Source organism: Leguminivora glycinivorella, chromosome 11 (genome assembly GCF_023078275.1).
Source record: "Leguminivora glycinivorella isolate SPB_JAAS2020 chromosome 11, LegGlyc_1.1, whole genome shotgun sequence".
In the NCBI taxonomy this organism is placed as follows: Eukaryota; Metazoa; Arthropoda; class Insecta; order Lepidoptera; family Tortricidae; genus Leguminivora; species Leguminivora glycinivorella.
The window spans coordinates 14,118,176-14,262,354 of record NC_062981.1 but is presented as its reverse complement, the minus strand read 5'-3'; the positions used below and the strand labels follow the sequence as shown (position 1 = coordinate 14,262,354).

At 37.1% G+C, this 144,179-nt stretch overlaps 1 protein-coding gene across 1 annotated transcript; it reads left to right on the top strand.

Annotated features, from left to right (window-relative positions):
• The first annotated feature begins 58,086 nt into the window (after positions 1–58,086).
• Positions 58,087–120,097, top strand: LOC125231227 (histone-lysine N-methyltransferase PRDM16-like). Its single transcript, XM_048136610.1, has 8 exons — positions 58,087–58,194; positions 63,928–64,361; positions 80,755–80,883; positions 82,786–82,882; positions 105,824–105,944; positions 115,694–115,850; positions 116,924–117,094; positions 117,989–120,097. The coding sequence occupies exons 1-8, from the start codon at positions 58,182–58,184 to the stop codon at positions 119,744–119,746; spliced, it is 2,880 nt and encodes a 959-aa protein (XP_047992567.1). The 5' UTR covers positions 58,087–58,181; the 3' UTR covers positions 119,747–120,097.
• Positions 120,098–144,179: the final 24,082 nt, after the last annotated feature.

The following is a 144,179-nucleotide window of genomic DNA, read 5'->3' as shown; positions in this document are numbered from 1 at the left end:
CACATCTTGGTCTAACTTTATCTTGTCGTTTTTAGTAATTATATTTAGTCGCCAGGAAATTTCTAGATGAATATAATAGATACTCTTTGCACTTGGTATTGGTACAGTATTAGGAATTCCAAGCCCTTCCATCTTCCCTCGGGTTCCTCTTATTGTCTTATCTATCTCAAAATGATTGCCAGGTTGTCTGGACCTTGTGACCCCTAGGCGGAAATCCCGCCCTCATTGAATCTATAGAAAAGCAAGAAAATATGTTACATATCGTTCCGTTTCTATTCTCGGCTGTCACTACTAGAAGTCATAACACACACGTAAGTCGATCGATGTCGGGCGTAGTGTACACAGGGAACAATGGGCCGGCGACACAATGGACAATGCGTCCGATACGATACACTCATCTACCGCGGGTGTGTTGTGCTTTCGTATTGTGTAATAGAATACGAGTACAAGTGGTTGATAAGCTGTGGCTGTGTGCTGATATTATAAGGATTGCAGGCGTTAAGTAATTTATAGCGCGTGTATCCATGAAACTATATTTTTCTTTTATCATTCGCTTCGCTTATCAATGTTCATGTTTATTTTTTGGGGGCCTCTAATATTGTCAATTCAGTCAGCCGGTTACTTAATTGAATGCCAGACTTTCTGGAATTTTTTTTTCAGTAACGGCCACTTGCACCGACGAAAATGGTGGGTTGACCCTCAATTTTATATAGAATTTGACAAATGACAGCCCACTAACCCTGAGTTAAGTGGTTAGTGCAAGTGGGCCTAAATGTTACGAGTATACTCAATTACTCAGTTTTACTGTTAAACTTGCAAAAGCTTGACTCTTTTCAGCATTTATTTCGCACACCACCGTTTTTCCTCTTATCTGTTCTGGTGTCTAATGTGATGTGTACTTACTTTAGTATAATACTTAACTAGTCCACAATGTCGGGGGTTTTTCAAAATTTTTATTTCTGTGGTTAGATTTTCATGAAATATGGCTATAGATGCTGTACTATGACAAAATAACCTACCCACAAAATTAAAAATTTGAAAACACCTCCGACCGCGACATAGTGGACCGATTTTCATGAAACATAGCTAAGAACACTCCCGACTAACTCAGCTTTCAAACAAAAAAAATACGAAATCGAAATCGGTTCATCCGTTCGGGAGCTACGATGCCACAGACAGATACACACACAGACAGACAGACAGACACGTCAAACTTATAACACCCCGTCGTTTTTGCGTCGGGGGTTAATTAATCGAATCGATAAAAAAATCGATCGAAAAAGCATGTCGTTAAAATATTAGCTTATTACAGATGTCCATAGTATCACGAGGCGTGTCGCTGGTAGATAAGTAGATTATTGACAGTGGCGTAATGAGGGCCATAAACTGGCTCGGCAAACACCGTTACAGGGGCTTAGCTTCTGTGCCAACAAGGGTAGACAACGGTTGAGGGTTACTTTATTAGAGAAAAATATGCCGTTTGTGCTTTTTCTGGTTGGATGTTTGACAGGAAATTTTAGCAAGCTGACACCGATAGTTAGTAAAAATACTCATGTAGAAATTACATAACCTTACTTCTGCCTACAACTGAGTCAATCCAAACTATCAACATTTAAGGGGTCTTAGGTAAATGTTGATAGTTTGGATTGACTCAAGACTCAACTCAAGGTGTCGTAGCGTGCGTAGTAGCGTAGTATATTTAAAAATAAACAAATATTCCAATATTTTCGTATAAAAAGTTTGAGTGCCACAAGGAAACGAAACAAAAAATATGGATTTGGTTTTTTACTACCTACTGTACAACAATTTGCAAAAACAAACAGGACGATGAATAAACTATTCTCTGAACTGGGTACCTACGTAGCCAATTGTACAAACACTCACGATAATATTATCGCAACAGATATCTGTTGCGTAGCTATTTGTCTTTATCGCTCTCTGTATTGGCGCGACAGAGCCAGACTGCGTTTCGATATCGGCGTCTGGCGTCGACGATGGTCATTCGGCTAGGCCGGCGGTCTTAAAAATGACGGATACATAAGGCTCAATGACGCTCATGCAACTTTCTTTACTTTGTAAATGAAATCATACTAGTACTTGCTTTTCCCGCGGCTTCACTCGCGTTAGAAAGAGACAAAAACACCTAAAAAATCACGTCGATTCGGTGCTCCGTTTTGCCGTGAAAAACGAAAAAACAAACAGACACACAATATAGTATGGATAATACCTTATTTTTATCTTATCTATAAACATAGCCAAGTTCCCTGACCCCGCACAAGCTGATCACGAGCCAAGCTGCGCTGCGCCGGCGCGTGCGCACAATGCAGCGGAAGACGCCGCCCCCGGCAGATGGCCGTCTTCAACTGGTTCTATAACTATATTGACCCGGGGTTCAAAGTAATATGAATATTCAATCTAATGCGGTGATATTAATTTGGATGAAAAAAGTAGGCGATATTGAGTAGGGTATGCTTTAGAAATAAACAGAAATGTTTGACATGATGCCAACGGCCACTTTTCATCATCGCACCGCTCGCCATCGACAGGGCGGTCAGGGCGCTCATCCAGACACCTTGTAGCCTAAGTGGTCGCGCTTCGTGCGGTTTCAGAGGAATTTCCTCCCACGAACGCTCCGGCTGTGGAATGAGCTCTAGTGAGCGTGACAGTAGCGCGAGCAGTAAAGTAGGTACGGGAGTCGCTGTTTTCAGCGGCTACGTTCGTACCGTGCATTCCGTAGTCCCTTCTAGTCGCTAGGTGCCACGACTGGTGTTGCCTTTGTTGTTGGCTCTTCTTCTACTACTAGCATTAATGTTTGACATTCTGTTATGGGCATTTCTCAGGAGGCGCGTTTTTACGTGTCCGCGGCAAAGAACGTCAGACCGGACTGTTCTAAAAATCAGAATTAAATCAGGGATAATCTTTAGCCTCTGTTCTATTTGGTACACTATAACATTATTTATTTATTATTTGTATAATATGAGAAATAAAATATTAAATGCGAAAAATGACCGTCGGTGGGCGTGTCCCGCACCCGGAATTTGCAAAACAAAAAATCATAACTCAAGATGGCGTTGTTGATCGCAGTTATTATAGATATTTATTCACGTATAAGGTATTAGTTAACCTATCATATTTTCTGTATAAAAATAATATGTTAGCTAAACTCATCGAGTAAAGACAAATTTACCATGTGTCCCGGGCTAGTGACTGATTTCGGTGTAATTTTTTAAACATGACAGTACTCTTACAAATTAGTAGATCAGGGACACAAAGGCATTAATAAAGTATGTTTTAGCTATGTTTTAACCATTCAGTGTAGAGGAGATGAAGTACCATTTTATAAAGGGCACTTTTTGAAGGTTTCTCAGTCGTTCGCTGGGTTTGGTCCCATGTTTTTTAACATTCGGTGGATCAATTTACTCCCACAGTTTAGGTGTATTTGTCGTTATGCAAGGTACTAATAAATCCTTGAAAGTATGTTATTACGTCATTATGACATCTCCTCTGTATCATGCATGCTATTGCAGTTATCTCCAAAAAAGCTATAAAATTTGATATCAGTGGAGTTGATTTCCGTGGTTTCGGTGGATTTTTTGACCACCGATATCAAAAAAAGTGACCACCGACTTCGATTGCCACGTTGTAAACTGATTAAACGTCCATTATTTTCTAACATTTCATACTTAAATAGTAGGATATACTTTGAAAAACATAGAACTGTGTTTCTAAGCAAATTAAACCATACTATGGGTATGAAATTCTCTACTCGATAATGACTAGCACATTACCATGTTAAATTTAGTAAAATTACGCGATTATGAGCCTTTTTACATGACCTGTCATCGAATTAAAATGAAAAATATCAATAATTTGAATAATAACTTATATATTAAGTTGAAATGTGGAAATATGTGTAAAAAATTGAATTCGGTGGGTCAAATTGATTACAGTGCCCATACATAATTTCGGTGATTTTAAAATGTCAGATTTCTTACAAACTATAAGGTTCTAATGGAGGCCTCCACCACCAATATTGTTTATATTTAGGCTAGATTTTAGTAAATTGACTGACATATCAATAAAGTAGTAAATAAAAATCAGCACCGAAATCAGGCACCGAACGTCATCCCTGAGAATCGCCCTTATATTATGAAATAAAACTATGGAAACGTGTCACCCGTTGACCACGAACGCTGTAAAGTGTTCGAAACGTCGGGATGAATTTTAAATTCATTATACGCGATTTAGTTTTATTTCATGAGTAACTATAGCGGTAACCGAAAACGATATTATTCTGTTATATTGTGAGAATCAGGGCCACTCTTTCACGTACGTGGCCAATACAAATAACGCATACCCGGACTATAATTGTCGGATTAGTAGTTTGCCAATCCAACGTGACATTTATTATCATGTCTAATATTTGGTTTCGCTGATTATCGTTTTGATTATCATTAATTGTGGAAATGATAAAATTATCATTATGATATGAGTCATATATATGTTTGATGCCCTTGGAATTCCCAAATTATGATGGGCCTTATGTACCTACATATGTATAGGCTTCTGGTGTATATTTAAATTGTGATAAGAAATATCGGCTTTTTCCTTTTTAGCGAGACCGTATCGGCTTATAGGTATGACTCGGAGGAAATATAGACTGGAGTAGCCTTCATGTTGCGTCTACGTACAAATAATTCTGCCAAGATTCGCGGGAGGTGAGGAAATAACACATGTAAAGGAGTACTCACAAATGCAAAAAATATTATTGTCAATACACACGCACATTATGATAAAAAAATAACACATGCTCATTATGATGCACACAGACATATCATGATATCACAAATGGAAATACTTCGTAGAAACACAGTGTATGTGACACTAAATGCGCACGTGTGTGTCTCAAACTATAGGGATGAGGCAGGCATCGATAACTGAAGTCGATAATAATTAATGAAGCAAATTATAATTTTAATGATGTTGTTTTTTCTAGATCTGTTTAATGTTTGGCACTATTATAATCATATTAAGATTCACTAATGACAATCCTGGTGAGTAGGTATCACGCGGGTGGACTAGCGATGGATAATAGGATTAGTAGGTAAAGAAATATTTGACATTTTGACAAAACATTAATTTATTTTTCCAGACTAACTAATCAACAACGTTTACTGCGGTTGGTGGTACTAAATCATTATAGACAAACTTGGTTAAATAAATAAACTAGAAATGGTTTAGTCTTCATTAACTGTTTTCAATACTGATTCAAAGTGTAAAGTTTATTAAGTACATGTAATAAAACTCAAATCATTCTCTTTCGGAAAATTGCAAATATATTTCAAATGAATTGTGTGATCAAGGTTTGCAAATCATACTTTTTTATCGATAGTTGGTATTTCATCGACCATGCCCACATCTCTACGACGAAGTCTCGGTCAAATGATTTTTCTAATTTTCAATTTTATTATCCTTGTCAATATTATTATAATATATGCTCTATTCTAATTGAAATTAGGTTAATTCTTACAAAATATATAAATGAAGTCTCGTGGGGAGTGCGTCTTTTTATGAATATATTGATATATAAATATCGACCCTATTGTAAACCACATTAGGTAACTTCTTAAACAGCAAAAAATCGAAGTCTCGTGGGGAGTGTTCGTGACGTAATTTCTACCCACCAACAAATTTCAAATCGATTGCATTCGATCACATAAATCGATATTCGATGACGTATGACAAAAATATTATCATTTAGATAATAAAAACAGTAATATAACAATATTAAAATTACTTACAAATGGAATATTATGCCATCTTTTTGCAAACTTGAGGTATTTGAGCGCTTATTACAAGTGTTCACAGCACAAGCGGGCATTTTTAATTACCAGTGATATGTGTCGTGGCGATTCTGTGAATGAGCATGAATCGATTGTGAAATTGTATTTACGTGACTTTATGAACATTTGTTCAAGTTTTTTGGCAGAGGGGTAAGTAACTGAAAGGCTACTCCAGTCTATATTTCCTCCGAGAGGTATGATAATGATAAATTATGTATTATGATAATATTCCTATTTTACTCATTTAATTTACAGTAATATTTCTTAGTTAAGGCTTTTTTGACATGTTTATCTTATTATAAATTTCTTAAAGTAATTGGGAAAAATAAAAGAATTTCCACGCAAGTTTATAAACTACCCTACTAACTTTACGCTTGGCTAAAAATTTCTCGTGAGTAGCAACTATCTATAAGTTCTCATCGAGACAATCATAAAAGATCAAAATACCAATCCCCAGGTGAATTTCTGTTGCATTATCACAGAGTTACAACAGCCAACCCTCTGAGTCCAACACAAAATCAGTTTGTAATTTATTATAAGATTTCATTGTTATTGTCAATAATTTTAGTTAAATAAAAGACATATACTTATGTAAATTAATAAGAATTATCGCAGGTTATTTACATTATCGACTTTAAATGTGTAATTAAGGCCTGATTTAGACGGCGTGTGAACTCGCATGCGATTTTAGTTACATTGCGGGCTGTTGAGGTTATATACAACTTTGCACAGTCATCAAATACCGCAATGTAATAAAACTAATAATATATACGAATTCTCGTACCGTCTAAATGGGCCCTAAGATACTTCTAGATTTAAATGTGAGTAATCTTAATAGATATATTTGTTTTGAATTACGATTACTTAGTGGTTTTTATTAGACCTCAATACTCACCCCTTACCTCACTTCCGCTTATCAAGGAGTGCCGTCGGCACGCTTACACGCGTTGTCTACGCATCACACACACAGGCAAATTGTAAACACATGTAAAGATAAGAACATGCGCCAAATTGAGTGCCATAATGAATGCCCTAAAATAAACGGTCTTACAATACACACATCTTGTATTACACGGTTTTGTAAGGAGAGGAAGTAGGAGGCAGCTGGCTGACTTATTTTTCTTCGTAATGATGGTTTAGTGCATTGCTTTTGTGGCAGTGTCCTGTCGCGTGCCTTATTATTGAAACTAAGTAGGTGGAAAGGTGTTCGGGCGTATGTACCGTTGTAGTCTCAAGATGTTTTGGTTGCGTATTGCGTTCACCGCTCACCCCATACGATAACGCGTCTGTTTACTAGACCAGGAAAAATAGCTTGACCTGGACATAATTCGATAACCGTAATTTTCTTTTTCTGTCGTATAAAGTATCATTAGTGATAGTTAAAATACAAATTATTAATCAAATTAGGGTTCTGATTCAATTTAAAAAAAAATAAAAACGAACTTTGAATATTTTTTGATTTTATAACTAAAGTATTAAATGTAATCCGGAAAAAGTGCTTGTATTATGTTGTGACACCTGCATTTCATATAAAAACATCTAATTTTTATAAATAATTCATACAGAACTATCATTTATAAAGAAGGTTTAGTAAGTTACACATTTTCAGGCGTATTTCACTAGAAAATATTGTTAACCGTAATCCTGCAATTTATTATGAATATAATATTACGTGTGTTGATAAATTATTAAAACTTATACCAATACTTTTGGCGCTTGTTCAAAATCTTAAATATTGATAATTTTAGGAAAGGAAAAATACCTAACTAAATTGAAAGATGGTAAATTTTGCCGTTAATATATTCTTAGTACTATACGAAATCAATTAAACAACAAATATGTAAGATTCATTACTTAATTGATATTTTTCTTACTTGCGCTTTAATATGAACGTTATTACCTGCAGAATAAGGTCGTGCACAGAGTAGGTATAGCTAGTATAGTAGTAGCGGGAACGGGCGGCGAGTCGTCAACACGTGTTTCATATCAAGGGCGCCGCGTTTTCAAAACGCTTCGATAACAAATATTTCACCGTCCAGTATAAGAGAGCTCCCTTATTACAAGTGACAAAAGTCATACAAATCAATTAGTCCGATAGGTCACGTTAAACTGGTCAAGTCGTTAGCTCAATAATAGTACCTATCGAGCTTGACGAGATGCTTGGATCACAACAACGTAATATGTATGAAAGCTTGCGGCGCTTAAGACTGTATTCTTTCGAGTCGTGTGTAACGTATTTTGGCGAGGCAAATTTGAAGCACAGTGCGTGTCTGTCTCACTCACTCTTACGGTAAACCTAATGAACTGTTTCACTTTCAGAGGATTTTTGAAGTAATTTGGGTAATATGACATTGTCGCGGTGAGGTCTTTCCGGTACAAATTTATCGGTGGATCTTTTCGGATTTGTGGATGATGAGCCGATGCGATGTCGCTTCATTTTGAAGTGTCGACTCTCGCGAGGGAGTTCTTAGAGGACCGCGAGGAGCGCGTGTGACTGTTGAGTTTTTGAATGATTTGAAGTTTGTGAATGATTTTATTTTGTGTGTATTTGTGTGGGCATGAGGTGTTTGTGTTGCGAGAGTCAAATCAATAATATGAGTGGTACAAATTTTATTAGGGGCCTCATGTGTGAGAAACTCAACACTCGAATGCTGCGTAACAATGCGAGCCGAAATCGCCTAATCGGAAGTGTCCGACTTGGTATCGACTAATCTATACACGTTGTAACATGAGAAACCAGAAATCAAAACCTGGTTTCTGGTATCTAGTACCCGGTAACCGGTAACCGATAACCGGTAACCGGTATCCGGTATCCTGTATCCTGTATCCGGTATCCGGTAACCGGTATCCGGTAACCGGTATCCGGTATCCGGTAACCGGTATCCGGTAACCGGTATCCGGTAACCGGTATCCGGTAACCGGTATCCGGTAACCGGTATCCGGTAACCGGTATCCGGTAACCGGTATCCGGTAACCGGTGTCCGGTAACCGGTATCCGGTAACCGGTAACCGGTGACGGGTCTCCGGTATTCGGTGACCGGTAACCGGTAACCAGTAACCAATGACCGTTAACCGGTATCCGGTAAACGGTGACCGGTAACCGGTAGACGGTAACCGGTATCCGGTAAACGGTAGACAGTAACTGGTAACCAGCATCCGATATACGGTATCCGATATCCGGTTTCCCGTGTTCGGTTTCCCGTTTCTGGTTTGGTTTTGGTTTTAGTTTTAGTTCTGTTAGTTTAAACAAAAACAAAACTGAAAACGAAAACGGAAACCGAAACGGGAATGGAAACGAAAACCGAAATCGAAACCGAAATCAAGACCAAAAACCGAAACCGAAAAAAATATTTAAGTTCCTAGAAGTAAAGAGTGACAGAGATAGCACTATAATCATTTAAGTTCCTGGTAGTAAAGAGTGACAGAGATAGCACTCATGTTAGTCAAACTCGTGGTATGTGCACTTCCCGTACACAGTAAAGAGTGACAGAGATAGCACTATAATCATTTAAGTTCCTGGTAGTAAAGAGTGACAGAGATAGCACTGTAATAATAAAATTTATGTTCCTGGTAGTAAAGAGTGACAGAGATAGCACTATCATAATTAAAGTTCCTGGTAGTAAAGAGTGATAGAGATAGCACTCATGTTAGTCAAACTCGTGGTATGTGCACTTCCCGCACACAGTAAAGAGTGACAGAGATAGCACTATAATAATTTAAGGTCCTGGTAGTAAAGAGTGACAGAGATAGCACTATAACAATTTAAGTTCCTGATAGTAAAGAGTGACAGAGAATAGAGATAGCACTATAATAATTTAAGTTCCTGGTAGTAAAGAGTGACAGAGATAGCATTTTTGTTATTTAAATTTCTGTTAGTAAAGAGTGACAGAGATAGCACTATTGTTATTTAAATTTCTGTTAGTAAAGACGTAAAGAGTGACAGAGATATCACTCACGTTGGTCAAAGACGTGGTTTATGGACTACTATTTGGACCCCCCAATGTCACGCTTTTTTAATCCTTTAACATGGATTGTCACATTTAGTATGACGTAATATATGAATGACGCCTAAAGATTGAGAGAGACAGCAATATTGTTCTTCAAATTCGTGGTAGTGAGAACAGGGTGCGTAGCCGAATGGCACAAACGCTCACGAAACGAAACGCTAGTAGATATCTATCTCTATCGCTCTTGCGTATTGGCGCGACAGAGCCAGACTGCGTTTCGTTTTCGTTTCGCGTCGGAGAAATGGCATTCGGCTACGGGGCCTGAACAGAGACAGCACTATGTATCGCGCGGCCGCCGACTACGCAAGTCGCCGCGTAATTATAATAACCGTTCGGCTCCTTTTTAGATCGTGTACAGTCAACAACACAGCTGGCAAGACAAAGTGCCAAAAATATGTATAGAGTATTTTATTTCCTGTACAAGTGTTGGTACTTGGTACATTAAGGTATGTGTATACATATATTTGGCACTTTATCTTTATTCACAGCTGAGTTGCTGACTGTACCAATAACGATCAACTATGAACTTTTGTGGTTTGTTTTAAATAGTTCTATGCAGATATAGATTAGAATACCTATTCTATCGGTACTTTTTGTATAGGTTATTATAATAACTGGACAAAATAATTATAATCAGTGCCGGCGCACTCCGCGATCACGATTCTTTCGCCGAGCTACAAGGCCTTGATATATAGGATGTATTATTTTATCAGCAACAAAAATATGTGATGATATTGAATTAAGGCAAAACAAGACATATAAACGCTCTCCATTATTTCCTCCCTGGTTTATGAAGCTAGAACAATGATTTTTAACACATACGAAATTCGTACACTGAAATAAAGTGATGATACTATAAATATACTCGACATTCAAAGTCGATAATCTAGTGACGTGAGAAGTTATTGATATAACAGAATTTTGCACAAAATTTTGCAGAATTTTGCCCTTTGATGTTGAAAATGCCGCCACTCTATAAAACAAACAGACCGCACACGAGCAGCCGACATTAAATTCTATTGCACGGCGCGAAGGTCGAAAGCCGCGCCCGCACCTGGGCGTAGGTAGCGAGATCGGGTGCACGTGCGCTTACCTTTGAAATCGCCGACACACAGGTGTCGCCGTTCGCCCTCTCTTTTCATTTATGTTTCTGTTTCAATCGGTTAGCCGTATGCCGGCCGGCAATAAAGGTTGTTTTTTTAACCGACTTCAAAAAAAGTAGGAGGTTCTCAATTCGACTGAATGTTTTTTAGGGTTCCGTAGTCAACTAGGAATCCTTATAGTTTCCCCCTGTCTGTCTGTCTGTCCGTCCGTCCGCGGATAATCTCAGTAACCGTAAGCACTAGAAAGCTGAAATTTGGTACCAATGTATCAATCACGCCAACAAAGTGCAAAAATAAAAAATGGAAAAAAATGTTTTATTAGGGTACCCCCCCTACATGTAAAGTGGGGGCTGATTTTTTTTTTCATTCCAACCCCAACGTATGATATATTGTTGGATAGGTATTTAAAAATGAATAAGGGTTTACTAAGATCGTTTTTTGATAATATTAATATTTTCGGAAATAATCGCTCCTAAAGAAAAAAAAAGTGCGTCCCCACCCCTCTAACTTTTGAACCATATGTTTAAAAAATATGAAAAAAATCACAAAAGTAGAACTTTATAAAGACTTTCTAGGAAAATTGTTTTGAACTTGATAGGTTCAGTAGTTTTTGAGAAAAATACTGAAAACTACGGAACCCTACACTGAGCGTGGCCCGACACGCTCTTGGCCGGTTTTTGATCATATTAATATTTTCGGAAATAATCGCTCCTAAAGGAAAAAAAAGTGCGTCCCCCCCCTCTATATTTTGAACCTTATGTTTAAAAAAATATGAAAAAAGATCAAAAAAGTAGAACTTTATAAAGACTTTCTAGGAAAATTGTTTTGAGAAAAATACGATAAACTACGGAACCCTACACTGAGCGTGGACCGACACGCTCTTGGTCGGTTTTTTTGTTACTCGATATCTCCGAGAATCGTGGACCGATTTTCAAATTATTTTTTAATCGAACGGGTATAACCCCGAGATGGTCCTATTGGCACCAAGTCCCAGGCGGCGCGGCGCGCGCCACGCCGCCGCCACGCCGCCTGGGGCGCGTCTTACGTCCTTCCTATACAAAATGTACTGAGGAGACGATTTTTGAATTACACTCAGGTGGCGTGGCGCGGACGTCCGTCCGCGCCCCGAGACACGCGACGCTCTGGTGTGGCCGGTACCTTACGTCCCTAACCTATTAACCGATCCGCCGCGGTGACGCGGCCGGTGCGCGGCGCGCTCTCCCAGGCCCGCGCCCCGCGCGCTCCCCCGCCCCGCGACAGCCGCTCTACGACAACTTTGCACCCTTTTAAATTACTGACATTTACAGTTTCTTAAGCGCGACCTTCACAGTATTAATTTTGATAAAATCATGATTATAGTACACAAAAACCTGGTCTTAAGCAAAAAAATCTCAGTTACAATTTATACCTACTGAGAAATTCATGTTTATTTAAGCGTTAAAAATATATGTTTAAGATCGGTGTTAAATGTCTATATATACTTAATACAATGCAAATTGATATATATATCATGGTCACCATTTTTACCTACCTAGATATTCACATTAAATGAAAACGGTAAAAAAAAGTACACAATCAGATTTATTTTCTGTGTAATATCGCTAATAACTGATCGCATCTGAGTGCACCACAAAGTTAATCTAACAAAGTTTTCGGTTAACTATTTTGCTGTTAGCGAAAAGTGGGATAATGTACTTTATCTCATGATTTTTATAAGATATGAATACGATCGTCTTTTTTTTTATCTATGTACATAATTACTATTTGATGCTTAATAATAATACCCAATAAAATATCAAAAAGGACGAGTTATTGAATTATGTCCAGGGTACCTTACTTTTACTCCACTATACTTTATTATTACGAGGGCACCGTGTATACATTGCGATATTTCATTGAATCATTATGAGATCAAATACGAAAATTGTATGAAACTGTGCGCATAAGTGTACTACAGTAGTGTAATGTACATATTTTAAATGTACTTAGTCGGACAGTAGTCAGTCCAAAATACTCGAGCCTTCATGAAATTTAAGAAATCAAAAAGAGGCAATATTGTGTACCTGTCTTTTTTATACATTATAAATAAATATATTCGGGACGACACTATTTTTATTTAAAATTGCAAACGGGACTTAATCGCGTATTACTATGTTTTAAACATCAACCTCCGACGTTTCAAGGACGGCATTGTCTCCGTGGTCTGGGAGCAAACTCAAATATAACATGGGTTTTAAATATGTGTAAAAATCGTGAAAGTTTAAATCAGTGCGACACTATGTTGTAGTAACTTTTACATACATAACTAATTCCTTCTCAAACTGTTCCGCAACCGCCTTGCCTTATCATCCTCGTAATCCTATATATCAATTATTATTAAACTATTTACTTACCAAAAAACATGTAGTATTTCATCGGCATTACTATAGCCATAAATATTAATTTGTTCGTTGTCAGATGTACTCAAGGTAAACATCGTAATTGTTGATATTAGCAATATCTTTGTAGAAACTGGACTTATACACGGGTCAACATAAATAGGCAGTTACTAATTATTTTTTCTGTCCCCGGCCGAAGGGCGTCAAATGTCGGGCCGCTGCGCTAAACGAAGTTACCGCCTCCCGGCTCCGTCGAACAGAAAAATAGTATACACACACCTTGGCCAGTGAGAAAGCCTCAGATCACATTTTTCTTGACCTCAGTTTTGTGATGACGTCACGGAAAATGATCTTGATTGTATTGAGGAAGTGAACAGCAGCGCCCCAAACGGTTACTTTCTGCAATCAAATAACCAACCTATACGGCCAACCAGGATGGCTTTAAAGCGAATTTGAAAATTTATTTTTCAGTACAGATGTTGTTTTTTTTTTACGCACTAGTGCGAGAAGTGGTTCACTATATGCCAGGTCGAAACTTCGGAGGCTCATCTGTACTGAAAAACGTCGTACGATACATGTGCGAAAAGGAAATTCGTAACTCGTGTCGATTTAAAACACTCCCTTCGGTCGTGTTTTAATTTATCGCCACTGGTTTCGAACTTCCTTTTTTCCGCACTTGTATCGTAATGCATACTATTTTAAATCATACTGTAAGTAAATTCGCGATTTTCTATGGTAGATTTACAAGAATATTTATTGATCTAACTATGTAGTTACATGAACAGTTTCAGTAAATAATGAATAATGTTTTTAAAGGCGTTCAAATACCATCAATGTGACCCCAAATTTTTCTAAGGCACTGGTCCCACCGCGAGCTAGTAAGCTATTATGAGTTATCAGCTATAAAAACGAACAAAAGATAAGCACTCCCGTGCAAATAAAATGTGTGCGATTTTGATAGCCTCACCGCTGGGCGAGTAACTATAAACATCACCGTGTCTCGTTTATTTACAGGGAGTGATTATCTTTTGTTCGTTTTTATAGCCGGTAGCTCATAGCTTACTATAATAACTATATACTATATAGCTCGCGGTGGGACCAGTGCCAAAAGCCAACCCCGGTTGACGTGCGTACCTACATTTTCATTTTTCAGTGACATTTGCGCTACCTTAGTACAGTCACAAAACAAGCTGTGAATACAAAGTGCAAAATTATGTATACAAACCTTAATGTACCTAGGTACAGGCAATAAAGTTCTGTTTAAATATTTTTTGTTGCTGACTGTACCTACCTAACGTATCAAGGCTCGTTGTCGATAATTTGCTAAGAACAGGAAGGTCGCCCTGTGATACGGTGCTAATGTGAGACAATAGTGATTGAAGGGTGTCAGTAATTGCACGCAAGTGGATGAGTTAACGCAATTCAGCTCGATTACCTACTCGTGTCAGAGGGGTGGCCAGTGCTTGTCGGTGCCAGCTTGCATTGCTTCGTAATTGCGACGATTTCACAGCAAAAAACGTTAAAACTGGACATTTACATGGTTCCTTTACGCAGAATCGAAAGCATTCCCCCACCATTAACAAAAGATACTCTGCGCTCAAGGCTCACCCTCACATTTTCGATTAGTTCGATCTCATTACTAAAGCCGTGGCTTGCATGGGCGACGGTCGCGCGATGATCGCGCGACGGCGATGCGACGCATACGAAATCAAACCTTATCGATATGGAAGTATGAGACGCGACGGCGACGGTCGCGCGACCGTCGCCCACGCAAGACAAGGCGTAACACTTAATACCCCGTACTTATGTAGGTACTAGCTTTTTGCCCGCGGCTTTGGTCGCATTAAATTCGAAAATTGGGGAATGCTCCATCTCCATACATACTTCCACCCCCCATTTTAAGGAAGTGGTGGATAAGAAAGAGACAAAAGGTAGCCTTTGCACACACCATCCCTCCAACTACGAGTACCTCCACTTAAAAAAACCACGTCAATTCGTCGCTCCGTTTTGCCGTGAAAGACGGACAAACAAACAGACACACAGACTTTCCCATTGATAATATTAGTATGGATTAGAATTATTAGTTTGTCTATATTATGATAATATCTATGAGTCTGGCGGTGAGGGATTCTTATCTACATTAGTTCCAAGCGATAATATTTATATTGTCTTCGGTTATGGTAACAGGTGATGATAAAAAAATAGTTTTATTTAATTACGTCGTTTGCAATATATTATAACTAATTGAAAAAAAAAATAAGTCGTTCAAATCTTTTCGAGCATCGATGGTCAACTAAGTAAAATATGTACCTACAATCTGTATCAGTAAAAAATTAAAATTTTGAAAAAACCCCGACCGCGACATAGTGGACCGATTTTTATTTTTATTTTTTTATGGGATAGGAGGCAAACGAGCAGACAGGTCGCCTGATGGTAAGTGATCACCGCCGCCCATGGACACCCGAAACACCAGAGGCAGAGGCAGGTTATGAAACATGGCTAAGAACACTCCCGACTAACTAACTCAGCTTTCAAACAAAAAAAAACTAAATCGAAATCGGTTCATCCGTTCTGGAGCTACGATGCCACAGACAGACACACACACAGACAGACAGACAGACAGACATCGTCAAACTTATAACACCCCGTCGTTTTTGCGTCGGGGGTTAAAAAGATGTATTTGAAATAAACAGTTGCATTTTTTAAATCACTATGATACGCCGTGTCTTGCGTGGGTGACGGTCGCGCGACCGTCGCCGTCGCGTCTCATACTTCCATATCGATAAGTTTTGATTTCGTATGCGTCGCGCGACCGTCGCCCACGCAAGCCACGGCGATAGCGACCGATACCGATCGCTGGGTGTACGCTAAAACTTAGTCTAAATGCGAATAAAAAGATACATTGAACGAAATTTTGTGAAACAGAGGTGACATATGTACGGCGTTATTCATAATCATTAATCACAGTTCGAACCTCGATTTGCTATTCCTAACAATCCTAATTATCGTTATTTGTCATTTTGAAATTACAGCTGTATTTGCAAGAAAAGAAAGAATAATTTACGTTTTATCTATTGAAATATATCTTATATTTTTTTAAGAATAAGAGGGGTACGCGTACGGCTCAGTTACAGCATTTTCGCGTCATCCGATTCGATATTAGATGTGGGACCAATATCCTATGCATATATTAAAGGCGCCATATTTTAGACCTGCTTTTGTCATCCGTCCTATATTCGAAATCGGACAATTTGAAGGAGCTCGCTCGCTCTTATAGTTAATAAAAGTATGTATATAATTTGAACTTATTCGACATACATGTTACCCCAGAATAACCATGTTTGACAGCGGACTGTGTAACGCCGTGTCTTGCGTGGGCGACGGTCGCGCGACCGTCGCCGTCGCGTCTCATACTTCCATATCGATAAGATTTGATTTCGTATGCGTCGCATCGCCGTCGCAGCGACCATCGTGCGACCGTCGCCCACGCAAGCCACGGCGTAAGTATTTTTTTTTAAACCATATTGCGTAGATGTGTGCTATCAAACACGCTGTAGAATTAGCCTGTCAAGAGTACAAGTGTCATGAATGCTTATTATTAATATTTTAGCCAACTTCTTACAAACTTTCTCCCATTGTTTCAGGTGCTGAAGCTGAAGGAGAATCCTTAACAAATAATGATGACAAAACAGGTCAGTTTTAATTAAATGTACTTGCTCCCTTAATGAGTGCCTTGTGAAAATTTCCGTACGTAGGCGAAGTCTTATGTGATCGATGTCGTTGCGAACGTGAAGCGAAGTCTACACGCGAATTTAAGACGCAACAGGAGCGAAAATGATAAAATGGAAAGGAACCCCCCTTTGAATTTGGAAATTTTAGTTAGATATTCTAGTGTTATTAACTAGATTTATAGAAAAAATAATATCCATTAAGAACAACTCAGTTAAAAGATATTGCAAATAAAATCTTTAAATTCGAGGTTCCGCTCTCGACTGTTTCCTCCTTGAAAACTTTATCAATCGCTATGAAATTTGAGAATCTGAATAAAAATGAAATAATATGAGTTGGACCGTTTGGTTTTTTGGCTAATTGTTACCAATTTTGAATACCACTCCTTTTTTTGTGCCATAATAATAAGGCCTTTTTTGGAAATTTTTGATGAATTCGACTTTAAAAATAAGAATATCAAAAAACTCAAAACGGTCCGACACAAATAAAAATAACTACTACTATTGTAATCGAAGGTGTATATTAAATTAATTGTATCGCGCAACCAAGTACCTTCGCGGTCGCGCGGCATTCGGTAGGAGAAGCCCGCTAGTGTGTATAAGCCCTTAGTACCTACTCTTGTAATCGAAGGTTGCACATTGTTTTGGTTTTATATATGTGTATTACTCACTTTCTTTCGCGTAACACGTGTGCCTAAGATGCCTTAAGATTCACTTCGCGCTAAATCCGACTTGTCTTATCTAACATTATCGCAAAGATATAACAAAGAAGAAGATATAATTTTTAGGTGACGATTACAGTGTGTTGAATCGCCGTATGTGGTGGACTGGATTTCAATAGGTTATGAGTTAAAGTGTTGAGTAAAGTATCAGTTGCTTTCAAAGTGTTCGCAAATAAGAGCATCACCATATCAAAATTTGATGATTTGAACAGGATTTGATGAGCTCCACTACAACATGTATGACTTTTTGTATTACATACTGCACTGCACTACATAAGTCATGGATGTTTTCTGTGTATCTAAGTATGTATTTATTAGAGATGGGCCGAATATTCGGTAAATATTCGGCATATTCGGCAAGTTTTTCAATGTTCGTATTCGGCCGAATAGTTCGGTTACATTGCCGAATAGTTACCGAATAAACAAAGTAAATAAATAGCGTAAGTTGTTTCGTAATTCATCGGATAATGACGTCCTATTTCAGCATTCTAAGATTTCTAATAAATACCTACTATAATTATGTAAAAAGTAAAAATAACGCAGCTTAAGAAATAAAAATCAAAATTTTCTTATGCACTAAATTATAGGAACATTAAGAGCCTTAGTGCCCTTATTAGTATTACCCATTAGGACATTATCAATCATTGAAAAGTTTTTAAATCTAAGCCAGGATTGAAAATATGTCGGAACCGAATATTCGGCCGAATGTTTGGTTCGGTAACAGCTGAACCGAATGTTCGGCCGAATATTCGTATTCGGCAAAGTCCGTATTCGGCCCATCAGTATTTATCTATTTAAGTATGTATATCATCGCTTAGCACCCAAAGTACAATCTTTGCTTAGTTTGGGGCTAAGTTGATCTGTGTAAGGTGTCCCCCAATATTTATTTATTTTATTTATTTATTTTTAATTGCAGATGTCTTTCTCTTGTTTCCACGCCAATTACGCATTTATCCAAGTTATCCAACTTCATCATCCTCCTTGCGTTATCCCGGCATTTGCCACGGCTCATGAGAGCCTGGGGTCCGCTTTGATAACTAATCCCAAGATTTGACGTAGGCACTAGTTTTTACGAAAGCGACTGCCATCTGACCTTCGAACCCGAAGGGTAAACTAGACCTTATTGGAATTAGTCCGGTTTCCTCACGATGTTTTCCTTCACCGAAAAGCGAAGCGAAATGACATTTCGCACATAAATTCCGAAAAACTCATTGGTGTGAGCCGGGGTCGAACCCGCGATCTCCGGAACGAAAGTCGCACGTACTTACTGCTAGGCTATCAGCGCTTCCAAGTTATCCAACTTACAGTAGATATTGTCGTCATCGGCCTAGCAATACTCACAATCGTTAACGCTCTGTAGCAATTTACGAAATGCAACTGGCTCTGTCGCACCGATACAGATGAGTGAGATAGGTATAACTATTTACGATACGCGACGGACCGTGATAACTTGTCTACGCAGACAGATAGTCTCGCTTGATGAATAATCATTTTAAATAATATCTGATAGCAGCCTTGTTTATTCTAAAAAAGCGTAACATTAGGTATATCTTTTATATAATACAGCCATATTAAGAACAGGATGATGGAGGTGTTTACCAAATTGTGTTTTTACATAATAAATAATACGTAGATACTGTAGATAGCAAGCTAAGTATTTTTTTATGTGCACGTATTAAGTCCGTTGATTAATTTTATAGTATTTTTCATATAGGTGCAAAGAAAACATTCAAAATCATAATTGTCAAAATTAAAAAATCGCACAAAATTGTACATACCACTAATAGCCAAAGTTTAGGTATTAAATATGACGTTTTCATTTAAAAGATGACACATAATTGCTTTACAATAAGGACAAAATTTGATTGTAGATATATTTTTATACTTATGCGTTAATTTTATTGCCTTTTTGTTTGTCTGAAGAAGTCCTTAACAGGTTGTAATTATCAACCGATTCTGTAAATTTTTGTGACAATTCTATGTATTTTTTGGCGATCTAATTTTTGATAATACAGAAAATGCCATGAACGACTTACGCGAGTTATGCGACAGTAGCGTGAATAGCGCTGATCGTCGTGACTTGACTGTAATATTGGCAAAAAATTTTTTTCACTGCTCCGTCTTCTAAGAACATCGCGATAGTGTAGGCCACTAGTCTCGAATCCCAATCGCCAGTAAACATTCCATCTGTTAGCTAGTCGATACTATCGATATTACAATCTGCGCTGAATCGATTCTCTTCCCGGTCGTTACGTTTGTCATTAATGCGAGCTGTAAACCGTGGTGTTGGGTCGCAGCGGGAATGTGACGCGAGGCACGATCAGACCCACTACCATGGGTTTTGAACGTTTTAGAATATGATACTCGATAGCGTTCCGCCAAAAGATTGATATCGGCTATAAAATAGTTATTTGTAAAACAAGGAGGATGATAAGTCTCACGCCGAATGTGGAATTGAAAACCTATAGCTGAGCCACGAGCGAAGCCAGCAATATCCTGAACTTGCGAGTTTTTTAACACATGAGAAGTAAAATACATTTCACCCGAGTGTAACACAAAACTTTTCCCCTCACTAATATAGCAGGAAACTCAACGCAATAACTGCGTTTATCACTGCTTCTGTAGTTTTGGTAAATCATGTTTAATACTAGATTCAACTACTTTTATCAATTTTAAATCAGTTAATTTGACTTTATTCAAGGTCAAATTACTTTACTCACTAGTGGATAAAATGCGTCTTTACTCACTGGTATTAAAGGACAAAACACGTGTTTCCGAGCTAGTGAGGGGAAAACAAACAAAAGATAATCGCTTCCGTGTAAATAAAAGAGAGAGCGAGCGTTTTATAGTTCATAGCTCTGCTACGAATTATAACTCTCTCGCGTTATCATCGCGTCTTATTTATTTACACGGGAGTGACTATCGTTTGTTCGTTTCTATAGCCGACAGCTCACAGCTCGCTTTTGGTGGGAGCAGTGCCTAAACGTCACGGAAATGATACCTACTCTCATTGACACTTATCACATAGAATATCTTTTTTTTTAATTTTATAATTGAAATTTATAATTTGTTATTTAATCAAATAAAGCTACGCCGGCTCTAACCCTACGCCTCAGCCTCGAGAAGATTTCAGTCCCCCCTCAGTTAGAGGGGGTATCCATGGGACCGGCAAGAAACTCGGCGGGCCATTTTTTTTCAAAACATTACATCTTAAATCAAATATTAAAATTAAAACAAAATCTACGAGTAATAGGTTGTCTTATTGAAACTTACCCCAATCTAAGGTTGTCTAGATTTTAGATAAAAATTGGTTCATTTTTGGTCACCAGTAATACTATTGTTTCTCTTTGAAGGCCACGCTGAAAAATTTAAGATACGCATGGCTCTATACTAATAAAACCGAGTCGATGTTTTTGCGACCTTCGTTAAGTAAGTATCATTGAAGGTGATTGTGCGTTATCTGTTATTTGTATAAAATTATAGGTAATAGAGATAAAGATAAAGATTTTTATTTGCAAAAAATAGTGATTGACATAGTTGGACAGTAGGTGTAACATTAAGTGCTTACATTTTACTTAAAGAAGCATGAACATTTTTCTTATTAGCTAGGGATACTTAACTAAGTATGTACATGTAAATGTTAAATAACAAATCAATGTACTTATACCTAATACTAGTACGAGGCTATGAGCTAACTTTGCATCACAACAAACATATTTATTCATATTAATTCCTATAATTTACAAGACACATTATTACATTCAATAGCCATTATGTAATTTATTATTATTAATTAATTTATAAGTCATAGGACATATTCGTTAATTTTATAAAAACACTTGTTTAAATAATATTGAGATAATTTATAAATTCAGGCATGAATTCAGGCAATAATACGCGTCTATCCTTAGTGGCCCTAAAGTGCAATCTTCGTCGTGCGCTCTTTCGTATTAGCGCGACGGAGAAAACTGCGTATCGTTCGCTACGTAGCATCAAAGATTGTTTTCTGGCTAGTCTCTGCAGCTGCTACATCGATAATATAGCTAGGATTAAGGCCTATCTTGCAAAAATATCTTTTTCAGTACTGATGGTGTTTTTTTTACGCACTAGTTCAAGAAGTTGCTCATTATATGACAGGTCGAAACTTCGGAGGGCTATCTGTACTGAAAAATTGTCATCAATTACACGTGCGAAAAGGAAATTCGTAACTCGTGTCGATTTAAAACACGTCGTGTTTTAATTTATCGCCACTCGTTTCGAACTTCCTTTTTTACGCACTTGTATCTTACGCACGATTCTAAATCAGAAGATGACTAAATCATACACAATATCAAATATGCAATGCTTACGTATTATGAAAATGTAAATAATACTTTTGGGACAGATTTATCAAGATTTATTGATATGGGCGTTTGTAGGCAGGTAAATTGTTATCAATTTTGTGAATTTTTTTCTTCGTAGCGTTTTATCTTACTTTACTGAAGCCAAAAATAAAGATTCGTAATAAAGAGTTGATCCGTTATAGACTAAGTTATAGTTAATATGTACCTATACCAAAATAAAATAGGCATCTTACGGCGTATTTTACGTACTATTATTTGAACTGAAACAATCCAACACGAAGCTATAACACAACTTTATATAAGTATTAAGATATCTTATATTTAGCAAAGCACCGAGAGTCTACGCGGAAAAAGGAAAGTCACAGAATGCAATGCAGTGCTTCTGTGGTAAAACATTCCAAGACTCTTCTCTATAAATATTATTTCAACTATGTAAGGTACGAGTATTTTGTGACTGGCATAAGCGTCCTTTCGCTATGTTAAATGCCTTGCGCCAGCCACAGCCGCATTCGACACGGGCCCTTATTAAAATCTGTGCTTGTCTCATATATTTATGATCTTAAGGCACTGGTCCCACCGCGAGCTAGTAAACTATGAGCTATCGGCTATAAACACGAACAAAAGAAAATCACTCCCGTGTAAATAAAAGAGACATGGCGAGATGTTTATAGTTACTCGCCAAGCGGTGAGCTATCAATATCTCCGTCTCTCTTTTATTTGCACGGGAGTGCTTATCTTTTGCTTGTTTTTATAGCCGATAGCTCATAGCTTACTAGCTCGCGGTGGGACCAGTGCCTAATACTTTGTTTTGAACAATGTTTCTTTCTTAGATACACTTTTTTCAAGTTATATCATATCTCCTTGTTGATTTTAAAATTAAATTAAAAAACCCACCATTTTATATATATTGATTATGGAATTTAATAGTTGACAGCCCACCCTTGAGTTAAGCGGGTGGTGCATTAGGCCCTTATAAAGCTAACATAGTGATAAACGAGTAAGTTTATTCAAACAGTCTGCTGTTTGTAATTATGTTTTAACATTTTATATACCTAGTTGCAGCAGAAATGATTATGTTTACTATATCGAGTTTCAATTGAGGATATTCTCACTGAGAAGCTAATTCAAGCGAATTGCTTGAACTAGTTTGATGTTACACGGCATGCACGTAATAATGAGGGTATGCACAATATTCAGCGACTATGAAAGCGTCCTGTATAGTTGCTATTACCTATTTGAAACAAAGGATCCATAGCGTGTATTTGTATCCATAGTAGGATGTATTTGTTTAGTTACAATGCACATTTAGGCTTGAACTCAAACGCACGTTCCATAGTATGTGTATTGAATAGATATTTGTACAATAGGTACCTATTATGCGTATTCCTACCTACTTATGTTTGAATATAGGGGTGGCGCGTGCAACAGTTTTACATGAGGACCACCACCAATTAGAAGCAATACCAAAGCCATCGGCTGAAGTGCCATCATTATCTCGACCGCCCCATACTAAGCTAACACTTGTTTCGCCGTTATTAGGCTTAGAATCCTATGAAATATTCACGGGTTTTTGGAGACAAGTGGAGTGAGCAATCCTGAAGTATGGGGTTGGGACATAGTTAAAGCGTTTAGGCTGAGAGTCGTCGAGGACTTTCTGCCTTTTGTGAGTTTTCTACCGTTTCGGCGGTTTGTGCAGCGGAGCTATTTTATCAATCGCGGGGGAGCTCTGACAGGAGGGATCTAGGGATGCAGAGCCACGGAAAATTACTGAGGCTCTTTTGAATGTTATGTAAACTGGTTAGGCCGACCTCCAGCATAAAATATTTATTTATAGGCACAGTCCTAGACGGCTTTTCGGATAGAGTGTGCCATCATGTTTATGTGAACGTGACTCACGACCTCGTCCAACTTTGAGAAACTTCTACCCGTCTAATCATACTCTTAGTTGGCGTAACTTTGGTTTGTAATCATTACGCAATTATGGTAAATAACAATATAATAGTTTGTAGTTTTGTAGACGCGAAACATTTAATACGATCTTTAACATAATTCACGTTAAAAGCAGAAGTCAATATTAGGTAAACTAATATAATTTTATCGGATTCTAGGAAATCAAAACAAAAAAAATATCCAGTCAATAACATAATTCACCATAGTCTATAATATTAATATTGTTACAAATACAGCTTATATACCTACAATCCATAATCACATAAGTATTAGAGGTTGGTATCTTTTCACAACCTTTTCCAACTTAATACTAACAGTTGTAAGGGAGATAAATCTGTAATTGTTTACATCACAAAAAAATTGGCACTCAAGTTACGCATAAAATACCTTCTCTCTTCTTCTTGTCTTTATGTTTTTCTTAAAGGTCAACGTTATAAGTATTCTCAATGGCACATAAGTACTTTGAATTCAAAATTAGTAACTAAATATCAGAGGCATGGTTAAGCACAAGTGCGGGAGCATTACGCAGTAACGACGCATAAACGCGGCGGAGCGTGCACAACTGATTGGATAGCTATTTCAGATTTAATAGGATCCGCATATTTAGATATCCGCGATACGGTGATGCTGCCGAGGCTGAGAAACGCAAAGAAGCGATATGAGTATGTGATACGAGGATTTGATTCGTATATTAATACTTGAATTATGTCTAACGTTACTCTGCTTAGTTGTTCGCATTGTATGCTTACGTTTTATATTTTGAATCTTTAAATAAGTGGGAATGCAACATTGTATATTTTATTCTGGCAATTAAGCGTGAAAAGCAGAATGGAATATATAACTTAAGTTGAAGTTATCGAATATGACCGAACTAAGGAATTTATTTCAGAATTTAAAACAGTTTGAAATTTGAATGACTGTAAACACTAATTTCGCTTTAATAATAGATAAATGATTTATTATTTTTATTTTTATATTAAAACATTTAACATTTTCTTACACATGACACGTGTTTCGTTTGAGGAGGATCGTGCTTCTTGAAAAAAAAATAGTTTGATTCATAACTCGAAGTGACTTCGGCTAATTATCTGAAACTGGAGAAAATAATAATTTTGATCAATTACTGCTCAAGTTAGAAATAATATGCTACTTTCTGTGCTAGGATTATTTTTATCTTTATTTAATTTTTTTCCCATTGCATCAAAAATTTAACTTAGTATTTTGTTATAAAATAATTTCCTCTCATCCCAAAATTAAGTTGACGCAAAGTACCTTCTCACTTCAAAATATTTTAAGTACATAACTACCTAATACAAAACGTAAATTAAAAACAAAACGATTCAATTAAGTACAACGATTTGATCCCTACGAGTCCGTTCTTCCCATATTTTAGCATATCCTAATATCGTATAGTCTTCTCTTTAGCAATATGTACTTTAATCGCTTAATATTTAGAGGCGGTTTTAGTAATTACAAGTTTCAATAAAATACGAGTTATCCAAACTTCGTATGGTTTTTTCGGTTCTTTCGCAAAACGAGCTTTAGTCGCTTAATATTTAAAGGTGGTTTTTCAAATTATTTCAATAGAGTTTCGGAAAGCAGTCAATATACTCGCATAATGGGTACAAAACTCTCACATTAAACTGTGCGTATCCGAGCATTGTTTCCAGCTTTTGTTCTTTTTGTTTTAGCCCCCTTTGTCGCGGCGTGATGGGGAAAGATCTGATATCCCTTGTTCTGCTGTTCGCTGTTATTATTTTGTTCAATTTGTCGGGAATAAGCTATTACACGGTTGAAAAGCTTTAAAGCTTGCAAAGCTGTGAAAGTTTCAGATGGCATTTGCACAACGCGCAGACCCGCTTATTATGATATTTAGAATCAGTTCTATCTATGTATTCGAGGATAGTTGTCATTAATAACTCTTTATTTATTACGAGTATAGCAGTATATTTTATGCATGCCGCATTGACAGATTTTTTTCGTGATTTTCATCCAAAAAATATTTTATACATATTGCCTAAAAATTTAGATACAAATGAGATTAATTAAAACAATAATAAAATTACAATGTAAGTAATTGTACTTTAAAACATGCTCATAATTTTACATAAACATAAACCACGTTTTTAATCAAACCAATCTTTTCCCATGTGGTCCTCCATAACTAGAGGCTATCCATGATCTAGTTACATTATCAACCATATTGCACGTGTCTGCATCAAGCCCGCGGGCCATTCCAAATTAATTTGTGCTGGATTGTGTGCACAAGGCAGACAAGGCACATCGAGTTGTAGGTGAGTTTTGAATGAGTAATTACATTTTTAAAATAATGTTTCGAGAGAGGTTAAAGCTAATGTTGGTTTAGCAACGAATGGACTTTGAAATATGATTTTCAGTTTAAAATTAAGTAGGTACATACCTATTTTTGAAGCCGTAATGCCGTGAAAGGAATTTTATGTAAAAAAGAGTACTTTATTAATTTTATCATCTCGGTAAAATATCGGTTCTGTGTGACTTAATAAGACGTGTTTTTCATGGCATTTTAAAGCATAAGCGGCCCAATTTACATACAGTTACAAAGAGTTATTTTAATTGTTTAGATTAAGTACTCAACCGGCAGTCCGAAACTTAATTACTGCATTTGAAATAGTCTTAAACTTACCAAAAACTCCTAAGTATTTCTTATAGCAAGGACATATAATGGATAATATTATGTTACCAAAGCTTCACAACTTACTGAAAAGTTTTCCGCAATCACAGACCACAGTACATTCAAAACGTGCCTACAAACTCGCTTTTACCCAGTTTGTGTACACATTCCAATGAAATCTCGTTGCAAGTCAAACAGAAAATCCAGTAGCGTCCCTCTGCGTACAAATAGCCAGCGGCGTCGACGTTATCCGGGACGCCGTGTCTACCGTGTTGACTCTGCAAATGTCATTAACTGCTGGCTTACATAATTGATGAAAGTGCCGATTATAAGACTCACACACTAGATCATTTGCGTCATTACTTATAAACAGTAACTTGACCGCTCATACTTAAAAGAAATTTTCTTTTATGGTTAATAATATCAAAACCCCTTTTTTCGTATCGCAAAGATTTACTACGTTTAATGCTACTGGAACTCCTCCACTTATTTAAAATACGTTTTCCCGCAACAGTACATTCGAAACGTGCCTCCAAACTCGCTGTTACCGGGTAAATGTGCACAATAATAGTACACATATTTCAATGAAGTCCCGCTGCAAGTCAAACAGAAAAGCCAGTAGCGTCCCTCTGCGTACAAATAGCCGGCGGCGTCGACGTTATCCGGGACGCCGTGTCTACCGTGTTGACTCTGCAAATGTCATTAACTGCTGGCTTACATAATTGATTGTTGGCTTTAAATGATCACTTGTAAATCTTGTAATCTATGTAGATTACTTTTATATTGAGGGGATTACGTTATAATATGAAGTGAGACTTGTCAAATAACATTTTTTAAATTAAAGGAAAAATTGAAGAATTCACACGTCGTATTGTACGACAAAGGCTCAATGTGTGTGACCTCTGTTAATTTTGTTATTTTATACTAGCTTTTTTCCTCTGCTTCACTCGCGTTAGAAGGAGACAAAAGTAGCCTATGTCTCCCTCAACCCTTCATCTCCACTAAAAAAAAAACATGTCAATTCGTTAGACTGAGAGTTGGCTATCATTAACTTTCTAACTATATTTTCTTTTGTAAAACGTCGTAAGTCTGACACTGAGAGACCATAAAATATAATATATAGAACTTATAGAAGATCAAATTCATAACCCGCTCGAGCTTACAATCCCAATACAATAAAAGTGTAACCATGAAAATAAATGTATCTAATTGAGTATAACATGTCATTTGAAATGTATCACATTCAGACAGCCGCAGACTTATAATGAACATCGTTCAGTTACATATAGCATAACTTAGCAACATATAAAAGATGCCGCACGCCCCACACATAGATCGCCATTAAGTACACATCCGTAACGAACACAGACACACGACGGCAGCTTTTAAGAGGCTGAGAGAGTGGAGAGCGGTGTCGCGATCGGCTCCAGTGCTCACCCCGACAGTAAAAAATATGAGCATCCCCCCCTTTCTGCGCCCCCCGGCGCCATCTTGAAAAAGTTTGTCACTTGTAACCACAAATCGATCTGTGTCTACGAGGACGCGGTTACGGCGTAGCGCGTAGGCGTGCTGCCCGTAGAGGCGCTACACAAAGAAATGATACGGTTGTTTTATTTTTGTGACAATTATTTTTATGGAATCACTCCTAAAATAATAATAAAAATATGACTGTTTCTTTGGGGTGACTAGTGTTAGATAATGGTCATATTCATGAATATCGTCATGATGATGTTACATAATATTTAGGTACCTACATTATACTTAGAGGAAATGTATTATATATCCTATAAAACTTATTTTTCTTAATCTTTAAATACAACGTATTTTCATCCGAGTAGTAGTATCTTTATATTACACATTAAGTTCTCCTTATTTATCTGCTATAGTCACGTGATCACTCATGTTAAATCTTTATATGTACTTACCTATTTATATTCATTAAAGTGATTCGCTCTTCCGTTAAAAATTAGACCTATGTGCTGGTTTTATATACTTAAACCTTTTGTCAATTCCCCTTACAGAAATGATAATCACTAAAAGGATTTGTGAAGAATTATTCACATGACTAACTTGACAAAACAGATACGCCCTGTGGCTACGGATTTGATTGCAAAGTCGTTCAAATCGTTATGAAACTTGTTTGAAGGTTGAAGTTCCCTTGATTACGCGCACAAAGTATGACTGATTATTGCCGAGCCAAGAACACCTAAGGGACTCAGCGGGCGGCCTCACAAACGTACCTTGTAATAGGTATGTTATTACGGAGTCAAAAGTTTAAATAGACCATTCTGACAAAACGAGAGACTGCGTGAGATTTCATCTTAAATTGTATGAGAACATTGTATGGACGTTGCCGTAGGCCATCACAATGAGAAAGTAAAATCATTTTTTTATAATTAGTTCACACATATAGATAGATGTATATTTTTATTTTAGTTATTTAACAATGTGACTTTTAGGAAATTTTCGATCGAAGAAGTTACCAAAATGTCTAAATCCAAATAAATGGTATCTCGCAAATGTAATAAAATACTGAGATAACCCTTCTTGAATCAACAATAGTCGTTGATTAACTATCTTTCTCTGGCTTCCGCAAATTATAAAAAAAGAATGTCAAGAGGTCAACAAAAAGGTTCGTGACATTTGTATAGAGACAGGTAGAGACATCCCTACGTGAGATAAGTCACTGTAGGCTCCTTTGTTGGTTAGAAAGGGTTCTGCAACCGAAATTAGTAACGCATTCAAATCACCGTGTCTCCATTATAACTAACCGTGCGAAATTCGCGTTAAAAATCGGCAAAAAACGTTATTTTTTGCAAAAAATGCAACAAAAAAGGGAGTGAAAGGGTGATGGTGCGGCGTGACCCCCTGCGTGACATATTTTGATTGTGCAGTTTTTTTACATTAGCAGAGTCGGTGCGGGACGGGGTGACGGTGTCAAATAATTTGGGAGTCACAAAGTCAATCTAAACAAGCGCTTTTTTAAATTGCGACGCATATCTCAGATAAAAAAAAAGATTTTCTAGAAGATAGCCGTATCTTGATTTCTTCCTACATGTATTATTATCTCACATTATAAATAGGTTATCGATGACGTGTGTTATTTGTCTATCGTACCAGCAATTAGCTGTAGAATAATACAAATGATTATGTGTATCTAATAATATTTTTTATTGATTATATACATATGTATAATACATGATAATTATTAACGTAGGTATGTAGTACACGTGTAACAATACGCAGTTAATTTAGAATTAATTAGTAAGTAGGTAACAAACTTAGATTTTTATTTCAATTTTCAAAATTACGTACCTACCTGATCGGCAAATGCCATTGATTGTTTCTAATTTAATGCATGTCAAATATAGATCTGATATATCAGAACAAAATGGTACCTATTCTATAAGTTACTTTTGACGTAATCGGCATATCTTATTTTTGACGTACCTATCGTAAGCATTAAATAATTAGAATCAGGCCGAAAGTATGTGAACGCACTAAACATGTGAACGTAAATTTTAACAAGAAAAATTCAATAACAAAGCTGTTCTACTAGCATGATTTTTATCGGTCCATCTTTTGTCCCATACAAACGGTGGAGGGTAGAAAACAATCGCCGGTTTGATTCCCGGCCTCATGACTCGTACTCATTACCTACGTAATGTCCGGATACCTTTATTTTTCGAGGGTCTTATCAAGTGAGTTGCGTTTTGTTTTCTTTTGAATACAGGCTGTTTAAAATATGAAGTTTATATTTTTAAATTTAAGACTAAAAATAATATTGGTTCGAAAAGAAAATAACAAAAGAAAAATAATACGAATAAGTATCAAATTAAATTATAGTAGGTATTAACTAATGAATGTCAAATTGTTACCTAAATCATGTCTTAGTTACTCTTTAGTTACTATGTAACAGATGCGAGTGAGAAACATGAATAAAATGATATACAAATTTAAGTTTAAATTGTCTTCAAAATTGAAAATGTCCGAGACTCAAATCTCAATAATTTATTTAGTACTTATCAGTTGGCTCAGTGAAGGCAGTGAGTAAAAATATGTAGTTTATTACTAAAACTGTTAATTAATTGTGTCTTACTAAAAATAAGAATAATGGAAGTAGTCCCTCTGAACAACTTATTTGATAATGCTTAATTATAGTAAACGCTGGTAACCGGGCCCGAAGAAACAATCGATTAATTAATATAATCACACATCCTGTATTACAGTTGAGACAGAAATAAGAATTGCAGCATTAATTTAACATACACTATTGTTTATTGACGATTTCTTTGGTAGACACTCGACTTTAAAATAAATTAAACAAAATAAACCTTAACGTGATTATTCTTTACGATTTATTATAGAATGTACAGAATTCGCGCCGCTAGGGTAGCAAAGACATGGGGCGCGACCTCATCGATAGAATTCTTTTGATTGCAGCCGTAACGGACCCCAACGTATATTTGGACAGAGCCCGAGAGTTCTCGAGTGGTTTATAATTACGATAATTTGTGTAGATGAACAAATCCAAACACAATCGCTTACGACTTTCTTTAGTAAGGTCTAGTTTATGGGAAAACGATATAATAATGTTGTAAGTCAAGTGGGTCGGGTTATTTTAAGAAGGAAGTTCAAGAATTGAAATAAATGGAATGTAGGAATCTAATATTCTTATTTTACTCAATGTTTTTGTTTGATAGGGCTTCCTTTGGTCATTTTGTTTTTCCGCACGAATTTCATTTGGGTGTGTTTGCAATGTAATGTCTCTTTACGCCGTTTAAGATGACCTTCAATAAGGAGCAAACATAACATTCTAAACTAATAAAAAATATAATAGCTTGTGGCGAGCTGTTGGGGAACAGCGACCCCACGTACTCGAGTGCTCCTGGGGAGTTCTGTTACCCGTAAGGCGGGTGGGTGGGACAGTACTCTCTACCTCTGGCTTGCCTTGGCTGGCCGTCCAGAGTGGAGTCATTAGGGCTACATGCCCCAGGGGTGGAAGTGACAATTTGCATAAGACGCGAGTTGGTACAGTGGCTTAACAGCCACTGGGCAGAAAGCGGTGTACACCTCTCGACACCCTTGAGTTTTCACACCGGTGTTGGCCTTGAGCCATCTGGGATGTCCCTTTTTGTGGGGGCCCATCTTGTGGGGACGAGTCACCGTCTGCCGGAAATAAAATTGGATACCGTTTTATTAGGCAGGCGTCCGGTCCGGTCACTTTCATCAAAATAGCCCAGTTCATTTTAGATTCCATTAACTCTCAAATAGTCCTTACACCCTGGCGGGTGCTGCCTCTGCGTGTGTCCCATGATACGGGCAAGGGCAACATCCGCTCGGTGTACCCCTTACATTTCATTAAAGTGTCGAAAGGGCCTCTACGCGTTGGCTTCGGCCCCGCGCACGCCTCCCAAAGGTCCGGAACACGATTGTTCCGTGATGGGAAAGAAATATAATATAAGTATAGAATAGATTCAAATTCAAAATTCAAATTCAAATTATTTATTTATAAGGTACAGACAAACATTTACAAAGTTTTGTGCTTAACCTAAGAATATGTACATTTAACAAAAACAAATGCAGGTACCTCAGGTAAGAAATTTACAGGTCTGGTTACTCTGGTTCCTACACTAGGCTCAGCCTGTCTCGTAGGTAGCCAGACTCCAATGAGACATTTACGTGTCTTTTAATCTTATCTTGGAAATATCATCATCCTCCTTGCGTTATCCCGGCATTTGCCGCGGCTCATTGCCTGGGGTCCGCTTTGACAACTAATCCCAAGATTTGGCGCAGGCACTAGTTTTACGAAAGCGATTGCCATCTGCCCCGTAGCCGAATGGCATTTCTAAAACGAAACATTCCGGCTCTGTCGCATCAATACGCAAGAGCGATAGGGATAGATATCTACTATCGTTTCGTTTCGTGAGCGTTTCGTGAGCGTTTGTGCCATTCGGCTAGGCACCCAGTCCTTTCAACCCAAAGGGTAACTAGGCCTTACTGGAATTAGTCCGGTTTCCTCACGATGTTGGAAATATATTTTTACTACAAATTTTCATAAATACGCACGAATGTAGCGGGACATATTTCCTAATTATCTGTGTCGCGTCGGCAAAGCAAATATACTCATAGTATGTGAGTCGGCAGCCGGCGTGTTTTATTAAAAACGTGATGAGCACCACATGATATATGGCCCCGGCTCACCCGCGACGCCGATTCACAGAATGGAGAACCCAATTTAGCTAACATTTTTTTAAAATATACTTTATTAAATATATTATGTTTAATATAAATATAATGTCGTTATCATATCGTTTAGAAGTAATATAAGGATTGAGATTTGAGATCGTACTAACCTACTTGTGTGCTCATAGTTACATGATTTAGTTACTTAAGGCGGCTTCAGATCTTTTCTAATTTAATTCAATAACAAAGAAAAGTAAGTATAAATAAACACTTATACTGAATAATGTCGTTCATATTATTAGTTTTCATTGAATACTATTCGCGTTACCACAAAAAGTTTCGAGCAAGGAAGCCATAAACTTAGCTCACGATTGCCTACTTTTAGAAGGTACGTCAGTTTTTCTTATTAAGTAATAGGTTCTGAATTGATATTTCAATAAAAATAAAACTTTCTCCAATTTCAGGGTTGTTGTTCCCTGTTCCCCGTGTTCAGTGGCAGAATGCGTCCCCATACTGTTACGAAAAATAGCGTTTTAAAATAAGCCATTTTTCACGATTCTCGCCCCGCGTTATGAATCGCTAAATCGAGTTAAAATTTGATTTACTGCAGGCAAATATTTGTTTTTGATCTGTCGCAAATTTGTAGAAATGTGTACTGTTTATTGTTTAATTTGATAAATCAATACGCGTGTGAACCGCGAAAGTAACTCTGTTTTCTGTAGGTTTTTTCATGCTTAAACAGTTTAACAATTAAAGCAGAAAATAGGTTAGTTTTTACCAATCAGCATCAATTCATCATGATGTCACCCAAACTAAAACTACTAACCTGTAAAACTGACTTTAATTCTAGACTTTTATGAGTACATTAATAATACATTATGCTACAAGTGCGGAGAAGTGGGAATTCGAGATTAGTGGCGATACATTTTGAAATCGATACTAGTTACGAATTCCCTCGTTGCAGGTGTATTGTACGACATAAATATGACCATTCTATTATTTTAATACTACGTTGGTGGCAAACAAGCGTACGGTCCGTCTGATAGAAAGCGGTCACCGTAACCTATGGACGCCTGCAACTCAAGGAGTGTCACATGCGCGTTGCCAACCCATTAGAAACTTACACACTCCCTTTTGCTGTGTTAAATACATCATTTCATAATTGCGTAATGAGCTCATTACTTAATTCGCTGGTAGCCTAGCGGTAAGTACGTGCGACTTTCATTCCGGAGGTCGTGGGTTCGAACCCCGGCTCGCACCAATGAGTTTTTCGGAATTTATGTGCGAAATGTCATTTGATATTTGCCAGTCGCTTTTCGGTGAAGGAAAACATCGTGAGGAAACCGGACTAATTTCAATAAGGTCTAGTTTACCCTTCGGGTTGGAAGGTCAGATGGCAGTCGCTTTCGTAAAAACTAGTGCCTACGCCAAATCTTGGGATTAGTTGTCAAAGCGGACCCCAGGCTCCCATGAGCCGTGGCAAATGCCGGGATAACGTAAGGAGGATGATCAGCTCATTACTTAATTCGTGCGGCAAAATAGCGCCGTATCTTCTGTAAAAACAGTAAATTAACTTTAAAACAGTGTGAAACATGTTATTTATTATATTATTCTATTTGTATATAAGACTTCGTAGTGACAATGTCGGCAGGAGCGTGTGCCCGACGCCCTTTGATGTTGGCCGCGTGAAGTCGGTAATGTTGCACTGCTAGTGCATACGCCTGACACACCTAATTAACTGTGCACGTGATGCATAATTATGGCATTTATACACGTGAGCAGTCTTCTTAACCTAAATATACCTATACCTATACAGAGTGGGGCCTGTAACAAAGGTGAAGAATTGAACTCTAGGCTATTCTCCTTATACTGATCAACATTTGTTCGGCGACTTTTAAAAATAACTTGTATTTTAATTTTTATCACCCTTGAAAGTTTTTTCTAAGAGGTAATGTATTGCGAATTCTGTTAAGTCTAAAGTGTGACAGACAACGTCAATGACAACAATAATGGCGTACATTGAAGCATATATTTATTTTGTATGAAAAATTAAAAATTTAATCATAATTTTTAAAAAACACTGAACAAATGTTGATCAGTATAAGAAGAATAGCCTACAGTTCAATTCTTCGCCTTTGTTTCAGGCCCCACTCTGTATAACAACGTACCTACATACGTTGTATAGTCGGCATACATTCTCTGTGGTACAATATTTAAAGCATTCATTTTTTAGAGTATCGAGAAAACTTCTTTCGTCTTTCAAGTAGTCTTCTCAGAGTGGGGATAACGGCGTCTACGATATATCGAAAGACATTTTAAAATTTAATTATATGCAAATAAGTGAACCCCAATTAGTTAGGAAACAAATAAAAAAACACAAAAATGAATAAGATAATTTGATACGATTACGCTCATGTTCGCATTATACTGCTTATTTCCAACGTAGCTCTTTCAAATCCATACGAATATTATAAATGGGAAAGTGTGTGTCTGTTTGTTTGTTTGTCTTTCACGACAAAACGGAGCGACGAATTGACGCGATTTTAAGTGGAGGTAGTTGAAGGGATGGAAAGAGACATAGGCTACATTTTGTCTCTTTCTAACGCGAGCGAAGCTAATTTGATATAAATTAAGAAATTTCTAAAAAGAAAGAAAAGTTCGAATTACTTAGCTACATAATTTATGACAAGTAAATAAAAACTTCATAAATTGCAAGTTGAATGAGCTCTTACAAAGCACAAAGAACTTCAAATTGCAATATTCTCACAACGCTCATTGAAAATTGGCACCGCACAATCCCAGAAAGAAAATTAGGCTGTGACACGTCAAAACTTCAGAAGCAGCCCGCCAGTGACATTTTAGAGGGATGCCGCCCCCGCACACCTCTTATTATTTATCACATTGTCGCCGAAATTAATGGAGACCCTCGTCAAATGATTTTTATAAAATAAAAATCGCGGTCGTTGGCAGCTTAATCATATCTTTGTGTTTAAAATGGAGGGTCTAGACTGTCTCATTGTTGTGGATAAAATGACAATGTGGTAATAACTTTATGCTGTCGCGGTGTACCAAACCAAGTACTGGGACTATCCAATCAATCTCAATTTTAACTTTGATACAAATATTTAACTTAAAACTCGGGTAAATCCATTCTGTTTTAAGGTTGATTAAATATGTATAAATATTAAATAATAAAAAAAATATATATAATACATTATTACACAGATTGATTGAGTCCCACGGTAAGCCCAAGAAGGCTTGTGTTGTGGGTACTCAAACAACGATATATATAATATACAAATACTTATATAAGGTGCTAACAAATTAGTCACGGATATTTTAAGGGACGTTAATTAACATCAAAACAATGAACTTTCACTAGAAATTACTGAAAAAAATCATGTTTTTTTTTGTTTTCACCCTTAACAAAAAAAATTATTTTAATTTATTTTCTAAATAACCATCCTCTGTAATGTAATTGCCTGTCAGGATGTTTAACAGTGTCTCTCATGTCACGTTAACAGTGTCTAGAGAGGTCTCATTTAATAATTTTATTAACGGGGTGTTTTAACATAGCATATTTGTTTCCTAGTTTTCTCTAAAAAAACATAACAAAACCTATGATGTTTCATACATAAATATACTCCAGGAGCGGAGTACTATCAGCCGTAAAAATATCCGTGACTAATTTGTTAGCACCTTATATACATAGAAAACATCCATAACTCAGGAACAAATATCTGTGCTTATCACACAAATAAATGCCCTTACCGGGATTTGAACCCGGGACCGCGGCTTAGCAGGCGGATCACTACGCGCTAGGCCAGACCGGTCGTCAAAATGTATAAAAATATAATATATTTATAATCTGAAAAATAATCAACCTTATAGCAGAATGGATTTACCCGAGTTTGAAGTTAAGCGACACATACCTACTACCTCTAAGTATGATATGGATCGGATAATATAATGTGTCAAAACTGACGTTCCTTCAAACAACAATGTCACATTGGATACTGACATATACAATCTGTAGCATATCTAGAGCTAATATGTATGTTTGAATCGAGCTGATGGTCCCTATACCATAGTATTGCGGTACGTATTGACTACTAATATGTACATGCTCCTCGTAGTTTTGGAATCAGAGAAATATGAATACCTTACAATTAATAATCACATCAATAATCAAAAGCTTAATAAAGCGAACGATTTTTCATATTTACAAATTACACATACATTCATAATTTCATATATTGTTTCTACTAACACTATTTTACAGTTGTTAGAAATAATAGTCTCAATACTCAGTGCGATTGATTTTTTTAAACACATGCGTACGTGTATTGGAGTATAGTATTTTATGCAACAGGTGTTTAAAGGAGGTCAAAAAAGACGAGTGGCGTGGGTAACAATTTGAGGCGAAGCCGAAAATTGTTATTAAGACGCCACGAGTATTTTTTGACTCAGTTAAACACCGTTGCATACAATACTTTTTCTATGTTTTTTGTTCCCTGTATTTTGACTTGTCCTCTGTAATGATCCTGGCGATCCTGCACTCACCCTGTCGCTCGCACTCCCCGCCCCGCGCCGCCGCAACCCCCGGCGCCCCGCGCACCCACCTTAAAGGCTACCTAACAATACTTTAAGAGCTATATCGTATGCGCGGGTGCGCGGGACGCCGGGCGGGGGCGGGCATCTTTTATGTAGGGTTTTAACGATCTATGCTCGACCCTGTAAATGACGAATAACAGTTCGGGAGTAGAAAAAGGTATATGGAGGAGGTGTTTTTAATTAAGCCAGCCTTGGTATTCTGACTATACTCATTATGCATCGATAACGCGGTTTTAATGAGTATAATGTACTATCTTGTGTCAGAGGTCAAGAGGAAACTCGCGACGATACACATCCAGCTTCATTTTGCCATGTTGCTGTTTAGGCATTATTGTGATACCTACTTTGGTTCATTAGTTTTGTATGCCCTCTAACTTTTTAAAAAGTCGCACTAGTGAGAGAAGGATTGACTATAAGGGCATTTTCAGAATTTGGGTCCCCCAATTACTTAGCGTTAGTTGTTAACAAAAATTAACTCGCTGTCAGTTTTGTGACGACAATTAAGCATAAAATCTGTCTAAAAATTTACTTTTTTCACATTATAGCTTAAAGTTTATGTAATTGACACAAAATTGTAAATTACGATTCAAGTGCGTAAAAAAGGAAGTTCGAAACGAGTGGCGATAAATTAAAACACGACCGAAGGGAGTGTTTTAAATCGACACGAGTTACGAATTTCCTTTTCGCACGTGTATCGTACGACGTTTTTCAGTACAGATAGCACTCCGAAGTTTCGACCTGGCATATAATGAACCACTTCTCGCACTAGTGCGTAAAAAAAACACCATATGTACGGAAAACAATATTTTTACTTCGGATTTTTTGAAGTTCGAATTCTTTCTGGTTAGTGCCTGCCATCACTACGCACTAGTATTAAAATATTAAAAAAAACATAAGTTGTGAGCAACACCAACAGAGTAGTAGTAATCATGTTTATCAGTGCCGTAACAAATATTAATTACGGAAACCACATTAGTGTCCGCCATTAAAACCGTTATCATATGCGTTTTAACTGAATATTTATCTTTTTATACTACTAATTAATAACCTATGATAAAAAATACATTTCGTATCAATATTCTGAAATAAAACTTACATAGTGATAAGCCTAAAAATAAAACTGACTGAGTATAGTCTGACAAACACAATTATTAGTCATACAGTAAAAAAAAGAAAACTTTTACCAATACCTTACATATGGTGGTTAATACCCATTAACCAAGAGTTAATAAAGACAAAATTTGTCTTTATTAACTCTTAGTTAATGGATATTAATTTTTTTATAGGTACCTATAATATTATATTTGTCTTTAATATCTTATACTTTTATACGAGCAATTCTTATATTTATTTATTTATTTATTTATTTATTTATATATATATTTATTTACACTGACGATCTCGAAACCGCTCTAACGATTTCGCAAAATTTGTTATGTGGGGGTTTTTGGGGGTGAAAAATCGGTCTAACTTATCCTTAGGTCCCGGAAAACGCGAATTTTCGAGTTTTCATGCGTTTTTCTTCGCGCGCCATCTCGTGTGCAGTAGTTGTACTGTTAAGACAGAATTCTTTCGGTCGATGTAAGTACTATTTATTGCAAACACTAGATGGCGACACAGGTCAAGGCTAAAACGAATAGAAAATACACTTTTTGAGTTTTTGTGGCGAAATGCGCGCCATCTCGTGTGGAGTAGTTGTGTTGTTAAGGCTGAGAATTCTTTCGCTCGATGTAGGTACTATTCATTTTTGAACTAAATGGCGACACATGTCAAGGATACGAAACAGAACCGAGCGAAGCTCGGTTGCCCAGATATTTTAATATAATAAAGACAAATATAATATTATAGGTATAAAAAAATTCTTTATGCCGATGTATTGAACAATTCTATAAAGTTATAACACAAAAAGGCAGACTCAATGCCACAAGGCATTCCATACCAGTCAATATCATAACCTAGATTTTATCTGTCTACCTACTTCTATGTTTGGACAAGATACAGTTCTATCTTGAGGTATAATTATATCATAATTGGTGAAATAATAGAAGTATTTATTTGTTTGCAGACTATTAAAATACAATTCAATTCTTATAAAGTTAAGGGGAAGCTGTATGTTACTTCAAATAACGTAATTCCGTGAAATTTTCAAATTTCATTTCGTTAATCGAACATCTTCTCAAAGTTCGGATATTATTTTTAAATTATTCCTATTCCCCTGAAACTCGCGAGTCTTATAATTTCAATGATTCTTTTCTTAAGCCAGTGAATAACACGCGAAATGCGATGGGTTTAAGGTAGAAATTCGTTTAGTCACTCGCAGTTGGTAGAAGATGTAAAATTTATAATTGAAGGTCGTAAATTAAGGTGACATCGACAGTTGTGGCTCGCGGGGCGACGCCGGGGAGGGTGCCAATATTTTATCGAGAAGGTAATTATTTGATCGGCAGAGACCTATAGACGAGTTTTGATGTTTCTTCCTTGGTTCGATTTATGGGGGTGGAAATGAAATAGTGAAAGCATATTTGATTGCTTTGTTTGGTCGTAATTCATGTAGGATTATTGAAATCCTTTTGCGATTAAAATAAGTGCTTTAGGGTATAAAATACACAATCATAATGAAGGGGTTACAATAAATGTTTTTTTTCTTCATAAAAAATCCTACTACTTACGTACTACACAGCAAAAGGGAGTGTACAAGTTTCTAATGGGTTAGCAACGCGCATGTGACACTCCATGAGTTGCAGGCATCCATAGGTTACGGTGACCGCTTTCCATCAGGCGGACCGTATGGTTGTTTGTCACCGACGTAGTATAAAAAAAGATTAAAAATAGATCGGACTCCTAAATATGTACAGATGTAATGCGAAAAGGGTTTCCTTCGTATTTTCCGGAAACGTTCGTATTTGTCATGCTAGTTCAATCAACGTCGGTACATCTTGTACTGAGACTGACTGAAATAGCATGACACGTTCGTACGTTTCCGTAACAATACGAAGGTAAATCTTTTCGCACTACATCTGTACATATGTCCATCTTAGTGTCCGCCATTGATGTTATGTATACAGAGTGGGGCCTGTAACAAAGGCGAAGAATTGAACTCTAGGCTATTCTCCTTATACTGATCAACATTTGTTCGGCGACTTTTAAAAATAACTTGTATTTTGATTTTTATCACCATTGAAAGTTTTTTCTAAGAGGTAATGTATTGCGAATTCTGTTAAGTCTAAAGTGTGACAGACAACGTCAATGACAACAATAATGGCATACATTGAAGCATATATTTATTTTGTATGAAAAATTAAAAATTTAAAGACTTCATATTTTTAAAAGTCACTGAACAAATGTTGATCAGTATAAGGAGAATAGCCTACAGTTCAATTCTTCGCCTTTGTTACAGGCCCCACTCTGTATATGTATGTATGCTTAGTACATTCTAACTAGTGATCATAATTTCCAATCAAATACATTCAACTGAAAACCTCTTGGAATTCTTGGATATCGGTTTAAACTACTTACGTGACTGCTGACTTTTATGTGAAAATAAAGGAACTTTGGTCAACATACGTAAGATGTAACAAAAATTTGACACGATAAAGTACCTCCGTACGGTAACCTGGATAATTATATGACCAATCCATAATCTTATACCAACACGTTACGAAACCCCACGTCCATCCATTGTATACAGTTGTAAACAACTTAGCTAACACTTGTAAACTGATAAAGTTGAGGATTTCTATTCATTATACCACAAAGACTCGTACGTTCATACTTGTATCAATTCCCGAACTCGATTTTGAGTAGCGACGTCATTGCCTCAACTACATACCACTACTATGAGTATTCGAAGTTTTAGATTAGAACGTTACTCGAAAACGTATAGCGTTAGTCGATAGGTAGCGCTAGGCTTACACGAGAGAACGCCCAGCCAGGCGAAGCTGAAATGACAATATTTGACACCGATAGAAACAGTCTGGCTCTGTCGCGCCAATACGGAAGAGCGATAGAGATAACTAGCTACTATTACGATATTATCGTAAGCATTAGTGCATATCCCTTGGTCCCTTTCTCACATATACATAAGTCAACATACATAAGTCAACATGACAGATAGGGACAGCGATTTTTTGGCTAATTCAGGTTTTTAAAGCGTTAATGAAAAGCGCCATTAGTAATTGATAAGATATTATTATCTATTAACACTAGAATAAGTCTTTTAATATAATTTAAGGTACTAACTTGAAAATGAGTGCTTCATTTCGCCGTTAAACGTAAGTTTGGCGAAAAAACTAGAAACTGTATAACTGTAATCTTTGTTTTCAATAAATTAAAAAAAAAAAATAATATGGCTTGGCTACATAACCATCAGGACCGTGCAAAGTGAAAAAAACTAAGTCGGGAAGCTGACCTTGCAAAGGCTGGGATACCGCTCAGTAGAAGAAAACTCGATGTTGTAAACGTCACGGATATTTTTATGTAATATTTGATTCTAGTAAGTAACCGTTTGGAGGCGCTAATAACTTTCTCCATATAATAATAGCTACTATCCGTGACGTGTAGGTACCAATCGAGTAACGTATGAAAACTCATAGTAACCACACTCTTATTGTAAGCGTAACTGTGAGAGAAACATGTGAGTAAAACAACCTTTTGCATGGAAGGTCGTTTCACGTTTTGAACTATTATGCAATGTCGTTATATGAATATAATAATTGCCCGTAACGGAGTTTAGATACCTATGTCAGTGCATAACATTTTGTTTGTGGTATGTTAGGAAATTGTTGACCATTTTCTATAATGCGTCTTCATAATATAATTATAAATAATACCTTCTTTGAAGTTCTTCATCTACGTGTCTGTTGAATAAGGAATCTAACAAAAGTACTCATTTGTCCTGACAAAGTTCTAAAATAAAAATAAATAAATAAATATTATAGGACATTCTTACACAGATTGGCTAGGCCCACGGTAAGCTCAAGAAGGCTTGTGCTGTGGGTACTCAGACAACGATATATATAATTTATAAATACTTATATACATAGAAAACATCCATGACTCAGGAACAAATATCTGTGCTCATCACATAAATAAATGCCCTTACCGGGATTCGAACCCGGGACCGCGGCGCAGCAGGCAGGGTCACTACCGACTGCGCCAGACCGGTCTTCAAAAAAAATATGGTATGGAATGAGTTACCTACCGAACGAGGTATTTCAGAGAGTCTACAGTAAGAGCGTTTTCACACTATCCGATCCGATATCGGATGTCGGAAGGATTTCAATGGAAAAAATCAATGATGGCGCCTGTAATGTGTGGGACGTCCGATATCGGATTAGATAAAGTGAAAACGCACTAAGGGGGTTTTCAAAAACAAAGTGTAATAACTAGGTACAGGTTTTTAAAGGGTCGGCTACGTGCAGGTTACGATGTTCCTCAAAGTTAAAATGCAGTAAGTCTATATGCATTCCATACATACTTACTACAATTTTCTTTTCATTGACAGACGAAGATACAAGTTTTTTTTAAAGTAGTGACGATATGCTTATTTGTTACTAAAGTGGTACTAAAAATAGATCTAGTTAAGACTTAAGATTAAAATTTAAAATGTATATTAACCTTAATATAAACGTTTTTAATGAGTATCCAAAAACCCGAAATCCATATTAACTTTTAAACCAATATTTGCTTTGAGGAACCCTAATGATGTGTACACAGGAAGGGTAGCTCAGCGACATCCCCACAATCCAGATGGAACCGGTTCAATCGTCAGTCACCTCTGAAGCCTCCCGCTGGTCGCTTTAATTCGCGCCTTGACAGAAACCCTTTGACGCCACTACGACAGGGACTCATTCAATACCCTTACATCGCATTGCCTCAATGATCCAGTGTAAGTGTGATATCTGACTTTAACTGGTTTGAACCGATCTTAAGGTCAAGTTATACTAGTTCTCTCTTGAGATGCAATGTTCTTTGAAATAAGTAGGACGCTGTCGGGTGCCTCTCGCCTAGCTGACATTTTCATTATCATTCCTACAAACGGTTATTCTTGTTTTGAACCGAATGGGCGATATGGAGTGTGACACTAAGAAATAAGAGTTATTTTGATTTAGCGCATACTTGTAAAGCTAATAGAATTAATCTCTTAGAAAACAGGTTTTAATTACTATTTTTGACTAACGAAAATAACTATCAAAAATTATCAATGTAAGTTACAATATTTTTATTTAAAAGTAGAAAATTACCACCCCCTTTAATGCGCAAACACAAAAAATATGAAATTAAATTATGGTTTAAAATTTTCAATGTTGTTAAATTTGGCATGAAACCCTAAAAATTCAGGGTCTAAAATAAGGCTAATGACGTAGATAATTTTTAAGGGAGCTAGTATCACACATCATTTTATATTATTTACTAGCTTTTACCCGCGGCTTCGCCCGCGTAATAAAAGTATTCTTATTGAAACGTTTACAAAAAATAAGATTTTCATTTGGATCCGTAGGTTTCTTTGTAGGTACATCTATCTGTCCGCGATTATTTCGATTAAGGTAAAGCGGGGCAATTCTCGACTGGGGGGGCCATTGTAACTGATCTATTTGCGGTACGGTCAGCCATGAAAGTGGTTTCCCACTTTTCGACTCTATTGATCGAAAAGTGGTAAACCACTTTTTTGGCTGACTGTGCCTTACACATATTACTATTGTTTTAAAAGAAATTCTTGCAATGATTGTAGAATTGTTACACAGCGACCACAGCGTAGGTAGTAGGTACGAATATGTATGTATTTTACCTATATAAATATTTATACTGGGGAAACTTCATACAACCCACATAGCCAGTATCTCGACGCTATGGTCGGTAGGGTAAAAAGTACTTCCTTGCATTATCGCTTACAATTTTTTCCATTTTGCTTATACTTATTGCAAACGTAAACATATAAAAGGCAAGCAAACAACGATCTTCTTACAGCACATTGAATGTAATAGTTATTACGGATGCAGGATACTCGCCGATGCATACTTACTAATCCCTTCCCACTGAGCCACCTGCATTTTACACTGCCTAGATATCGATTGCCGACCGATTATTCCGACCCCAATCCCTATTCTTATCCCCGTCCCTATCTCTATCCTTGTCCCCGTCCCCGTCCCGTCCCTGCCCATGTCCCTCCCCTATCCCTATCCCCGTCCCCTATCCCTATCCCTATCCCTATCCCTATCCCTATCCCTATCCCTATTCCTATCCCTATCCCTATCCGCATCCGCATCCCTATCCCTATCCCTACCCCTACCCCTACCCCTACCCCTACCCCTTCCCTACCCCTACCCCTACCCCTACCCCCTACCCCTACCCCTATCCCTATCCCTAACCCTATCCCGTTCCTGTCCCTGTCCCTGACCCTGTCCCTGTCCCTGTCCCTGTCCTTGCCCCTGTCAAATTATCATGCTAGGAGGTGAACTTTGAAAAATCCTTTCTTAGTGCTCCTCTAAGGAACTTCCGTGTCAATTTGAAATCTCTTGAACCAGAAGTAAAGATAAAAACTAAACCTATACTTATGGCTATTTTGGATATTTTAACCCCATTGCACAACAACAGGGGAGAAAATTTCTTTTCCACCTCATTCGATTTTAAATATTTATCGTGATCAGCGACCCGATAAACCATAAAAACGATACCCATATTGTGTTTTTGACTTTACCCCCTTTGCTCCCCTTTAGGGGTCAAATTTTCAAAAAACCTGAAACATCTCTTTAGGAATCCTCCTGTGAAGTTTCGAATAAAATAGTCAAACTAATCTTGTTTCCCGATACAAACTTTGAACCCCCATTTCACCCTTTTAAGAGGAGAATTTTGAAAAATCCTTTCTTAGTGCTCCTCTACGCCATATAAGGAACCTATGTGCCAAATTTGAAATCTCTAGGACCAGCGGTTTCGGCTGTGTGTTGATATGTCAGTTAGTCAGTCAGTCAGTTTCTTCTTTTATATATTTTTTGATATTTAAACCCCATTGCACTACAACAGGGGAGAAGGTATTTCACTTCCGCCTCGTTAGATTTTAAAAGCGTTGTATTTATCGTGATCAGCGACCCGATTAATCATAAAAACGATACCCATATTGTTTTTTTGACTTTATCACCCCCTTTTCACCCTTTTAGGGATTAAACTTTCAATAATCCTGAAACATGTATTTAGTCTATGTCTTTGGGAATCTTCCTGTGAAGTTTCGAATAAAATAATCAAACTAATCTTGTTTCCACATACAAAATTTGAACCCCCATTTCACCCCCTTAGGAGAGGAATTTTGAAAAATCCTTTCTTAATGCTCCTCTACACTATATGAGGAACATATGTGCCAAATTTGAAATCTCTAGGACCAGCAGTTTCGGCTGTGCGTTGATATGTCAGTCAGTCAGTCAGTCAGTTTCTTCTTTTATATATTTTTTTGATATTTAAACCCCATTGCACCACAACAGGGGAGAAGGTATTTCACTTCCGCCTCGTTAGATTTTAAAAACGTTGTATTTATCGTGATCAGCGACCCAATAAACCCTAAAAATTATACCCATATTAGTTTTTTAACTTTACCACCACCTTTTCACCCTTTTAGGGGTTAAATTTTCAAAAAACCTGAAACACGTCTTTAGTCATATGTTTTTAGGATCCCTCTTGTGAAGTTTCGAATAAACCAGTGAAACTAACATTGTTTCCCCATACAAACTTTGAACCCCCATTTGACCTCCTTAGGAGGCGAATTTTGAAAAATCCTTTCTTAGTGCTCCTCTACACTATATAAGGAACCTACGTGCCAAATTTGACATCTCTAGGACCAGCGGCTTCGGCTGTGCGTTGATATGTCAGTCAGTCAGTCAATATCTTCTTTTATATATTTTTTTGATATTTAAACCCCATTGCACCACAACAGGGGAGAAGGTATTTCACTTCCGCCTCGTTAGATTTTAAAAACGTTGTATTTTCGAATAAAATAGTCAAACTAATCTTGTTTCCCCATACAAACTTTGAACCCCCATTTAAAAATTTTGGAAATTTTATTCTTTTGATACAACATAATAAAACATTAGGGACATAAAATTATCTTACAATAAAACTAAATTTTATTCTTTTGATAAATAATAAAACATTAGGGACATAAAATTATCTTACAATAAAACTAAACTATTAAATCTAAAATTAAACTTACAAAATAAATAAGCAGAATTCCGATGTACGATAGGTTAGTATTCAGTACCTAGACTTAGTCCCCTGCATCGTCTTATACAGACCCCAAAAAGGTCAAAAGTCCACAATCGAATATTCGCACACCGGCCCCTTTGACAAGAAAATCCGTACAAAAGTGACGCCAAATTACAGAGTGGCCCAGCAATTACGAGCTCGCAACAACAGATACATTTGTATAACAATGACGTGTTTTTTCGTCGAAACACGATATGTCGTTGTTGTTGAATAACGGTGTGTAATTTGCGAAATTTTGGCGTTTGAAATGTGTGATAGGATAGTTTGAATAGGTAGGTGGATTGAGAGTCTGGGATGTAAAAGTTTATGTTGTGTGACTGTGTGATTAATTTATTATTTTAGTATTGAATGTTTTTTATCATGTACTTTGTTACTATCACTAGCATCTAAATACTAAATAAAAAGTGGGTAAAAATATTAAACTATATTTATTTTGCAAATGACTTGCATATTATTTTAAGTCGACATAAAAAAAATCAACAATATAAAATGTTATCTCCGTTGGCATAACTGGCACTCTATAAAAAAAAAGACTGTTAAAAAGTGGATAAAAATTATCTACGTTAGTGTCGTTAGTGCTTTCATTATCGTGCTTGATAAAAAAACTTATGTCCCAATAACATCTGTCGAAGCTATTAAAATCATTCGAACTCATCCGGTGACATAAATTGTCTTATCAATTATCACTCAGATTAGTCAGAATCCAAACGGTTCGGAAGCTCTGGGAAATGGAGAATTGATAGTGGACCCTTGACCCCTGTTTCTCGTATTAAAATTCGATAAAACGTGGCCTCTGATGACCAATTGCCGACAATAAGTATAATGTAATATCAATAGCTTTGATACTGCCGAAATCCTTCTAGATATTGGTACATCGGGTGTTTCCTGGAACTGAACATCTTGACAAAATAAATAGTCTAATTTAAACTTCGTCAATACATCATGGTGATAATAGCGATTAAATACAATAATATTAAACTACCCTTGATCGAATGCTTTCTCAGACGATTTGTGCCAAAATTTCAAAAGCAGAATCCATCCACTCGACTAAAGAAGATATTTTGTGTTACAAAACAAATTTGACCGAGACGGCGTTATAATCCCATGATGTTAATATTGTAGTATTGAATTGTCACATTAATAGATACTATAAGTTTTTGACGTTTTAAAATACGTTAGTCAGTGGCGCAAACTTCACAGAAAACTGCATTTATTCTATCTTAGGAGTAAATGAACGGGGTACGTAGCCAAATGCACAAACGCTCACGATAATATCTGTTTCGTAGCTATCTATCTCTGTAGCTCTTGCATATTGGCGCGACAGAGCCAGACTGCATTTCTGTCGCGTCTGGCGTCGACGATTGCCACTCGGATACGGCGGCAGGAATACGCTGTTAAAATTTATCGGGTTACTCAGATTCACCGTGTATATTTTCGGTAACATTTACGCTATCGAGTAGGTAGAGGCTCAGACCTAAATAATGTTTAACCGAGCACTTAGCCTAATCCCTAATGAATCGTAACAGATGCCTAGATTAGCCAGATTAGATCTGAACTGAAAGTTTGAACGACGTCGCCGCACGCGCGCATGCGACGGGCCTCTCCATCATTTCTAGACTTTAATGAGTGCTTCCGTTTGCCTTGAAGTCTTATAAGGTATCAGATGTTTGTTAGGTGCTTAATTGGACAAGCTTACACACGATACGTTTAGCAGAATTGAATTAAGCTTTTTCTATGGCAAGCGACAACCTAAGGTATGTAGGAAAGTATGCTTTGATAGTAACTTTTAATCTTGTTATGATGAAAAACGTAGGTACGTTTTGTTTGGCTAATTATCATGTATGTATAACTATTTCAATGTGGCATGTGGCAGAATGTTAGAAAATATAACATATGAAGAGAAAATTTTATGTAATGAATTTTACTAAAATTAAACACAAGATATGAGGCCCATTTCTCGAAGCTACAATTTACAATTTTGCAAATGGTAGTCACTGTCTAATATGACAAGTTGGAAAGAGACTTCCGATTGTAACTTGTAACTTTCAAAGTTATCAAATAAATTTGATAGTATACATTTTGCCTCTTTGTATAATGTGCTTACCTGTATTTTGTGTGCCCGAAACGAAACATTATGACCACGGCAATCGGACGACGTATACTCGTACCTATACCGCCAGCAGTACTTTCTGATACATTTTATTGCGTCCATAAATTCGATAGACGCGCCCCAGGAGGCGCTTACCGAGTGGCTATCTCGCTTTTCGATTTAGAACTCGAGCTCAAAATTGAAATGGCTCGCCCCTTTGTCGTGACCGATTTCTATTCGACATTTTAAAATCAATCATAGTGGTCACGAAGGTAATGGTGCCAGGCTTTTTTCATACTTATATGTATATTAAGCTAAGGTTAGCTGGAAGAGATCCCTTATTGGGATAAGTTCGCCTTTGTAGCTCTGTTCCTGTAAACTGTATATGAATCTATTGTACATAATAAATTGATTACTACTACTACTACTATATTTTTCCCTTGAATAAAATAGATACTAAAACTATCAGTCACGTTTCTATTAGTTGAGTAAACCTTTTGTTACTTAAAATAAATAACAAGATAACTGTAACCAAACAGGATCGAGTATTATAGAGAGTTACTGTCAAAGTAAAATGTGTAATCACAGTGCATAGACTGCCATCTCTCGGCACAAGCTAAAAACTTTTGAACCTCAGTTTTGACAATTTGGCCCATATTGTTAGCATGATATGTGTTAAAATGTCAAATATTAATGTTAGCGCCATCTAGCCGAGCGTTCCCTAAAGGTGTAATGCCATCTAGGCCACCGTACCTTTTTCTCTATGGCTTTGAGGTACGTTTTTTCTTAGAGTTTATCCGTCTATACGAAGTTACATATGTCTTTGCTGTAGGTAAGTAACTGTTTTTGCCAATATTCTCACCTTTCTGTGATAGTGATAAGACACACTCTTAGAGTAGTAGGAATTCATTTTTAATACCTAATACATACTTACTATTTTTTTTCAATAGGTATAGATGTTATTTAGTAAAAAAAACATTGAAGATTGAGAGTCGGAATAAAATAGTTCAACAATTCCAACTTTCTATCAAAATCGAATCTCCGACGATTTCATCTCGACATCAACAAAAGCTTTCACAGCGACGAAGGGGAGACGTTTTAAAGTTTCAATCGTTTATCCTTTCAAATGCAATGGACAGTAGTTTATCAATCTGATTGGGATCACAATGTCCTTAAAGTGCTAAAGAAAATGACCTGAAGAAGTGAGATGAATAGAAATGACGTGTTGAAAAAGAATTTAAATTGTTCAAATGTTCACTAGTCATGAGGATTAAACCCTTTTACATAGTAATTTAAAATACGATGACCAAGTACCTACCAGTCAGTGTAGGTCTAGTTTCCTAGCCTCTCTTAGCTGTTACATAAATTATACAATTAACGCGTGAAAAATAATATTTTTAGATATTTTTGATCGTGTAAATGTGCAGATGTAACTGATAGCGACTGATGCAGTCAATATAGGTGAGCCTAGATAGAACTTAGCTGGAGTTAATTTATTTATATATGCATGGTATGTTATTTGTACATAAGGTATACCTATTCCCTATTCAATTGTTCAAAAATAAATGAACGATGTATGTATATATCCGATTGGCTCACATTTCCCCAGCATACCTCCAAAGAACTCGGACAACCGTCTGCCTTTGGCAGGGCATTTTGCTAATTCTTTTGGCCACCTCTGATACAAACGGCCCTCTTTGCTTAGCATTCAGCCTCCGTCGAGGGGGGACATCGCAAATTCTCGACAAAGGGAGCGATGGGGGCACAAGGCACAAATAAACCTGTCGCCTCGCGCTCACGTACGTGGTCACTTTTGGCTCTACACGACATTAGCGAAGGTTATTTACAAGGATTAGGGAGTGCACATACAATACATACCTACATTAATACGAATACATTATACACGGTGTGTGTAACATGAGGAAACCGAATAATTTTAACAGCATACTCCTAATCATATTAGAAAATGAAAATGTCATATAAACTTTTCTGGATTTCGTCTACTTTCAGAGTTATAAGCATTAAATAAAAAACATTTACTTATTTATTTTGATGCTATTTTGATGGCGATGACGCCGTTTTTGGACATAATCTAACTATCCTCGTTGTTAGATGTCAAGAAATAACTAGTCACTCATTGTAAAAAAAGTATTTTTCCAGAAAAAAAATAAATTTTCATTGTAAGTGCCAGTTTTACGAAAAACATTTACTTTTTATGTGAAAATACATCCAGAAAATGACACAAACATTTTTTTGGCGAAATTTTGCTTGACGTCGTATAAAATTTTATCTCTATTTTGCCCTCAGAAATGCGTAGTTAAAATCTTTCGGTTCCCTCGTGTTACGCCGTGTATACCTAATACACGACTTTAAATACACTGTTGTTAATGAATTTTTTGTTTAGATTTTATTAATATTTAAACTTTCACGATTTTTACACATAATTATTTTTCCATTTTTTTTTATTAATATGTTTATTACTTTTATTGGCAAGTGTAACTGGTATACTGTAACTGTTCTTGTGAATAAAATAAAATAAATAAATAATATGAATAAAAGCATCATGGTATCCACTACGACTATTTTGGTTTACCGTCATGTCCATCATCTCGTTTTCGATCGGCTGGTACCATCTAAATATGATACCATTTATTTATTACTAGCTTTTGCCCGCGGCTTCGCTCGCGTTAGAAAGAGACAAAAAGTAGCCTATGTCACTCTCCATCCCTTCAACTATCTCCACTTAAAAAATCACGACAATTCGTCGCTTCGTTTTGCCGTGAAAGACGGACAAACAAACAGACACACACTTTCCCATTTATAATATTAGTATGGATAGTTTAGGTAGGACGTAGGACTCAAAATAAAACACAAATAATCAGTAAGTGGCAGCGAAGTCCGAGCTCCGCGTAGGGCCGAAGTCCGAGCGTCTGAGAGGCTCCCAAGCACGCGAGACCGCAGGCCAAGCTGCTGCGTATTTTCGTCCTAGATGTATAATTACCTAACCAGCTAACTAAATGATGCCCACTAATATCGATTGTATAGCCTTACCTAAGTATACTCACCTTATTTATTTATTTAACTTGCCTTCCAAAATGTCTACCTATAAAATGTTCGATTATCACTTGTTTAATTTACTTAATTGAATGTGGGTGGAGTCAGTTCAAGGAAAATGATTTTGGTAACCGCAGGTTGGCATACCCGCTTACGTGAGGCGGGTCAGTTATTGATAATTTGTCTTAGGTGAATGTGCTAATATTTTAGTTTCACGGCGTTATTTTTTGTTAAGTAGTTCATAAATAGGATTTATTATTTTACAATTTGTCAGCGTCAACCACCATATGAGAAAGATCCACGGCATCATAAGATACGTTGTGCGAAGGTGTAGCCAGTTCTTCGTTAACCAGACACTTCCCAATTTCTGCCAAAAGCTTAGGTACATACATAATCATTACTATAATTTTTCTTTTTTTTCTAACATCTCTTAATAATCAATCATAGTAGCTTTGTACTTTGTATAATTTATTGAAATGAATTTCCATAGAGTAGGTACCTTGTCTGTTAATATTTTTTTTATGAATACTTTTGCTGATTAAATTGTATCTCGTTTTTTAATGCATGTTAATTATAAGATGTAATGTTTTGAAACGAAGTGGCCCGCCGAGTTTCTAGCCGGTCCCATAGTGGATACCCCCCTCCAACTGAGGGGTCTTCTTCTTCTTCTTCTTCTTTTCCTGAGCCTATTTCCCATGTCTCTTGGGGTCGGCCCTCCTAGTCCTAAGACGCCATTCTGGGCGTTTTTGTGCAGTTTCGGGTTTCAAGTCCGTCGTCTTCATGTCCTTGGAAATGGTGCCCATCCAGGTCGTCGGTCGGCGACCTGGCCCTCTTTTTTTGGTTTGGTTTGGTTTTTGTTTTTCCAACTGAGGGGTGACTGAAATCTTCTCGAGGCTGAGGCGTAGGGTTAGAGCCGGCGTAGTTTTATTTGACGTTCATAAGCGCATTGTAATATGCCTACTTGGAAAAATAAATACCTATTTCATTTCATTTCATTTCATTTCAGTTTTACTTGGCCATGGCAGTAAATCAATGTTCCCTTACCAATATCAGTGCGCTATTTTTTGTCTAGCCACCGAGCACGTCCCGCCGATCACGCCGGGCCGCGGCGACGCTTCTCGTTCCGAATGATTTAGCGCCTTCGGCCATACTTCTCTGGCCCGCATCCAACTTTCTGGCGAAAAACTATTGTTCTTATTCTTATATCTCGGAAGACTGACTGCACGGTTCGAGTTATGCTTTTAAGATGTCACACGGATATGGTACCTACTGACTGGTCAGTGTCTTAAAGTATTTTTTTGGGCTTTTGGCTGAAGAAACACTTTTGACCTTTCAGGGTCAGTATTATATCGGCGAGACATCTTATAAGGATTATTTGAATCGGTTACAAAACCGCTGCCAAAACGGTTGCACACAAGTAACTCGTTATGGATCGGTTTCGTAATATTTCCTTGCTTTACTTTTAATTTTGTCCTTGTAGTGTGATTATTGTTAGTACCTAATTACTAAGGTACGGACATATAGGCATGCCAGTGTATAAAAATAGCATCTTTTTTAATTACACGGTAGTTTCATTGATTGGAGAATGTTTCCGGAAACTAGAATTTTTAAATTACCTAATATTGCCGTTTCAGTTTATAAAAACTCGATTATTTTTCAGAAATACACTGAGAGACTTAATGAGTAGATACTACTAAACAGCTAGGATATAACTTTTTTTGATATATTTTTAGTCTAGTCTTGCTTCAGAAATACACTGAGAGACTTAATGAGAATAAAATACACACCTACACGCAAAATCAAATTTCTCATACAATAAACGGTGATAAACGCTTACAGACGATATTTTTCACTTGTAATGTTGAAAGCGTGCATGTTCCTGGTGAATGCAAAGCCGGCTGTCTGCTGCCTCATAACGGGTGATGTATGCGCCTTATGAACGGTTTATTATACCGTTGCTGGTTACTGCGACACGATAGTCTTCGTAAATTCTTATTTAGGTAACTGTATTCCTTTATTTATCTTTTCTCTTAAGCTAGGTTTTTTACAATATGAGTATAAAAGTAAAATAAAAAAACCCTTATTAAAACAATATAAAAACATATAAACGTATTATAAAAAACCTAACCTAGGGTGCCGCCAGCAGCGGGGCAGGGCCCAAGCTGCCGGTGGTTAGGGCTGCAGAGAGAGAACCGTCGGACTATCCGCGCCGAGTCCAAGATCACCGCCTTCTGCATCTGGCCCTTGATCCAGCCACCTAGCGAGAGTCTCTTAAAATGTTGGTCGAGACTCTTGGCTATGAGACCGTTCGCTGAAACGAAATATAACTGTATTATTAATACTTATGCAAACGTCCATGCTGTGAGAATAGATACGTATACTTTGATGTAGACTAGCATTCATTCTTATTTTAATATATTTTATTATTTATTAAATTAAATTACATCTCTCATGACCTCTCTAAAATACAGACGCGGTCTAGTTTGGGAACCACTGTTTAAACCCTTGACTTGGTTTTGCTTCAATAAACTCGCGGGCTTATTGCTACGTGGCATTCTCTACACGTCTCTACATTCACTGTTACTACACTCCTACTTAAATAATAAAATGTGCGCATCTATCTTTGCACGTCTTTCCATTTGCCTTCGAATATAATTTAAGCTAAATATATATTTATCGCAGCCTAGTACCTACACCCGCCCGTGTGGTGACGGGTTAAGAATTTCACCACCCTCTTTCTTCCCGTGGGTGTCGTAGAAGGTGACGGTGGGATATGGGTTAAATTGTGGCGTAGGTGAGAGGCTAGCAACCTGTCACTGCAATGTCACAGTTTCGTCAGTTTCTCAGTCCGTTTCTTTCAACCCCTTATTTGCCAAGAGTGGCACTGAAACTTGAGTAGCTTCGTGTGCTCTGCCTACCCCTTCACGGGATACAGGCGTGATTGTATGTATGTATGTATGTATGTATATAGTGCCTACACATACTCGTTCACACAAGACACAAGGTTTGCTCAGACTGGGGCTAGGTTAATTTGCATAAGATGATTCCCAGAAATGTATTTAAATATTTACTTAATAGGTATACCACAATAAAAACTACATGTATGTAATTACTTTTTATATCGGTTTTTACTGTTTTTAGGCCACCCTGTAATGTAATAGCAAAATAAATAATTGCTTATTCATATATATTTATTAAAAGTTATAAATAATGATTTAAAATTAAATTTGTATATTTCAATAACAAGAATCTGCAATCATTTCTGACATGAAATTTTAGTCGCCTCAACGGTCGATTGAAATACAAATAGTGAACATGATTAGAAAATGATTTATGTATGTTATTTTATTTATTATATTAAATATGGCTAATGTACATAAATAACTATTTTTATAAAGCAACGTGCATACCTATCGGAAACGGAAATAAATCTTTCAACATAAATACGCTACTGATGACTGGAACGCTTGTCAAAAATATCATCACATACCTAATTGTATTTTCCAGCGAATCTTTCACCAAGAGAAAAAATTTGAAAAATATTCTTAATGATAACAAATATCATATCATTCTTTATTGCAACCATGTTGATGATACCCTGTTTGGGCATGGCAATAATCTTAAAAACTACTGATACTTAATAAACTAAAACTAAAGCTAAAGTAACATTTTGTCTTAATATAATTATATACATTGAGAATTGAATAATAATTAATTAGTTACCTGACAGAAATTCCAAGTAAGTATAATTCATGATCATAAAATTTAAATGTATATGTATCTTTAAAAACATATGTAATTTTAAATCTAAGTTAGCAAGTTATAAAGAGTTAATCTGACGTCAATTAGAATAGGTATGTGGTCAATATGGAACTGGGAGCTTTAGTTTTCAGGTATGATTAGATAACTACCTATGTATATTTAGCTATTGATATCATTCAGAATTTAATTTAATTTATTTTTAACGCTTAGGTATATGTGATATAAAAATAAAATGACAAGCAGTTGTAATTCTTTAACTATTTGTTAGACAAATATTTATATTACATAAGTACTTTGAACGTTTTAACTAAATCGTTATTCGAAACATCGACCTAAAATAGCTTCATTAGAATCATTAGTCTTTCAGTAAGAATTCGTCAAAGGGACTCGTCAAAGGAAACGCGTAAAACCGATTATGATGGAATTCGAAAATCAATTATCTCACGTATCGTCTATCGCGAATCGATTCTAGTCCGCACCTTCACGTTTGTCACTTGATTAAAACTCGAATTGAATTTGATTATCGATGGCTACTCTTAATTAATAATTTGCGAGTTATCAGGTTTTAATTATAACCTAATCTACCTTACCTATAAATCATTGAATGTGAAAATTAAATCTTTCTCTGACCACAATTATTTTTATTTAACTTCATCAATATTTTTATTTAATAACAATCAGAACTGATTTATTAGTGTTTACTTTAACTGTTTAATTAACTAGCTCTTTTTAGTTCTCTTTCTCTACATATATACGAGTACCTGGTTATACCTTCTTTTAATTATTCCATTTCCTCTAATCAACCGCGCTAATTAAATATTTACCCCGTTCAATATGCACCTGCATGAAAACAATATGACGTTTCAAGTCGCTCGCTAGTCCCGAATCACCTGCCACATCACTACAGAATCTGTTGACAGACAAAGAGGCAGACAACAGGGATCATCCAATTGGTGAATCCGCGCCGAAGCCACGCCCAGCGCCCGCGGCGGCCAATCGCACGCGCTCGCACAGATCTTGAACATTATCTTGTTATCTCCTCTCTCACTTGCCTTAAAGCTATTTTCAGACTGGAAAAATGCAGCGAAAATAGACTGAAAGTAATACGTCATACACGAAAAGTATAAATCTTTGTGTGTGTCATGCACAGTTAAACTTTATTTTTGATTGACATTTATGAGCTTCGTAATGAATATCAAAAACAATATTGTACACACATACTTATAAACGCATGTTATGTTTACCTACTGCACTTACGGGTTTAAAGACATGAATCTGCTCATAAAAATAGCATGCTACGGCCGATTTAATATAAAACGATAGGATCGATATTGTAGAGACGTATTTAATACAGTTCTCCTAATCTACATAATGTTTCAATTTACCGGCCAGTTTAACTTGACAGGTTAGAATCAAGGCTAATATTATAATAGCATGTCTAGAGTTAGTCTTCGTCGAGACATTTATTAATACAGTAGTTTTATTCTTGCCTCCAACAATCTGTCTTTGTTTAAAGCCCAGTTATAAAGTACTGTGTAATAGTGTTGTTATAACGAGCAGTTTCCAGTCAACTTGAAAGTTGATCCGAACTTTGCTCATTGTTTTTGCAATCGACAACTCGACAAGTTTACTGTTCAAGAATCGATGACATTGGAATAAGTCAATAAAGTATTACCTAACAATAACAAATAAAATGATTGACGGTTTCGCTTGGACGTTGGACGTAACCCTGAACAATGGTTTCTGAGAAATTAGCTTTGTAAAAAGTCGATACGGAAACGCTTTAGCATAAATCAAAATAAAATTTTCGTTTGTGCTTATAAGACTGATGCGTATTGCGTAATAAATATATGTCTATATTATAGTTATTTCAGCAAAAAAAAATGGACCTTTGTTAATAGTCAAAATACTATCTATAGATGGCACAGAACGTTATCTATTGAAAAGCAAACATTTTCAGCCAACCTTGCATTAGACCCCGAAACGCGCGAGAAAGAGAGGGGTGTAACAGACAGAGGGGTAGGGGCGCGGGGCGGCCCGGGAGAGGGTATGTGATTCGGGATCCTAGGGATGAGCTCTCGCTTCCTCCCGTTACTCTTGTACCACTCGCCGGGCTGGCCGCACATGTCGCTTGTCAGCGCCAGCATCCGACACGCGCACATCACTAGCTCAGATTTTAAATTTCGAATTGTTCTATGGAATACTAATGTGTTTTTTTTTGCAAACGGGATTTTAGAAAGTGCGGAGGTAAAGAATAAGGACTTGTGGAGTTGATTGTATATTTCTTATTATTTGTTTTAGTTTTAATTAAATCATTTCGTAATAAATTATTAATTCAATTCTCATATCAAATTTGAATATAGATTCCGTTTTGGAGTTTAAATCATACGTGTATTAGGACAATAAAGAAACTTTTCCTTGAAATTGCTGAAGGTGCCTGAAAAAGTGAAAGGGTTAATTTGGACTATGATAGATCAGCACGAATGTTAAGTGGCTGTGTAAAATGAAGATGTCTGGTGAGTTATTTCAATTTATAGCACGTAGTAACATTATCATCGAATGTAGTACCTAATTAAGCTGTTTATGTAAGTGTTAATTAAAATTTATCGGCAAATACGTTCAGTACCTAAGGCAAAATGTGTGTAAAGTTAATTCATACAGTTAAAGATGTACCTAATGTGACCTAATTATTGCGTTCCAATTATTTTTCATGTTGTTGTCCAGTAATACTTGAATGCAGATTTTTCTTATTAGATTTAAAATATTAATAGTGGAATGAATACTTAATACAGATGTAAGTATTACCTATCATTTTTCTTATTCAATAGCTCTGCTAATATAAAATTGTCAAATTAGTTTAGTATTCAATGCTGAAAAAAATAATTAGAATTGATATGACTATAAGAGCTTGTATACCTCTCATATGCAAAAAAATACAACATTTTAATAAAAGGTAACTTAAAATAAATATTTACAAATAAACTAACTATTAAACCCCGCTCCTTATCGTTTCTGGTGCAATAGTACCCATAATACTTATGGCGTTAGTAATATATTATTATTTATTCAAAAATAAAAATAAATACTTGACCTTAGACTACCTAATATAATAAAAATTTTCTTAATTCTACTTGGTCTTAATTTGAAAAACATTTACTACTGAAATTTCTGAAATATTTGTACCTATATTTCCAAATAAGACCTGACTGACAAATTTTCAAACTCCGTGTGCATTATCTCAAAAATACATACATATATGTATTGCCATAACAAGTCAGAGCCCATGACGATAGGTACTCTTTTCAATGCTGCTGGACCGATTTTTAATAAACATAGCCAAGATCAACCGCATGAAAAATCATATACACACAAAAAAATTATATCATAACACCCTTTCTATATGCACTGAGGATAAAAAAAATATAAGACGACGAAACCGCATGAAATAATTAGGTATTTACATAATCAATAATTTCTATGTGAATAGTAATAGGTACTTATGTTAAATTTTAGTACATTCATCTTAGTTAAGTTTCTGTTTTGTTTTCTATTTCTTTATATTCACTCTTTTGTGAGCATGTGTGTGCGTTGGTATAATTAGTTTAATTAATATTATACTTTTTATCTATTTACGAGATCCTGTAATTGGCTTCCTGAATTATATCTTCTTGTACACTAGTAGTTTGATAGCCGTTGGTTCTCCATAACCTAAATAAATAAATAACAAAAAAAATCACATAAGTGAATAATTTACATATAAAATATTCAGCCTTATCCAACGAGCAAAAACAAAAAAAAACTCCTAATCTAAGAACAGGTAGTTTTTTAGGGTTCCGTAGCCAAAATGGCAAAAACGGAACCCTTATAGTTTCGTCATGTCCGTCTGTCCGTCTGTCCGTCTGTCCGTCTGTCCGTCTGTCACAGCCGATTTACTCGGAAACTATAAGTACTACAGTGATGAAATTTGATGGGAATATGTGTTGTATGAACCGCTACAAAATTATGACACTAAATAGTAAAAAAAAGAATTGGGGGTGGGGCCCCCATACATGTAACTGAGGGATGAAAATTTTTTTTCGATGTACATACCCGTGTGGGGTATCAATGGAAAGGTCTTTTAAAATGATATAAAGTTTTCTAAAAAACATTTTTCTTAAAGTGAACGGTTTTTGAGATATCAGCTCTCAAAGTCGTAAAAAGTATGTCCCCCCCCCTCTATTTTTATAACTACGGGGTATAAAATTCTAAAAAAAATAGAGGTGATGCATGCTAATTAACTCTTTCAACGATTTTTGGTTTGATCAAAGTATCTCTTATAGTTTTTGAGATAGGTTGATTTAACTGTAATTTTGGCAGGTGTATAAATTGACATAATAAGTTTATTATATTTGCTGCTACGGAACCCTTTGTGCGCGAGCCCGACTCGCACTTGGCCGGTTTTGTCATCTCAAGTGTTATCTGTGGTTCTGTCAAGTGCGTGCGAAAACGGCTTGTGTTTTTTTTATTGGGTTATATTTGGCTGTTTATTTTATTTACTTGTTTATTTTATTTTTCTGTTCGGTCGGTGTGGCTTCGAAGGTGCTAGCTTTTGGCGGGCGCCGACGTTCCTACAATATTTGCGGGACTGTTGTTTGATGGAAGTGCGAAAACGATAACGGCCGTTTAGGGATGTTTTTGAAGGGTTGGTGGCAAATAATTGTGTATAAACTATAGTTTTTTCAAATTCATATTAATAATTTTCAAGACAATAACCTACGTATAATAACATGTTACCTAAATATGTTTCATTCATTATTTTTATTAAAAAGGACGAGGAACTATGACTTTATCCAATTAATCACATTCAATACTAAGTATTAACCTACCTAGACAATCGTAATCGGTGCAATGTAGGTATCGAAAATACGAGAGAAAACGTTCCGACGCGACGCAACTTATTTATCTTTTGGTATTTAAACATTCAACAACTCTATAAACTATATGGATATTTTATACCCACACTACACCTTTAGAATGAAACTGACACAACTCAAAAACGATTCGTTTGAACAATAACGTCACTTTCGTTCTGAAGGTGCGATAAATCTGTAGGTAACAAACTTTTTTGTTTCATGGTTTTCATTTTGGTTTGATCTATTGATCAATCGCTGGGTTATCTCATACCTATCTGCATAGTATCAGTAAGTGTGTCAGCTATGCATTACGTTTCCTCATTAAATAATTTAACAGTTTCCTGTCCTTTACAAATCTCGCGGTAGAAAGCGCGACTTTCCTCGAACGCTAACCTATTGTCTCGCTTACGAATCCATCCATTTAGTATCCACGTATGTCCGATGAGGCATGCACTTTACACGCCTGCTTAAAATTTTATCTTCCGCTCTTTAACCGACTCGTCCAGCCAGTTTCATCTTTAAAGCTGTATGCTTAAGGAGGTTTGGCAGTTTGTTTAATTGCCTGGGTTGTGTGGCGTAGGTTTTACGACGCAGCATAAGCCGTGGACGGTGACAGTAAACTCTTATTGTCAGTCTGTGTGACGAACTCGCTAAATTAGCATGCCCGGGGGTCTCAGACACGGATGTGACTAGATCTTTGAACATCGTATTTATTTTTGTAGATACCAATTTATTTTCTCATTTTGAACTTAAAATTACTTAAACACGTCGTGTTCATTCAACGGGTATCAATTATCACTTTAGCATTTTGCTTTTAAATTGTAAATATGAAATTTCAAGATATTTAGATTCTGAAGTTCCCTTTCAAGTTTTTGTTTCGGCATAAATTAAATTATATTATAATGTAAGTATATAATGTATGCGACTAATCCCAAATATCACGTTGTCATCAGTGACAACTTTCTACTACAGCCTGGCAAAGGGTACAAATTCAATAGTGGCATCATCGTCGTGTCGTCTCTCTCACGCATATTGATAAGAAAGGGATGACTGAACGATGTTGCTTCTTTTTATTTTCTACTACTTCTTGACAAGCTGTACATATTTCTTGGCAATTGTGGACTAAATATGTATGAGTGATATCCTTGGAATGGAGTAGATATCGAGAATAATCAAGTGAATTAAAAATATTATTTATAGCCACTCCACTCCACTCTCAGTCCATGGATGTTCTTATTCCGAATCTGGGCAGTTTCTGCGGAAACCGGAGATTTTAACGGCGGCTCGTCTGCATTGTCCGCTCACGCAACCAAGAACGCTTCGCCACGGCTATTTGAATCTTAAGAGCTAGGTATTTATTTATTTATTTGTCATGGCAGTAACTGGTTAAAAAGAACTATACTTTCATTTTTTTTAATAATTATTCAAGATTTGCAACTAATAAGATACGAGATGTATGTATGTAGTGAGAATCTGTTTAAGCTTCAAAGTATTTGATATACATACTTACTCTTTACATAGTGCAAAATTGCTAAAAACCGAAATTAATTAGGTACCTACTCATCAGCGATCTCGTATGGAGCAAAGCGCAACAACGCAAGTAATATTATCAAACCGATCAGGTTTTAATCCGTATTATCTAATTACAAAAAAAAACATTATCAATTTGTCTAAATCACCTCTAAATACAAATATTCGTGGTTAAAGGCAAGATCACGACTTTGAGGTGATCGTGATAAAAAATAATTTTAAATCATTTAATAAATGGTATCATCTAGTGTAACTTGAATGCATTACACTGATAACATTTACTTCCTACATCAGACAGGTGCCAGCCAAACGAGTCCATAAAGAGATTCTTTAAGGCGTTCACACATCCTGGGCATTGTGGGATGCGCCTTTGTAATGCTAAGCAGTTATCATTGCTATAATCGCATTGTACGCCTTTATCTACCGTGTAATTCCAGTTTTTTCACCGCCACGTGCTAAGGAAGACAAATGGACGAGATAGGGGTTGTTTTAACAAGTATATTAGTAGTAATAGGGGGTCTAATGATTTATAGAGTGTCTCTTTCAGCTATTTGCAAAGGGGATGCGTTTTATTGATGACACGCGTACGGATGTTAGGTTTCCGGTGATTATTAATTCATATTTGTAATTTTTTATATTGTTACTAAACTGTTTTAAATTCAAAATTTGTAATGAATAATTGCTTAATTTTTTCCTGCTTTCGGATATACGAAGCTTTGATAACCTGCGGTTGGTTTTACGACCACTAAAATGATTTTGCATGATTATTTTAAAATATCTTTTCCTGTATTTAATGCATCATAACAAGTACTGAACATGTTAGACACCTTTTCCTCACTTATTTATTACCTATTACTAATTTCTCTGACATTCGTTTTATTTAGTTATTATTCAATTATTTTGTCAGACAGGGGCTACAGTACTGCTGCGCACGCAGCTTTAGCAATGCGTTTTCCGCGCTCCTTTTTGTAGGAAAGTCGACCAAAATAAAAAAAGCGTCCCAAATTTAATTTTTGCACTATGTTACTTTTTTTCAAACACTTTGTACAGCGGTTACAAAGTGGAAAGTATGTATGCAAAATGACATAACATTTTGGAACTATTTTTTTGTTTGCCCTTTTAGGAAAAACATTACATTTACCTATTTTGGAATAAAAAAGTTTTAAGTCTTTTTTCGCTACTTAGTGTAGGTAGTTAACAAATGCAATAATTTATTTATCTATTTTTCAATTGATGAATTGCATTTTGGCGCTACGTTTATCGCGTTAATATTAAAAAGCAGCATAAAGCAGATGTTTACGGTTTTGTTCAACTCGCACTTGGCTGTTGCTATGCCGTGTATAAGTATTGAGGACTTGCATCTCGGAGGGATGCCCCGAGATACAGAAGACGAGCGGAAACTCTTTGTGGGGAGCGGAAACGCGCATAATGAGATCCCCATCTTGCACGTCTTCATTATTTTTTATCTGTCTCGGTTTAAAAAATGAGCAAGTGCCAGTACATTTGCAATGTCTATAGACGTGATGGCTATAGCATACCAATTATTCTTTGTTGTTATTTTTAATGTCTCAAATCTAGAGCCTATCATTCTAAAATCAGATTGTTTTCACTTCTGTCTAGACAGCATCAATGGATGAAACAACGCACCATAAGTACCTGACATGAAGCGATATTTGATCCGCTACTTTTGAAGCTGTACTTATATATTTACCTGATATTTTGCTGAATATATTACGACGAGGACTCAGGTCATTATGTCGGCAACATGATAGATTGTTGTTGACAGTTGATAACAGTGTAATAAAATTGTATTTGTTTTGTCCACAGCAGGCGACAGCCAGGAGTCAGGCAGCCCACCGCCGAGTCCGACTGACTCCGCGACATCCGAATCTCCGCCCACCTTAGTCCATATCAAACAGGAAACTATGCCGCCCGGCGTAGACGTTAAAGACTATTACAGCACACTCGACTGCCGCTTATCAGACACCTATCTCTCACCAACCTTCTCAGAATTTGGACGAGGCTATCTACCCGGCAATTTAGAATTGCCAAAATACGACTCCAAGTATTTAAGAGATAAAGAGAGAGGTACTAAAAACTATGACAGTGTCGACAGTGAGTTCAATTTACCGATAGAACTTGTAATAAAAAATGGCGGAGTATTCGCTAGAGTTAACATCCCGAGCGGGACGAAGTACGGACCTTTCATTGGCAAGTGGACGACGGAGTCAGAACCTTTGGATACACGATACGCATGGGAGGTAAGTTTCATTTCAGTGTTGACAAGGTACTCTAGGATATCTTATTAAGGGTGATGTATCGCTCTGAGTGACGATAGGCCACTTGTTTCTGTACGAGTCGAGTGTGAAATTGAAGTGTCAAAAAACGAGCGAGTCGTTCATAAATTACGGGTACAAACTGCAGCGTTACCGAAACGTTGAGCAGGGATGCAATAAAATGTCGATTTTATTGATGTTTGAAGTAGTTCAGTTTTTTGGTGTCTTTTTTACGCTGTTTTTAGGTGTCATATTTTGAAAACAAGCTCTTGTTTCTTGATGGTTTATGGATACCAATGAGTATAACTATAAGGTTATGAGGTTGTTGACGTTTAACTCAAACTTTTAAACTGCTGCCTGGCCGGAGTCATGCATTAGTTCTATATGAACTTAACTTATTTTGCTTCAGTAAATCTTTATAATGAATTCAACTATCGAGCGATTCCGCACACTTGCTAAAGAAGAATCGATTCCGATGCACAATGAGTTTTATCTGTAAGAATCAATATCTTGAACAAAATAAGTCGGATCGTTCAAAAATAACTCTTATTACTAAAGGCTTAAGTAGTTGTTTTGTGATATAAGTAATATTGTACAAAGTAGTAATTCGAGTGCATTTCGGATTCGCACTGGGCGGGGCGCGTATCTGCGAGGAAGCGGAAATCAATTCAACAGTGTCTCAATGTACTTAGAAAGTATTGAATTACGATAAATTTTTGCGCATTTGTTGTAACAATCTGCTTGTGAAACCTATTTGTAAGACTATAAAATATTCATAAGAAAACTAATTTAACGTTTGATAAAATTGCCGAAAACTGCGTATTTTACTCGTAATTAAATTCATATTAAATAAATTGTCATAATTCTAGTCTTTATATACTCTCACCTCACTTCTTTGCGCTTTGTGCTTCAATCTCTATAAAATTGGTCCTCAAACTTATTTGCTATAGACAAATATCAGGCGAAATGGTCATTCAAAGAGCTTTTGTCCAATGCAAGTGAAATCAACCAATTCGCAATTAAATTGTGAATACACCGGACGTTTCGGACGCGATGCGCGCATCGAATGTCAGAAATGCGAGACAGATAGCTTGCATTTATTCATTGCTTATGATTTTCTACCACAGTGTTGCGGTTCAACCATTATAAGGCTGACCTCCGACTACTTACGATTGTTGGGGATGTCAGGGTCAGGTTATAGTAGTGATGCGCGATAGAAGTATAAAATGTTTTATGAATGATAGTGCGCCTGCGCTCAGGTTACGGCCAAACCTCTATTGTGCTTCAGACGTTTAGTTCCGGTGCTTAAGATCCAAGGATTTATTCTTGTTTTGATAGTTTCGACGTTCCTTTTGTGGTAGCCAATATCAGATTAAACAGTAGTCCTGTGGTTTATCATAAAAAGCTGTTCTATATTGCTAAGAAAGTAGGTTTAGGTTAGGTTAGAACTGCGACCCCCACAAAAAACTGTTGCTAATAAAGTAGGTTTAGGTTAGGTTAGAACTGCGACCCCCACACAAAATGTTGCTAAGAAAGTAGGTTTAGGTTAGAACTGCGACCCCCACAAAAACTGTTGCTAAAAAATAGGTTTAGGTCCCACACAAAACTGATGCTAAGAAAGTAGGTTTAGGTTAGGTTGGAACTGCAACCCCCACACAAAACTGTTGCTAAGAAAGTAGGTTTAGGTTAGGTTAGAACTGCGACCCCCACAAAAAACTGTTGCTAAGAAAGTAGGTTTAGGTTAGGTTAGAACTGCGACTCCCACACAAAACTGTTGTTAAGAAAGTAGGTTTAGGTGAGGTTAGAACTGCGACCCCCACACAAAACTGTTGTTAAGAAAGTAGGTTTAGGTTAGGTTAGAACTGCGGCCCCCACACAAAACTGTTGCTAAGAAAGTAGGTTTAGGTTAGGTTAGAACTGCGACCCCCACACAAAACTGTTGCTAAGAAAGTAGGTTTAGGTGAGGTTAGAACTGCGACCCCCACACAAAACTGTTGCTAAGAAAGTAGGTTTAGGTGAGGTTAGAACTGCGACCCCTACACAAAACTGTTGATAAGAAAGTAGGTTTAGGTGAGGTTAGAACTGTGACCCCCCCACACAAAACTGTTGCTAAGTAAGTGGGTTAGGTTAGGTTAGAACTGCCACCCCCCACACAAAACTGTTGTTAAAAACGTAAGCAACTGTTACTAAAAAAGTAAGCAAGCCGAAGCTGTGAAGGCTCCCATTATTTCCTGCGCTTTGATACGCAAGGGCGAAGGGGCTGCTTTACCCGCAGCGCCGGAGCAGACGCGGAGTCCGACTTGTCACTAGAGCCTGACTGTTTTTTCTATTTTTGTCAACTGCTCATTTTGAGTAAACGAGATTTGTTAAAATAAAAAATGCCCAAGAAATGTTTTACTAAATGTTAGATTTGGCTTTCTAAATATTTATATGGATATCATTATTTTGGCAAATACTTGAAGTATAGACACTTGAATGTATAATAATAATAATGTTATCTCTGCATTCAAATTGCATTCAACGGTATCTGATAGAGAATGCGTATGGCGTGGCGCCCTTAATAATGATTGATTAAAATAATAATATTAGCTATCTTGTCTTGGGAATCAAGAAGTAGATATTTTACTATTCTTTTACTAAGACCTGACTACTTAAACCCAAATGAGTATAGGTATTGGATATTTATAAGTAGGTATACAAACAACAAGTTTAGCTCTCCTATTTTCTCGCAATTTAGCATTATCTATCAAAGCTTTTGTAACCAAATCGACTGCATTTTGCTCAGTGGGCATTTTTCCTCGTTGGTTCCGTTTCACGGCAGTTTGATCTGGAACGTGACGCAGGGTAAGAGTGCCAATTGCGGCATCATTACGCGAACGCTGACCGAGCCGCTTCCAAGCCAATGCATAAGGCCCTTTGATGTGACTTGCCCACTTCTTACACTAGCGGTGTTAGGGAATCCGTTAAATCCGTTTATTTAGAGTGTTATTCGTCTTTACTGTATTTCTTTGTAATGTAACTCCATGTTATTAGTACAACTTATTTATCTAAAATAATTTGACACTTAGGTACCTACACCTGTACAATATCACAGTTTTGGTAGATAGTACCTACATATAAAACAATTAGCGCGTAATTTTTTAATATTATTCTGTTAGGTAGCATCTTCATGATAAACTTGCTTACAAATTATAAATACCAGTATCAACTCCCTGGTGGTTATTCTTAGAAATCCTCTAGAAACCTTTTGTAATCAGCAAGCAGATTTATTATTACTTTATTAGCACCGATCGAAATCACCCTTCTCCGCAATAAACCTATATGGGCACATTTAAAAGGATTACCGAAATTCAATAAATTCACATGTCTAAGTAAACTTAAAGGGGTGCGTATTGTTCAATCAGACATATGGTAACATTATCTAACCACCGTTTCCCAAATTCTGATATCTCAATAAAATCTTCGAATAATAAAAAAAATCTCCGGGTGCTCTGAGAACATCCCGTGTCAAAGTGCAATAAAAGGTTGCGTACGAATAAACCCTAATTTTGGTTTAGGCGTGACCCCCGTCAACAATTTTTTTAGAAATCTTCGCTTTTTTAACGAAAACAGTCGAAGTAACGGCAAAATCGACAAAGAAAGATGTCAGCGTATTCATACTTTAAAATGAAAACTTGATTGGCGAGTTTTTTCAAATAGTTGTCACGAAATCTCTTGAAATGCATCTCTTTTTGTGTGAGTTTCGTTTGTTATTAAAACTTCTGCGTATTCAATTATCACTCAAGATTCACGGATCTTTTTCTCACAGGTCTTAAAACGACATTGCAGATACCTTTTGCTCCTCTTTAATATATCCAATGAATTTATTTTAAATCATTCAAATATTAATTTTAGCAAATCATATTTATTCAGAAGTCAAAAGAGAAAAGAAAACAACTCGCTCATATCGGTGATGAATATGAGATGAGGCAAACTTGTTTGCAACAATGCGACTCCAAATCCGTCAATCAAGTAATGAATTAATGGATCGATAAATAATTATTTTCACTGGGGACAACTGTCAAAATTGATGCGAAATTGACGTACAAGTCCCACCAAATCAAATTGATCAAGCTACATTAGGCTCTTCGTGCTAATAATTAGAATTTAGGGATCTATATTGATTCTCCCTAATTATGATGGATAATATTCAAAATTTTACATTTGTATAATTTATAATGTATTTGGCATAGTTTAGGTCGGCTCGGAACTGACAAAGGGGATTGGATGTGCATGTTTTATGCGGTTTTGTTGATTTTTCGCCGCGAAGCGTTGGGCCCGAATAATTTGTTTGTAATGTTTGTTCGACGGCACATTGGGTATGCAGGGACCGATTTGTGATTATTCAATTTACAGCGTTCCTGTTTTATTTTAACAAACAAACTATATTTGTTCTAAAATGCTGAGTGTGTTTTATTATTTCAAACATGAAACATTAATCAACTCTTTTGTATATTTTTTTAAAATGAAATTAGTGGTAAGTTGGTAACATTTTTGACGATATTTACCTACATATAAAAATTGCTTTTAACGGTCAATTTTATACATAGTATCTCGGATTCGATTAAAATTTTCGCAGAAAGTTATAGAGGCTTAAAAATCAAAAGAGCGAATTTAAGCTCACGCCATCGCCAGTGTCGAATCCGTTGCATTACTGTCAAAATATCTGTCATATTGGCGTGACATCCTTTCAGCCCTGGTCACCCCTTTTGGAAGGATTAGTCCGCGGCCCCATTACATCTTCATTACGGCGGGCGGCTGACATACCCGGGCCATTGTGCGTAACAATAAAAAATATTATTGTTATTATATTTATTGCCACCGTTGATAATGTTGATACAATTCGGTATGATCTCCGCTTACTTGCACAGATGTGTAGTTGCGTGCACTGGCGGACAAATTAATGTGCAAATACTGCAAATATGCTTTTCTGATTCAATATAATGCTATTTGTGTTACAGTAGGAAAACGAGGCTTTTAAAGTTTGAGCATCGGGTGCCGTCGTCTAGATTAACAAAAAAAATGCAGCGAGAAAAATGTTCATTTCAATTAGTTAATGAATTATAAATCCGATAACCACTTGCATTTTTAGTGCCTAACTTATGAAGTTTCGAACTAAACTTTTCGTACCTACCATTATTGTATGTAGGAACCTCTGGGGTGTCTAAAACAACAACGACTGTATTCGATTTCTTGGCTTGGAATCAATTTACTTGATTATTCATTTCGTGTATTAATATATTCATTCATATTTCGTCTATTCGTATATTAATCAACGTGTAGACACTAGACACATTTTATTTGTCCTCCACACTACACGGTCGTAAAGTTGATACACGCGTCATCGATATCTGACAGGAGATGTCACACTGACACCTGGTCTACCCGACACCGGATCGAATAAACAAGCTGCCATTATACACCAAATATTTTATACATTTCCAAAAAAATATAATCAAAATCTGCTTTGAAAACTAATATGCAAAAATAATATCTTCAAGATGTTTATTACGCTATAAAATAATATACCTACTCTGTTTAATTAATACCAATTACCAACTATATTCTTTCCGCTACTGATTATCAACGTTTTACCTCTAAAGACTGTAAATGTACAAGTATAGGAGATAGCAACATTTCACTCAATTCTACTGGTAATTTCCAATATTTACTAATTATATATGTAGTTTCAATAAATTTCAACTTTATTAATGTGGTATGACCTGATTCATTTTTAATCTTCAAACAAGCAAAATTTAAAAGATAACCTCACTCCCATAAATCACAACAATTTTGATTAATTAAAAAACATCTTCAATATTATTACAAAGGGGAGGCTCACCCTCGGCAAGTAAGTGGCATTCGTAAACATTTCTCTTATTATTAACAAGTAGACACTTATCAGTTAATCTTACACTCTTACACAATAGCAGCTAATCTGCGAGCGTGATAGAAATTTATCTTCGCCGTGTCATTGTCACCCCGGTCTCCCCTCGATACGCCTGTTTGAGAAATATGCTCAATATTTAGGGTGCGTTCGGAAATTATTTGCTAAATCATTTTAGTGGTTTATTTTTGATATTGTGCCATTTATCTTGCACCTTGTTTTACAAGATTAAATTAAATTAGAATCACAGATTCCGAAAGATAGATCAAAGAATACAATTATTCGGGTTCTGTACCAAAAAGGTACAAAGGGACCCTTATGGTGCGACTCTGTCCGTCTGTCTGTGTGTTTTAGGTACCCACCACAAAAAGTAAAGTTTGTCGCCATATTTCCAAACATATATATGTCTGTTTGGTCATATGGTAGGGGTAGGTATATAATGACTTTTGGCATTAATTCCGCCCTCAGTATTTTTGTGCCATATCTAGTATTTCTCAAGTTTACCTTATTGTGGCTATAAGTGTAGGTATCTAGATGCAAGTCGCAAATCCAATATGGCGGGCACGAACACGAACGTCTCATTGCAAAGTTTGTTCACGAGTCTTCGCGGCTACTTATTTCCGCTAATATTTTTCCCAACAAATTCGTTCGCAAAAACAGTGCGGCATGCACAGTGGAGCAATATTTCATCCGAGCTGGCCAGAACAATAATAGCCCGTGGACTCGGAGCCACGGCACGTTCCTACCACAATGTTACGATCCTACCAATTTAAGTCGACCCTTCTACCTCAAGATGGTAGAACTATTCTCATCAGATTTCTAACGTGCGCGGGTCTACATAAACTAGTCGGTCGCAAACCATCGCCAGCATCCGTGTAGACAAAATAACGAAATACTTCGAAAGCAATGCGATACGTGTACCTAACGTCAGTTATTGGGTTAGGTTAAGCGTTGTTTACACTCAGCAGCGGCAGAGGCGATGTTGATGCGTCCATGCCAAGCTAATTTTAACAATTGTTATTATTTTAAAAGTCTTAACGTGAAACGTGAAAACAAACCCGCTTCCTCGAAGGTTTAGTCAGATAAAATTACTGTAGCAACAAACTACGTAAGTCTTGAAGTATGGATAGCTTTACTTTGCCGCTGCCACAAATCGTTTAAACATTGATTGAGAGACTAGTAACCCGAGTTTAAAAGTACTATTATGTAAAAGTATTGCGTCTCTAAGTATGTATAATGTGAAGACTGATATGACCGAGTTAGATACTTTTATACATTAAACAACCCTCTCTCTTACCCCACTGTTATTAGGCACTAAGAAAACTTTCAGCTGTACGCTATTACCTGCCAGTAATTCGTAGATTCTCCCACGAATAACATACGAATGCTCTAAACTCGACACCGCACAGTTCGCATGATACCAATCACCGGGTAATCCTACCAATTGTCACGGTGCGGTGTCTTTGTAGCGCTACTATGCGTTTTTTTCGCGTGTAATCTTCTGGTTAATCCATTTTAACGCAGCCAGATGTGAGCGATGACTCTCCTGTGATTACGGTTGTTGTTGGGGCTGTGACGTAATAAAATCATGGTGGATGAGAGATTTAAGCAAAAACAATAATTGTCAAACGCTGTCGGTAGTGGAGTGATCCTGTCTAGAAAGCTGCTGGTCCTTAGCTTTAAATTAAAGTTTTTTTGATAGTACGTTGGTGGCACACAAGCATACGTGATGGCAAGCAGAATCATGGCTTATGGACGCCTGCAACACTAGTACTCGAATCGAACCCTCGTCTCAACGATCAGATCTCAATCTGGCAGCCTTATTCAACAGAACATTTGTTTTATCTGATAAGCGCGACTGTTAATTACCCAATGAAGTCATCTTTATGTACATAGGTAGTAGACATTCATCATGGAAACAATATTTTTTTCACTATCAAACGTATCAGTATTTGAACGTCCAAAATCGCCAATTAGTCTAAAATTGCTAACAAAACAACCAACTCACAAAATGGTAGCCGCATTCATCGCTGGCCGAACAATCGAGTGATGTTTTGTCGCAATCAATGGGGCGCCTTAATACTAGATCAATGGGACATCGCATTCTGACACCCACAGATTGTGCACCTTCCACAAATGTAACATTCCGCCCACCAAAAAAGAAAGCGACTTCTATACAATGCATACTAGGGTTTATTGTCGAGTAAATTTGATTTTGAAAAAGGTATTTATAACGTGGTTGGTCGCATTTTTTGCGCAATGATAGCACCGGTTCGTGGATATTTCGCTTCGTCAGGAATTAGATCGTTTTGTCTCCGTTTAATGGTTAAAACGTGACCAGAGAACAGAGTCATAATTTTTCGATAATTTGTTCAGGATGCAGTGACAATGATGAACAGTGAAATCCTATACGGGTGTGGATAATTTATGGGGAATATATTAAAGGCGGCAGGTTTAAGGTGTTTGGCGATTTTAAAGTTTGGTAATCTGAATTAATTGACGTGTCACACAAGTCTGTACGAAATTTGTGACTGGCTGGTTTGAAATGACAAAGTTAGATAAGAAACTTATCGGCATGTTAGTACATAGTGACATTACGAATCTAATTGGCCTGACTAGTAGCGAAGTAATTAAGTAAATGGTATTAGAGAGGATAACGGTAGAGTATAGCTAATGAAAGTTAATTGAAGTAGGTAAATAACTACACAGTCTACACGCAAAATGCATACTTAGTACTTGCCGTTGCTTGTAGAAACAACGAAAAACTTTAAAAGAAGTGAATAAAACCTACATAAAAAGAAAGCGTCAATTTAATGACAGTGGTATTAGCAAGAAAGCAAAACGACAAATATAAAAATAAAATGTTGGCTTTCCTATGGCAAACATGTGATGGATGAAAAATCATACTCTATCATTAAATTACATATCATAGATAATTGAAAACTGAGACAAGTCTTAGTGCGTTTTTACACTATCCGATCCGATATCGGATGTCGGAAGGATTTCAATAGTAAAAATCAAAGATGGCGGCTTAAATGTATGGGATATCGGTCCTACATCCGATATCGGATCGGATAATGTGAAAACACACTTACGCTCGTTGTCACACAACGTAAATAGAAATTCAACAGATTATTAGTGAGGCAACGAGAACAAAAGTATTGGTACCTTTTAAACTCTAACCTCTTGTTAATCCATCGCTCAACAAGTATATTCATAATATCCCCTCAACACGTCACTAAACAAAGACAAATGGATCAAAGAGCCGAAGGAAAGGAGGTGATATAAAATCTTGACCGGGCTGAGCTGACAGTTCAGGAACTGGGCCTACCACGAAGTATGCTTAGCGTGTTGACTCGTTGCCCTTGCATACGAATTTCCAAGTGCTACAGAGGAAAAAATCATGTGAAAGGTACTTCGTGGTAGGCCCTCTGACAGTTCCGGAAGTAATGTTTCCCCGCGCTGATACCGAAGACAAGAAGCGGAAACGTCCAAGGTGATACGGAAAAAACGGAAGAGAAGCCTTTTTCGTGTTCCCGACGGGCTTTCACCGACGGAAGCGATTGGGATAAGTGATTTGTTTGGTCTGGTTTTGGGTTATCTGATACTTTTGACGGGTTGATTTATGTTTTATGTGTTTATCACTACAGCTACACAAATAGGTATGTGGAATTACTGTAGAAAGAGTTTGAGTAGTAGGTAGGACTGATGAAATTCGCAATGTATACTTACATGACTTGTTACTTAAATACCACACTAAGCTTACAATTAGGTAAACTTTTGACCTACAGTCCATCCGACAAATTACTCAAACAGAAAGTCAATAATGTCACTCACGTTTTCGTAACAATTACTTAAACAGCTCTCGATTAAGCTGTATTCCTTTATTAATATTGTTTCCTTTGTTTCAACCAAAGTTCTTAACTTTTGTACAAGAATGGCAAATCAGAACTGAAACCGTGAAACATTCTACCTAATTCAATTTTTAACTGAAACTCGACTTTTCATAGCTATTTGAAGTATCATAACGCCCAAACCCAAAGACAGGATAAAATCAAAACCCTATATATTTTACATAAGCCTCGACTCGCGTGCAGGTGCGGTACATAAGCCGCACAAATTGTTATCTTGTGAAACGAGTCGTGTGATTCGCGCAGCCATGCGTGCCCGCAACCGCAAAGCTCTTCAGTTGCTAGGGATGGGGATATGTCGATGGAAATGGAGAAAATTTTAGGCATTTAGCTTTTTCTTGGCAGTGTATCTTTAACAACATGTGCATTATTGTCATTACAGAGCATTTTCGCTCAAATATTCCGTTGCCGTCGAGACTTGATCTCACGATTTATTTAAATGAATCGAAGGGATTTATTTCATAGTATGGCTGAAATTTTGCAACTCTATTCACATCAGGAAGATATATTAAAGACATCACTTCTTTTGTAATTTAATTAAACATATGTAAAAAGCGAGTTGAGGTTACTAATGTTTTGTTAAAATCACAAGCATTCAGTTGACAATTGCAATTTTCACTTATTATGTTATGAATAATAAAATAATAGGACACCCACTTATTTTTATACAAGTAGATAGGACAACATAAAACGTATTTAAAAATTTTTTTCAACGAATATACGATGAATGATAAAACAATTTTCTTATTAAGAGATATACATACATACATACAATCACGCCTGTGTCCCATGAAGGGGTAGGCAGAGCACATGAAACTACTCAGGTTTCAGTGCCACTCTTGGCAAATAAGGGGTTGAAAGAAAACGAAACTGTGACATTGCAGTGACAGGTTGCCAGCCTCTCGCCTACGCCACAATTTAACCCATATCCCACAGTCGCCTTCTACGACACCCACGGGAAGAAAGGGGGTGGTGAAATTCTTAACCCATCACCACACGGTCTTAAGAGATATATTTTAAAATTTTTATCGATAGCGCAATTCCCCCACCTTCCCTAAAATTTATGAAATGTAATTTTCTGGCGCGAACGACTCTGGAACATTTGTAGCTTTTCCGAGTATTCCGGGAAATTGCGATCCGCGGCGCAGACCGAGATCTACCCCCGGTTCGTTTAAATTACGCCGCTTTATAAATATTCTCTGTATACTCCATCTGCGGTATGTAGCTGACGATAATTTATGGGCTTAATGCAACGGTTGCTGAGTAAATAGAATCAACATTACAAGTGCATGTAGCGTGTGCTCATATAAATACAAATTGAATATGTGCTTACTAATAGGTGTGCTGGAAATTAGGTCAACTTTCTTTTTTTAAAGAGAAAAGGATAAAGTACATATATTAGCACATTTTATGAACTTAAGCGTACAATTTTAATCAGTCTATTTCTAAGTAGGCCGTATTTACTTTTAATACCGTAAACAGAACTGTTATTAATGTTATTACCTTTGAACTTTACTTTTTGTAACGCTGATGAGGGACATGTGGTACGACACGTCCTTGACCCAATCACCGGCGTAACATATATGTTACAAACATTACGTATCTAAGCAATTACCGTTTAGTTTGTATATTTGGATCTAATCACGTCTCCGATTTTGATAAAAATTGGTAGGCTGATAGAGTCCATGATGCTGAGCAAGATCCACTAGGTTTCCCAAAATGTCCAATGTAGTTTGTATGAAACCTTCCTTTTTTGTTACCAGATTTCTATACATTTTCGGTAACAAAAAAAGGAAAGTTTCATACAATCAACCTAGGACATTTTGGGAAACCTAGTGGATCTTGCTCAGCATCATGGGCTCTATCAGCCTACCAATTTTTATCCAAATCGGAGACGTGATCCAAATGTACAAACTTAACGGGAATTGCTGATCTACAGTAAACTATAGAAACTTAATGACCAATAAATGTCGTAGGATATGTTCTTATTGATCTTCTCAAAGTAGATAATCTGTTCGAGTTCTGCACATGTTATGAGTAGCTATAGGATATTAAGGTTTTTTTAATAATCCAGCATTTGAGTGGCCTCCATTACTTACTTATTCAATGGTAATTCTGATTATTATTCATCTCCATTAGAACCGCAATGTTGGCTTTTTGTTATTTCCGTTTCATTTTCATATACACTCTGATTTCTTTGAGGGTTGCTAAAGGGTCAGAACAGGGACAGCATTAATGATTGATGCTACATATTAGTTTTTTATTATTATAAATGGGCTTACTCTTGGCCACAGACTAGCCGAAGGCCAACTGTCCGCAATATTTTGGTTATTAAAATAATTTGACATCCAATTGACATCCGACATCCGACACATATTGTTTCGTTCGCTGTCTCCAATGACTAGGGGAAGTAATAAGCATGAAACAAGTGTGTTGCTGCATTCTTGACCGGGGTATATCGCTGACTGATAGCAGACATCAATTTTATTAAAATCATTACGGAATATGTCGACTCTTGTTCATAACGGCGATCGTAGGGTCAACCTCCAATAACTATGTACATATAAGGTACCTCCGTACCTAATGGGCATGAAGTATGTTGGTAAAAAGTGCCTCAACTTCATCCTTTATCGGGCATATCGATGACTTATAGCAGACATCAATATTATTAAAATCATCATGTCATACGTAGGGTTGTGTCGTAAAATTATACGTCGGGCATACGGCATTCGCTGGCTCAAGCTTTATTAGGGGAGGTACCTAATGGCCATGAAGTATGTTGGTAACAAGTGTCGCGGCATCCTTGAGCGGGCACATCGATGACTGATGGCGGGCATGTGCGGCCGGCACTCCGCAACTCATCGTGTTAGGGCTGCCAATGTGTTTTGACTACAGTCGAATGATTCACTCAGAGAAATCACCTTAAGTGGCATAGACCTACCTCAAGTACGTAAGACGTTTCATAAAATATGACCTGAATAATGGGATATGTTTGGCGTGTTAACGCATTTGTAGCTATATCAAATAAGTTTCAACTTATTTAACTTACGTCTTTTAACATATGACAGTAGGTAGTGTTATGGACGCAAAATTTGAATCCATTTAGGAAAAGTGTGAATTTAAAAAAAAATCTTTAGATCTTTCTTTCATGAATTTTCCTGATGAATCACGCTCCGCTTTACGGTTAAGTATATGATTTGTATCCTCAAATATTCCGAGAATATAAATGTTCTCTAACTACTGCATTTATAATTAAAGAAATTTAAATTGATAATGAAAACCTGGAACATTTTTTTACTTCCTACGTTTATGTGACGTATATATAAATTGTCACGTATTTTTGAATTATATATATTTAACATTATATTTCTATTAAAATCACGAAGGAAAACTATTTCACTGCCAACCCTGACTAAGACGAGGGCTAAGATAATTATCTTTTTTACGCAACGCACCCGCTTCAGTTTTAATAACACGATAAATGCTGCGGAAGGCTTGTCGCTGACGCGGAAAGAGGGTTTCCCGACTCGCCTTTTGATTAATACCTCACTTGTACTGTACACCATCCGACCGTGCCATCCCTACTGTCAACTTTCAACCTTATATCGTCCATATAACAGTGTATCCAAAGATTAGAGTTCGTCACTCGATTACGCAACAGATGCATTTTATTCTTCATGTAATTTTCTTCACATTTTTCCCGACATGATAAAGTGATCGTTTTTAATTTTACGAGAAATTAGGTAATGATAGACGGCGTCTTTCTGATAAGTGTTTGCTTGGGGTGAGGGGCACATCCCTAGTGTTTTTTTATTGGCATTATTAGCTGGTTGTAAATTTAGAGCCGGGTGTATTAGAGTTTAAGCTATGTTTAATATAATAGTTTTCTTGTTGAAATGAATTAAGTGTTTGTGTAGACGAATTTTCTAAAATTTATATAATACCTATAATTATTAGAATAAGGGTACGAATAAGTTTATACATATATAGTTACAGTCAATTTCTGCGAAAATGCATGTAGGATTTAAACATAACTTTATTTACCTATTCGAGTAAGAATATTCCTATCGGTAGTGGAGTCACGTCCAGTAACATCTACACACATACGCGATCAAAAACATTTGAACACGCGTGTTCAGATACTTTTGTTCGTTTATACTCGTATTTAATGTGTTAGATGCAGCTGAACGCGGCTGTAACTAATATCTAATATCTGCAGGATGGCAAGCGTGAAATCGCCATCCGACAGTCATTAATGTTAACAAGAACACCAACTCACCAACAAAGCCATGAAGACATAAAACTTTAATAGAATCGATACTCCGGCACTCCCCGTGGCAATAGATCAAGCTTAAAAACCCTAATTTTACGGCACAAACACACAACCCTCTATCAGGGAAGTACACATCTTCATTATGACTCAATCGAAGGTAAACAGGGGAAGTAAGTGTCTGGTAAATTGTTGGTTGCGGTCCTATTGGAAAAGAACGTGGCATAAGCGAATCGATCTAACGATGATGGTTATCAGAATGGGTATTAAATAAGTATAGGTACTACTGCAGTTGTGTTTCGCTAGACATTAAGGATGCAATTTAGGTTTATAGTAATGTTAGGTATTATATCTGTCATAGAGTTTTAACTCTATGTTGCTATTTGCAGTTATAGCTCCATCTAAAGTATTTCTACTTACGCGATTTTACTCATTTAATGACGTAATTTAATAATGAAACAGGATTTTGCACTGAAGCGTCGTAACAAAGAGAAAAACATAAATTTGTACAAACATTGTCTTAGAATTTGTAATATTTACAATAATTACTTACCCTAATGGCAAGACGAATTAAACAAGCCCATTCATAAAACCAAAGACATATGTAACTCCGTATAGACAGCTAAAGTCTAAGAAAAAAACGTACCTCAAAACCATACCGATAAAGGTACAGTGACCTAATGATAGCGATACACCTTTGGGGGACGCTCGGCTAGATGGCGCTAATATTAATATTTGTCATTTTATCACATATCAAGCTAAGAATATGTACCAAATTGTCAAAACTGAGTTTCAAAGTTTTAAGCCTGTGTCGAGAGATGGCATGCAATGACACATTTTACTTTGACAGTAACTCTCTATAATACTCGATCCTCTTTGATAAAACTCACACTCTTGCTTAAATACTGTAGGTTACATTTATATTCTTTATTTACACGTACACAACCTATAAAAATATTATTTAAAAAATCCAGAATATTTAAGAACTAATAGTGTAGGTAAATTTTAAGTAAGGACACACGTAAGAGATCCCTAATACTGCATTTCATAAATAAATCCCCATCACTGCCAGCCTTCCTACGAATATTATTTTATCAAACAATCCCTCATTCAATTCCAACGGATAAAAGGCGATTAATTTCACCTATGAAAATTAAATCATCCCCGAACGAGGGCGGTCAGTGACAAATGTCCAAGCTGCGACCCCGTTACATCTCGACGCGGACTAATAGCGCCATCTATCATGACGCCGCGGTGTCCGGTTTAATGTCTGTTGCCGCCAGGTGCCGAGAGGTGGCGCTAATGATACGACCGCGAGAATTATGAGTTGGGACAAGTTTGTTGGAAAAATTTAGTTTAATTGGAAAATTATGTTTGTTTATAAGTAGGTACTATATTTTACTTTTTGAATTGTTTTATACTTTGATCTGATTACTTTCTACGATGTTTTATGTTGATAAATATGTTAGATTTGACGAAATTAGAGTAACTTTATTTGCATTCCGCTTAACCATACTATATTAAACTAGATTACAACGACAAAATATAACCATTTGTATTCAATTTTTATTATATAAATTATCTTTATCGTGAGCTTCAAACCTCATGCCACAACTCTTGCGGCTTACTTACTTCTTCGTTAGTTCCACGTAAATGGGGTAGATGGCGTAAATTTCAATCTGCTTATTCTTACTTTTCTACTGTGGAAATTAAATGCAATAATATTTAACGCTGTTAAATGCTGTAACATAAGCATATAAGATTAAAATTATAATAGTAAAATATTTTTCTATAAAAACATTTAGCGGAAATGTTCTTTAATTAGTTGAATTTTATTTAATAGTTTATGATCGTTGTTAAAATTAATGCACATACTTACATACAATTACATACTATTTTTACATAAATAACGATAGGTTATATAATATATACTCATAGGTATATTATATAAATATACATATTATTAATCTATATTTTAATATTTTAATTAAAAAAATCTGGCTTTTCTATCGGTAAGGGGAAAGGATGGAAACATATCCTTTTACAAATTAATATTGTACATTTGTACCTACGTACTTAACAAAAAAAAAATGTTTTATTTCCAAGAAAATACAATCATGGACACAATTAAACTAACCCCCACACTAGGCAGATGCCTGACCCGTGGAGGAAATGTATCAGACTTAAAAAGTATTAATTAAAACAACATGAAATCTTCTTACATATTTACCAAATATCCGTTGTAAACTTATGTATGTGCGTCTTCCACAGGTCCTCGGCAAGAATGGCATCCGTGGCTGGCTAGATGGCAGCACAGAGAAGTCCAACTGGCTGAAACTGGTTCGATCCACCAACTACCCTCAGGATGTCAACGTACAACATTTACTACTGGCTGGACAAGTATGATCGTTTTATATGATTTTATAGCCTCTTTAAGAACTTTACTGTCATCTGGGTGACTCGACTACAATATCGACATTTCAAGTCCCAAGAAGCCGGAAAAAATGTCTCATGTCTCTTTTGGGTGGTAAGTATCCACAATTTACAATAAATATCAACATTATTAGTAGCGTACGAAACAATGCAGCAAAATCTACCAGGTTAGCAAATTTTCCGTATCGACGTATTTCTCCTACAGTTCCTCGTTCAAAACTGTTCTACCTACTGCAATCTGCTACAGTTGTATACATCAATGATGGATTTTTCACATGCATTTACCGTTAACGACTCTTATTTGCCACTTTTGCCAGCTTAAACTACACATACTTATCCGATTTTTAAGTCAGTTACCAGTTTGGCATTCACATGAAAAAATAAAAGAATCAAAATAATTATAACAACACACATAATGACCTCGTATATCAAAAATAATCACAATCGAAAAGCCCAACGAATTATTCGCGTTATCACGGCAGCCCTCATTATTGCGTCTTTTATGTCACTACCCCAATCAAATTTGAATGTAGAACGTTGGGTACTTCCGGTGGCAGAAAATCGGTGTTCGCCTGAACAACTGTGTCCCGCTTCCGGTCAATCGAAGGGGAGCGAACGGCCCGACCGCACCGGCGCGTTTCGCGTCAAATTCATCGTGAAATTAATGATGCTGTCCTTTTCGCTCGGCTGCCTAAAGAGCAGGATAGTCGTGTAAAGATCGATGTGAAGAGACGGGGATGGTAGGGAATCGCGCAACAGATGCGGTGATTAGATCCACGTATTGTGCCACTTTGGGAGGTTAAAAGCTATTTGATATTTCACCCCTGTCATGGTTTTGAGATTTTCATGTGATATTGCGCGTTTTGAACTTTTTATTTTAATTAGGAGTTAGAATAAAAGTGTGCAATGTAATGGGATATTTTCTATGTTCAGCGGATCATAAAATTATTAGGTGTATTAGTGCAGAATTTTGACTTTTTTGCAAACTAACTTGACAACACTGCATTAATCGTGGGTAGACAAATCGGTCCACAAAAGAGTTTTTGAGTTATCCGAGAGTTATATAATACTACAATGTAGTAAACTTGATTATTTTTGAAAAGCTGTTTTTTTTTTAATCTGTTTTTTTTAATTATATTTAGGAGCCTTGGTCCATGGGACTATGTCGGCTCCGTTAGGCCACTTCATATTATGAACAATAAATATACAAACTCATTATAAAAAAATAAGTCAAAACAAAAGTAGGAAAAAAAAACAACTGAATTTGTATATTTATCTATAAAAGAAACTATATACAAATTCAGCAGTCTTTGACAGGGGTTCCGCGAGAATTGATTGGAACACCCCTATGTCGGTCATCGTGTATCCGTGGAGCTCAAAGATCTGCATTCTCTTCGCTCGAGTCCGGACACACTCCATAAGGAAGTGATGCACATCCTCAACAGTTCCACAAACTTCACAGTTGGGCGAATCGGTTTTCCTCATCAGATGTGCAAACTTATTCATTGGAATGTGTCCGGAGCTGATTTTTAAATATGCCGATCATTCGATTTCGTGAATTTCGATAAATAATATTTCCACTATTTAGCGATTTAAATTCTACTAACAGAATCGAAAACGAGTCGTCATTCATTCAACCACTAGACTTAAAATTACTAGCCGTCCTTTTTCAAAATTAGCATTTTGTCGTTTTCCAGAGACTTTCGAACGGCAAATTCGTGTGTTCGAAATTCAAAAATCAGTTCCCTGTGCACAATCGAATTTTAAGTAAAAACGTACTGAACCTAATGTATGCTTATTCTATCACTTTGATAGAATTCTCCAAAACACTATATTTTCAACCCATAACCAATAACCTCCATCTTCCAGGTGTGGTACAAGGTGACGCGAGACATCGTGTCCGGTCAAGAGCTCCTCCTAGGGCCCCGGACGCCCCTACCACTGCAAGATGTGCAAGCAGCTGCCGGTAAGTACATTATGCCAACATAAGTAGGTGGGCGTTTTCCAAAATAAATCTCGAAAATCGAATTTCACCAGATCTGGGGGCCGACGTGTCACTAAAATACCGGTTGAAAACGGTGAATCATTATTTTCTTTTCTGAATTCAGAACTCAAAAATCGGCCCGATCTGGGCTCATTCTTCTCAGAATTACGATCTGATTCGATCCCGACGATAAAAAATGTGTCCTAATTTTTTTTCCTTTCACGTCACGATTTTAGTATGAACCTATGAACTTACTACGTGCGTGACGTATTGGAAACTCGAATTTTGTATGGAAAATTTGGGACACATTTTTTATCGTCGGTATCGAATCAGCTCGTGATTCTGAAAATAATGAGCCCAAACACGTCCAGATCTGCTGAAATTCGATATTCTAGATTTATTTTGGAAAGCGCCCAAGTACCTATATTCTTAGACGTAGGGCCGAGTTGCAAAACCATAGTTAGAACACGCCTCTAACGCCTAGGCAATGGCGTGTTCCGACGCCAAACGAAAGCGATACCTCCGCTGCTCTTATATATCTGATGCCAATACGCAAGCGCGATAGAGATATATCTTAGACTTCGTAGGGCGTTTGCATCAACCATAGTTTGATATCAGACGCGTCAACGTCATGCAACGGAAGTCTGTGGGATATCCCATAGATACAAAAAGTTTTGCGAACGCTAAATTCTATTCTATTTCTAATTAAACTGGCGACGACGACCGGTCTGGCGCAGTCGGTAGTGACCCTGCCTGCTACGCCGCGGTCCCGGGTTTGAATCCCGGTAAGGGCATTTATTAGTGTGATGAGCACAGATATTTGTTCCTGAGTCATGGATGTTTTCTATGTATATAAGTATTTATATTTATATTATATATATCGTTGTCTGAGTACTGTAAGAGAGTCGGCCTATCAGTGGAGAGCATCCAAACATTTAAACAACGCTTTGAATCAATCTTTTTTTATATTTTAGGAGCTAAGTACAACCGTTCACTCTCAATCGCTGCTTCTATATGAATGCCCCATTGAAGTGTCTGTTTTCCTTGACGTTCTTATACTGTTCCAATTTTAAATCAGGGACTGCCAGTCAGCGACCATGACTGCTGTAAAAGGTTTCATTCTGAATGCGAAACCTCTTACATATCCCTCCCCCTTATGTTAGAAGCAGCCATTGTTCACAATACTACACCCTATCCTATCCTATTCTACCCTAACTACCGGTTGGCCCTACCTAAGCCAGGCCCCCCTACACACAAAAAAAAATCTCCTAACACCCAATAGTGACAGCCTCATTCAAGGTAGCCAACATCTAACGCTCTTTGCGTGGTTGCCTAGTCCACGGTTGAGACCGCCATAATTTGGATAGTTGGACTATAGCCAAGGTCCTCGCAAATTAGTCAGATATGGACTATGGTTAGGAAAACCAATGGCAAAAACCTAACCCCTGCCCATCGACTAAACCCTTTTATTTTGAACTTTCTGACAGCTAATTGTCTGTGGCCATGACTAGATGACATTGACATGACAGCTGTTAGCAAATTCACCTAACTTCAAGTAAAAAAAACAAGGCAAAACGTTTATTTCACATGAAAAAACATAATAAATTTTGAAGATGCCGATTCTTGTTGGCGGTGGCGTTGAAGTGGGGGCTTCTCATGGCCGCCAATCTTCCCGCCGCGCCGGTTGCGAAGTGAAGTGGAGCCCGAACGGCTCATGAAGATTGCTGCAGCTGCAGTGCGCTGCACGTTGGTGATGACGACGAAGTGGGGGTTGCATATGACCGCCAGCCATCTCGCCACACCGTGAACAGCTGGATCAACTGGTCATCTAGTCGGCCTTGTCTTGATACATGTAAAAGAAATGTGTATGAACGTTGTTCTTTGTAGTCAGGAAATTATAAGGGTGTTGTGACGTATTACTCTATAACTTTAAACAATTATATCTATTTATTAAATATTTACAGTTTGGGGTGTGTTTTATTCCACAGTTTACATGTTTTTATATAACTTAACCTTATTGGTAGCTATAGGAAAACATTATGGAATAAATTTGAGCAATCAGTTATCAATAATTGTATAATAAATTAATAAATAAATTTCCCAAACCATGTACTGCACTCCACTATTCAAAATGCACTCTGAGCATTGGCTACTATGTACAAAATTATCCTTTTCAACATTAGGGATAGGCAAATGACATTTTCTGTCACAAGTCGTTTTTCCTTTTGAAATAATGTACATTTTAGTTCACTAATCACAATTATTCCCTAAGTTCTACAATATAATGTATAATTAAAAGATTGAAACTAAATTTACATTGCCTATCTAATGTAACCTACATATCTAGGAAGATTTACTGCATATGTGTATGATTAAGTATATAGGTATGATGGAGCTGATGTTCACGCAATTTGCGTCGACGCCCATGGTCACCGAAGAGGAGTCGTAGAGTTTCTTGAACAACACAATCTTGAGCGCCCGTTGCTCTGTTGAATGTCTCGCATTCCATTTTTACGTCAATTCTGCACAGCTATATTTTAACTACGGAATGGGTGATAATGAGTATTAGATAATAAGACATATATCACCCGGAATAACTCTTCGTATTGGCGACGATGGTCACTATGTTTTCCTTCTTCTTAAATCGCTTGGCATGCGCTTCCTCGCGCTATGAGGTCGGGGTTCGTTGTCTGAAAACTCTGAAACCGAAACTAGGGGAAACTTTCAGACGTTAGTGCCTCCACCATGTAAGAGAGTCGGCCTATCAGTGGAGAGCATCCAAACATTTAAACAACGCTTTGAATCAATCTTTTTTTATATTTTAGGAGCTAAGTACAACCGTTCACTCTCAATCGCTGCTTCTATATGAATGCCCCATTGAAGTGTCTGTTTTCCTTGACGTTCTTATACTGTTCCAATTTTAAATCAGGGACTGCCAGTCAGCGACCATGACTGCTGTAAAAGGTTTCATTCTGAATGCGAAACCTCTTACAGTACCCACAACACAAGCCTTGTTGAGCTTACCGTGGGCCTCAGTCAATCTGTGTAAGAATGTCCTATAATATTTATTAAACTTTCTGAGATATACCTTCATTTTTGTTTTATGTCCACCTTTTCAAAATACTAATATAGTCTAGTGAAACTAACTGTGAAACATTCAAAACTATTATAAGAGCTTACCTTTTTTATTACTCGTAGGTACTTTTTCTTTTTCGGGTTTTCTAAGCTGATATTGATCGTCCATCAAAAGAAGTATGGGCAATTTGGACATGTAACATTTTGGATGTATCGAATATTTTCAGCACAGAACATTGAGTTTTGAAAATAGTTCTCGCTTGGCATATGCTAATAGTGACTTAGTCAATATTATAAAAATCAATCTATTTTTTAATCGTCTTGTTGTACCTATGTACGAGTACAACAACAACCTATTCAACATTATTGTCGCTTAGCATATGGAATAAGCTCTTGACACGATATGCTATTACGTCATTAGGTACCTAATGTACTTGTATCGGTACATTCTACTTTGTGAAATTAACCGGGTATGCGGAAAGTGTGTTTAAAATGCTTTTCTCAAACATGGTATGAAATATTGATGTTATGTGCCTTATATTTGGCAGCGAAGTATGGCGTTGCAGGTGCGGCTAGGACGATTGATAGATAATGGAATTTCATACAAACCTTGCAGGCCAAGGCCGGCAAAGTCCTCTTTTTTAATTTCCAAACACAGATAATTGTGACATAACATCCAGGTATTTAGCCAATTAAAAAAAAAACTATAAGGGGCTTTACAGACGTGCCGACTGCAACTGGTACGGGCCCTAGACAATATTTGATTTTGGGTGCGTTTTCATACAAAAAAAAAATTCGTTTTTTTTTATTTTTTTTTAACTTTTTGTTTTTTTTAAGCGTATACGGGGTATCAAAGGGGAACGAAAATTCGATTATTTTTGCGCTACGACGCACCATTTAGGAGATACAGCCATCCAAAGTTACTATTTTCAGTAGACTTTATTTATTTCATACCATGTTTGAGAATGGGGTTGCCGGGCGAAGACATATAGACGGCCGAGCGAAGCGAGGCCGGATAGGTCTGAGGCGGGCAACCCCATTTCCCTTTGTCCCGGCCTCTGTAGTAATGTACTATTAAGTTCAAGGTAGGTTTGTTGTACAAACTGTGTAGGTTCATTACGTTTTAAGGTATTATTATTATACCTATTCATGTTTTTTTTTTTTTTTTTTTTAATTTATTTAGGCAACAAACAGTCATACAAACAATGATGTGAAAATACATGATGTGTTAATAGACCTTGAGTGCCCTAACTTAAACATATTATATTCTTATCTAAAATATAAGCTATTTTAGGAGCGGTTAGCGGGTTGTAGGTATTTTAAGCATTAAACTCAGACATACCTACGTGCAAACAAGAATTAAATAAATTATTTTACATAAGTTTATACAACGCTCAAACCTGATTTTTAACTATAAAATTATTATTTTTCGAACAGTTTCTAATTGTTTATTGATTTTACTTTAAGTTAATGATTACTTGTTTCTTAAAACTATTACATGTTTTATAGGAAAAAAGATCAATATGAGACATATTTGTATTATAGTAATTGAGCGTAAGAATTTGAACAAAATTTTGTACGAGAGAAAGGAATAGCAAATGATCACAAGATTAAGAATTTGTCTGACGTAAATCATTATAGTACCTAACTCCATCAATTTCGTTTTTTAACACCTGCTTTGACGTGTGTCAATGTATTTAATTTCATTAAAGGTATAATTTTACAATAAACTTTGTAGCTACAAAAATGGCATCAAATTTGATATTCGTACTTACAAGTGTGTCGCTTAACTTCAAAATTCTGCTATAAGGTGGATTATGTTTCAGATAATATTATGTTTTTTATATATTCAACCTTAATGTAGAATGGATTTACCCAGGTTTGAAGTTAAGCGACACAAGTACATAATAAGTGTTCTAGTACCTGTCAAGTGAAGTTTTTGCTAGAGCTGGCAAAAAATACTATTAGCGACGATTATGTCATTTTCTACGACTTCCAAAATCATATTACCCGTAGCTTTTAAAAATGTATTTGATCAGATTTATACTTATAATTAGTAGGAAACGCCTGTCTGAAGCGTTCTCATAAGTACAGTACCTAAACGGACGGAAAGAACACATCGGTCTTTGGAAAGAGACAATTAACGTAACATAATCAAAGAGACAACGCTCTAAGGAGACGGAAAACCGATGTGCAATCATTATCGCCGGGTACTGTAGAGGAAAATGTATCTGAATCCGCCCCTGAAGCGGGCGAGTTGTGCGTCGTTGAATCACGCTTCACGCTCGGGCGGCGCGCGGTAATTGGAGTCACCTGCGAGTCAAACGTGTGACCCGAGTGTGCATACTTTACTATATAGGTCGGTCTTGTTTTACACCGCCGTGGCACTGTAACGCTCTGGGAATTGTCGGTAAAACAGACAGTAACATGACCTTATGGATTAGATTAATCTTAAGAATCTTAAGGTATTTAGATAAAATTTAGATTTTCAGCAAAGTAATTTTTGAAGCTTCACATGTAGTCTAGCGTTAATAGCAATAAACTTGCGATTCTATTGTGTTTAAAGGTTCTCAGGGTCCTTACCAGACATCGCCATACGAAAATAATAGGACATTGTAACCTAACAGTACCTAATTAAAAAAAAATAATATTTATTCTTCACAAAACGTATTAGGAACTCGACATTTCATGTTACCTACCGATATCAAATCTCAACTTTGAAGAAAACTTCCACATAGATCTTGCCATCTTTTCAACCAATCAAAATACCCAGACCTACTAATGAAACTGAAAACAATAATAATTTTCTACCAGTCATTTCAGAATGAAAAGCCTCATTTACCGAACACGCTGTATTCATAAACAAAATCACAGGGCTGGGACACGGCGTCCGGGCAGGCAGCACGCACGCGCATGCGATGTTTAATTTAGATAAATCGCGACGAACGCGACGCCGCCCGATGTGGACACGCATTAGGCGTGTGTGCTAGGTACGGCAACGATTTACTAGATGTGACATTCTGAAAGGAAAATGTCTATATGAAAACATACAAGAAACTAAGAGAAAATCAAAGAAAATAATATTGATAACACTATTATTTTATTTATACTAGCCGTATTAAGTACTGTTCGCAGCGCGTGTCCAACTGTCCATACCTATTTAAAGTCGTGCCAGAAGTACATAGATTCGCGTTCGAGAAAAACTCATGCTGGCAAGACTGCGAGATACTGGAAGAAAATCTTAATTCATGGAATACATATTTTTTATCGGCTTCAGTATTTAAGGTACTTGAGATCGCAGTTTTCAGCAGAAGTATTCAAAACTTCGTACATATTTAGGTAATTTAAGTAGATACCTTTACCTCAGGATGCCGAAGACCGGGCAAAGTGAAGAAGATTGAGTAGGAAAGCGGACCCTGGCGCTAGGCCGGGAAAACGCTAGGTTGAAGAAGAATTAGATACCTAAATATATACTTGATAGATCATATATATTGATTTAAACTAACACGATCTTCACTAATATTATTAACTTAAAATGGGACTTAGTCGCGTAAAACTTACGTTTATATTTAACCCGAAGTTTCGCACGTGACATTACGTCCGTGGTCACGGGTAGACCCGTAAGTTTTACGCGATTAAGTCCCATTTTAATTTAATTATATTAGACAGACCACTTCTATTCTCATTTCATTATTAGTAGTAAATACATACATACATACAATCACGCCTGTTTCCCAGAGGGGTAGGCAGAGATCACGGATTTCCATTTACTACGGTCCTGACAAACCACTTTCGCTTCGCTTTAGTAGTAAATAAATTTCCAAAAAAAAAACTTGACTTGAGGTTACAAAGATTTACTATCGGACGGAGCTATTGCCTCGGCCTTTCCATTGTCTCTACGTCCATACAGAGGTGGTCGTGTCTTCAGCGCTCCCGTTTCCGGCGGCGCGCGCGCAGCCGGCCCGTGCCGTGCGTGATTTATGCAGAATATCACCCCTATGCTACGTAATGACTGTAACGACCTAATGACATTACAGTCTAGGGATACAATTTTTATTTTATCACTAAGTACCTAGTATAAAAATGTTGGTATTATCTTCATGTATGATCAATGCGTATAAAAATTGCGTAGCTATTAAGTATTACTTAAATTTCAAGATGAAATCTGATAACCAATTTATGATTAATAACTATATTCAATAATCTTCCTAGACTGTTTTCCGGCGATAATGAAGAACTAAAATGATAGGTATAGTTGACTGCAATAATACGGAGGCCGCAAATATACCTGACATTATTGATTATATTGGACACTGCAGTAGCTATCAATACCTATATACAATTGGAACTAATACACATTGTTGTACTTATGTCGAGAACAAATTATTAAAACGCTTACGATTTGCGTCAGCACATTAGCGTATTTACTCAACAGAAGGGTACAAACAAACAAACAATCAACGAAACCGAATGGACCAAATCCGCCCACATATGCCCAGTATCAGCTGCATGACACTCCAATTCTACCACAATGACTCTTAAATATCCCTAATTAGGATCGATTTGCAGTTCCACTCCATTTGTCATAGCCCCGGGTTGCGCAAGACATGATGGATGGGGTTCGCATGAGAGACTTCTATTGAATTTATTAATTTCGAGATAAGTCCGATTTTGCGAAAGGATTAGGCGCGTGCGCAAGGTGAGTGTGCCTCGGTGACGTTGGTGCAATGATGATGGATCGTTGGGCGCCGAATTTTATCTATCGCTTGGATTTGTTAAACTCCCCAATGGAATAATTAATTTTGAGCGTGACTAGCAATTGTAATGCAGCTTCTCTCTATTGCGTAAATTCAAAATCTATTGATGATTTTGTTAGGGTTTCAATATGTTTACAGACCGTAATAGCCGAATATTAATACGTAAGCATTCAATCACTAGTAGTTTTTCTCCAACAAAAGTGTAGCAGGAGATGCAATTTGCTGATAAACTAGAAGCTTATCCAGAACCTGAATATTGAAACCCATCAACTGTTGATTTTCCTAGAAACACCTGATATACTCGTAACTATTTACCCAAAAATAATCAATGGTCATGATCACAGATTTTCGAGATTTAGGCTAGCTAGGTATATCTTCAGTTATTCTATTTTATCTAAATGAGTACCTGGGTGTTTTATATTTTTTTATTATTACCTATTACAAATTCATATTTACTACACCAGCACCTAATACGAATGTCATAAAAGCTTAAAATAATCCATTTAACAATAATAATTCCAACCCTTTATTAGCCTTACGCAATCGGCCGTAATGAATGAGCCACTGACATTTGTCATCGCGCAATTGTACGGAGATTAAAATTGATGACGTTTCGTTGTCGGCACACGCGCTATTGTGCGTTATCGCGATGCGTGCGAGGTTTTTAGAAATTATATTTTGCTGGATTAATTATGCTATGTAAATGTAGTTTGTAGTCAATTTGACAACAAAATTTTATAACTAAAAAAAACATTAAATAATACATCGCAATGCTCTGTATACACTGTATGTTTCGACGCTCCACCAGTGGTCTACGGTTGATATTCAGAATCTACCTAGATGCAGATTTTGAACGAAATAGAATTAAGAAGTAAGTAGTTAAATAACAATTAAGTAGTAAATAACTAGTGTCATACCTTTGCCTACAATTAACCTTTTTAATGTCAAAAAATATTTCGTACCTATAAATGCTTTTAGCTAAAATTTGCACCACTATTGTTAAATTTTACGTAAATGCAACATTACCACAGACCAAATAACGTAAAAACTGAAATTAACACGTCCCAGAATCGCACCATTCCCCACACATGATGATTAATCAAAAAATTAAGCAACAACAATAGAGTCCCCCCATCGCCGCTCCCACACCGCGTGTTTATTTAACAATCAAATAAATATTACCGACAATAAAATAGAAATATTTCAATTTAATATCCCCGCCCCGGTGAAGGGGTAAATCTGGCGTTGCATTTGTCGTTTTTTGTCACCAGATTAGCTCGCACCTATCTTGATGTTACGCGAAATTTAATAATTTATATTTTGCGATTATCTCGATCGTGACTTTGTTATCTCATGGTGGATCTGTTTTGTAACGACCCTATTTTTTCTGTTGAATACTATAGACTTGTCACACATCGACCTAATTAAATTTGACGCTAGACAATCTAGATATAGCTCGCAGTGATTTCTAGTTTTGTGTTACTACGTTTGCCTGTATTTTAGCATCATCGCTATATTATTTTTTTTGGAATTACTACATATTTATTCCTCATCCCAAGAGTTTATTTATATGTATCGTCATCGTCACTGTATCGTCATAGGAATCCAAATCAATTGAGGACAAATATGTGTATATTTTAATTTTCTACTATTATATATTATTAGTTACCTTGATTTAATTTTCACGGCTTTCAAGCCTCGCATCTGGTCTAAGCCAGGAATGTTGGCCTACGGGCTCTCAACGGTCCCAGATAAAGTGTGACCTGCAACTTGCAAGTCTTGCAACGCATCTCATACATGTTGGCCGACAATAGCAATAGGTTCAAGCCGGCGCCGGCGGCTTAGGGACCTCGACGCACCTTACCTAGTCTTAGAGCTGTGTTCATATATAAAACACACGGACAAAGTCACACCATAAGGGTACCTTTTGTACATTTTTGGTACGGAACCCTAATAATAGTTTAGATAAACATTCCTTCCTAGACAGTCGAATATTTATGGCTTCGAAGCGCTTTAGATAAAAAATCTTCCCGTATGTTTACAACTCATTTATAGATTTACAAAAAGTATACTGTATCAGCAAAATGCAAAAAATCGTAAGCGATAATGCAAGAACGTACCTCTTACTAACCGACATTAAAACCTTAATTTTTGTAAACGTTTGTATTATTACTACATATTACTTTTATAGTTCTGTATAAGTTAACTAATACAATATTATTTATAACGATAGCTCCTGTACTATGGCATCCACATGCCGCGAGCGATGATATGCCTGAACTAGGAAGGGACTCCAGTCTTGATAGAAATATCGCTATAGGATGCGCATGTGTGGCAAATGCTATTGCGATCATGAGATCTCATCAATACTCACTAGAGATGCTACGAATAGTGTTTTGGCCGAATAGTGAATATTCGGCCTCCTTTCTCGAGTGAATACCAAATATTTGGCATGGAATTCGTATATTTTGAGTCAAATTTACTATAAAAACTGTTTGCCAACTAAGTAAAACGTTTATCAACATGTTACTTTTAGTTTGGTGTAACATATGTTCAGTATTTGACCAAATGTCTACTTAACCATTTGGCAATATTTGGCCAAGAGCACCCGGATAGGTCGAATAGTTGCCAGATATTCGTAGCATCTCTACTGTAACTACACCAGAACCTATTGGTCTGATGTTCTAAGCTTGCCTGCTGAGCCATACTACGAATAGGCTTGGAATCATTTGATGGAGATTTTAATACCGTCCGGAGGTTCTGGGAAATGGTAATGGGATCTTGTTTATAATTTATGATGATGGCCAGTGGCGAGCTTATTTTGAAGTGGGCTATGTTTTCTAGAAAAGATTTCGTAATAATAGTCACAGGTTTACCCTATACATAAAATGTAATTTAGAAAACGAAGTAGAGTACAGTTATATTCAAGGTTTTCTTATGCGTAGGCATTTGGTAAGGACTGTAAGCATCAGTTGATGTAGTCTTGCAACTTTAGGTGCTGGCATATGCCTATCGTTGTTATACTTAAAATATTTAGAAATAATAAATTTGTTCGTACCTATTGACTTAACTATTATCCTCTTTGCTTCGTCTTCTAGATTATAAATAAACACAATGTAGTTTCACGCAATGCTGGCCTGTAACACTGAATTTGAGAGAATAGAAAAAAGAAATATTCAAAAGCGTATTGACATATGACATTTCCATCATTCACAAATTTTCAGTGCTAAACGTAACACTTTTTTCTTTCTTTAAAAGCTTTTTTTCAGCGTAAAATTAATTTTATACCTATAAGTATGGGGTAAAATAAACCAAAAGGATCGGCAACCCGAGTATCCACTGCATAACATAATGGAACTTAAACAAGAATAGAACAATATCACAAATTTATACAATTTCCAATCAACGTAAAAGGTCAGTCTTTTTATATTTCAGCAATAAACATCTATTTCAGCAACAAACACATTAGCTACAATGTATTAATAATAAAATATATGAAATCTTATGCTTGGATGAAATTGGAATAAGTGCAAAAGTATACACTTGATAATTCTCACGTACACGGTCAGCACTGCGGGCAGCTTATGGGGCTGTCACTTTGCTTACTAGCGTGGTTAAATATGCCTGGATGTAATTGAAATTACAAAAATATACAACTTGACATGGCTCACGTGCATTGTCGGCACTGCGGGCAGCTTTTGGGGCTGTCACTTTGCCTACTAACGTGAATTCAATACTATGCCTGGAAGAAACTTAATGACATGACAAATATCTGCAGTTTGACAGTTTCTCACGTGTATGGTTCGTAATGCGGGCTGCTTCTGGGGCAGTCACTTTACGTTCTGACGTGAACCCATACGAGCACTGCGGGCAACCTGTGGGGTTGTCACTTTGCCGTCAAAGCCTGTTGCCGTTATGAAACCCTCTCATCAGGTGCATAAAAGTCATCTATGTCATGATCTATCGATATAATACTTACAGGCGAGTTGCGCGGCGATGTTTACTCGATAAGGGATGAGGATACTAATCAGCTTGAAACCATAAGAACGACCTTTCATTTGCCAGAACAATCAATGAGCCCCACTAATCCGCCGACCCGTCCATCATCGGAACTGTCCCCACCGGCAACTCCAGGCATACCACTGCAGACATCCGAAGCACCTACACAAGCAATTGAGCAACAAAAAAAAAACAACGGCCACCGCTTCTGCACCAGATGTTCCTGTACGCGATACACCGGAAGTAACTTTGCTACAAGGAGATGAGACTCTAGACAACACTATTTTATAACTACTGGGTGAGGATCCGACACTAATCCAGCAATATGGAAAAGAAATTCAAACCGATTGGACAAAGCGTCTACAGTGCATTGCGACTAAGGGCTTGACCACGGAAGCTCGCAAGGAACTATGTGACAGACACTTACCTCCTATAAACTGCATTTTGATTGACGCTCCAGAACTTAATCTGCAAATAGTAGCTGCGGTCTCGGATGCAACAGTTAAGCGAGACAAAGGTATACAATTAAAAGAAAAACAAATTGGACGAGCAATATCATTCGTTGGCGAGACTCTCAGTACTTTAAAGTAGACAAGACCGGATATAAAACTTCTAATGGATGCCTGCCGTTTACTTTGTGATAACCAAAGCCTAGACTCAATCACACGACGAAACGTTATCCTCTACAAACTAAAAAAGATATGAAAGTACAAATACAAAGACGAACATAGATAAATTTCTATTTGGCTCGGAACATTCCGAAACATGTAAGACTGCAAAATCCATATCTAAGTCGGGAGCCGACCTGAAATTACCCATGTCATATAACAAAAACTTTGACCCTAAACATAATTTAATCTGGAAGGCTTCTCCTCACAGTCACAGGCATCAGGAGATCAAGAAGAGCAGGGAGCCTGCCCCTTCCAGGAGTCAGCACGCGAGCAGCTCGCGCCCATCGCGTCGAGCGTCCCGCCACAGGTACTCGCTTCGCCGCTAGCTGGAACACCGGTGAGTCACACAGGGAGACTGTCCCATTTCTATTATCAATGGTCACTGCCGACACGAGATCCAGTGACGTTATCATGGATAGCCGGATTCTAGATAATTACACAACGCCCGGTGGTGCAAGTTCACCCTCCCAAAGAAAGAACCTTTCCTATTAATGAAAAGCTTCTATTTTTGAATGTAAACCATGTACTTAGTGGACAATATTTATCACCTATATTTTTAATCCCAAAACCAAATGGTAAACATAGATTTATCCTTAATCTTAAAAACTTTAACAAATTCATTGGCACAGAACATTTTAAACTGGAGGATTTAAGGACTGCCTTAAAACTATTTTCTGAGAGATGTTTCATGAGTACTCTAGACCTTAAAGACGCTTATTTTTAATGTAAATGAAATTCACGAAAATATCTCCGATTTAAATTTAATACAAAATTACATGTATAAATTTAATGTATTACCATTTCGCCTTAGTACTGCTCCATTTGTATTCACCAAAATAATGGAACCAGTCACGAAATTGCTTAGAACTTGTGGTTACATATCCTCTGTGTATTTAGACGATTTTCTCTTAATAGGACGAACATATAATACTTGTTTGGAAAATATTTTAGCTACAAAACAACTTTTAACATCTTTAAGATTCATTATAAACGAGGAGAAGAGTAACATGATACCCAGTACTAAGTGTAACTGTTTTAGATTATATAATAGACACTAAACATTTCCAAGTCACTTTGCCTGATGACAAAATCATAAAATTAAGAAATAATTAAATTTTTATATTGATTTTGCTCGTTTAATCGGCTTGCTTTACGTGTCCTGCGGTAGAGTACAGTCTCTCTTTATGTTAAAGAATTCGAAGGACAAAAATATCTCAGCTCAATGAACGATCCCGATGACTTTGAAAGATATATGAATATTCCTCAGTCACTAAAAGCAGATTTTGATTGGTGGTGTCGCGTCGCGCCATAACCAAACCTAAAAACAAAATTAAATATGACGCCTACTGCTTGGAAATTTTTAGTAACGCCTCTACTTCGGGATGGGGAGCTGCATGTGGAGAGGAAACTGCAGGTGGTCCTTGGTCCATAGAATAAAACCACAACCATATTAACTTTCTAGAAATATTGGCAGCCTTTTATGGCTTACAAACCTTTGCTAAAGGTATGTCAAACCGCCAAATCTTACTTCGTACTGTTAACATGACAGCAATTTCTTATATTAATCGAATGGGTGGTATGCAGTTTCCTCACCTCAACCAAGTAACAAAGAATCTGTGGCAATGGTGTGAGACACGGAATATTTCAAATCCTCGGAGAACACTTTAGCAGACGTGGAATCGTGTCGCTCTCACTCAGATTTCGAATGGGAACTAAACAATTTCAGTTTCAATACGATTATCAAGACATTTAATATACCGGAAATAGACCTCCTTGCCAGTTATTTAAACAAAAAATGTCTTGCATACGTGTCTTGGTACAGGGATCCACAAGCATTTAACATAAATGCATTCACCATTCCAATAGAGTAAATTCTTCTTTTACGTGTTCCCCACTTTTACGATGATTCTAAAAACGACAAGAAATCATAAGAGACGAGGCTACAGGTATAATGGTAATCCTTTTATATTTTGGACCTAACAGCGACTTGATCATATCTAATTTCCAACGATCGCAGCGTACACTACCGAGTTACCGTAGTTACCGGAATCTTGTCCGGGAGTCGCTACTAAGACGGGACCCCCGTCATCCATCAATATAATGGTTGCCTCCCTATCTGATAATCTTCTAAAAACAATACGACTCTTGCTTAAAGAAATGGTACAGTTTCTGCACTATCAATAACTTAGGGGGGGGGGGGGGCGTATGCTACGGGTCCCATTGACCTTAGTAGTGGAAAATTTCGCTGGCTTGGTTGAAGTCTTGGTTGCTCAGTTGGCAGAGCGCTGGAGTATCGATCCAGAGGCCGTGAGTTCAGGCCTCACCCAAGGCAGACATTTTCCACTGTTAAATACCTATATTAATTTTTCTTACTCAGTTATATGAAGCTAACGCTCAATAGGATACTTTAAACAGCTGTAGGTCCGCTCTGTCCCTGATGTCGCCTAAAGCGCACATATCGGCAGCGATGATCGAATTAAACGCTGCTTTAAAGGCGTTTATAAAATACGCCCGCCTTTACCGAAATATAATCAAACATGGAACACTTCATTAGTACTAGATAATCTAGCATCCTGGTTCCCCAATCAAAATCTTCAATTAGATCAAGAACTAGAAACTCGTCACTTTGCTTACGCTCACAGAGACCAAACTTTGGCTAAACTTCTTCTAAATAATGTTACATTTCATACTAATGAAATCACTATTAATATTCCAGACCTCATTAAAACCTCCAGACCGGGCACAGCCCAACCTATGTTAACTTTGCCGGTTTTTTCGGGAAGTACCTGAAATCTTTCGGTTAATACTGTCTGTTCACATAGTTAAAACCAAATTGTTACTTGCCAACCACGATTCTCTTTTAATAAATCTTTAAAAACCCCATAAGTCCGTAACCTCGTAAACGATAAGTCGTTGGATTCGACAAATTTTGGGAGAATGCGGTATAGATATTACCTTGTTTACCGCGCATAGTATGCGACCTGCAGCAACCTCTAAGGCGTGTAGCTTAAAATTTAACCTGGACTTAATAAGAAAGACCGCGGGATGGAGCGGCTCTTCAACTATATTTGGTAAATTCTGTAACAGATATACTAATGGGCCAAATAACTCAACCTTTGCCAAAACTAATAAATATGTCTAATGGCTTTATACTTATGTAACTATCCTAATGTAAACCAAAAAATTGTGCTCGAAGTAAATTAATTGTTGTTTACTGACTTGTTTCCTTCCTTTTTTGTTCGATATTTCACGATTTCTCTCAATATCTACATTGTGTTTATTTATAATCTAGAAGACGAAGCAAAGAGGATAATTAATGATTAAACGAACTTACCTGAAGTGAAGTTCTATCATAATTATCCGAGTTGCTTCGTCGAATAGATTAGAATCCCGCCCTCCCGTTCATTCTCAACCCCATCGTGAAATATCGTCAATACACAAACACACCTAACATAGGTAAGGGTGGACTGCATATTTAATTATGCATACAGGTATGCACTTATATTAAATATGGTTATATCTCTGAACTAAATGATGGAAATGTCATATGTCAATACGCTTTTGAATATTTCTTTTTTCTATTCTCTCAAATTCAGTGTTACAGGCCAGCATTGCGTGAAACTACATTGTGTTTATTTATAATCTATTCGACGAAGCAACTCGGATAATTATGATAGAACTTCACTTCAGGTAAGTTCGTTTAATCATTAATTATTTCACGGAAAGGTTAAGATCAAACACTATAACTTATGACTTCGTTTTGCAGTTAAAATGAAATATTTGGCAAACAAATTACTGTTAAACGCCGGTCAAAGCTACTCGTATGGATATGCATTCCAACTTTATGTCGTTTTACCTTGCCGATCAAAAAGCTCCTTCCACAGCAATATGTAAGGCGTTACTAAAAATCACCTTTACACACATTAAATGTAAGGATTAATTCCAGTACTCACCCTCATAACAAAATAGAATAAACTTAACATTTCCCTTATCACCATGAGAAACAACAGGTGCAGAACAGTTTGTCGTCATTATAATATTTAACTGTCCAAAGATCGGTAAGTCACCGTCACGGTGCGCGCGCGCGCCATCTGTGCCGTCGTGGGAAAACTTAACGCCTGCGCGCTGCGAATATTATCGTTGCGTTTCCTATATAGCGCGGGGGAATAAGATAAGGATATGAAAGTGACATATGTTGTTGGTGAATGACGACATTTGAGGTGATGATAATAGTAGACCAAATAGTTTAATAATTATTAAGGGATAGGACTCATATCGACCTAGCCCTAAATTACACATGCCTTATACATTCGGTACTAGGACGATATAAATTCTTATTAGATATTATAGTTACTGAGGTGCCGACGGAAAGTTCCCAAAATTCTGAAATTTTCACATAGGAAAACTTCGGAAACTTGCCATACTTTGTATGGACAATTGTATGGGTGGAAACTTTCCATTTCATAAATTTAAATTCCTTTTATTTTTCGTGAAAGTTTAGTGAATTTTTAAAGAAATTTAAGATTTTTTTTGGAAACTTTCCGCAACTTGCACATCATTATAATTGTCGTATGGCTGTTACACACTGGTTAAAACATAAAACCATAAAGTACGTACATTAGATAAAAACTATTTAACCAATAAACGTTCGAAGCTGTCCATTCTAAAAACATTAACAGCTAGGTGTGTGGTGTACATAGGCTACGATTACTGCTTACCATCATGCGGGCCGTAAGCTTGTTTGCTACGATGTGGTATTAAAAAAAATGTTATTGTAGGACGAATTTTATTATGACTCTTTTGCCAGATATACATATTATGTAAATCTGATGGTCAAATTTGTGCATAAGACTTTCCGTTGTGCTTATCAATCCACTCTGACGATCTGTACGAATAAAACTATTTAATATACGTCATTATTTTATCTAATTTAAATAGATTGTTGCTTTCAATTTCGTATATATATTAATACTGTATAGGTGAAGCATGCATGGTGTGTGCCTGGTGCTATTTACCATCAGTTATCGCCACATAAGAAATAGTAAGAAATAAAAGGCTTTTTAGGGTTCCGTAGTCAACTAGGAACCCTTATAGTTTCGCCATGTCTGTCTGTCCGTCCGTCCGTCCGTCCGTCCGTCCGTCCGTCCGTCCGTCCGCGGATAAACTCAGTAACCGTTAGCACTAGAAAGCTGAAATTTGGTATCAATATGTATATCAATCACGCCAACAAAGTGCAAAAATAAAAAATGGAAATAAATGTTTTATTAGGGTACCTCCCCTACATGTAAAGTGGGGGCTGATATTTTTTTTCATTCCAACCCCAACGTGTGATATATTGTTGGATAGGTATTTAAAAATGAATAAGGGTTTACTGAGATAGTTTTTTGATAATATTAATATTTTCGGAAATAATCGCTCCTAAAGGAAAAAAAAGTGCGTCCCCCCCTCTAACTTTTGAACCATATGTTTAAAAAATATGAAAAAAAATCACAAAAGTAGAACTTTATAAAGACTTTCTAGGAAAATTGTTTTGAACTTGATAGGTTCAGTAGTTTTTGAGAAAAATACGGAAAACAACGGAACCCTACACTGAGCGTGGCCCGACACGCTCTTGGCCGGTTTTTTTTTGTTTTTATCGCCACATCGCGCATCGTCAACAAACAATTTACAGTGAAGCGTGCCGTCGCTCGCGTTGATTGATAAAAGCTCAGAATCTATCACCCATCGACTATTAAATGATGTGCGTGTCACAATACCTACGTAGACCTATGAATGTGGAGACTAACCTTTAGAATTGAATCTGTCAGCCATCGACTGGTAAATGATGTGTGTGTCTACGTAGACTTATGAATGTGTAATAACCTTTAGAATTGCAGTAATTTGTTTGAATCTGACCGAAGTGTTAAAAACCGAGTACTTGTTGATAAAAGTTCAGAATCTATCACTCATTGACAATTAAATGTTGTGCATGTGAGCTAGGTAGATCTATGAATGTGCAGTCTAGCCCTTACAATTGCTTGTTCATTTGAAGGTGACAGAAGTGTTTAAAAAGAACCTACATAGACCTAGAAATAAAAAGAATAATCTGTAGTATAAGGGGCAATTTACACGGCGCGCGTACTCGTGCCATGCTATTTTAGTTACCAGTGGCGACGCGTGAAAATTTTTGTTGGTAAAGCCGGAGGGGTTTTTGGGATCTGTTTTGTATGCACATCTACAAATACTGCAGAGTATCAATCAGATAATGGTAATGAAATGTAATGAAACTCACATGACATTCTCACACCGTGTAAATGGGCCCTTAATGTAGTTTATTTGTAGGTGACAGAAGTGTTTTTAAATAACCAACTAATGACAATAGGTAACTTGACTGTACTTAAAATAAAATATTTTATACCATGCACGCAATAAAGCATCAGATAATTATTAGAAAAACATGGACAGAAGTTATTTTTAAATCCAATTTATATTTTATTAATAAAATAGAAATATATAGTTGACCGTGACGTCACTCAATTCGATTTCATATTAATTCCATATTAGCGAGTCGTTCAAAATCGTTTTGACAGTTCTTAAAAAGAAGCTGATTTGGATAGGAGGAAAGTAACCTATTAGGTATAATGTGGATTTCCATCACATTATGTTTCATCAATTGCAATACAGACTTGAATCAGAATTTATTCTGGAATAAATTTATTTAAACTTGAAATAGTGATGGAAAGTACCTACTCCAAGGTTAGCTGGAAGAGATCCTCGCCTTTGTGTCTCTATTTCTACAAATTGTATATAAACTGTTGTACACAATAAAGTGATTACTACTACTACTACTACTACTACTACTACTACTAAAAGTCACATATTGACGCGAAATAGCAGAACAGTGCAAAAACAGGTACTTGACCCGACCATTCGGCAAATAATACAATAATTACCATAAATTCAACCAATCATAATAATATTTTGTGTTTTTCATATGGAACGACCGACTAAGTGGTCCTGTTTATTTATATTACAACTTAGTGTATTTACTTTAATGGTAATGAGCAAACTATATAATAACTTTTATGATGCAATCGCACGATGGATTGAACCATTATTTTGAATCGTAAAACAAACAACTATTCAGTTCAACAATTAAAATTTCCTTCACTCCTTACTTATAATTACTTATTCAAATATATAATATAATAAATGCGGACATCAATCGCAATGAAAAATGCGAAATTGGTAACGCATTGGACAGGCAATCCAAGGGTATTGGGCACACCTCGGACACTGGCGATCAAATATATGAAAGAGGCGCGTTCCTAGCACACATTCTCAGCTCGTGTAGGTGAACGCGTACCATGCTTGCATGAGTGAGATATGACATGTCGACTGTTCGCGTTTTTGACAGGCGGTAACTGTAAGGTAACCGAGAGCGGGTGGGCGGCACTTTCAGCGGGGAGCGGGAGTGGCCATACTGTACGATAGTACTCTTTACTATACTGTGGCATGGGTCCGAGTCCCACGTTGGCGTTCGAGTCGATCACTGTTGATTTTTTCATTGCGATTGATGTCTGCATTTATAATTTGCGAAGTATAATTTGCTATAGTTTGGAACGTTTCACAATAGAAAAGAAAATCGACCTATATGTTTATATTTAAACATATGGATATATTAGCATACATTTTAACACGCTAAAAATCAAATCTCGTATAAAATCAATTGCGCATTTAATTACCAAAAGCCGTTATTGCACGCTCAGATGATTTTTTAACCCCCGGTGCAAATGTCGGGTCAAGTGAGCATATTACCCCACAGGTGGGGTCGGGTGGGGGTGGCCAACCCCCTGATAATTTGTAACAAACACTTCAGTGCTTTGTTGACATCAGACAGTCCGGTTGACCTCTGATGGTCTGTATCATCCTTGTGAATCACGCAATCTTTTAAATTTAATTTAAACAGGTACGTTTATTTGATTTTAAAATATATATTTACTATAACTGTAGCAATGATTTACAGTGATTTATGTTTTAATTTAATAACTTGTCAGTCGAGAAACAATTAATATGTATCTGTAATTATATCCTTTACTTCAAATCGGCATTTAAATAAATTAATCGCTCCCAAAGGGCATCGGTTACTGAAAAAACAATCTCCGCTTAATCATAATTGAAAAGAATTAATCAGAATGATATTTATCCAACCCCGTAAACTCAAAAGTAATAAATCGCTTTAACTGTCTTTACGTGTACTAGATCTTGTTTTAACACGCTTAGCGACATTTTAAGACGCAACAGGAGGGGTCAATTTTCCATACAAACGCTCTAGACTATTTCCTCTTTTTTAAGCTAGTGTAATGAGTTTTCAACACAGATTATTATAATTTTTGTCCGTGTATGACTGTTTTCCTTCTTTTATTTTTTTAAAGGCGCTAGAGCCCATCAAAAAATGTCAAAAACAACCTAATTGTTATTAAAAAATAATAACAATTAACCAAAAAAACTAGACAGTTCTACACAGGTTATTTAATTGTTATTCAGATTTTCGATTTTGTTTCGACTGGTTAAGTAACTGGTAAAGCGGCACCTTTATTTTGAAGATTTTTTACCAATCACCTGAGTTGTCTTAAGGCACATTTTTTTTATTAGTCTAGTCAGTAACACGAATATATTTAACCAAAATTCTCAAATTGAAAGAGGCGTTCCTTTCCATTTTAGCATTTTCGCTCCTGTTGTCTCTTAAGTGCCCGAGTTCTAAGTGCTATTCTAAGAGCTTCGATTTCGACGAGTAGAAAAAATCGATGATATCACCTTATCTGAAGTATGGAGTTGGACTCGTTAGACAATGCGTGAGGCGGGACCGAGTTCGTCGTGAGGCGAATTAATTCTGCATGTGTCAATGTGAAATACTTCCGACAAGGTTCGTGGTGCCGATGCCGGGGTGCTAAATTTCGCATTGCGATGTGATGACAATGTTTGCTTTGATTGTATGCTGCATTGTTTATGGCCTCAATAGGCATAGAACAATACATCTTTTAAGTTTTATATAATTCATTATCCATACTAATAATATTATAAATGGGAAAGTGTGCTTGTCTGTTTGTTTGTCCGTCTGTCACGGCAAAACAGAGCGACGAATTGACGTGATGTTTTAAGTGGAAATAGTTGAAGGGATGGAGAGTGACATATAGGCTACTTTTTGTATCTTTCTAACGCGAGCGAAGCCGCGGGCAAAAGCTAGTAACTTTATAATTCTAAGGATTTGTGATGATATAAGACAGACAATATGTTTCCGATTATGATTGTTGTTGGTTGGAAAGCTTAATTTTTAACCGGATTTTTATAATATTGTTTCTATTTTATTTTAAATTTTGCTAGTGGACCTAATGGTATTTTTCCAGATATATTAAAAATAAAAATAACATATTTAAATAATCTGAATCTTTTTCGTTCCCGAATCGTCAATACTATCTTAGGGATCATCCACATATTACGTCACACCAAATTTCAGGTTTTTGGACCCCCCCCACCCCCTATGTCACGCTTTTTTGTATCCCTTTAACAGGGATTGTCACATTTAGTATGACCCCCCCCCCCCCCCTACACTGTGACGTAATATATGGATGACGCCAGGCTTTAACTTACATTTCTCGAAATTTATGAAGACCTGGGGCCTATAAGTATTACAAGTGGAACTCTCTTTCTTATAAAATGAATTGGAGGGGGACTACCGCTTGTAATATGAGTTGTAACAAATAGGCGCAGCAGCATCCACGCCAACTCATCTTTATGGCATTGTAAAGCAAACAGCCTACAATTATTACAATAACAGGCCACGGCTAACCTTTCTAGTCGGAGCACTTAATAAATAACAAATTAATTCGTGTCAATATGCACATCGGCCCATCGACAAAGACTTATGCGTCCTGTTACGAAAGTTTCCATTTTAATTGCTGCCTTTCTATTGATTTACATGCTGGATCATGACCATACAGTTTGCCTATCAATACACCACTTTCAGTAGCTTATTTCTTGAGACTGGACTTTTATAACAATTCGGCATATTAGGAGATGTCGATTTTCTATTAGCAAAGCGTCGACATTACACAAAAACAAAGAAAGTTGTCCGGCGGGCTATGTTACTTACTGCTTACAATTATATTTTAGTAATTATAGTGACTAGAAATGCTTAAATGGACCATAAAACCAGCATCTAAGACCCCAGCATCGAAGAGCGATGGATATGGTAAGAGAGTCCCACAACTCGTGCGTAACTGCATTCCCACTCCGTCAAAAAAAAAGGACTAGCGCAAGCTACGCGCTACGAGATATTATGAGAAAAACTGTATGTAGCGAAAAGCGCCAACAGAGAGCGCGCCTATCGGGTCTTTGGTTATGAACATTTCTTAGATTAATTGTGTACTGTTTGATTCCAGGTCGCCAGCCGTCCAGCGTGAACTCGCCAGGCGTGTCCCTGCCACTGAACGAAGACGAAGAGCGAGAGGACACGGAACCACGGTGCTCCTTCTGCGACGCACCCTTCCCTAACATTGACGCGTAAGTATCTATTCTTACCTAGTTGATTTACTAATGTACAGTGAGGTGCGAAAATGCATCGAAAAATTATGAATGAATTCATTGATAACTTTTCCATGCACTTTTGCAGCTCACTGTACCTATACTAAGTAGATACGATACGACGGATAGTGAGTTAAAGAACAAGCCCACAGTATAGCATCGTTTGAGCGTCCGTGATTCAGCGTTATGGAGCGCTAATATTGACTTTGGTTTTGCGAGTTCGAGGATAAAGGACATACGAGTAATCAATCATTAAATGACATACATACAACATACATACAATCACGCCTGTATCCCATAAAAGGGGTAGGCAGAGCACATGAAACTACTAAAGCTTCAGTGGCACTCTTGGCAAATAAGGGGTTGAAAGAAAACGAAACTGTGACATTGCAGTGACAGGTTGCCAGCATCTCGCCTACGCCACAATTTAACCCAATCCCACAGTCGCCTTCTACGATACCCACGGGAAGAAAGGGGGTGGTGGAATTCTTAACCCATCACCACACAGGCAAATCATTAAAAAAAATCAAAAAATCATTAAATGAATTACGTAAATAGTCAAGAACTACAAATACATAAAAAAATACTTTACTCGAACTTCAAATAAATAGTGAAATACATTACTCTTATAAAAATTGAAAGCAGATGACAGCAATATCACCTGGAAGAACAAACCAGTTATCGTACATTTACACCCTGTTAACACTTCTCTTTTTCAATCACGCCGTAATTGCAAAGCCTTATTTATTAGTGCAATAAACTCGGCAGCTTTATATCGTTACTTTAGAAAAACATTTTCTACGTTTAAAAAGTAGGGTTTCCTTTTAGATCCCAACACCAGGAGTCGATCTATTGCAAACGTCTTCAGAACCATTAACCTCTTGCCATAAATATTCGGTCGTCTAAGGTCCGCTAACGATTTATTTAGCGCTAGAGATGTGCCCGTTCGATAAGGCGGCGTCGATGATTTGTTTCGAGCGGCGGGGCACGCGACGCCGCTCACATCTGCTATGCTGTTACTGAGCTATGCTATTTTTTTACCTAGTTATTGTTCAATTTATAACGTAAGGTCAATTGTATTGGGTTGGTAAGAAAGTAATGAGCGAATCATAACCAATATTCTAATTTTTATTTAATTTATTATTTTAATCATTTATCAAAAATAATAACGGCCTTCGTTATCTACTACTTGTCTCCATCGTTCTGGTAAAGAATGAATAGCATCGGCGAAGAAGTTCTTAGGTTTAGATTCAAAAAACTCAGCTATGTACTGTCGTAGATAGGCTTGATTATCGAACTTTTTTTCATTCAAGGCATTGCTTAGCGATCTGAACAATGCGTAATCCGTAGGTGCCAAGTCTGGAGAGTACGGTGGATGAGGTATCACTTTCCAACCTAGCTCCAATAGCTTTAGCCGAGTCACTTTTGCAATGTGTGGGCGAGCATTGTCGTGTAAGAAAAAAACTTTAGCATGCTGTGGACGATTCTGACAGATTTTTTGGTTTAAATTTTCAATCTGATTACAGTATACTGATGCGGTAACAGTCATTCCACTTGGTAGGAGTTCCCAGTGAATAATACCATGAATATCCCACCAAACGGACAGCATAACTTTTTTCGGGTGAGGCTCTGTTTTTGGTGCCTCTTTTCCTTTTTCGTTTGGAGCTAGCCACTGACGTTTGCGTGTGTGATTTATATATAAGACCCATTTTTCATCTCTAGTGATAAGATGGTCCAACCAGTTTAATGTGCGGCGAAAAGACAGAAGTTGTATGCAGATATCGGCGCGGCGGTTTAGTTGATCTCTATCAAGTTCGTGCGGTATCCAAACACTGTATTTGTAGTTTTTTCCCAACTCTTGTAAATGTGTTTCTATGGTGACATGAGAGCAGCCTAACTCGGTAGCAAGAGTACGACTCGTTAGCCTCGGATCTCCTTCAATTAAGGTTTTTAATTTGGCTACATCAATCTTCACCGGTCGACCAGACTTAGGTTGATCTGATAATGAAAAGTCGCCACTACGAAACCGCTGGAACTATCGTTTCGCCGTGGCCTCAGACACAACTTCAGGAGCAACACGCTGACATATATTACGCACTGCTACGGCGGCTGAATGGCCAGACTGAAATTCATATAATAAGCAATGCCTTACATGCACTTTTAATTCGTCCATTTTCTTCCTTATATTAGCTCGGTGACAGCTAGTGAATGACTGACGAGAAACTGTGCGACTCGCCCTTTATATACTTTCGACCATAGAAGATTCTAGAACTATCTCAAAAATTTTATGTGGAATTCAATCGATCGCTCATTACTTTCTTACCAACCCAATATATTGAGATTAGTTTTATTACGTAAATTGAAAAAATTTGAGCAAGTAGATTCAGTTACTTTAGAGGCCATTTTATAAAACGGTTAATGATTATTTTATTTATTTAAACTTTATTGCACAAAAGACAAAATTAATGTACAAAAGGCGAACTTAATGCCATAAGGCATTCTCTACCAGTCAACTTTATCATTTTGCTTAAACTAAATTGGCTATAAAACACCATTTATAACGATAAAACCATAAAGAAAATGTCACAAACTAAATGCTTTACGACGATAAAATCAAATCGACAATAAACTAAGCATCTCATCACGAATAGAAAATTTATCATGAATTTATTATCTGTATGACAAGCGTCGGTAGCCCATAATGGCGTGTGTCATCATTTTCTATTGGAGCGGCGTCGGGCTCATCAATAATGCAGGAGAGATTATCGACATGCACCGTTTTAACGTATCCTCGCTTATCGCGCCATCACTATTGTTTTTAACGATTCAACAATTCTAGGACATCGGGAGATCGATTATTTTTCTATCATGCCCTCGTTTTAATTATAGCCTAGTAAACCCTATAGGACTGTACAGTCACAGACAGTGTAATAAAGAACAGTATGGCCATTCCCGCTCCCCGCTGAAAGTGCCGCCCACCCCCTCTTTTACCTCACAGTTACTGCCTGTCAAAAACGCGAACAGTCGACCTATCATATCTCACTCATACAAGCGTTCACGTACACGAGCTTAGAATGTGCGCTAAGGAACGCGCCTCTTTCATATTATTTAATCGCCAGTGTCCGAGATGTGGTACAGTGTACTATCAGCTGCAAAAGTGCATTAATTTATCAATGAATTAATTCATAATTTCTCCGTGCACTTTTGCTGCTGATAGTACATAATTCACATTTAGAAGAACCTTAGTCATCATCATTGGCCACGTCATCTATTGCAGATGATTGTTGCAGCATCTAGTAAGTTATGTCACACCTCGGACACTGGCGATAAAATGTATGAAAGAGGCGCATTTCTAGCACACAGTCTTAGCTCGTGTAGGTGAACGCGTACTATGCTTGTATGAGTGAAATATGACAGATCGACTGTTCGTGTTTTTGACAGGCGGTAACTGTGAGGTAACCGAGAGGGGGTGGACGGCACTTTCAGCGGGGAGCGGGAGTGGCCATACTGTACGATAGTACTCTTTATTATACTGTGGTTATGTGTTGTGTGGAGGTTGATAGCAACATCTTCGGTGGCTAAAGAGACCTATACCAGAGCGGTATCTTCTACCACAGAACCACACAGTAGGTGTCTAAGAAAAGCACCAAAAGGGAAAACGTTTAAATTATGCTATTTAGTCATAAACACAAACTATACCTATATATTTTGCGATGTGAAAGAACGATGTGCAATTGTAAATCTGTCCGCGTCTCCATCCAACATTATTCCATTACCTTTATTACTGCAGCTTAACCCGATTTGACACGCTAATGCTAATATCGGTGCTATCTCAGTTAAATGTTCTGGTCATAATGCATCAGTAGGCGTAAAATTATATTGTCACGTATGTCCCTAATACGCATTGGAACGTGATACATCGCCTTGCGCCATTGTTATCTCTTATCGGATCTCTCTTCCACTCTTGCTTTCATCACGACCGTCACAATTGGAATCATCAGACCTGTCACACCTCGAATCGATATCTGATCTAAGGTAGCGCTTGCGCAGTACAACCGAAATTTCGTATTATTCGACTGTGATTGGCTCTCTTTTGTGCAATGATTGGGCTATCGGAAAGCATTTGATGATACTTCGAAAGTGCTAGCGGGATATCGATTTGAAAAACAAAATAAAATAATGCGTAATGCATAATTAAATGTTACGTATCGACTCATACTCGTACATTCCAGTTGATCCATGTATTGCAGACAAATAGGAACACATTGGTAATATTGGTTTTATCTTGTAAGCCATCGGGGAGTGAGCCAAGGAATTTCTCAATCGATTGTTAGCGCTTCGGATCTACAATCGATTATTAAAATGTAAGCACGATCGTCGGTACATCATTAGTCTACTGAGCCGCTAAAATGTTACTCTCAGAAATGTATCAAGCGGTTAATTTCAGCAATAAACTAGTAAATTCATCCGGCCTTCACCGCTGGAGGTGTCCGTCGTTTCTTCTTTAACATATGACTTCTTATTTTTTAAATTAAAGGAAAAATTCACACCCCCGGCAGGACTCGAACCTGCGACCTCTGGCCTCTGGCCTCTGGCTTTATGGCCCCGGCAAGGCCAGAGGTCGCAGGTTGGAGTCCTGCCGGAGGTGTGAATTTTTCCATTTTTCCTTTAATTTTAAAAATATGTAAATAGCTAAATCGGCATGACAAAAAATTACAATATTTGTAATTTAAAATACATACAATATTTAATTTTCTATTTTACAAATAATGAAGTGCTTTTACTTGCAGTTTTTTGTAGCTTACTATTCTCATTATTAATTAGGTATTTACACATTCTCCAATGTTGTTTTTCTTAAATTAACAGATGATTTTTATTTATCTTCCCTCCTTTATCCACGGCTCATGAGAGCCTGAGTAAGCTTGGGGTCAAAATATAAATTCAAAATTTATATTGTGGCTATAGTTTTAAGATTTGCAGCAGCATTTTAAAGCCGCTTCAGGTATCAGTGGCTCGTGTGGGTGGAGCTTAATGGATCGGCTCTGAATGAAAGTTGTTCATTGGATGTTATCAATTCGTGAACATGTAGATTGACCCTATGATCACAAAATTGACGTCCTACAGTCTGTTTGAACCTATTCTGGTTTGTTCCCTAAATGGATACGACATATTTTATTAACTTTATGCCTGTATCACATATCATCGTGTTTATAGTTTGAAACTTAGTACCTATACGTTTACGTCACCCAAGCATATTGTTGAAAGAAAAGTACCTAACCAAATAGCTTTACCTGGTTTGATACATAACACTGGTCCCATACATAACATTAATCTTGTTGTGTATAAATAATTACGTTTCACTCTCTACAGACCAATCATTGTTAAAAACTTAATAAGCTTTTTGTCATCAGCTCTACAGGGTACTCGTTAATAGATCAATTGTTGCATTCCACTCTTTAAACGTGCCGAAAAAACGGCACACTTTCAATTGTAACTGCCCACAATTACGCAATATGCTATTAAGAGGAACACAATCGATCTCTGTTAGGACCGTTTACTTAGATGTAGCAGCGCGTTTGTAATGATAATAAAAAAATACGCCGCCGAAGATCGCCTGCGCAGATAGGTGAATGTTGCAAGTAGAGCCTGGGGCGGTGCGTTGTGCTCGTGCGGCACTTACAAGGCTAGAACGGCTTCCATTACAGCCGGCTACTATCTTGAAGATACTTAGCGGAAATAGCGGGGTATGAGTTCCAACCCAATACGGTTTAAAGCTTGAACTTGATTTAAATTTTACATGGAAAAAAATGTTACAGATATTGCTAGATCTACGCAATCACATTACATTATGGACGGCAGATTTTATTCCTAAGATTAATTAAAAGATACGCCACTCGCGGTCTGCGAGAGTGAAAATGCGTCATGTCATCGTGACAACTACAACCACACACAATAGGACAACATACCATTCCACTCCAATAAAGAAACTTATGTAAATTTTTGAACAAACCCGGCGATGTAATCACCGCTAGCGTCCGAGCTCGTAACTCAGATAGCGCAGCAGGTGCTATGTTAGAAATAGCCGGAGGCAGCGAGGGTTGCGTGTGGTGGACCAGTTACTGCCAAGGAGACTCGCTTTGACTATTTTTGTAATATTATATACGGTTTTCATGAAATGACAGCCAATCATGACAGCAATAACAGGATTTTCTTGACCCTCGGTTTACGATGTCGGAAACTCGTTAGCTACCTAGAAAATTTATGGAGGCGAGGACTTAAACGTTTAGCTCTCGGTTGGAAAATAATCGTTTGGTTTTGTTCATTGTGCCCTACAGAATAATGATTTATTATCTTAGTTTATGGCACGTTTAGATTAAGTTTACAGCCGCCGCGCCGTACTATCTATAGTAATTTTAATGTTCTATTCTGCAAAGTAGGTTCTAAAAGACAACACAATGATATATATCACAAACTGTGCGGTAGTTTTAAATAGACTAGCTTTTAACTCTCATTAATGTACGTATGGATGGTATAATACTGTCTTTTCTTATATAATAAAGCGCGCCATTCATCGACTTTGAAGCAAAACTGAATTGTTATGTTCACAAAGTTCGACAAAAACAAGATTGAATTATGTTCACCTGGTTCTAAGCTCTCCGCGTAGGCGATCCTGATGCTTACACCGGCCAATTCTAATGTACGCTGATATTATTAGGACATCTGAAGAATGTCATTCAAATATCGTGCATTCCGTACTTACTTGCCCATAGCTGTATTGGCGTAAGCGAGACACACGATGACTGAATGATATCTTTCTGATATCGTTCTGATTTCGGTGTACGTTTGAATCGGCCTGACAGATGGTATCTGTTCGTCTCTTCCTGTACTTGTATCTTGGTCCACTGGAAGGCGGTTTTACTTAATCTAGTTCGTTAGCGTAATCTTTTCACTTTCTAATAGAGATGTAGTATGTCAGTACCAGGATAAATTTATATTGAACTTGTAATTAAAACTAGGACGCCATATCCATACGCAGGTACTTATTACCAGAGGGCGGAATTGCTCACGTTGAATTCATCGACTATCGATTACTTTATCAGTATATTGTTGAGTTGTTTTCGACGTAAGTACAAAGATACCTTTTTATCCATTTGTTGACTATTAACCATTTTTTTCAAACGGTTTAAAAAGGACTAGTGACAGAAATGGTAATTATATGTCATCAATCAAAGAGTAAATTAATAGTTCAAAGAGGTTTAAAGTCAGAAATTAAAAGGAGACTGAATTTATCGATAATTGTCGATAAATAAACTCTATTGACGTTTGATTTTTGCCATGAGCAATTCCGCCCTCTGCTATTGGTAGGATTTTGGAATGCTCATAGGTAAATTAGTTACTTAATAATTTAATAAACTTAGAGACTTGTTCAAAATAATTTGCAGCGGTATACTGTAATATGTAGGTAACTGAACTCCCGCCTTGTTCAAACATTGGTTGAGCTGTGGTTGAACTGAAACTCTAGTAGATAAAAATGTAATCGTTTTAGTAAGCTTAACTTTGTTTCGGATTTTGAGCAACGTGCAAATCGGGACATGTTTGGGAACACAGCTTATCTTTTCCGAATACCAGCAACGTTTTGGAAAAAAAAAATACTTTAGGGGCTCAGGCGATGCTTAGAAATGACAATCGCAGCCTGGCTTTGTCGCGCCAATATGGAAAAGCGATAGCTTAGCTACGATAACGATACTATCGTGAGCGTTTGTGCATTTGACTTCGTACTCTGGACGGATAAAATGGTTCTAAAATATGTTTTCAGTAAACCATACTAATATTGTAAATGGGAAAGTGTGTGTGTCTGTTTGTTTATCAGTCTTTCACGGCGAAACAGAGCGACGATTTGACGTGATTTTTTAAAGTGGAGATAGTTGAAGGTATGGAGAGTGACATAGGCGACTTTTTGTCAGTTTTTAGTGAAAATGAAATGAAATGAAAATGAAATGAAAATGAAAATGAAATATTTATTTTTCAAGTAGGCATATTACAATGCGCATATGAACGTCAAATAAAGCTACGCCGGCTCTAACCCTACGCCTCAGCCTCGAGAAGATTTCAGTCCCCCTCAGTTGGGAGGGGGGTATCCACTATGGGACCGGCAAGAAACTCGGCGGGCAACTTCTTTTCAAAACATTACATCTTATAATTAACATGCATTAAATAACAACATACAATTTAACATGCAAAAGTATTCATCAAAGAATATGAACAGACTAGGTACTCTATGGAAATCAATTTCAATAAATTATATTATTGCTTAATAATACGTCGTTCTTCTTCAGAGAAAACATATCAAATTGTCATAGAAGAAAAAGATAATATGAATCTCAATATCATTAAATATGTAATTTACCTACACAACATAAAATATAAAATATTTGATGTGCTTTCTTAACTGAACTGTGTCCTCTATACATAATACAATTATTTTAATTGCTATTCGTTTTTTGTAGTTTCTGGTTCGGGCCATGCATGTTTGTCTGTCAAATAGTCCTCGACTCTGTAATAAGCCTTTAACATCAATGATTTTTTTAAGTAGTTCTTAAGAGCTGGGAGGGGTAATCTCAAAGCAGTGTCAGGTAACTTATTATAAAAATGAATGCATTGCCCAACAAATGACTTCTGTACTTTACGGACACGAAACTTCTTTATGGCAAGCTTATTTTTGTTTCTAGTGTTATAATTATGGATATCAGAATTCTTAGTGAAACAGTCTAAATTCTTAACAACATAAATTATACTATCATAAATGTATTGGGAAGCTACAGTTAAGATATTAATTTCTTTGAAGAGTTCTCTTACTGATTCACGTGTTCCTAAGTTGTAAATAGAACGAATGGCTCTCTTTTGTAATACAAAGATAGTCTGTATGTCAGCTGCTTTGCCCCAAACCAGAATACCGTATGACATTACACTGTGAAAATAACTATGATACACTAGGCGAGCTGTCTCAACATTAGTCAGTTGCCTGATTCTCCTAACGGCGTATGCGGCTGAACTTAATTTGCTTGCTAGTTTCTTTATATGAGGACTCCATTGTAGATTTTTGTCCAATGTTAAACCAAGAAACAGTGTTGTATCTACCATCTCTAAGCATTCATCATTCAAAAGTATTTTTGTATCGATTGGTTTAACATTCGGCAGAGAAAATCGAATACATTTGGTTTTCTTAGAATTAAGAAGTAAATTGTTGACAGTAAACCACTGCAGTACATCAGCTAACGTGCTATTAATTACATTGTAATCCGTAGATTTTCGGTCAACATTAAAAAGCAGTGATGTATCATCAGCAAAAAGTACTATTTCACAAAAGTTTTTCACTATACATGGCAAATCATTTATATAAACCAAAAACAGGAATGGACCTAAAATTGAGCCTTGTGGCACTCCTAATTGGACTACAGTCCCGCTAGAGCGAGTTTTGTTAACAACTACTGTTTGTGTTCTATTGCTAAGGTAAGAAGACATAAAGTTTAGGGCATTTATAGACAAACCATAGTGTTCTAATTTCAAAATGAGCGTTCCAGTCCCCCACTACCCTAAAATAGGGGGTGGAAATTTGTATGGAGCATTCCGCAATTTAACGCGAGCGAAGCCGCAGGCAAAAGCTAGTAATAATTAAGTGCATATGTACCTATGGAATTAGTAACATGAAAATTTTCTGTCGGTTCCAGCCTCGACCGCCACCTGATCCAGTCGCACGCGCAGCCGGCGGCAGCGTTCCACTGCGAGCTTTGTAACCGCGCGTACAGCTCCCGCCCGCTGCTGCTGCGTCATCGTGCGCTCGCGCACACGGACATCAGGAAATACCCCTGCGAGAACTGTCCTAAGGTAATTCATGAATTATTTAAATCCTTGAGTTATCTTAACATTTTAGCCAGACCTCATGAGAGCCTGGGTTTGGATTGGTCATTACCACATATCAGAAAACCTGGAGTGACTATTAGGCCAGTGTTGGCCCGTCAGAAGATCACATGTGTGATCTTTCAATCCAATATGAGATCATTTTCATAACATTATGCATTGAGCATGAAATTTTTAGATTAAGCTGATGTTAATTATTTTTAAAAACCGGGACTTAATCGCGTATAACTACATATTAAACTGACCTCCAACGTTTCAAGGACGGCGTCTTCTCCGAGACCACGGGGACAACGCCGTCCTTGAAACGTTGGAGGTCAGTTTAATATGTAGTTATACGCGATTAAGTCCCGGTTTTTAAAAATAATTATGTGTAATAATCGTGAAAGTTTAAATCAGTGTTAAGCTGATGTTTGCTAGATTTGATTATATCTGCTTATATAAAGCAAAAAGTTACTAACCCCTTCCTAAAGGCATGGATAGTCGCTGATCAAAAGTCGTAACTATTATAGCAACTTACAAATAGCAAATTCATTCGACGAAGAGGATGGATGTTTAAAGAAAATTACGATATCTGAAAAAGGACCATTACGCCCTTTTCCGAAATACGTTCCTATTGAATTTACACGAAATGACTTATGGTTTCGGTAGGGTTGAAAATCTTTTCCTTTTACGGAACTTCTTAATATTTACTCTTTTGTTCCATTAGAATTTCTAATCGATATAATTCATTATATATTTGGTGATAGTGCAATTCACAAAGACACTTAAAAGCACACATAGAAAAAAATAACTTAATTCAAAATTGAAAAAAAAAAAAAGGTAGCAAGCTTTTTTTACGGTTTAAGCATACGTGTTTTAGTCACCTGATGCATCATATTTTGGGATACCCTAGTTTAGGTGACTAAAAGCACATGCGTCTAAACGGTAAAAACTTGCCTAACGTCGCGCAGTTCTTTGATCAAGTGTCATGCATTGCACTATCACCATTGAAGTTTATCGAGCATGAAATTTCACCCGTCCGAAACCTGATGTTATTTCAGGTATTTACCGATCCTTCCAACCTCCAGCGCCACATCCGCGCGCAGCACGTCGGCGCCCGCAGCCACGCGTGCCCGGAGTGTGGGAAGACCTTCGCCACCTCCTCGGGCCTGAAGCAGCACACGCATATACACTCCAGCGTCAAGCCCTTCCAGTGCAAGGTGTGCTTTAAGGTGAGACTCCACTTTACTGATCCTTCCAACCTCAAGTGCCACCTTTGTCAACCACGCGCGGAGCCACGCGTGCCCGAAGTGCGAGAAGACCTTTGCCACCTCCTCCGGCCTAAAGCAGCACACGCATATACACTCCAGCGTCAAGCCCTTCCAGTGCAAGGTGTGCTTTAAGGTGAGACTCCACTTTACTGATCCTTCCAACCTCAAGTGTCACCTTTATCAACCACGCGCGGAGCCACGCGTGCCCGGAGTGCGGGAAGACCTTTGCCACATCCTCCGGCCTGAAGCAGCACACGCATATACGCTCCAGCGTCAAGCCCTTCCAGTGCAAGGTGTGCTTTAAGGTGGGACTCCGCTTTACTGATCCTTCCAACCTCCAGCGCCACATCTGTGCGCAGCCACGCGTGCCCGGAGTGCGGGAAGGCCTTCGCCACCTCCTCGGGCCTGAAGCAGCACACGCATATACACTCCAGCGTCAAGCCCTTCCAGTGCAAGGTCTGCTTTAAGGTGAGGCTCCACCCTTTCAAATACCAAGCGCGGATCCAGCTTCGTGCCCAGGGGGGGGTCACGTGGTAAAGGCTCAGGCCCCAGAGGGGGGGTCACGTGGTCTATTTGTATGGCCAACCTGGGCTCCAGGGGGGGGTCATGACCCCCATGACCCCCCCCCTGGATCCGCGCATGTCAAATACATAGGTACAGTAGACTACAAAGATACGTATCCACTTTTTCACGTATTGCAATGCAAGTAATTTATACTACGGGTAACTAATAACTTTCCGGAGAAAACAAATAAGCCTGTTTTCCCCGTTTTAGGTAACATAATCTGCAATTATTCAAGATAAGTGATTAAAATGTACATACATATTCATAACGATTATTTGTTTTTTGTTTCAGTCGTACACACAGTTTTCCAACTTGTGCAGACACAAGCGGATGCACGTCGCGTGCAGAGCCCTAGTCGAGTGCGGGAAATGTGGCAACTCCTTCAACTCTTACGCTTCTCTCACTAAACACAAGAGATTCTGCGACACCGCCAGCGCCGCCAACGTTGGAATGCGGGGACAAATGCCACAAGGACTGCCCCAAATGCCATCCCTACCCAACATCGGAATGAATACCCCCGGCAATCCTAACCCGTTCCCTATGTACAGAGGACCTTTACCGCTCCCGTACAACACATTTGCTCAGTATCCAGGACTCTTCTCTGCGGCAGCTGCAGCTGCATGTCCTCCAGAGTTTTTAAACCCACTGCTCTTCAATGTTCAAGGCGCAAGACTTGCCATGGAACATGACTTTGCTCTAACAAACGCTAGTTTATTGTCAAAACACCAGGAAGGTCGAAGCATGTCCGTTAAAAGCGTGGATAGTTCAAATTCTGTTGATGATATGATGAAGAAGAATAAGGATATGGATTATGAATCTATTAAGCGCGAAAGCGATACAGGTGATCGGACTACGCCTACTAAGGCGCATGGATTAACTGTAAAGCAATCACCTCCTTCAGTCGAAGAAGTCACAAGCCAGCAGCGTCCATCATCTGTGTTGAGCATGTCAACTCCTATGAATCCATTCAACTTTGCGAGAGATGACATAAAACAGCGGAAATCACCATTCAATTTTTCATCAAAGCTCAATAACAACACCATTCAAGGACACAAGTCTCACTCTCCGTTTCCTACAGATTTGTCTAAGAATGATGCGAATGATGATGAAAAGAATTCAGAATACTCCGATCCGGAAGTAGAAGTAAAGAAAGACGACGGCGATCAGCCTTTAGACTTATCAGTCTCTCGGAAGCAAAGCGATAAAGATTCCGAAGCCGATATGGACGATCGTTCCTTTCGCAACTCATCTGTCAAATCATATTCTCCCCCCGAAAGTCCAATGGAGCGCGATAGCAAAACTCCCGAAAACGACACCGCAGATATCGATGTAGAGGGAGTAGAGCCCAAACGTGAAGACACGCCCCCTCAGCTGGTTTCACCGCCACTAGCATTTCCAATGCCCGTACACCCTCAGCATAACAACAGTCTCATCGACGCTATGTATCGCCCCAGATTTCCGTCCTTCCATTCAGCATCTGACTCGATTCTGAATTCTTCACCCTACGTCCCGACCCCGTTTAATTTTTTATCCCCACTCCTTGGTACGGACGGCCCCGATAGGCAACCGAGCGCATATGCAAAATTTCGCGAACTCAGCGCCGGCTCAGGGAAGCTCCGCGATCGCTACGCTTGCAAGTTTTGCGGGAAGGTATTTCCACGCAGCGCGAATCTGACGCGCCACCTTCGTACCCACACTGGGGAGCAGCCGTACAAATGTAAGTACTGCGAGCGTTCTTTCTCGATATCATCGAACCTACAGCGGCATGTGAGGAACATACACAATAAAGAGAGACCGTTCAGATGTCCATTGTGTGATAGGTGTTTCGGCCAGCAAACGAATTTGGACCGGCACCTGAAGAAGCACGAAGCCGAGGGTGGGGACTCGCCGAGCTCTGCAGACACTGAGCGCGAGGATGCGTACTTCGATGACATCAGGTCGTTCATGGGCAAGGTGACATGCTCGCCGGGAGCGCGCTCCCCGCCCGCCTCGTCCCCTCACGCGCCGCACGCGCCACACCGACCTTCCGTGCTCGCCATCTCCACATAGCCGCCGGTATACCCGCTTCCGCCTCCGCCGCCGCTGTGGCCGCAGCCGTTCGAATAGCCTCGGGAACTGCTTGTATGGCGCCTGTTCGAGTCGAGCTCGAGACGAGCGCGGGTGTTCGAGTACGTAGCTATTGACGTCTCTCTATATAGACCACTGAAAACGACAAAGAATGTATTATTAATTTATAAGACAATTCTCGTAATTATGTTTGGAATTCATCCATGTGTATTATTTTATGATTCTTGAGTAATTTCAGAAAATAGCTTTCTTGTATTCGTGAAAGAAGACTCTTTAACTTATTCAAAGATAAACAGGACATGTCAAGATGTTAAAGGGCATTTTCAGAATTTGGCCCCCCAATTAGCAATTTTATTAGCGAAAGTTTAAAATAAATAAAAATAAATAAATATTGTTAACAAAAATGAACTCGCTGTCAGTTTTGTGACGGTAATTAAGCATGAAATTTCAATAAAAATATTGTTTTTATGTTAATTACATAAACTTTAAGCGATAATCTACATTCAGAATGTGAAAAAAGTAATTTTTTAGACAGATTTTATTGGGGGGTCCCAAATTCTGAAAATGCCCTAAAACCAATTTCTTGTTTTAAAAGTACTTACTAGAAAACTTAAGTCGTTCAAGTAGTTAGTAAAATACTTATCATGACAACATACTTAGCCAGTGAGGGCGTTCGAGTTGTTCTCTTTATTATAGAGTTAAATCGTTTACGCTCTAAAATAATTGTTCCTAGTTTAATCTTGTGATTTAAGATTGAATTAAATTAAATAGTACTTTATGAACTGTATATATTTTTCCACAGCCGATTATAGACTAAGTATAATGCATATTAATATGAACGTAGTTTGTTGATAATGTGTAAAGTATAAGTTAATGTGTAAAAATATAGATAACTTTATTTGATGTATTTGCACTCGCTCATAAGTAAAACTTTAACTTGTTTAGTATATCATTTTATAATATAATTACTAAACTAAAGAGGATAGAATTATTCGGTCAGAGTTGCGTCATATTTCTCGTTTAGTCAAGAACCTACCAAAGCTTTTGTAATTATAGACGAAATTGTTTACTAATCGGTTTATAGAAAGGGATAGATAACTTAATATAAAAATTGGCACTATAAAATGATGCATAGATTATTGTTATATTATTAAGTAGATACGTGAATTGCAGATCCCTTATAATATTTTGTTAAATTGTTATTTACACCGTTATTGTATATAATATTGAAGGTTAAGGCAGATACACGGTGGGCCGTAGACAGACCTGTGCCTCTAGTATAAATTTCATTCTAAAACGTTACTTTTCATTTTTTATAACTTTGGCGTGAATGAGGTTTAACTACTAATGTGCAAGATGCAGAAACATTACAAAAAATTTTAAAAGTTCTTGGAAATTTCATGAAAGAAGAAGCTAAATTTATGAAGTGGAAAGTTTCAAGCCTCATACACAAAATGAGGGAAGTTTCATCACTTTTCCTATCTTGAAAATTTTGCAATTTTGTAAGGTTTCCGCCGGCATAACAGTAGGCTTAACAAATCGTTTCGTTACGTTTTCAGATGAAATTTACACTACAGGTACTTGATATTACACTACTGTAATCATTTCCCTGCAAAATGTAGAGTTATAAAATGTAAAATAGTTGTTAGCTTTTAAATCAGCCAGTACTATATAAGTAAGAGTCAGTCAAGTTTATCACAAATGTACTTCAGACGCGGTGTATTTATTTATTCCAGTTTTCATTATGACCCTATTCGATAAATAATTCACTTTCTCCATAGGTTCTTTTTGAACCGTATGTCCGTATATGGAAATAATTCTATGTATTATATTTTTGAGTGACTTCAAATACTGGATTAAATAAATATACCGTGAAATACTATCACATCTACTTGATCTTCTGTAGTTGTAAAATTTATAATGTAAAATTATTTAGGTACACAGTAAATTAGAGTTTTTGATGCTTAACGCATCTTATAATGCAATTATCACTTGCATTTCTAAAAGCAATGAAATACTTATAAAGTAGATAGTTGTTTGTATTCAATAGTACTATTTTGTACTATAATCATATCACTTCGATGCACTAGTTATATTTTAAGGTTTTAGCGTCACAAACAGTATTTAAATATTATATACCTTCTAAGACACTTGTACCTAAATTATTTAATTTCAAGTTCGTTTACACGCAGAACGTGATTGTATCTCATTGAAAAATAAACCAGTACAACGTACAGATGCTTTTGATATTTTTATTATTTCCATATATTACCCAGTCAGCAGCAATTGTAGCGGATGAAACAACGCACCTAAAGCATCTGTCTTCCTGATTAACTTTTTAAAATATAATATATATTTTTTGTAACAGTCAACCAATTAGAACCCTAGGCCCAGCCTAGGCCACCCTACAACCATGTCAAAATGACAAGCGCTAAGAGATTTCTTACAATCTGATTTATAACGTCACTGTGACATAGTTCTACAGTGGCCTAGGGTTCCAATTGGTTGACTGTACCTACAGTTCGTGGTCAGAAAATAAATATCAACTTTAATATTTTTTTAAATTATGTTTCAACTCGTCTCTTTTGTTTAGCGGCTACAGAATGAGATATTTCTGAAGCGTTATTTGCGTTATCCGGTACTTTTGATGCTGACTGTACCACTGTAGGGTAAAACATTCCTTCTGGCCAGAGATGCGCCACTGTCACTGACCCTGAGTTTATATTGTCGATTCAGGCAACAAAAACAAATCAGAATAAAGTTTTCACTTCAGATTATATGATAATATATGATCTTCATAAATACATGCATAAACTTCGCCTTATTCCGAAACGTGGTAGGCAGAGCACATGAAGCTGCTCAAGTTTCAGTGCCACTCTTGGCAAAAAAAGGATTAAAAGAAAGCGTGGATATTGAAGTGACAGATGACCAGCACATCGCCTACTCTACACCAGAATGGAACGATGTATCCCAAAGTCGACATCTACTTACGAGACCCACGGGTGGAAAGGGGGTGGTGAAATTCTTAACTCTTCACACGATTTGGATTCTTGCTTTATATCACGGCAAGGGTAACAAACAGGTACCTACATAAGTTACCCTTTGCAAGGGTAAATAATATATTACGTTTAATGTTAAAGACAAGTTTGCCAATTATCAATATGCCCCTCTAGCACACTTTCGTCAATTATCATGTATGGACTGGAAGCAAGTTGTGCTAAGGGGTATGGAGCACAAACCGAGCGTAAGTACTCCGTAATTACATTTTTTGTGAAACTTAAGTAACAATTCCAAGAAATAGTCCCTGAACTTAATCAGCTTGATCGATTTCTCCTAACCTGTCAAAAAGTGGTGCAAAAGGGTCTGACATTTGGCTGATGATCTTAATCGGTTATATAAGGCCGTTATCAGTGAAAGCAAGGACGCGGCAAGGGCGTCGATAAGGCAATTACATCTCATTATCGAGCGGCGCGCGCTGGTATCCTAGTGGCACGTTCCAATCGCTAATTGAGACTAACTGGGAATAAAATCATTATTAAATAATAATTTATTAGTGCCTAGATGCCGAATGCATCCAGATCGGTGGGCCAAATTGGCTACCGACTTGGACACCACAGATTAGCCGGGGCAGAGGTAGGCCGAAGAAAAGATGGCGGGATGACCTCGACGCATTTTGCGGCGACTGGCCGGAGCAGGCGGCAAATCGGGATGAGTGGCGGAAGAAAGGCCCAGGTGCCCCAAGTACCAAGCGCTCTTTTCACACTTAGATACTCATCGTAACCAACGTTGAGCCACTAAGGGCCAGTTGCATCAACTACATTTGACAGACACATCATCGTCACGCAGCAGACGTTTATGGAACATCGTATACAATCAAATTTAACGCTTTAACGATGACAGATGGTTTGATGCAAAGGGCCCTAAGTCTAAGAGGTTAAAAACAGACACATCAACGTCATGCAGCAGAGTCAGTCTATGGAAATTCCCGTACAGCTACTGTAATTAGCAAACGCTTTAACGGTGACAAACAATTTGCCAGCGACCCTAAAAATCTAGAATTAGACTAGTAAGCCTAGACGTTCGCCTCACCTTTTAATAGGCAATGGTAACTTGGCTATAATGGCGAGTTAAGTGGGCGATCGAGCGAGACACGCCTCCTTGTCTAGGACAAAGAACTAGGTCCGATATTCATCCTAATTAAATTGGCGCTCGGATAATGTTACAGGCTGTTACAGCAGTTTATCTTGATAGTAGCACGCTTTGTTTTAGAATTAAGTACGTGTCTTAATTCAAGTTTTATTGGGTTGAACTGAAAGAACAAGTATTTACTAATTACAAAATCTAACCTGTGTGATGGGATGAAATTGATACCAGACTTATAAATTTTTAATTTTTGACATACTAAATCGGAGGTTAAATTTTAGAAACAAAAAAAAGATAGCATAACTTGATAGTTATTAGTTACCAACAGATTTGGAAGAATATAATCTAAATTACATAAATAATAGATACAAACATACAAAACCAGTACAAAATATAGAACCATGGAGAACAGACTTTTTTTACTCACACCAGCACTTCCAAAAGGGGTAGACAAAGCACATGCTTAAGCTTCAGTGTCACTTTTAGCAATTAAGAGGTTGAACGAATACGAAATTGGACGGTGTTATGGAATAGCGAACTAAGCGCCAAAATCCGAAAAAAAAGTTATGAATGCAGTTCGGATATAAATGTGATAATCTATAGTATTGACTATTTCATTGTTGAAAAATCATGCTTACAGCCTTATTTAAGGGGTAGAATCAAGCGACACGTTAAAATTTGTATGGCCCTGTGTACTAAGTCGTTACGTAAAAACGAATTGAACGCCAAATTTACTTTTACAAATTATAATAAGCGTTTATTCTAAATCGCAAAATCGAGTTAAACGCCATAAAGATGTTATTAATTCGTTTTGGTTTAAAGTTTTGATCATTTATAAACGCAATATCGATTTAACCGCCCTATTGGTGTCGTTTAATTCGTTGTTACATATTTGAAATTGCAGGATATTTCGCTTAATGAGAACTAAGTATCAAGAGGTTTTGTTATATCATAATATCTTATGTGTGTAATCCTGGCTAGTACTAATGAATTATTATTAGTTACAATGCCAATTTTGCCATATATGCTGATTTTTAAGACATTTATTAAAAAAAGTTGATTGCAGAACAAAACTAAATTGTTAGACGGATTAGTCCTAATCATTGTGGAGGAAAACATTGTTGTTAATTTATTTACAATAGCACTATTTACTCAAATATATGGAATTTTATTTTATTCCAGTATTCACTATACCTCTAAAAATTTGCATTAAAGAATCAAGCGACAAAATATGTCTCATAGTACGCTACGGCGAAATAAATTAACCTCATCGCAGTATTAGTTCAATAAAGAATCAAGCGGAAAAACGTTAATAACTTCGAAACTTGAATAGGTGTTATTTTTTTTATCAATTTAAATTATGAACACTTTTATAGGTTCAATGTCAAAATTAACTTTTTTGCTTTATAAATGAACTTACAACAACGGATTCAAATTTCAAATCTTTCTAGCTCATTTTCTCGATTTCAACTAACCGTCGCTTGATCGCTTATTCCATAACACTGTCCAATTATGATATCACAGTGACAGGTTGCCAGCCCATTGTTAACATTACAATTGAACCCATATCCCTCAGTCGACTTGTACGACATCTACGGGAGGATCTTTCCTGATGGATTCACCACACCACACTCTTAATCTTTATTTTATATTTTAATTTTGTAAAGTTGTTTAAAATTTTGTAAAAAAATATGTATAAATAAGTACATAGGTAAGTAATTTCACTCCATGTTTCCCTTAAGTACGAATACAAAGTGAAATTTGATACTTTTCCTATATAAATCGTCTTCACGTTTTAAAATAGTTTTATTTGTTTGGGTAACCTATCACAACATAAAAGGCAGTAGGTATGCAGATATACGTGCAGAAACGGTCTGAATAAGGTCCTTGCTCTGCGGGAATCTCGCGACACTATCGCGACATAAGTCGGCGCGCAGCCCACTCGCGAGGAAAAGATGGGCTTACATGCCAATATTACAATTTATGTCATTTAAAGTGTTGCCATTGCTTTTTGGTCGTAACGTACTTCTATTGTTAACAAGAATGCGAATTTTATGCGGTAATCATTAACGAACGTTCAGGGGCCCATTTCTCAAAATTGAAAGTTACAAGTTACAAGCGGAAGTCTCTTTCCAACTTTACATTCTTCCCTAACTTGTAAATTGTAACTTGTAGCTTCGAGAAATGGGCCCCAGAATGTAAGCTGCAGTTGTAGTAATGGCTAAACAAACTTAAAAATAAAATCTTTTCGAAATAAAAAACACTAATCATAAACAAGCGAAAAACTAGTAACGCACTAAAACTGCTAGTAGACGACTACTGCGGTGCTACTACTGTTAGGTCACTTGTGTCGCTTAACTTCAAAAGTGGGTAAATCCATTCTGCTATAAGCTTGATTATCTTTCAGATCATATTATATTTTTTATGTAATCAACCTTATGGCAGAATGGATTTACCCACTTTTGAAGTTAAGCGACACACTTTCGAGTTTAGTTCGACGCTTTTATAAATACATGGCATTTCTTAACATTAATAAAAAAAAATCGATCGATTGTAAATCCATGGCAACCTGTCAATCATTTCGTTTTCTTTCAACCCCTTATTTGCAAGAAACAACCATGGGATACAGGCGTGATTGTATGTATGTATGTAATAAAAAAAAATCGATCGATTGTAAATCCATGGCAAAATCATTTCGTTGCAGGGAAACAACCACTAAAATTACACGGTGTATATACAGTTCTTTGCTGGATAGATCTATTATTTTCAATATCATTCCATCCGCTACAAATGGAAGTGTATAATGCAGTTGACTGTCATCGGTGGGCGACTGGCATTTTAATAATCATAAACACACACTTGATATTAATAACAAATTAGGTAACAACTCCATAGAATCCCAGCCTAAACCAACTTGACACCGCGGCCATTGTCCGTCCTCTACACTAGGCGCCGCAGCTTGCACACCCATACGCCCGCGAAATGTGTCCCATTAGCGGGCAAATGTCATACGAGCCTGTTGCTAAATTAGGCCCTTTCATAGAACGTGCGTGGGGTTGGGCTCTTCGCACTGTCATACTGTTAAGGCATGGGGACAGCATCCGTGTTGTAAATTGGCTTTTAGGGTAACAATTGGAGAAGAAAATTGTACTACTTATTTATAGTAAAAAAACATTGTAAGTAACGACCGAAATACACATGAGATTGAAATGTGTCTCGGCCAGAACATTTGACACGTGTGTGGTGTCTTACGCAAAAAAATAAACTCCAGTATTTCTTTCTAACATAAGTCTTCCTTTACCTGCCCACAACTGAAAACACGTATTTGATAAACTACGTGTTTTTTGGTCAGTAAATTCTACTGAATAAATTAGGCACTAAACAGAACAAACATTTCACAAAAAAAAGGTAATCACGGTCTATATCCCGGTCAATATAAATCTAATGAAAATAACCGTGAATCATTCAAAACTCTTAAACATTTCACATTTTATTAGTTCTAATATTATAAATGGGAAAATGTGTGTGTCTGTTTGTTAGTCCGTCTTTCACGGCAAAACGGAGCGACAAATTGACGTGATTTTTTAAGTGGAGATAGTTGAAGGGAAGGAGAGTGACATAGACTACTTTTTGTTTCTTTTTAACCCCCACTTCCCTAAAATAGGAGGTGGAAGTTTGTATGGAGCATTCCTCAATTTTCGAATTTAACGCGAGCGAAGCCACGGGCAAAAGCTAGTACATCATATTGTGCAGCTTACATTACAAGATAATGTATGAAACCTCCATATTGGGATGTAATTCAGGTAATTATTTTTTAATTCCGGGACCGCAAAAAATAGGGCGTTTTTCCCTCGCGGCGCGACGAACGGGTTGCTGGACGCGCTTTTAACGACACTAAAGTAGATTCAATTTCCTGGCATTTTGTCACATTAGTGCTGCGATACCGAAATGCCCCGCGTTCCCGTTCTCAAGGCTTCAATTGAAAAACACACGCCGGCGAAAAGTTAATGAAGTTCTTAACGACGACTGACGGACAGGAGGAGATTTATTATCCCACTAATGGCTGGTGGTTGGACCGAAAAAATAAAAGCGACCTGTCCAAATTGTATTTAATTGCGCGACCCGGGTACTCGAGTCACGTACTAAATGTACACACGTGTACCACGTTGTTATAAGTCAACCTTCTCCCGTGCAATTAGAGCATTCAATTCCGTGGCAATATCTTGCAAACTCGATGTATACTGCTCCACAAGTATAAGAATCAGAGTGAATAAGTAAGTGCAGACGACTGCATTCTACTGCCAAACATAATTTACAATGATTTATTAATATCTACATTTAATTGGTATCTTTTTGTCTTAAGTAGATTGAGGACAATAATGATATTAAATTTTGTTAAATCGGGCTAAACATATAGGTCTGTTATAAGTTGGATCTCAATGAGATTCTCATTGGGATTCTTACAATAAACACAGAAAAACTTGTACATATGTATATTATCTATACATATGCTTGTATTGCTTGTGCATGCTGCTAATAAAGCTGCACATAATTAAATAGCTTCATATTCTTTAAATAAACAAAATCAAATAACGAAGAATAGCTTCATATTCTTTAAATAAACAAAATCAAATAACGAAGAATCAACGTCTAGATTGTACATTTTTTAATTTGTATAATTTTTTTAATCGTTGAATTATGTAGATATCGTACTTTTAAAGGAACGGGATGGTTGATTCGTACTAGATTATCATTAAAGCATGTACCGACCAGCGAATGAATAGTAAAGTGAATAATCAATTACCGATACTGTCTCGGGCCTACACCTACTTGATAAATCAGGAATGATAATTTTACAAGCCACATCCGTTTTAATTAGTGACCAACGGGCTTACCACGAACGACGTTCGATGAGTACCCTCCTTATAATACTTACGTACGAATTGCTAAGTGTTGCCTTGTCGAATGTCGTTCGGGGTACGCCTTCAACTCTTCTGACGTGTATTGCGGATGTTCATAAAGCCGGTCCTTGAAAAATCACTCATAAATATGACATATGATATTACGTAAAATAAATGACGGATAGTATGATAAAGGTTACGCGTTTGAACGTACGGTGAATGTACGGAAAACAAAAAAACTGTCAATGTGCTAAAACCTGCGTAAAGTTATAATTACTGCCTTTTGATGGAATTTTGATACTGGCAGGTTGTCTCCGGGTTGGAAAGAAATAATAAATAAAATGGCGCAATATAGCGAACAGTTATATTCGACATATTTATTTGGAGAGAGAACGGAGTCCCCGCCGTGATAAAAAGTAGCTCTAGCGTAGTACAGTCAGCATCAATAACAACGAATCAAAAGTATCTGGCATCCTGCATAGCGTTTCTAAATATTAATACCTAAATCTGTACAATTCGCGGTCAGAAATGTCCAAATGTAATTTTTTGTATCACAGTTGTTATGGAGAGGTTCTTTCTGATGCGTATGTTTGATCCGCTATACTTTTAATACTGACTGGACCTACTGTGTAGTAGAGTCTGCCATTTCATATTTCAGGTTAGTTTTTTCCTTCAAGACTTGTACTAATGTGTATTCTGTGCTTCAAGTCCTTTTATTCAGTTTTTATTCTCTAGTAACAAAAATTTACGTAAGCACTTCCTTGTTTTTGTAGATGGATACACAGTAAAAAAATAACACTTTCAATGCGTCTGGGTTGACGTTCATCTAAATAGTTCAAAATTGCAAATCGATAGGTTCTCGAAATATTTAGTGCTATGACAGACGAAAGAACAAACAATAGAACAGAATAGAATCATAAAGGTTTTGATTTGATACTTTGATTGATGTTGGAGTACCTTTTTGTTTTAGGAGGCAAACGAGCAGATAGGTCGCCTGATGGTAAGCGATCACTGCTGCACCTAAGAATAATACGTCACGATATACTACCGGACGTCAAGGCCTTATATTCCTTCATTACGCACTCAAAACAAACAAATATTACTAATTCAGTTATTTAAGGCTTGCTTGGCTAAATACTTTTGACAGTGCTTGATCGATCGTGGTTGAGAGATTATATCGTTGTACGAAATATGTAGTATCGGCCGATCTTCGAAACAATAGTTCCTTTTTGGTTATTAATGTATAACAATCTGATGTTTTATTACAAGCTTTTATTCAACTTGCCTTAGTATGTGTGCGCCAAAGCTAAATTTGACTCGTTTCCCGGTTTCCGATTGAGCTGAAACATTTGCACACATAAGTATCATGGAGCTGATCTGACGATGGAGCAGAAAGGTGGTCATAGGAACTCTGTTCTGAAACGTCGTATCCACATCGAGTAAGGGGTTTTTAGAAACGTCTCGGAGAGCAGTCAGATGACTGTTGAAAGAAAGGTACAGTCGGCGATAAAAGCATGTGCCAAAAATGAATTTTTTGCAAGAAACTTATTTATTATGACTGTAAGTTGTCCCTAAAATATACAGTGTATAAATCCAATACAGACGAATCTCTTAATGGTAGTTGTTAATGTTAATGTTTATAATGTTTTCTCGTAAGTTTCATTTTTGTTATATGTTCAGTACACGCGTGCGATCGCTTGGACAGGTCTCCACGGAAGACCAGCGTCAAGTTACCTGGTAGGTAACTTGGCAAAATGCTGAGGGGAGACCTTTTCAGTGACGTTAATATCAATACCTATGTATTAGTGTGCATTGGAATTTTGTTAACGTCCTGAATAAAATTATTTTCTTTCTTTCTTTCTTTCTTCTAGTTAGTCAAGTAGGAACATCATCCTCCCGGCATTTGCACCGGCTTACAGGAGCCTGGGGTTCGCTTTGACAACAAACAACAACAATTACAATATTTGGCGTAGGCACTAGTTTTATGAAAGCGGACCATCCAGTCCGAAGGGCTTATTGGAATTAGTCAGGTTTCCTCACGATGTTTTCCTTCACCGAAAAGCCACTGGCAAATATCAAATAACATTTCGCACATGTTCCGAAAAACTCATTGGTACGAGCTGGGGTTCGAACCCGCGACCTCCTCCACTTATTTAAAATACAATAATGAAGTGTATGGATCAGTTCAAATGTTACACATACCTACCTAGCTACCTACTCACAGTACCTGTAACATATTGACCGAAGCTTAGTTCACTAAAAGGCAAGTCGGGTCATGATTCCTTGTTGGCAAATGTTATTTAAATAAACCACATATATACTATCTTATATCAGCAGCTGGTAGCAGCTCGTGCCCGCTAATGCAATGAATACGGGAATGTGATTGTGATGTTGCTGGACTCTCTAGTGATGCGCCTTTACGAGTAACTCTTTAATATTTGTGATAGTTTTTTTTTTTAATTTTATTTTTAATTTTTTTATTAAATAGCCTACATTGTGTCCCACTGATGGGCAAAGGCCTCCCATTTCCTTTCTCCATTCCTCACGGTTTGAGCTCTTGCAAGTTGCTGCAAAATACGTCGAGGTCGTCCCGCCATCTTTCTTCGGTCAACCTCTGCCCCGGCTAATAATTTATTATGAGTAAAGCTTGGATGTTATTAATTTAAAATATAAATTAAAATTTTGAAAAAACCCCCGACATAGTGAACCAATTTTCATGAAACTTAGCCATGTTTCAACGCAACACTACCGACAACACACAGAACACACAGACAGACAGACGGAGACGTCAAACTTATAACACCCCGTTGTTTTTGCGTCGGTATTTTTTTATATTTTGTTGACGGAAGTTTAGGAACATAAATAAATGCAGCTGAGAATACAACATACTACAATCGATTAATGTGATTTATTGATTATTTAGATGAAAATAGTTTAAATATAACTATTGATGAAAGTTATAGTTTGAGTTTAAGTAGTTCCTAGTCAAGTAGTAGCAGAAAGTGGGTTATGTGCGTAGGTACAAAGTAAACAACGTAATTAAGCAACTGTCTCTAAGTAGGCACATTAACATGCTAGAATTACGTTACATTAGATATTAACTTGATTAATGACGCCTCTTAAATGTCTAAAAAGCTAATGTTTAACACTTAGAAATTTCAATCTATTTTTTTAAACAGTCATAACTCTCGTAACAGGCAATTAGAATTTGAAATAATTGTTGCCATATCGAATCGACTCATCGATACGTTGACGCGGAAGTGATATCGATAGTTGTCGATAGTGGTCTAGATCACGCACCGCACTGGTTGGGCGCGGCCGTGGCGCAACGGCCCGGGCGCACCGGCGCACGCGCGGCTGTTACGATATTGTCATTGTATACAATCTGTGTAGATTATTTATTTTGTTTGTTATACAATAATACGGGGCACCACTTGTTAGCTGCAATAGCAGGGCTCATTTAATGGAGTCCAATTAGAATGGGATTTGATGTTATAGAGTAAATAGGGGTTATGTTTGTAAGGTTTAATTTGTATTTGCTTTGTTCTAAGCTAAATAACTAAGTGAGAATAGTTAGCCAAAGGTTTACAAGTTTTTTGCTGCCATTTGTGAATTCTTATGAATTATGATATTATCATCAAGAACTAAATTGCGAACGATTTTGTATGAAGTAAAGTAATTTTAAACGTGATTTAAGAGTTCAACAAGGGTTCGGTATATTCGGGCCGGAAATGTGTAACACCTCAGCTATTACAAGCGTCCATAGGCTATAGAAGCTGCTTACGATCAGTCAGGCTGTGTGTTTGTTTGTTACGTATTAGATTTACAAGAAAATGTTTTTAAAAGTCAATATTAAATTTATTTACACTGCACTGTTTACTTACACATCAGAAATTACACACAAATCTTTCTCTAATTAGCTTTTCATATTACCTACTTGTAACTTGTGATATATACCTACCTAGATAATTTTCTGGCACGAACGAAGTGACACTAGTGACTTCCTTCCGATATTTAGTTCATCGATAACTTTCATTATAATATGTCACTAATTATGTATTATAATTATGTCATTAATTATTGCCGTGGCACTGAATGTTGAGTAGTTTCATGTGCTCTGCCTACCCCGTTTAGGGAATATAGGCTTTAAATTAATGTGAATGTAACATTAATGTTTTATACAAATGTCACACGTTTGAAAATAAATGAACAATAATAATAAAACGAATGGTTCGTGATTTTAATAGTTTACATAATTTTTTATATGATTATTCAAGATTTTAGAGATTATTATTAGGGGTATTAATAACCTTATGTAAGGATGTTTATCGATAAAAATATTGTCGATGTTTTTATTTTGTCAAGAACTAACAACTTGACGTTCGTGCTAGAAAAATATATAGGTATACAGTTAAAAAGTTCAATATGCAACGAGACTTGGAAACAATAAAACGATTAAACTAAAGAAATATCCGGCAAGTAAAGACTCAAGTTTCATAAGACCTCGAAAAGATCTTAAGGATCTGTAGAGAAAGTAAACTTGGCTTCGGATAAAAATAATTAATCTTAAGCAAAAAATTACATTTTAAGTATCTCTAGGTCACAAGGCGACGCCTGTACAATAATGATTGACAGATAGATAAGATTTTGGATTTATTTTTAAGAGGGTGACAAAATTAAAATTAAAGGTAAAAAGCGTTTAAACTGGCTAATTATTCTTGCAGGTACCTATAGACCTCCACTTCGATGATTTGTTGTTTTATTTGACATACTTAACTATACATTTTCGCATCATTTTAAAATAAACAGGTGATATTAAGTATCCCATGTTGATTTAGTTTTGCTCCCTAAACAGTACAACTAAATTACTGTAACAAATATCACTGTTTTTAACCCCTGACGCAATTAAAACGACGGGGTGATATAAGTTTGACGAGTAAAAGTCTTGTGTTTTGAAGGATATACTATTATTATCATGTTGGGGAAAAATATTCAGTGACATTATCTTTAACCCTGTGAAGTAGATTAACATAATACTGATGAATCTAATTACTTTGGTATACATTAGTACTGTTATAAAATGCAAGTTTGTTTAGCATGCATGATTGTGTGTTAGTGGAATTGATATTGAATATTTATTTGTGCTTGGGTTTTTATGAAGTCCTTAGTTTTTCCTGAAGGTTTTCACATGGGTTAAAGTAATGAAATATTTTTAGGAAGCAAAAAACAAGTTTGATATTTGAACAAAGCTTTTTTATGCAAATAATTTGGCATTTGTAAACAATAGTAGGAATATCAAGTTATCTAAGTTCAGACGTGTAAAATATACAAGTGACCAACGACAGTTTCATAACTAATCGCATTTAGCAGAAAGTAAACAGCAGGTAAATGTTACCATTTTAGAAAATTAACATGTTGCCACCGTAACTAAGCAGGTAATAAAAATAACACGGTTCAGTAAACCATCGCCATTAGCACGACCAATTAAAGGAATAAAGTTATTAACCTTGCGCATGCTTGCGACATAACATTTGCAATAATTTATATAATGTTTCCGCGCTCCGCACCTGAGGGGTTATGTCATAGTACCTTTATCCTTTCGATAAAGAGTTCATTTGTTGACATTTCAATTCAATTGTATCGGAGTTCGTTTAATAAAATCATAAGAAGAAAAGTGTATACTTAATGCAAAACGTGAAAATAAATAGGTTTAGTCATTTTTGATATGATAAGTAATAGTTAATTTGTTTTAGTTTTTAACCCCCGACGCAAAAACGAAACGGGGTGTTATAAATTTGACGTGTCTGTCTGTCTGTCAGTCCGTTTGTGTATGTGTCTGTCTGTGGCATCGTATCACCCGAACGGATAAACCGATTGAGATTTAGTTTTTTTGTTTGAAAGCTGAATTAGTCGGGAGTCTGGAGTGTTCTTAGCCATGTTTCATGAAAATCGGTCCACTATGTGGCGGTCGGGGTTTTTTGAAAATTAGGTAAAATTAGGTTATTCTTTAATAATGTTCCTGTTCCTGAGTAATTAATGTTTTCTATGTATCTTATATACATTATTTGTATATTATATATACATGCAACACAAGTCATCTTGGGCTTACCGTGGGACTCAGTCAATCTGTGTAAGAATGTCCTATAATATTTATTTATTAATTTCGATATGGATCGGATCTATCGACTGTCAGTACCAAAAGTCACTTTTTTGTTGTTTTTTTGTTTGGAAGCAAGGAAGAAACATTACTATGGACACTGACAGATCCTATTGATGACGTATCTAGATCAAATGTTTATTAGAATGAGCTCTCTGTCGAGGTATTCCCGATGAACTTGCAGTATGGGGTTCTTCAAGAAAGGAGTGTAGAAGTTTGTAATGGGCCGGCAATGCGCATGTGACACTCCTTGAGTTGCAGGCTACGGTGACCGCTTTCCATCAGGCGGACCGTATGCCTGTTTGCCACCGACATGGTATAAAAAATCAGAATCAGGCATGACAGCTTTTGTCATACGTTATACATTTCATCTGTATGTTTAATTGTTGCTTAACTAATGTTCATGTAGATACAACATTTTCCTTTACTTCTAACTATGTGTTACTAATAAGTTCTAATTAAGAGCTAATTAATTTATGATCCCAATTAAGTTCTCACAGGATCACGACATCATGAGTGACTTTTATGAATACAGCCTTCATCTCGTGTACCGGTTACTTTTCCTTTTCTACTACTGAGCGTCTACCGCGAGTTTTAAGAAATGAAGCACTATGAGCGGTTTTATACATTACCCGGCAACAGAAAAAGCCTTCATTCTTCCTTCTTTACGTAAACTCAAAAGCTCTCGACTATTTCCTCCCTGGTTTTTGAAAATAGAGCAATGATTTTTTTCAACACAGATTACGTATTTTTATCTGTGTCGGACTTTTCGTTTTGATTTTCAGAAATTTATAGAAAAAAACAACTTCACTAGCAGATTCAAACCAGATGAATTTTATTTTATGGAAATAGTACTTTTCACTCCGTCACACGCAACAAAACCTTTTTACTCAACCGTGAGTGGAAAGGAAATTTTGAAGACAGACACGTCAAACTTATAATACCCCGTCGTTTTTGCTGCGGGGGTTAAAAAATAGAAACGCAAATATTTGGGGAAAGTATGATTTTTGCCACTTCCAGGCTGCGAAACAGCGCCATCGAGTTTTATACCTTTCATTCCAAAGGTCCAAATCACCTTGCATTTCTTGCAATACACAATGCTTAACATAAAATGTTCAGTAAATTTACATTTTCCACAACTTAGGACTAAATATCAAGACAGTCAAATCAAACACCTTTCTCTCTATCTAACTCTTACGCCATCTTGGCAACCTAACAAAACTAACTCCCTTCTTCGAAGCATATCTGGATGCGTGGCGATTCGCCACCCTAAAAGACCCATACATTTTAGGGGTAAGTTGCACTTTTTTGTATGGCATTATTGACAGTCACGGTATATATCGTCGTTAGTTTTGGGCAACGGTTTGTGAAAACGCCCAAACGTCACAGAAACTGTAGGTGTATTTTAATAATATTTGGTACTTAAATAATCGTTGGGGGGTCGCTGTTCATTCTGTCAAAAACTCTTGGTAGATGCTCCGATGGATGCATTACAAAATCCGCACGTTAATCGGAATCAAGCCAAAGTTATTCGTAACGGATACCGCCGGTCACATATTTTCGTTTCAAAAAGTGTTTAATCGAGTTAGTACGTGTAGAGATGCGAGCATCAATTAGTTTAGTTAAATGCTCAATTACGTTGCTATTAATACGGGGTGTAATTTTTATTATCGGTAATGTATTGATATGATGGGCTGGCGGTGTAAAAAAAAATAGTATCATAATTATTTTGATATATGTATTTTTTAGACTTTATCCCGCTGACCAATGGTAACGTCACACGCGGGTCGAGTTGATTATGTTATTACAATTATTATATTTCGTACAATTTTGCACCGCCGCGCGTCTGGTATCCATAATTATGAAAATTCAGAAAATAATGTCTTTAATTTTCAAAAGTGGCACTGGAATTTGAGCAGTTTTATGTGTTTTGCTTACCTATTTTGGGAACATAGGCATGAGTTTTAACTATGTTTGTGTATCTGTGGAAATATTCTGGGTAAAATTCAGGTACCATTTTTTTACTTTATGTATCAGCTATATGATCATCTTAAATTTGCCGGTTATAAAAATGACACTATGTATTCGCCCAGCTGGATCGCAGACATCTTCTCTATATGGCCAGCTTCGCAATTAGAAGTAAGAAGTCGATGGCACCGTATTTTTTAGTGTAAGATTCTCAGGTCTCGGATCGCATTCTGAGAAGAGGCTTGCATCACTGAGCTGGAAGACTTGTCTTGTCATTCGGTCATCCTTTACGGCGCTCCACAGGCACGTAGCTAGCTTAAGAGGCAATAGAAGCTAAATAATATATATATATATACCGATAGGCCAACTCCGCCGGTGAAATAATTATATCGCGTGAAAATCTCGATTTACCTATTCGAAACATAAGAGGAGTCCTTTGATTTGAATCCATTGATATTATGATAGTTTTCTTTAGCTTATCACATTAACAGCAGCATCTTTAACCAAAATAGTATACTATAATTACTTCACAGCTCATTGTTTCTGTGATATTTGACATCAAAGTTGAACAATTTTAGGTCCAAAAACTGTTTTTTGGCGATAACTTTTGTTGATCCGTCAAAATATTTACAAATCATAAAATTGCAAAATCGGATCTTCTGTTAATTTCACCACAGTCGGACAGATTATTTTATTTCTTAGTTTCTTTTATTCACAAGGCACACAAAACAGACAACATTCAATACATTATTATATTATAGCAGCTATAAGTTACAGGTTTAAAATAAGAATGGCGTCCAAAAAAATATGTATGCACAGCAAGAAAAAATATAAATGAGTATTAAAAGCTATCCTAAAATTACAAATTACATTTTTTTATCACTTTAAATTAAATTATTTAAAAATTAATATATACATTAATCAAATCATAATTATAGCATGTTAAATTTTAGTTATGTTGTGGTGTGCGATGGCCAAGAAGCTCAATAACTTGCCTCCTAAATCCGGCTAACCGTGAGTTGAAAATCTCGACATTATTGTTGAAAGTTGAAAATATCGATTATGAATAATAGTCTGTGTTAAAATAGGCATTGCTTTGTTTCAAAACCCTACCAAAAAGCAGTTGAGTTCTAGGTACGTTTGTGTGAAGAAACTATCACTGCAATTGCCTCTTAAATTGCTTGAAGTCGGTGACAAATCAGGTGGTATATGCTAGCGGAAGTGTGTAATTGTGTATGTTATCTTGTTAGCAATGCACGCAATAAATGCTCATAAGCGACTATCCACACACAGGCGACGCATGTCCTAAGACGCGGAACGGACGTCAGCCCGAGTATAATTTAAATAAAAAACGTCTCCTCAGTATATTTTGTATAGGAAGGACGTAAGACGCGCCTCAAGCGACGCGCCTCAAGCGACACGCCCCAAGCGAGGCGTCGCTTGAGGCGCGCACCGCGTCGTGCGTCGCCTGTGTGTGGATCACGGCTAAGGCTTATGCCGGTAAATTAAATTATTCTTACACCTACTTGAGGAATATGTCTTAATATATTTTTATTTATTCACATAAAATGGGTTGAAATTTTAGTAAGATACTTCTGAGTATCATCATAATTTACTGAAGGTAATTAATTATATACTTACTACCTAACATTTTATTTCTGTTTTAGTTTTGTCAACTCTTTTAGTGTTCCAAAGATTTACAAAAAATATTCACCACAGTATATACGAACCTTTAACTATTCCAATAAAAATGATTCCTCCTATTTAACACGCAAGAACGCAGCGCGTTAGGCCACATCGACATTTTTATCCCAGACTGACATACTCGTCCATCGCCGGATCCGCGCATAATATGGCAGATGTCACAACAACGGCATGCCCGACGAGGATCGACGTAATCGCCTCTAATTGGGTAAATTGATCCTTAGCATGCGTTACTCACGCACCGCGATGTTTACAACTCATAGAGGTACTGTAATATAGAGGTGACTTGGGGTAGTTTACCTTTCTAAATGAGATGCTTTTATGGTTTCAGTAGTAGCAACAGAGGACGATGTCACGGTCTCACCAAAATACTGTATGGAAGTACGCAACAAATTATCCGAACAAATGACGTAGGTTGTTTGGTTGTGTTGTAGTTGGGAATGTTGGGATGGTCATCCCTGATGACTGAACTGAAACAATGAGAGTGACAAGGAAAGATTTCACCGTCTCACATATTTCTTCCCTACCAAATGTATTAAAAAGGGAAATAAAATAATTTGTCCGAATTACGTGCCTAAGTTAAATTTAGTATGTTGTGTTGTTGTTGGGGAGGTCATCTTGGGGAGGTCATCTCCCTGATGAAATTTAAATAATAGTAACAGAGAAAGACATCACTTTCCTTATTATTCCGCATAAATATTTTCTTTGGCTTTTGACGGACAACAAATAATCCGACCAAATCACATTATGTTCCGTAGGTATATCGTGAGGACTCTAAAACGTGTAGGTATTTAATTTCGGCGTATATGTTTTGTTTTGTCCCTCTACACGCACGCGAATGGCAATTCTATAACAATTATTACGTCTATGTCCGCAATATTTACGATTTCTTGTTACTAACCGACTGATTGACAGGATGATGACTATCGTCAAAGTAAGGTAAATGTAAAGCAAGTTTGCGGCCATATTTATTTTAAGGAATTTGAACGCACGGTCTGACAAGATGAAATGCCGCTGCTGTTAGCCTTTGGCTTATGCAAAGTATTGTAACTAAGATATCTCGACGCAATTTACATGTTCGATGACTAGATTTATGTAATATAGATAATTTTTAATTAGCAACTTGTGCTATCGCAGTGCGAATTCCTAGTCTAAGACTGGTATATAATTAATACGATTGTGATTGAAAGTTAGGTTAGGAAAGTCAAATATTATCATTATCAAAAGGGCACTGTTACCTGATGTATGGGGTGACAATTCACTTAAAGTATGAAGAAAATATGGCGCGTAGTCATATAGGCTTTAAAAATATCTCTCGTTTGGATAATCGGGTAGCCCAAAAAAGGTGTTTGAGGCAACCTGGAATTATTAAAAAGTGAAAATAGAGTTCTTCAGAAGTCGCATAGTATTTATGCCAGATCATTTGGCCGGGTCCTTCACCGTGCCAGAACGGTACAAAGTGGTAAAAAAAAAAATTCCAAAAAAGGTTCTTGAGGCAGTCTGTCATTTTTACCAGTGAAAGATGAGGGTCTAAATAGCCATGGAAAAATAATGCCATGACATGAGGTGGGGTCCGTACCCTGCCATTCGATCTTGAAAGTCATTTTTTTAGTTTTTCGTAAATAACTCGTAAACGGTGGCCCACAGCAAAAAAATATGTTAAACAGAAAATATCTACATAAAATTTCCTACAAGAAAGGTTATGTACGTTTTTCGATAGGATCAATATATAAACGGATAATTTAGTAAGAAAGTTTTTTTAATCGATTACATGCTCCGTTTTTCGTCAATACCTCGTAAACGGTGGCCCACAGCAAAAAATTATGTTAAACAGAAAATATCTACATAAAATTTTCTATAAGAAAGGTTATATAACTTTTTTCGCTAGGATCAATTTTTTAGTTGGAAAGTATTTTTAAATAGATATTTGAGCCGTTTTTTGTTAATAACTCAAAAACGGTGGCTCACAGTCAAAAATAATGTTAGACAGAATTAATCTACATAATATTTTCTACAAGAAAGGTTCTATAAGATTTTTCGCTAGGATCAATATTTTAGTTGGAAAGTATTTTTGAATCGATTTCATGGGCCGTTTTTTGTTAATAACTCGAAATCGGTGGCTCATAGCCAAAAATAATGTTAGACAGAATTAATCTACATAATATTTCCTACAAGAAAGATTCTATAACATTTTTCGCTAGAATCAATATTTTAGTTGGAAAGTATTTATGAATAGATTTCATGGGCCGTTTTTTGTTAATAACTCGAAATCGGTGGTTCACAGCCAAAACTAATGTTTCACAGAATTAATCTTTATAATATTTCCTACAAGAAAGATTCTATAATATTTTTCGCTAGGATCAATATTTTAGTTGGAAAGTATTTTTCTAACTTCCCGGACCGCCGGCGAGTCGATCAGGGACGCTCCGGGCCTTAGGCCCTACGCGGAGCTCGGCCTTCGGCCTTCGCTCGGCTCCGAAGCTCCACCGTCGGGCCTTCGGCCCGCCGGTTACGCTTGTTTAAGACACTTTTGTAAGCAAATTGTATGGGAGCACTTTATGCCCGCAGTGAAATTACTTGGATTTGGCCCGGGTGGGAGCCTAAAGGTGAGCTCCGTTCCTGCGGCCCTCCGCGGGGTTGGCCTTCGGCCTCCCACCCTGAAGCTCGCCCTTCGGGCTCGCGAAAATACTTCAAAAATTTATTTTGCCATAACGGCGGCCATCTTGGATTTTCGAAAAAAATTTGTAGCATTTTTCAAAAAAATTTTATATCATTCTAATCTAGACCCTAGAGAGATTATATGACCAAAATTTGAGCACTCTAGGATAAACTTGAAAAATCGACAAAAAAAAAAGTCGGCCATAAAAAAAAAAATGGCGGCTTCAAAAACTACCCAGGGTCCTCTATGACATTTGGTCGAGCACCCCCCCAATATCTCCCCCCGTTTAGCCAGGCCGTCCAACATTTTTTGACCCAAGAGTCGCAGACCAGATTCCATATTTTTCCCATACGTCTCCCCACTCCCTCTATACAAAGACACTTCGACCGTCGAAATCGGTTTAGCCGTTCTCCAGATATAGGGAGAGGTTAGAAATCAGTGGGGTTGCAGCTATATATAAGACCGTATGCCTGTTTGCCACCCACGGGATCAAGATTTGTTAAGTCGCAGTATACAGCATTTCTCGGAACTATCTAGCTACTTACGAAAGCAAGGAGCGCCGGACGATCGAACGCAAGTCCGTTGTCTACGAGCGCTCGGCGCAGACTGAGCGGGCCCGTATCAACAGTGTATTTTATTCGAATTTTAGGTGCTTTAAAAAAATGTCTGTCGACAGAAAGGTATGTCCTATATGTATAATTTTTTTCTTATATGTCAACAAGAAGTTTTAGTTTAGGATAATATTATTTAAGTGTTACAATAAATGCAGGAATCGCAGGAAAAATACATAATGTAAACCTCTTTTTATCGAAAAAATGATGAAGATACGGAAGGTTATTTATCCACCATTTCAAATAAATCTTAAAATGTCAAACTATGATTACCTCGTACAGCACGGGGAGCATGGTCGCGCGATAGACGATAAAATAGCAGGCCGTCCATCGCACTATTTGTAAGTGCAATATCCGGACGGCCGCGGCCTGATATTTTTTCGTCTATCGCGCGACCATGCTTCCCGTGCTGGATATAACAAATAGGATTGTGATTTGTGATCATTTATTACCCCAAATAACATATTTAACAGCACAATCACGATTCTAAACGAGTGATCCCACTACGAAATTTGAAAACGTCTACCGAAAAAACTGATTTGTTTTAAGTATAAAAAGACATATTTTAAAATATTATATTATGATTAACTAGCTTAAGATATGTTCTTTTAGAAACATTATCAGTTTTTTAATAATCACTTAAGTATAGTTTCATTATAGTTTTGAATGAAAAATGTTACATTTTGCAAAAAACGCTCTTCTTTAGGAATAAGGCCTCTTAACCTTGGTTGACTCCGTTTCGCGCTACTTAGATAGAGGGATGCAGGTGGACGTGCTGTACTTTGATTTCAAAAAAAGCCTTTGATCGCGTAGATAACGACGTACTCTTAAGCAAATTATGCAGCATTGGGTTCTCGCCTAAACTGCTTTGCCTTTTTGCTAGTTATCTACGTGATAGACGGCAATATGTGCAGCACGGATGCTTTGTGTCGAGTGCCTACCCCACCCGTTCCGGGTTCAGTCAGGGCTCTATTCTGGGTCCTCTGATCTTTGGTGTTATGGTCAATGATCTGGCCTTGGTGCCTAAGCATGCGCAATGCCTACTCTATGCTGACGACCTGAAACTAATTTACAGGGTCCAGGAAGATTCTGACTTAGGTACAATCTTTACAAAGTGATATTGATCGGGTTTATGAATTGAGTCTTGTAAACAAACTTCTGAAACTTCAGTTCAATGTTGACAACTGTGCGGTTATGTTTTAGATTCCCACCTTAACTTTCATGAGCACATGACAATGCTTGCTGCAGACTGTTACCGCAGGCTTGGGTTTGTTGTCCGCAACGCCAAAGAATTTGACAATCCCAGGGACATAAAGCTTCTTTATACTGCCCTGGTGAGAAGTAAGCTTGAGACAGCCTCAGCCGTTTGGAATCCCCATGAAGCGCCCTACATCCTGCTGCTCGAAAAGGTCCAAAAAACATTTTTGCGTTTCTTTTATAAAAAAATGTACGGGTATTACCGATTCTTGTACCCAACAAAATTCCTTTTGGGGACGTTGGGTTTCTTCTCGTTAGAAGTTAGGCGTAATGTCGTGCTGATGTCTGTTGCATGTGGTATTTTGAAGGGGAGTCAGATTGCCCGGTTTTAGTATCCCAGCTGGTCCGTCTATTTATTCTCTCTGTGACGAAATAATTATGCTTTTCGTGAATATAGGCACCCCCTACTGGCGGTGCCGGCCGCTCGAACCGTGTTTTGCCGCAAGTAACCGCTAGTTCGTGCACTGCAAATAGTGAATGAGTTTTTAGACGTGGCACCTAATGTTGATATTCTTGCGAGCAGATGGGCGTTTATACGCGTTTATATCGCATTATACTCTAATTTGCTTCTGACATACGCATTATACAATAGTAGGGCAATTTTCACGTCACTGAATTGTGCGGCTGTTCTCATGTAATCAAAAAAACAGATATGGTTCGTGGCAGTAGACCGGGCTATACGGAACCCATGTTGAGCGTCATGTTTTGATTTTGCTGTTTATTTAATATTTAATTTTGTGTTACTTGTTGTAATGTTTATTTAAAATTCACGGTGCTTAAGTTTTGTGTACTGTCATACTGTGTAATTTTCTTTGTGTAAATAAATAAATAAATCTATTTAATTATTATTGATCCTAGCGAAAAAACGTACAAAACTTTTATTGTAGCAAATTTTATATTTGTTATTCCCGTTGAAGATTGATTTAGCTCTGTGGACCACCGTTTTCGAGTTATTTGCAAAAAACGGCTCGTGTAATCTATTTAAAATACTGTCCTACTAAAATATTGATCCTAA

What these genes read in the sequence shown, in the direction of transcription:
- LOC125231227 (XM_048136610.1), top strand. An exon ending in CCCTTCCCTAACATTGACGC is followed by an intron (nt 105,945 to 115,693) that starts GTAAGTATCTAT and finishes TGTCGGTTCCAG; the next exon opens with CCTCGACCGCCACCTGATCC. An exon ending in AGTGCAAGGTGTGCTTTAAG is followed by an intron (nt 117,095 to 117,988) that starts GTGAGACTCCAC and finishes TTTTTGTTTCAG; the next exon opens with TCGTACACACAGTTTTCCAA.